Source organism: Prunus persica, chromosome G6 (assembly GCF_000346465.2).
Source record: "Prunus persica cultivar Lovell chromosome G6, Prunus_persica_NCBIv2, whole genome shotgun sequence".
Lineage (NCBI taxonomy): Eukaryota > Viridiplantae > Streptophyta > Magnoliopsida > Rosales > Rosaceae > Prunus > Prunus persica.
This window is the reverse complement of record NC_034014.1, coordinates 25,367,872-25,477,684: the sequence shown is the minus strand read 5'-3', so window position 1 is coordinate 25,477,684 and position 109,813 is coordinate 25,367,872. Positions and strand designations below refer to the sequence as shown.

Genomic DNA, 109,813 nt, shown 5'->3' with positions numbered 1-109,813 from the left:
AAACCGTACTTACTAAAGCATCGGAGAGCCTTCGGCCGGTATCACACCGGTACCCCAAGGACTTACCGAATGTGACCTTTTGTAGGTACTCTCCCTTCTGCAGTAGAACATCTACCGAAGACAGTTACCTACCGAAGGCCTAAAATCACTAAGTTGACGAAATACGTGCAAAACCATTTTTTCGCATCAACAGTTTGGCACCGTCTGTGGGAAACCGAAAAAAATTAACAACCCACCATCTCCAAAACACATGGGGACCACTTCAGTACCCACGTTCTTATCGGAAGAAGGCGTACCGTTCGGAAGGCAGAGCGGAGCTAGCCCAGCGCTACCCCCATGCACTCCCTTCGGGAATGTCCCCGCAACCCAAACAGCCGCCGAAGCCGAGCTGGCAGTCCAAATCCCGTCCTTACGAAAGGACATGGCGAGGCTTCAGGAGCACAACAATTTTCTTTCGTCCAAAGTGGACGAAACCCAGCAGCTGCTCCACCAGCAGCACACGCAGAACATCCAGACGACTCGCTCTTCCGAGAGCTTGCAGACTCCCCATAGGAAGAAGAAACGCGAGAAGATACAGAAGGCAACGCCCGCACCTTCCAGAGAGTTGATAGTTCCAGCACCCAGGGATCAGCCGCACGTCCCCAAGAAAGTCTACACCGATTGTCGACATCGGATTAACGATCGGGAGGCAGAGAGACAGAGGTCTCCGATCAGGATTAGCACTCGACAAAGAGACTCACGGACGAAAATCCTAGGAGACAAGTCGCCTATTCGGAAGGTCAGAGGGCTGGACCCCGCAGAAGAGTCGGGATCCGAATATATCCCTTCCCAGACTCAAACTTCCACCTACCGTTCGGCAACGCCTTCACAGTACACGGGGGTTGATCCATCAAGCCTACGAAGGCGATTAGAAGATTACGGTTCCGAGGAAATCCCTAGCCGAGACCCCGTTGTCCAACTCCTTTTTCAAAAAGTCCAGAAAATGGAAAGCGACAACGCCCGCTCCCAAGGACCGGAGTGGGGAAAACTTCGGCCAGGACCGTTCACCAGGCGCATCCGAGACTCTCGGCAGGATCGGGAAGGGCAGCAACTGCGTATACCGTTCTATACGGGAACGGAAGACCCATTAACACACCTCCACTCATTTCAGTCCGCCATTGGATGCAAGGGCCTGAGCGATGAAGCGCAGTGCCTGCTATTCCCGTCCTCCCTTACCGGGGCAGCCCTGAACTGGTTCTACCGGTTGGAGCCGGAAACGGTAGACTCCTTCGACGAGCTGAAGCAGATTTTCCTCAACCACTTCATGATCCAAACGGATCGTCTTTACTCTGCCGATGATCTGTACACGATTCGGCAAAGAGAAGACGAACTGTTGAGAGAATACGCGGCACGCTTCAGTCACGAGTACTCAAGGTATCCAGAAACAGACGATAGGGCAGCCTACGGCGCCTTTAAGAGTGGCCTTCGGTCCTCGCATTTCCGATACCTAGTACACAGCAGCAACTGGCGCACGTACGACGAACTGATGAAGCAGGCGGCAATCCACGCCAAGGCCGAATATTTCAACTCGAAACCCGCGGCTTCGGCACCGCGAGGAGATGCCGAACCAAGTGCTTTTCCGGCAAAAGCGACACCCTACGAGAGAGTCGACACATACTCGACAGGTCATAAGAGAAAAGACGACCACGCCGATCGAAGAGAACACTCGAAGAAAGGGAAAGGGGGGTATGGTCGCAACGACAACCGAGCGCCACTGCCGAATCGTGACCACGGCAATGAAGGCTTCACCCTGTTTAACACTACCTACGAGGCCGTCCTGATGAACGAACAAGAAATAATACCGAAGCCGAATGCCCGAAGACCCAATCGGCAAGACAACCGGGATACCGGTAAATTCTGCCGATACCATCAGCACAACAGCCATAATACGGAAGACTGTATAAGCCTGAGAAAAATTGTCGAACGGTTGATCAGAGAGGGGAAGCTAGATCAGTACATCGCCCGGCAGCCAACGGCTCCGGTGCCAAATTCAATTCGACAGATAAACATGATAAGCACTATTAGCGGTGGCCCCACCGTCGCAGAAATGAGCAACCGGTCAATGAAGCAATATGTGCGTGCCGCACAATTTCCTCAGGTATTCGGCATAGAGGTGAATCGGCACCAGGAAACCCCGAAAGTTCGTTGGGAACCAATCACATTCTGCGAAGAGGAGGAAGAAGGCATCCTCTATCCCCATGACGACCCGATGATCATCCGAGCAGAAATTATCAACTACGATGTAGGAAGAGTGCTGATCGATACCGGGAGCTCGGTAAATGTGATTTTTTTCGAAGCTTTCCGAGAGATGGGAATAAAGGACTGCCAGGTGAACCGGCAATTGACACCTTTGTTAAGTTTCTCCGGAGACCTGGTCCAACCGATCGGTAGTGTAAAACTACCCATTACCTTTGGCACCGCGCCAAGGAAAACGACGGTATACGATCAATTCCTCATCGTTGACTGTCCGACGACGTACAACGTCATAGTTGGACGGACGACACTCACCAAGGTCAAGGCGCATCTTTCCCCCCACATGCTACTGATGAAGTTCCCAACCCCCTACGGCACAGGGGCTGTCCGAGGAAATCAGTTAAGCGCGCGGACTTGCTACGCCACGGCACTAAAGTCAACCTCTGTCCAAATCCCCGATGAGACCATGTCTGTACAGGGGATACCGAACGGTACGGGACCCGTTGACGACCCTAGGGATGAGTCCCCGACTCCTCACACACAACCTGCCGAAGAACAAGAAACGATAACCCTGAGCGACGAGCAGCCCGATCGTCGGGTTAAAATCGGCACCAGACTCACCCCTAACCTCCAAGCGCAGTTCATAGACTTCTTACGGCACCATTCAGAGGTGTTCGCGTGGTCTTACGAAGATATGCCCGGCATAGATCCTGAGATCATCAGCCATAAACTCAGCATTTCCCCCGCTTATAGGCCTGTAAGACAGAAGCGCCGTTCGTATGATGCCGAACGATACGAAGCGATGCGCACGGAGGTTGACAAACTTCAAACCATCGGCTTCATCAGGGAGACCACGTATCCGGTATGGCTGGCAAACTCGGTGATGGTCCGGAAGGGCACAGGCGGGTGGCGAATGTGCCAAGACTATACAGATCTGAACAAAGCCTGCCCGAAGGACAGCTTCCCGTTGCCACGGATAGACCAGCTCGTGGACGCCACCGCCGGACACGAACTGCTCAGCTTCATGGACGCCTATTCGGGATATAATCAGATATTCATGCACCCTCCCGACAGCGAACACACCGCCTTCATAACGGACAGGGGTTTGTACTGTTACAATATCATGCCGTTCGGCCTGAAGAACGCGGGGGCAACATATCAAAGGCTCGTCAACAGAATTTTCGCCAAACACATCGGCAACATCATGGAAGTTTACGTTGACGACATGCTAGTAAAAAGCAGAACTGCCGAAGAACACCTACACAATTTATCAATCATGTTCGGTATACTGAAAGAGTACCGGATGAGGGTGAACCCGATGAAATGCACCTTTGGTGTATCTTCCGGGAAATTCCTCGGGTTCATGATTAGTCATAGGGGTATCGAAGCGAATCCCGAAAAAATAAAGGCAATCATCGACATGGAGAGACCGAAAAAGACGAAGGACATCCAAAGCCTTACCGGACGTGTCGCGGCCTTGACTCGCTTCATCTCAAAGGCTACCGACAAATGTGTGCCGTTCTTTAAAGCCTTGAAAGGGGGCAAACGGAATATCATATGGACTGCCGAGTGTGATAAAGCGTTTCAAGACTTAAAGGACTACATGGGCAGAGCACCCCTCCTGTCAAAACCACTACCTGGGGAGATTCTCTATCTATACCTTTCGGTATCTAGCACTGCTGTCAGTTCGGTATTGATCCGAAAGCCAGAGAAGGCAGAGCTACCGATTTTTTATGTCAGCAAGGCACTCCAGAGTGCTGAATTTCGGTATCCCCCATTAGAGCAGCTTGCACTAGCCCTGGTGGTCTCGGCACGAAGACTTCGGCCATACTTCCAAGCACACGGGATCAAAGTTCTGACTAACCAACCGCTTCGGCAGGTGCTCCAAAAACCAGAGACTTTTGGCCGATTGATCAAGTGGGCGATCGAACTCGGAGAGTTCGATATACAATTCATGCCAAGGCCCGCCGAAAAAGGTCAAGCCATTGCCTATTTCATCTCCGAGCTCACCCCATCAACAGCACAGCTGGCGCCCGAGCCGGTTATCGAGACCGGCATCTCTGAGCTCACCCCATCAACAGCACAGCCGGCACCCAAGCCGGTTACCGAGACCGAATTGCCGGAGGAACTAGACACCGACAAGGGTGCGGAGCAGGCTTGGTACTGACAACACCGGAGGGACTCAAGATCGAGTACGCCCTCCGATTCGACTTCCGAACCTCCAACAACGAAGCGAAATATGAGGCTCTCTTGGCCGGCCTTCGGCTAGCCAAGAGCATGAATGCAAAACAAATCAGAATTCACAGCGACTCCCAGCTCATTGTGAACCAGGTAACGGCAGACTTCGCGGCCAGAGACGCCTCCATGCACGCCTACCTTTCGACCACCCATCAACTGCTCCAAAGCTTCCGAGCCTACGAGATCAAGCAGATCTTCAGAAGCGAAAACAGCCATTCCGATGCATTGGCACAGCTGGCTTCGGTAATCAATGATAAGGTCGGAAGAACGGTGCCGGTGGAGATTCTTGCTCGACCGAGCACGGTAACCTCTGAAACATGTACCGTACGGTACGAAGATACATGGATGTCTCCTATCTACTTGTACCTGACCAACGGCACCCTTCCAGAAGACAAAGTCCAGGCCAGAAAGCTTAGGTACCAATCGGCAAGGTACACCGTCATCAACGACGTCCTTTACAAACGTGGCTACACAACTCCATATCTCAATTGCCTTACGGCAGAACAGGGGGACTACGTCCTTCGGGAGATCCATAATGGTGTGTGCGGCGACCATTCCGGGTCCCGATCACTCGCCCACAAAACCTTTCGGCAGGGGTACTTTTGGCCGACCATGCACCAGGACGCTATCTCGCTAGTAAAAAATTGTGATAAATGCCAGTGTTTCGGCAGCATACCGCACGTCCCTGCCGAACCACTGACACCGATCGTGAGTCCTTGGCCTTTCGCACAATGGGGACTGGACTTGATCGGTCCGATGCCGCAGGGAAAAGGCCAGGTGAAATACGCAGTGGTCGCCGTCGACTATTTCACCAAATGGGTAGAAGCCGAACCTCTGGCAACCATAACGGCAGCAAAGATAGAGGACTTCGTCTGGACTCACGTTTGTTGCCGGTTCGGTATCCCGTATGTGATCATTACCGACAACGGCAGGCAGTTCGATTCAGAACTCTTCAGGCAATTTTGCACCCGCCTGAAAATCAGCTTGTTTTTCGCATCACCGGCGCATCCCCAGTTAAACGGTCAGGTGGAAGCAATAAATAAAATCATCAAGAAACTACTGAAACGGCAGCTAGACAAAGCCAAATGAGCCTGGCCAGAAAAGCTTCCCGAAGTACTCTGGGCCATTCGGACATCTTACCGAACGTCCACGGGAGAGACCCCTTTCTCTTTGGCTTTCGGTTCGGAGGCTGTGGTGCCCGTGGAAATCGACGAACCTTCCTACCGAACGGAAACCTTCGCACCGAAGTCAAATGAAGAAGCGCTTTCTCTAAACCTCGACCTTCTTGAAGAGCACCGGGCACATGCCAACCTTCGGAATGAAGCCTACAAGCAACGTCTCTCGGTATTACGACTCCAGGGTCAGACACCGCTCATTCCGAATCGGAGATTGGGTCATGCGGAAGGTATCCCTAGCAACCAAGGAAGCCACGGAAGGAACCCTCGGACCTTCCTGGGAAGGACCTTATGAGATCATCGGTATCCTTCGATCGGGAACTTGCCGCCTAAGATACTCCAACGGCAAGACCCTCGGTCATCCTTGGAACGTGGAACATCTCAAATACTATTTCAAGTAACCTAGCCTACGGTAGGACAAAGTTGTAACCTAGCCTACGGCAGGACAAAGTTGTAACCGATTGAAATGTATATGCCCTTCGGCAGAAATTAATAGAAAGCCTTCGGCACTATTACTTCAGAACATCTTTTTAAATAACTCAACTAGCCCACGGCAGTCAATAGTGGCGACTTAACGTTCTACGACATCTTATTAGCCTACGGCAATAAATGTTTTTCAAAATTGTTACCCTACAGATTCCATCGGAACTTGTCAATTTCGAAATTCCTTTAACGTTATACATCCTATACGGAGCCTTTCGGCAATAGAACGATCGGCAATTGGAACAAAATCAGATTGTTCAAACAGTGGAGAAAAATATGCATTTAAATTAGAGATGCCCTAGGCATCAATGTGTTCGGTACATATAAATAGAAAAAAAAACTAATACAATTATTACAAATAAAAAGGCAAGGCCCTCAGGCTTCATCCCCGGCAGCGGCCTCGGCAGATCCGGAGCCTTCGGCGGCGTCCTCCCCCTCGTATTCTTCAATCATCTCCTCAGTTATCCCTTCCGGTAGAGGAGGAGGATCAGCGATGAAGTTCAGGTTCAGCTTCTGCCCAGGGTTGTACCGTTTGAATCGGTACAACAGGTCCGCCATCTCCAAGCCCATCTCCTTATCCAGAAGGACAGTGAACTCTTCAGACGCACGGTACCCCTGGATCGCCGACCGAACGGCAGCCTCGACCTCCGCAGCTTTGGCCCGTTCCGATTCCACCAATGCCACCTGCACTGCTGCCTTCGCCCGTTCCGACTCCTCCAAAGCCGCCTGCACCGCGTCTTTGGAAACCTCGGCATCCTTCGTTGCCTCCAGCGTCGCCTCCAGGAGACCCTTCATCTCCTTCACCTGCCGTACGGCAGATTCTTTCTCCTTTACCAGGTGGGCGTGCTCCTGGAGCGCTTTGCCGGCCTCGGCAACCTTGGCCCTGCCGTCTTCGTACGCCTTCTTGGCGCGCTCGGCAGCAGCGATGGCCCGCTTGACGCAGAGCCACATGTCCATGGTCGCATGCACAAAACAAAGAAGGTCAGAAGCGTGCCCCACTTACAAAAATAAAAGGACGAAAGAAGAAAAGCAATCTTACCGAGGCCTGGAGCCGGAAGGCGCGCCCAGCCTCCTCCCGAAGAAACTTCTTCGGTAGCTCGTCGATCTCCGGCAGCTCCATTTGAGAGCCGAGGATCATATGGTTGAAGAACTGGACCGTTTTCACCGGGCAGGCGATGGTGATAGCCTCGGAAGGACCGTCCTCGTCCTCCACCGCAAGGACGGCCCTGGAAACCTCCGACTGGCGAGGACGCTTGGGGGCTGGCTCGGCCTCCAGATCGACCGTCTCCGGTCGTTTGCCGGCAGCCTTGGAGGTGGCGGCTTCGGCGTCCCGATGCCTCGGTGCGCCGACTTCATCAGCAGGGCGCCTCGGAAGAGGCTCGGCATCAAGCTGCCGAAGACGCTCAGCGAGAGTCTGATCCTCCGGATCCACTACCGCTTGCCGAACGGAAGCTGCCTCAGGATGTTTCTTCTTTTTCTTGCCCTCCAGGCCAATCATCAGGCGCCTCCTGGAGGACTCATTCATCTACTTCACCTCAGCAGCCTTCCTAGCGTCCGTCACTGGTCAAAGGCAATGGGTCAGTCGGCAAGCAAAAGCAAAAAAAAAAAAAAAAAAGGAAGGGGACAGGTATACTTACTCTGGGCAGGGTTAACGAGGCCGGCTCTGATGAGGTTGTCGGTGAAGAGGAAGCGTGGATAAACTCGCTCAGCAGCGGGTACTCTCAACCTCACTCTGTCTAGCTGCCGGATCTCACTCGGCTTGGGGCTCGGCTGCTTGAGCTTGCCTGTCAAACGAAGAAAAATTAATAAAATACAACAAGGGAGAAGAGAAGCCAGCATACCGACCGGTAGTTCGAAAACTTACCGGCAATCTGGAATGTCGTGGGTACCGGGAAGCTAAGGGGTGTTCCCGATGGCGATTTCTAATTGCCGGAGAGCAGCACCCGCCGATTCCTCCACGACTTTTGGAAAGTCGGCACCGAGCTGATGAAATGCCCCCGCTCGGAAGCCTTCAGGAAGTTCGCCTGAACCCAGCCGCCGTGATCGGCGCTCTTGGACTTGGTGACGCTGTACAAATACGAGAACTGCTCGTAGGAAGGCTCCCCTCCTCGGCAATCCCGAACGCAGCGATCACCCCCATCAAGGCCACCCAGAAGTTGGGGTTGTACTGGCCGGGAGCGTACCCGATCTGGGCAAGGATCTTCTGCACTGCAGGTTGCAACGGCAACCGAACCCCTTACAGAAGAACGTCGGTGAAGAAGGTCACTTCACCGTTCGCTGGGTCGCTGAGGGATTCGACGGGGCTCGGTATCCTCATCCTCACCAAGTCCGGAATGAGGTACTCGACCCTGATCTTCTCCAACTCCCGTTCGGTGATCTTATTGGGCTCCAGGTAGTCGACCCCGAACAGAGTCTTCTGGAGCACACCCACCGGTACCCTAGGTGGCCCTCGGTGGACGATGGTTACCCTCGGCCGGGAGGGACCGGCAGTGCCCTTACTACGACCGGAGGTGGAGGCCTCAGGCTGGTGCTCGAACGGCACGACACGGGTACCGTCCTTGTACACCGCGACCAAGGGTAGCGGTTGCCCCGTCATAAGCCCCTTGCCGATGCCATGGGTGGGAACGGAGTTCACCTCCTCACCGAATAACTCGGTATCGGTGTCTTCTCCACCCTCGGCGTCGAGGCTCACGGCCCCGTTAGACGTATCCCAGCCCGAGAACAATTCCCCATCGAAGGCGTTGGGCTCACTGCCGAACGGCGACTCGCTATCGGACATCTACAAAATAGAGAAAGGGAAGCTAAGGCCCGTGCCACAAACTACCCTACCGATACCTACATCGCTACCTATGGCCACTAGACTACCGAAGGAAAATCCTATTTAACGATCGGCTAGCCTACGCCATGGAAAGACGTATAATTATATAAAGAGAGAATATTCCGGAGGTACCGAACGGTATCTTACCTTGAGTAGTGTGGGATGATTGGGTTGCCGTTCAATCTCATTGGAAATCACCCTGTGTGCCGAGAACCGCAGTGAAAAATCGCCTTGGTTGCCGTTCACTCTCTTCGAAAATCGCCTGCGTAGAGCTCTCGCGTCAAACTCACAATTGCAAAGTGAGCCTTACACCCGGAGCCATCTCTATTTATAGGGAGTGAGGTGTAACGGTACGCCTCGAAAGACTAAACGGCTCATCAATGCGCCGTCAGACGTGCTTTTACTAGCCACGCGTCACCCGGCGAATGGCGCGGCTGACTGCACGCCAGGCACGGAAGACGAAGCGTCTCTCTGCCCCCAAAACCCTCTCAGCATCAACGACCCCTCGAGTCCCAGGCCAATCTCCCCAGAACGAACCTACCGAACGGCCGGTTATCCTCTGAACCGCCATGGAGAACTTGGGGGACTACTGTTTATACCAGAAAGAAACGGCCTATGACCACCGAACACGTGGACAGGATCGATATTGATCACAGATCCTCTTCGGCGTGCTTCCTACCGAAGCCATCTATCTTGGCCCTTTTTTACCATCGGACACGTGTCATGCTCACAATCCATGTCCACAGTCCCACATCGGAAATATGAGCACAATGCACACCTCCCAAGGCCTATATAAGAAGACCCCTATCCCCAAAAGGAAGGGATCTGAACTAACGGTACGCTATCGATTGATCTGTCAGTTAACTTTACTAAAACCGTACTTACTAAAGCATCGGAGAGCCTTCGGCCGGTATCACACCGGTACCCCAAGGACTTACCGAACGTGACCTTTTGTAGGTACTCTCCCTTCTGCAGTAGAACATCTACCGAAGACAGTTACCTACCGAAGGCCTAAAATCACTAAGTTGACGAAATACGTGCAAAACCATTTTTTCGCATCAACAAGTTATAAGAAGCCAAATAATATCAGGGTCAATAGATGCAAGACCTTGAAGGGCATTTACAGATGCATCACGAAGACCTTGAAGCGCTTTAAATATAATTTCACGTTGCACCAACAAAAAAAAATATACTATAGCTGCACGGCTATACTATTTCATAAAAAAAAAATTCACAAAAATCAAGTATAGCCGGCCGGCTATACTATTTATATATAGTGACCAGCGCAATGCCAATGCACCACGTGTCAAAACGGTAAAGCCGTGCGGATATAATACGTTTCAAAACAATTTTAAAATGAGTATAGCTGCCCGGCTATACTTTTTTTTAAAAACAATTAAACAACTGAGTATATAACTCTGAACGTGAGAAATACATGCTTACATATATAATACATTATTAAACGTGAAAGTGCTAAAATCTTTATAGGGTAAATAACTCTGAAAAAGTAAAAAATCAAAAAGGGACAATATATATAGTAACGGATAGGGCTCTTATTCTATGGAGAAATTTAATTAAGATACCCAAAAGATTTCACAAAAGACTTAATAAATAGAAATTAATTATTTTGTGGCTTTTTTTAATTAGTTTTTTAATATTAAATAATAATTAAAATATAATTACTAATTAAAGTAATTTAAAAAGACTAAGATATTATTGAATTACATACATTAAATTAAAGGAGTAGGCCAAAAAATAAAATTGAAGAAACAAATTTTATATTTTAAAATTTCCTGGATTAAATTTTCTTTATAAAAAGTATAGCCGCACAGCTATACTATTTATACATATGAAATTGAAGAAACAAATTATATATTTTTTAAATTTCCTGGATTAAATTTTCTTTATAAAAAGTATAGCCGCACAGCTATACTATTTATACATATATATATACACACACATATATACAGGCCCGATCTCTTGGACTAGAGATTGTGGTCACTCACCTTTGGTTATTAATCCAGTGGTTTATAAAAGTTTCTTAAAAGGAGTACAAGAGTGAGTGAACTGTTGAATTTACATCCAACGATGAGTGACCACAAATTTCTTGGACCCCTGTAGTCCAAGAAATCAGAACTATATATATATATATATATATATATAAAGGGACGTGCCCAGGGTCTAGGTTCCACGTGGCTAGTAAAGACGGACGGCAATACTATTTTTTAAAAAAATAAGGAAAAACAAGTATAGCCACTCGGCTATACTATTTCGTAAAAAAAAATTGGGAAATAGCTTAAAATGCCACCATTTTTATAATTTTAATTAAAAATACCACTCCTTTTCAATTTTTTTACAACTACTACCTATAAATACATTTTTATTGTGGAATGATTGTACCCATTTCAGTTTTTCAGAAATTGGATTCTCTCTCAACTCTCTTGGCTCTATCTCTCTCTTCAGCCCTTCTCTCTCCCTCGTGTAACTCTCTCTCTCTCTCCGACGCAATCGTCTTTCTCCCTCAGCGGTGGCTATTCATCCAAGCTTAACTCAACGGTTCACATCCACGAGGTACTGTTCATCTTCCTTGTCTTTGAAATTTAGGGTTTTTGTGAATTTGGTTTATGGTGTATGGATACCAAACACTTTAATTTGGTTTTGGGTTTCAATTCTTTGTGCCCAAGTACTAATTAATACCAAACACTTTAATTATCACCATGTTCTCAAATTTCAGGCCACAATTAAGTAAGAGAAAATCCATTATTTGTGCGCAGTCAAACCCAAATCCTTTTCTATCTCTCTGCCTCCTCTGGCTCTGTTTCAGAAACCTGGACAATCCATCCTGACGCTGCGTGTGTGATGAACTGCTTGTCGTTGTCGCACTTTTCACGCAACCGCCATTTTCAGAACGAAGGGTCGTTTCGTGGCGACGAGTTTTCTGTACAGACCTTGTTCGTGGAAAAGAAAATTGGACCTTTCGTGTGGGGTTAAGTGCATCAACTTAGAATCAACGAGATTCCATATTCAGCTCTGCTGATCTCGAAGCAAAGCCAGCAGCAGCATCAGCAGGAAGACGACATAGTCTCGTTCACGGAGGAAGCCAGAAGCTGAACCGGTTGTGGAGCTGGCAAAAGATGCCTTCTATGTAGTGCGCAAAGGAGATATTGTTGGTGTTTATAAGAGTTTCGGCGATTGTCAGGCTCAGCTTAGTTCTTCGGTAATTTTACATTTGTCTATTTCTGGGTTAAATGGGTTTAATGTGCTTGAACTTCACTTCACTTCACTCTTTCTTTTTTGTTTGGAATTGTGGTAGATATTTGATCCTCCTGTTAGTGTGTACAAAGGGTACTCTTTGCCTACGGACATGGAAGAATATTCATGTGGACTTACGAATGCCATTTACACAATCGCTGCTGCAGATTTGAAGGACGATATTTTCGGCAAGCTTATGCATTGCCCTTTTCAAGTAAGAGTTCACTTGCTACCTTCTGCAATTCATTTTCCGATTTCGATTTCAAAAAGGCAAACTTTTCACTGTGTGCCATTTGGAATTAAACTCCTAATTAGACTTCCAATGGACCAGTGAGATTTAGGCTTCCAATTTCAACTTCAAAAGTCCCCCTTCCAATTTCAATTTCAAAAGTCCCCATTTGAAATTGAACTCCTAATTGTGCTTCCAATATACCAGTGAGATTTATCATTTATGGCATAGCAGTTGATTGTGCTTGTATCTTGTATTGTAGATTATTTTTTATAATTGTCAGCTCCTTTGCATGTTATGGAGTAAGATAAACAATGTACTATGCGCAACAGAGACACTTTTAACTATGAGGCTGAAGAATGTAATAATTAGTCTGAGCTCAAGCTTTTTTGGACGGGTGTTTTTTGAATTAATTTGAGCTGCTTCTTCATGCATCTCGTACTAATTATCTATAGATTGGGGGTATAATTTACTTCTTTTTCACTTCAAGATCCAGGATCTTTGCAAGGTGAAGCATCTGTCATGGATGCACTCAAAAAGAGATCCCATGAAGTGCCAGCATCAGATAATTTTGGTGAGTTCATAATCATGGCTATCTCTGAAGTACCCTCATTGGAGAAAAGGAAGAACAATTGTCTTCGAAATGCTATTACTTTCTTATTCCCGACTATCTACCAGTAAAATTTGTTGTATTCTTGAGCGTTTCTATTTCTTTATAGACAATAAAGATACATTATCTCGTGTGTTTCTGGCCATTTTCTATTTTGTTTCTTGTTTTTCCCTATTCAAATGTTCAGCTTATTCTGTATTGTTAATTGTTTGGGTTTGCGTATAATATGATATAACTACAACTTAAAGACGTTGGAGGTTGATTATATTGTGTGCCTTGTGCCTCAGATGCATTTTGATTTTGCTGCCTTAGTTTCTACTTGTTTTAATGCTTTGCAGGAAGTAATTGGTTCATCTTCCTTTTTCAGATGATCCATTGAGAAAGCATGTCCAGATAGATCATTCCACTCAATCATTACCCTTAGATTCTGTAAGTTGAATTCGTGGTGGTAATGCCAATGATGTCTGATGATTGGAAAAAAGCTTTTATTTATTTATTTATTTTAAAAGATACTATGTCTTGAAACTGTTAGAGGGCTGCTTGTTAAAGTTAGCAGCACCTCAAGTCCCTTTTTGCTTGATGCTGATTATCTTCAAACTTGTGTATGTGCTGATAGGAATTGGAAAATCCTCTAATCATAATCCATGAGAAGAAAATCTCAAGTATTAATGATGTGGTTAAAGTATTGGAGTTGGTTTTGCAGGTTAGCATTTCTCTGGTTAGGTTCATTAGTTTCTTTGTTTTTACTATGAATTGGTTGACAAACTTTTGCTTCTTTTCAGAAGCAAAGGTATTTGCATTTTGTTATATATTTCAGAACCAAAGTTATAAAAGAAAATGGTTTTCCTCTTTGCTAATTGAGAATCATGTGCAGTTATGATTTCAGATCTGTAGATAACCTGTTGTTGCTGATATTGCTACACGGGAGGAGAACAGAACAACTTGGAAAATGTGCAAGAAGGGAGAGCTAACTCATACAACGAAGAACAAATTGATGAAGTTAAGATCAAATTAGTAGAATTTGTGAGCTCTCCATTATTTATAATTATAGGTAGGAAGTATGTATGTAATAGAGCAAAGATTGGTTGACTATGTAATAACAATTGAATTGTCAAGTTTTATGAAAGAAATAATTTTTGCTTCTTGGGATAGTATTGTTAGGGTTCGGTGGCGATTTATTTTCCATGTCTAAATTGTAGTATGTACTGGATGTGTGTGTATTGTATGTAGATTGACTTAATATTGCTATCCTATTGCATGTGTATTGTACTAATATTGCCTGTGTATTGTATACATATTGTATGCATATTGCCATCGTATTGCATGTATATTGTAATGCTATTGCTATCGTATTGCCATTATATTGCCCTAATATTGCCTATCCAGTGTATGTATATTGACTACGGCTCATCAATGGGTTTACGGTTTGGGCCATATTGCATTCAAAACGAAGACGAGGAGGAGAAAGAAACAACGTGCCTTTCAAAAACAGGCAGTCAGGTGCATCATAATTGCATCGTAAGACATTGTAAGAAATTATTTTAAAAAATAATAACAACTAAAAAATAATTTACAAAAAAAAAGAAGGTATGAATAAAGAGACAGAGAGCGAATAAGGGGAGAACGAGGCAGAACGAAACTAGAAAGAGACAGAGAGAGAGCTGCGCTACAGAAAGAGAGCAAAGAGAGAGTTGCACTAGAGAGAGAGAGAGAGAGAGAGAGAGAGAGAGAGAGAGAGAGATGTGCCAGAGAGAGAGCCGAGTGAGCTAAGAGAGAACAAAATTTCTGAACATGTGAAAAATCTGCAATAAGTGGACAATAATTATATTTTTATAGATGATATTGTAATACTATTGCTATCGTATTGTGGTTATATTGCTTTAATATTGCCTCTATAGTGTACATGTATTGGCCTAATATTGCTATTATATCGTATGTCAATGGCCATTTGGTCTAATAACAGTCTCCACTTCGTTGAAAAGTAATCCTGAATTCGAATCTCATGGACACGACAATTGTTATCCATCCTTATATTAGCATGAATTCATGTTGACCTTTGAAATGATAGTTGGAGTTGCACATCGATTCATATTCAAAAGGGAAGTAATTGTCTCCCTCAATGAATCTTCGTTCAAAAGAAGGCAGCTATCAAATATTGGGTACAAAAATGCAAGGTCCACAGTAAATTAACTGGCAAATATATAGGTTTGATTTTTGTTTAACCCCAAAACCTCCCTAGGCTACAGCCCACTGTAGCCTTTGTCCTAGTTCCGCTAGTGTATTCTAGGGTTCTTGTAATGATGTATTGACTTTGTCGAAACTATGTTTTCTTCTTTGCCAATCGGTAAATAAGAATTTCATAGCAGCAGAGCAAGAGAGAACACTATCATGCACGCTATCAAATTGCTTTTACTCTGATTACAATGACAATTGAACCTATAATTTTTCTAATACATGAAGCATGATGAAGGTATTGAGATGCAACTCTCCAAGAGGCTTCAATCGGCGGCAGAACGAACATGAGCACACGCCCTTACTTTAGCAACTTAATAACTCATAGCTACTAGCCTCTTTGTGCATCTTTCCATTGTAAATACAGCTATTTCTCTCAACCCTAATACATAATAATGGAAAAGGATGTACAAGTGCCAATCCCCAACTTGTTCATCCACAGAAAATATGTATTGCAAAAAGAACCGTGTACATAACCATGGAATACATGTGCAATGAGAACCGTTGGTTTCCACAAGCAAAAAACCATTCACAGAGGCTCTAGACTGGTGTCAAAAGAACCAGGGCATACATAATAGGCAGGTATGATTTGACATAAAGAATTTTTCATACCAACTTTGCAAAATCAATCTTGAGAGGCAGCAGTTGGACGAGGACACAACACAACTATCCTAACACCTCTATTGCTGTACCTAGTATCTCATCCCACATTAATATGCTTTTCAACTTTTCCATTACCAAGCACCTACTTTCAGACATCAACTGGGTAAAGACTCAACCCCACAACCAACTGAAAAAGAATGCAGGCAACAGAGTGAGTCAAAGAAGTCTCATATACCCAAAAAAGAAATCATATTATTCATACCAAAGAAACCCCAAACTACCTACCATAAAAGCACACAAGAAATATTTGTTTACCCAGGAATGACTATTGAGAAGAAATAAAACCTCTTAAATGGTAGTAAAATTTCCTGAAGGAAAAAAATAATCCATTGCTTCATGCATCAGTGCCCAAAAGTGGGAGAGCTCCCACATGTGTTCAGCTCTTGAAGGAATACGTATCACACAGAAACACTTCAATGTTAGGTAATATAGAACGAACAAGAATGGGGCTGTAGAAAATTGGGTCAGACTAAAACGTATAAAAAACATAAACCATTGCAACAAATTAGAAAAAATGTCGTGTTATCAATTACCAGCAATTGCATGGAAATTTCTATTTTGTCCTCTAAACAATGTCCGCAATGATGAATGAATCTGCATATTCAGATGCTATATGCAGTGTGAATTTCCATATAATATACAAAGTTAAATAGATTAATTACAATATAACTGAAAGACAGGAATGAGTTTACAACCAAGCTACTATGACTGTACACAAACTGATATAAGTAAAAAAATTTAGTGATAAACGTTACAAAATTATGTTCAAACTTTCAAGGCCTAAACATACAAGGAGACAGAAGAAACATGCAAAAGTATCAGAATAGACTTTAAAAACAGGGTAACAAATAGACATTCAAAACAAGGTAACACATTTGAAAGGCAGATGATCAATCATAAAAAAATATAGTTCAGTCTCAATTAAAAAGGTTTTCAAGCAAACTCATTAGGCAAGTTTACAAATATCCTCATACTCAACAGCTTTAAGAACTCTACCATCATACACACCCTTCTCTATCTGCACCTTAGCGCAAAACTTATCTGTGTCCACTGCCAGCAACTTTGCATTTGATCCTCTGTAAGCCCCATTCACTATCTTCACGAGGCACCCAGTTTGCGGAATCACGGTCTCCAGCTCTGCCTGGTCAACTCTCAAGACGTGCTTGCTTTCAAGCATTTCAATCTCCCCCACATACTTGTCGATCACTTTTCTCACAACCCCTTTTTGCTTATAGTAACCCTTGTCAGCCAATGCTTTACTCATAACTTTAACAATGATTCCTTCACATAACCAATAATCCTTCCTATTAATCCTCTCCTTCTTCTTCTCATCCTCCCTCATCAACTCCTCCAATGCCAAGCTCCCCGCGCCACCACTACTTCCATTTTTCGTCGAATTCTTAAACCTTACTCTTGTCATCATCTACCTCATCAAAAACCAATTTCGAGCTCTCCCCTTTTTCTTTCGAACCCAATTTCGAGGACCCAAGTGCAAAACCAATCTTGACCCCACTCTCCACTTTAATCCTATGGATCTCATCTTCTGAACCTTGATCAACCCCATTACCCACGGGCATCGACTGAGCAACCCTCTCAATCTGCTTCTTAATCTCTCTCTCCTGCTTCGCTTCCTCAGCCATATCCGCCCTGAGTCTCTTGTTCTTCAACCTCTCCTTGAAAAGGGTTTCCGAATCTCTATCGATATAAGTAATGAACCAACCCTTTGGCGTCTCCTCAACCTTACACTTACCCGTCCTCCCCAAGTGCTTCACGAACTCGGTTAACGTGGCCCACTCAGTCGAATTCATATGAACATGGTGGCGGTCGTTGATGTACTCGTTGTAGACCACGGTGGCGGCGATACGGCTGAACCGGTGGCTTCGTTTCATCAAATCGAGAAAACTTTGCTCGAACTCCTCGGAGTAGCCATCGACTATGCGATTAGAGTTTTCGCCGAAGATCTGCATCTGTCGCTGGTGGCTTTCGCTCATGCAGTGGCATTTAAAGCCGTTTTCGTCTCGACATTGCTTCTGGCACATCTGGCAGTACCATCGAAGCTTCTGAAGTCCCTTGGCCTTGATCCGATTGGCAATTGCCTTTGGGGTTAGGAAGTCGTTCTTCCCCATGATGATTTTACCGCCGAATTACAGAAATATTGGTGTAATTTGAATCAGGATTGGGGTGGTGTTTTGATTGGGGAATTGGCAATCTAAACCCTAGATGACGGAAGGGCTGGACCTGATGAGGGTTTTATTTTTGGGAAATAGCAATAAGGGTACAATAATTTTATATTTATAGGTGATAGTTGTACAAAAATTGGGAAGGAGTGGTATTTTTAGTTAAAATTATAAAATGGGTGTCATTTTTGTTGTAAAAGTCTTGGAGTGGAGCCCACATTACTGTTCATTACTGTTCATTTGGCGGCTTTGATAGAGTTTGTCTGTCACGGGTGAACAGTGATGAATAGTGATGAATAGTGATTATTTCAGCCTATAAATAAGAAGAGAAACGGAATGAAGAAGAGAAGAAAAAAGAGAAAGGAAGAGAAAGAAAGAAAAGAGAGAAGAGAAAGCAGAGAGAAATTCTCCTAGAGAGAAAATTCAGTGAGCCACATATGTTGTAAACACTAAAGTTGTAGCCATATTATTTTATAGTGAAAGGTTACTGCTGCTGCTCTCCGAGGACGTAGGCATAGCCGAACCTCGTTAAAAGCTGTGTCTTATCTATTTTACGTGCAGCTCAATATCCGCATATATTCCAGGTTATTTTATAACACGTTATCAGCACGATAGTCTCTCCTTTTTTTTCTGAAATTTTTCCAACTCAACACTATATAATATACTATATCTATCTGCTTCTCTATTACTAACCATTAACAAAAATGGACCCTTGGTAATACTAAACATATTATCAGTGGGAGACCGTTACTAATACTAACTTTTTCTTATTTTATTCGGTGGTGGTTTTAACCCCACATTTAATTTTATTTATGGTATGGTGTAGGCTTATTACCCATACGACAATATTTATTTAAAGGGTGGTGCGGGTTTATCGTCCACGCCTTTACTTTTATTTAAATGAATGGAGCAGAATTAGTGCCCATACAAGCACATTTACTTTACCGCACATTTACTAACAATTAACAAAAATGGACCCTTGGTAATACTAAACATATTATCAGTGGGAGACCGTTACTAATACTAACTTTTCTTATTTTATTCGGTGGTGGTTTTAACCCCACATTTAATTTTATTTAAGGTATGGTGCGGGTTTATCGTCCATACCAGCAAATTCATAACACTTTACTTTTATCATCAATTAATATACCTGAATAATGAGGACCTGAAATTCCTATTAATAAGTGGCTTAATATTCAATTAATATACCTGAATAATGAAGACCTGAAATTCCTATTAATAAGTGGCTTAATATTCCAGATCTGAAATTCCTATTAATAAGTGGCTTAATATTCCAGATCTCGAGCCTAAAGTTTTGGATGGCAAATTTGGCAAAACTAGAGTTTGCTGTCTTGGACCTTTCCGGGGACAACTATTTATCATGTGTCCTGGATGCCAAAATTCATCTACGAGCCAATGGCCTCGGACAAACAATTGTAGATGAGAATGATGCTTCGCCTGAAGAGAATGCGAAGGCCATGATTTTTCTTCGCTGCCACATCCATCAAGCGCTGAAGAGCGAATATGTGGTGGTTGATGAACCATTGGTTCTGTGGTCACCAGAAGACGATGACTCTCCCAAGAGCTAGATACGAATGGACCCACTTGAGATTTCAAGATTTCAAGTCAGTGTCCGAGTATAACTCTGCTATGCACAGAATTACCTCATTAATGAGGCTATGTGGGGAAAATATATCTGAGGAGGATATGCTCGAAAAAACTCTGAGCACTTTTCATGCTTCAAATGTCCTCCTTCAACAGCAATACAGACATAGCAGTTTCAAGAAGTACTCGGAACTTGTATCTTGCCTCTTGTTAGCTGAGCAGAATAATGAGCTCTTATTAAAGAATCACCAATCTCGCCCAACGGGCTCAGCACCACTTCCTGAAATAAATGCTGCATCTCAGGAAGTGAATGCCACTTCATCTCGTGGCAGTATCCACAAACGTGGGCGAGGGGGCAAGCGTGGCCACTGGCAAGGAAGTAGAAAAAATCGTGGTGCTCGTTCAGAGGGTTTAGGTCCAAGGAGCGGTCCATCCATGAATGGCAAAAATGCATCCCGTAATAAGGGAAAGGCACAGATGAGCCATGTGCCTAGAAATGTTGAAAGCCCTTGTCACAGATGTGGTGCAAGGGGACATTGGATGCGCGCATGTCGTACACCCAGGCATTTGGCGGATCTCTATCAAGCTTCACTTAAGAACAGGAAAGTGGAGATAAATTACATTGATCATGCTCCGCCAGCCACAGATGGCTCATCAGAAATATCACGTAAGCTAAACAATACGCATCTAGATGTTTCTGATTTTGTTACTGAAAAAGGGAATGAAGGTTATGAGTCCGAATTAGATTAAATTCCTTAATGTACTATTTGTATTAGCTGAAGTGTTGTTTAAATTTCAATCCAATAAAAGTGGTAATGTTGTCTTCTTTATTAAGTCCGAATTAGATTAAATTCCTTAATGTACTATTTGTATTAGCTGAAGTGTTGTTTAAATAAAAGTGGTAATGTTGTCTTCTTCATATATTCCAGCTCATTTTACTTATTTGGTGGCATGGATGTAAATTATGGATGCCCTCAAAACAAAGGCTATGGCAGAGATATTTGTCTCGCAGACAGCGCAACTACTCATACGATCTTTCAAGATCGGAAGTATTTCTCAAAATTAATACTTACAAAAGCAAAGGTAACAACCATATCAGGTCCTGCAGATCTGATCGAAGGTTCAGGAATAGCCCAAATTATGTTACCAAATGGAACAATATTGTCCATTCCAGATGCTTTGTATTCATCTAACTCCAGAAGGAATCTGTTGAGTTTCAAAGATATACGTTTGAATGGCTACCATGTTGAAACAAAGAAAGAGGAAAACATGGAATATCTTTGTATTACCTCCAGTGATACCCAAAAGCGTATACTGGAAAAGCTTTGTGAGCTCTCATCAGGGTTGTATTACACAACCATACGGACAATTGAGGCACATAGTGTCATGGACCAAGAGTCTACTGACTCAAATGCTTTTAAGCTTTGGCATGACAGATTGGGTCATCCTGGATCCACCATGATGCGCAGGATCATCACCAACTCTAAAGGACATCCCTTGTTGACTAAACACATTATGTTATCAAGCGACATCTTTTGCCAAGCTTGTTCACAAGGGAAGTTGGTGATCAGACCATCACAACCAAAGGTTGATGTTGAGTCTCCATCATTTTTGCAGAGAATTCAAGGGGACATTTGTGGACCCATTCATCCCCCATGTGGACCATTTCGGTACTTTATGGTCTTGGTGGACGCATCTACCCGATGGTCACATGTTTGTCTTTTATCTACTCGGAATATGGCATTTGCTAGGCTTTTGGCTCAGATAATTAAATTACGAGCCCAATTCCCAGATTATCCCATTAAGTCAATCAGACTCGATAATGCTGGTGAATTTACATCTCAGACTTTTGATGACTACTGCATGTCATTAGGCATTGATATTGAACATCCTGTTCCCCATGTGCATACTCAAAATGGCTTGGCAAAAGCTTTAATTAAACGCCTTCAATTGATAGCACGCACTTTGCTAATGAAAACAAAGTTGCCAGTTTCTGCTTGGGGATATGCCATTTTACATGCAGCATCGCTTGTGCGATTGAGGCCAGTCGCCAATAATCAAGGTTCTCCAATACAACTCGTATTGGGAAATCAACCAAACATTTCACATTTAAGAATTTTTGGGTGTGCGGTATATGTGCCTATTGCACCATCGCAACGTACTAAGATGGGCCCTCAACGCAGATTGGGAATTTATGTTGGTGTTGATTCACCATCTATCATCAGATACTTGGAACCCCTGACGGGTGATATTTTTATCGCACGATTTGCGGATTGTGATTTTGATGAGACAATCTTCCCACCTTTAGGTGGAGAAAAATCTGTGTCTAAAGAACAAGGCAAACTCATTCCTGAAAAACGATATGAATTATCCTGGAATGTATCCACATTGTCTCATCTCGATCCTCATACTGCTCAATGCGAAAACGAAGTGAGAAGGATCGTTCACCTCCAAAGTATTGCAAATCAGATGCCAGATGCATTTAATGATGCAGCAAAGGTGACGAAATCTCATATCCCAGCTGCAAATGCACCCGCACGGATTGATGTCCATAATGGACAAAGCAATGTGCCAGCAAATGGTTCATCTGCTGCACGCCTAAAACGTGGCAGACCACTAGGCTCAAAGGATTCAGTTCCTCGAAAGAGGAAGTTGATGGACAAAATGAATCCAAATGAAATAAATAGAGAGCCCACAATTCATAATTCAAATGCCCCCAAAGAGGGACAGGTACTTCTTGACAAGGAAAACGTCATTGGTGAAACAAGTGCCCCTGGAGTGGCAACCGTACCTGAAAGTCAAGAAATCTCCATAAATTATACGTCCACTAATGAATTGTGGAGTAGAAATGAGATGATCATCGATGATATATTTGCATTCTCAGTGGCTGCTGAAATCATAAAAGATGATGATATTGAACCACGCTCTGTTAATGAATGTACACAGAGGCAAGATTGGCCCAAGTGGAAGGATGCAATCCAGGCAGAATTAAATTCTTTGGAAAAAAGGAGTGTTTTTGGACATATTAGTCCAACTCCACCCAATGTAAACCCTGTAGGTTACAAGTGGGTATTTACAAGAAAGCGCAATGAGAAAAATGAGATCTCAAGGTATAAAGCGCGACTCGTTGCGCAAGGTTTTTCACAAAGGCCTGGAATTGATTATGTGGAAACGTACTCTCCAGTAATGGACACAATTACATTCCGTTACCTAATAAGTTTGGCGGTTTCAGAAAAACTTGAAATGAGACTCATGGATGTCATTACCGCATATTTGTATGGAGAATTGGATACAGATATATACATGAAAGTTCCAGAAGGATTCAGGTTGCCTGAAGCAGCCAGAAACACACCACGGGGCATGTTCTCAGTTAAATTGAGAAGATCATTATATGGGCTAAAACAATCTGGACGAATGTGGTATAATCGTCTCAGTAAGTATTTACTGAAGGAAGGATACATAAATGATCCTGTTTGCCCATGTGTGTTTATTAAGAAATCAAAGTCTGGATTTGCGATAGTGGCAGTATATGTCGACGACATGAATCTAATTGGAACTTCTGCAGAGCTTCAAAAGACTGTTGATTATCTCAAACGTGAGTTTGAGATGAAGGATCTTGGAAAGACAAAATATTGTCTTGGCTTGCAGATTGAGCACAGTGCTAATGGAATTTTGGTGCATCAATCAACTTATACTGAGAAAGTATTGAAATGGTTTGGCATGGATAAAGCCCATCCACTTAGCACTCCAATGGTCGTTCGATCGCTTGACACTAAGAAAGACCCATATCGTCCAAAAGGGAATGATGAAATGGTCCTTGGTCCAGAAGTACCATATCTTAGTGCAATAGGTGCTTTATTGTACCTAGCACAATGTACTAGACCAGACATATCATTCTCAGTAAATCTGTTAGCAAGGTACAGTTCTGCTCCAACAAGGCGACACTGGACCGGCATCAAACATGTTCTACGATACCTTCGTGGGACAACAGACATGGGGTTATTCTATTCCAGTGAATCGACCAACGCCCAGAGTATTATTGGTTATGCTGATGCAGGATATCTCTCTGATCCACATCAAGGACGATCACAGACTGGGTATGTATTTACATGTGGAGGAACTGCGATCTCATGGCGATCAACAAAACAAACATTAGTGGCCACATCTTCCAATCACTCAGAAATACTTGCCCTCCATGAAGCCAGTCGTGAATGCGTTTGGTTAAGATCGGTAATCCATCACATCCGAAGCACATGTGCCCTACTCTCAACAACAGACACTCCAACAATTCTGAATGAGGACAATGCAGCTTGTATTGCTCAGATCACAGGAGGATATATCAAGGGTGACAGGACCAAACACATATCACCAAAGTTTTTCTATACACATGAGCTCCAGAAGAGTCAAGAAATCAAAGTCAGACAAATCCGCTCAAGTGATAACCTGGCAGATCTCTTCACTAAATCATTGCCGAAATATACATTCCAAAAGTTAGTACATGGCATCGGATTACGACAACTCTGCAAGCAATCAAGTTGGAGCATGCAAAATCAGGGGGAGCATTCAAGAGTCCTCTAACATAGGACATATGCACGTTGTACTTTTTTTCCTTCGCTTAGATTTTCCCACTGGGTTTTTCCAAGCAAGGTTTTAATGAGGCAACCAATCTAGGGACATGTGGTCTCCAAGGGGGAGTGTTGTAAAAGTCTTGGAGTGGAGCCCACATTACTGTTCATTACTGTTCATTTGGCGGCTTTGATAGAGTTTGTCTGTCACGGGTGAACAGTGATGAATAGTGATGAATAGTGATTATTTCAGCCTATAAATAAGAAGAGAAACGGAAAGAAGAAGAGAAGAAAAAAGAGAAAGGAAGAGAAAGAAAGAAAAGAGAGAAGAGAAAGCAGAGAGAAATTCTCCTAGAGAGAAAATTCAGTGAGCCACATATGTTGTAAACACTAAAGTTGTAGCCATATTATTTTATAGTGAAAGGTTACTGCTGCTGCTCTCCGAGGACGTAGGCATAGCCGAACCTCGTTAAAAGCTGTGTCTTATCTATTTTACGTGCAGCTCAATATCCGCATATATTTCAGGTTATTTTATAACAATTTTAAGCTATTTCCCAATTTTTTTTGGCATCATCAACATCTGGGCTGTTAGACTTAACATACAAATTGGGCTTGGTTTAGACCCAAATGCATGAAGCAAATCTTATTGCCTTGTCTCTAACCATAACACCGTCGCCTCACCAACTCAGTAATTGCTTCGATTTGCCGATCGATAATCTTCGGTGATTGAGAAGTGAGATCCTCAATCGCCGAAACATCGGGGGATTAAGATGCCTACTCGCTTGCGATGACCTCGTTTGGGTTTCTCCGTTCCAAAGGAAGCTTGTTTTACGAGTTTGACTGCGGGCATCTGCACTCGTTGATGGTTTCTCATTTTCTCCTGCATATTTTCATTATATCTTTGATAAAAATTTGAAACTAAAAATTAAATGCTTAATAAAAATTTCATATCTTCATCAATCTTTAACAAATCCTCTAGTAAGCACATTATGAAATCAGGAGAAAACATCCATGAAGTCAGGCCTTTCTGAACTATTCAATTCAACTATGCTTCTACAAAACAAGGTTATGCATATACAAAACCCCAACTGGATAAGCATTGCGAACTTCAAGGACATGCCCCGCGTATCTATATCAACTTTTCAATAGAAATTCAATGCATTATTTTTTCGTTTATAAAACTAGTGGTAGATAAGTGATTATTTTTTACAAAATGCATTGAGATTTTAGAAATTACAAGAACATCCTTTGAGGTTTTAAATTGTTTTCACAAAACTTCTTTTCATTGATTTTTCATCCAAAGGTTGATGATTTTATAAAAAAAAATTCTCCAAATGACAAAGTTGGCTTTTGAAATTATATTGCATATATTTTATTGAGATTAATTTTGTCATTTACATAAGTTTTTATATATATATAAATGAAATCATTAAACGAAAAAGAATTTGTGAAAACAAAAAGACTTGTGTTTTTCTTCTTCTTTTCTTTTTTTCTTTTGTGAGTGGACATTGTGCTCGTCTCTTCCCTCTCCTTTCATCCCTCTTTCCCCTATGCTTCCTTGCATTTTCCTGACCTTCAATCTTAGCCGTCCAGTAGATCGTGCAGCCAATAAGATATTATATTTTCACTGTTCTCCCCACATGGGAACTTTTGCTTTTGTTGACTGAAACGTTCGAGGACCTTGACTATGCGTATTTCGAATTATTCATCTGCGCTGCAACACACAAACCACTGCCCAGAAAAAATAATTGATAACTTCTTCTGCTCAAGTCGGATCGGAAGGCCAACTTGTGCATAATTTGTTGCTGGTCTGATCTGAACCGATAGCTCCTCCAGTATCAATTAATGGATGCCAGGAAAGCCCATAAAGCATCCTCTTCATCCTCACCATCCACCTCCTCATCAAAACGTTTGAAGCACGACGTGTTCTTGAGCTTCAGAGGTGAAGACACACGCAAGGGCTTCACAGGCCACCTCCACGCCGCATTATCTGATGCCGGAATCAGCACCTTTCTTGACGACAACGAGCTAGAAAGAGCGGAATTTATAAAAACCCAACTGGAGCAGGCAATCGACAAGTCCATTATCTCCATAATTGTCTTCTCTAAGAGTTATGCCGATTCCAGTTGGTGTCTTGACGAGCTGGTGAAGATCATGGAGTGTAGAGAAAGATTGGGGAAACATGTTATTCCATTGTTCTACAGTGTTGATGCTTCAGATGTCCGGAACCAAAAAGGTAGTTTTGCACAAGCATTTGAGAAACATGAAGGTAAACATGAGAAAGAAAAGGTACAGCGATGGAAAAAGGCTCTCACTCAAGCTACAGATTTGTGTGGGGAAGACCTTAAAAATGCTGACAATGGGTAATTACTAATTTCTTGTTCCTTGGATTATCATCTCCTTACTTGACAACCATATGTTTTCTGTCCTTTTTGTTTTTGTTTTTGTTTTTCCAACTATGTTTTTAACTATGGTTTGGTTTGGTTTGGTTTGGTTTGATTTTAACTATCCATTCTTTCTAACTTGATAATGTAAGATCCATTTAACAGTTGATGTTAAATCCCAATCTTGATTGTTAATTATATCTTAATTCTAACTTATTAAGCTAGGGATTCAATTTAACCTTGTAGTTTGTTCCACATCGAATGATTCGTAGTTCTGCTTCTTTGTTTAATTGCCAGGCATGAAGCAAAGTTTATCAACAAAATTCTTGGGGTGGTTAATAAGCTGTTGGACATCAAATCCCAATTAGACATCAAACACCCTGTTGGAATTACTTCTCGGGTGAAGGCTTTGAGTAATTACTTACATATTGAAAATTCAGGTTCTAAGGATGATGTTCGCATAATCGGTATTTGGGGGATGGGCGGCATTGGGAAAACAACGCTTGCCAAAGCCATTTATAACGAATTTGAACGTAGCTTTGAAGGTAGGAGTTTCCTTGAAAACGTGAGGGAAGTAATTGCAAACCAACCAATGGGTCTGGTTTGTTTGCAAAAACAACTTCTAAATGATATCTTGAAAAGCGAGGGCGTAAAGGTTGACTCTGTTCTTAAAGGGATCGAGATGATAAGAAGAAGACTTCCCTGTAAAAGAGCACTTGTCATAATTGACGATGCAGATGATCTACACCAACTAGAAGCAATAGCTGGAGCTCGTGATTGGTTTGGCCCTGGAAGTAGAATTCTTATAACAACAAGAAATCAACATTTGCTACAGCAAGTTGGAGTGGATGGCACATATATCGCTGAAAAAATGGATGAGGAAGAAGCTCTAGAGTTCTTTAGTTGGCATGCCTTCAAAAGACGTTATCCTGAATACCTTGACCTCTCAAAACGTGTAATTCGTTACTGTCAAGGCTTGCCACTAGCACTTCGAGTTGTTGGGTCTTTTCTGTTTAATAGATCCATAGCGGAGTGGGAAAGCCATTTGGAGAAATTGCAAACAAGTCCTGATGGAGATATTCAAAAAATACTCAGAATAAGCTTTGACGGGCTACCTGATGATACAACGAGAAAGATATTCCTTGATATATCTTGTTTCTTTATTGGAGATGACAAGGACTATGTTACAAAAATATTAGATGGATGTGGCTTTTATGCAACGATAGGAATCAGTGTCCTCATCGAACGGTGCCTTGTAACTCTTAGTAAGTATAACAATCTGGGGATGCATGATTTGCTTCGAGACATGGGAAGAAAGATCGTTTATGAAAATGCCGATGGCCGCCCAGAAAAATTTAGTAGATTGTGGAAACATGAAGACGTAACAAATGTACTGAACGATGAATCTGTAAGTACTTTCCCAATGCATCATGCAAGAGAAGCATATGTATCCAGTGTCTATAATAAATTAAAATGTCCTTCTCCATTTCTTTATTTTTTTTGTTTAGTACAAGCGCTAAATCAAAGTAAAAGAGGGGGTTCTCACACATCCACGCTATCAAGGTGCCATTTGAACATGAGACCTTAGTCTGCAAGTTTAGACCATTTTTCACTTCACTAGACCTATTTCTTATATTATATCCATTAATATCAAAGCTCAATTAGGCATAACCAACAAAAAAATATGTGCTTTAATTGCAAACACAAACTATTAATTATACCTCTTGGTTAATACATACACGGATTTTCATGTTTGTAAATCATTTTTCTAACTCGGTATCTTTTGTTAACAGGGAACTGAAAAAATTGAAGGAGTTGCTCTACATTTGGATTTGGATCTAGATTCGTATCTAGATTCAGATCTAGATTTGAACAGATTCAGTGCACAAGCATTTACCAACATGAAAAAACTGAGGTTACTCCACCTCAGTGGAGTAGAGCTCACTGGAGAGTACAAAGATTTTCCCAAAAAGTTAATATGGTTGTGCTGGCATTATTTTCCTTTAGAGTCCATACCAGATGACTTTCCTATGCAACCAAAACTAGTTGCTTTAGACCTGCGGTGGAGTAAACTCGAAATAGTTTGGAAGGATTGCAAGGTATAATAATCTCAACCAAAACTAGTTGTTGTTGGTTCTTTCCTTGTGGTTCTATACATATATTATACTTCATCTTCTCTTCATTTTGGTTTAATTTCTGTATCAGAGACCTTCCTTTTGGATTTTAATTTCCATTCTAATTTTGTTTTTGTGTAACAGTTGCATCAGAATTTGAAAATCCTTAATCTCAGTTATTCCTATGAGCTAACAAAATCACCAGACTTTTCAAAACTCCCAAATCTCGAGGAATTGATATTGGAATACTGTGAGAGTTTGTCTGAGGTTCACTCATCCATCGGGGATCTTGGAAGACTTTCTTTGGTAGATCTTGAAGGCTGCCGAATGCTAAAGGATCTCCCACTGAATTTCTATAAATCCAAGTCTATTGAAACTCTTATACTGAATAAGTGTAGGTGTTTTGTAAAGTTGGCTGAGGGCTTAGGGGACATGGTATCATTGACAACTCTGAAAGTGGAGGAGACTTCCATAAGACAAATACCATCGTCCATATCAAAATTGAAGAAACTTGAAGTTTTATCTTTATCATGTGATGAAAATGAGTTGCCATTAACAAATCTTTGGCCTCCTTCATTGCAAAGTTTAAGCTCTTTAAGAGAATTATCTCTTTTTGGCTGGGTTGATGCATTTCCTAAGGATCTCGATAGCCTAATTTCCTTAGAAAGATTAGATCTTTCAAACAATGACTTTTGCAGCCTACCAAGCCTCAGTCGTCTTTCACAGCTTCAAGATTTGTCTTTATATCGGTGCAGCAATCTTCGTGCAATCCCAGATTTACCAACAAATTTGAAAGTCTTAAAAGCAGAATATTGCTTTGAATTGGAAAAAATGCCAGATTTTTCAGAAATGTCAAATATAAAAGAATTGTATCTAAGAGGTTCGGGCAAACTCACTGAGATTCCAGGCCTGGATAAGTCATTAAACTCCATGACAATGATTTATATGGATGGCTGCACTAATCTCACTGCTGATTTTAGGAAGAACATCCTACAGGTCAATCCTTCTCTCTCTCTCAAACACACACATGCATCTTTCTCTTTCTATCACATACAACGAATATGTACACATGCAGGCATAAGAATGTATTTCTTATAGAAATTTGGCTCTACATGGTATAGGGATGGACTTCTTGCGGATATGGTGGCATTTCTCTCAGTGGAAATGATATTCCTGATTGGTTCGACTGTGTCCATGACGACGATATTGTGTATTTCACTGTGCCTCAAAGTGTTGGTCGTAATTTGAAAGGGTTAACTTTGTCCTTCGTTTGCTCTTTAAGCGTTTCCAGTTGTCGTATTAGCATTAAAAACATGACCAAGGGTGCTGAGCTTGAAGCCAGCATCATACCCGATTGTCCAATTCACAGTTATTATCTTTGGCAGGGACAGTTATCAAATGACGAGCTCAAATTGCAAGACGGTGATAAAGTCTTTATTGAAATAATAGACGAATATAATTGGATGAAGGTGAAGAAAACAGGTGTTTGTCTGGTATGGGACAAATTTATGAACGAAAATATGATTGATTACCATCTTTGTCGATATGAACGACGCCCATCTCAAAATCTGGTCAATGATGATGACATCATTCATGTCGAATATGATAATCACATAACAAAATCACCAGACTTTTCAAAATTCCCAAATCTGGAGAAGTTGATATTGAAAGGTTGTAAGGAATTGATTAAGGTTCACTCATCCATCGGGGATCTTGGAAGACTTTCTTTGGTAAATCTTGAAGACTGCGAAATGCTAAGGGATCTCCCACTGAATTTCTATAAATCCAAGTCTATTGAAACTCTTATACTGAATGGTTGTTCAAGATTTGAAGAGTTGGCTGATGGCTTAGGGGACATGGTATCATTGACAATTTTGAAAGCAGATAACACGCGCATCAGACAAATTCCATCTTCCATAGTAAAATTGAAGAAGTTGACAATTTTATCTCTATCTGGTGAGAATTTTGAAATTCCATCTTTTACCCCTTTCCTTACATGGCTTAAACTCTTTAATAGAGTTATTATGTCTTGCAGGCTGCTGGTTAACTGAGGATGCAATCCCTAAGGATCTATGTAGCCTAATTTCCTTAGAAGTCTCGCTGGTCTTTCAAAGCTCAAAGTCTTGTGTGTAAATGCATGCAAAAACCTTCGTGCAATCCCAGATTTACCAACCAATTTGTATGTTCTGAAAGCAAATGTCTGCCCAAAATTGGAAAAAATTTCAGATTTTTCAAAAATGTGGAATATGAGAGAATTGTATCTAAGTGATTCGTTCAAACTCACTGAGGTTCCAGGCTTGGATAAGTCATTAAACTCCATGACAAGGATTCATATGGAAGGCTGCACCAATCTGACTGCGGATTTTAGGAACAACATCCTACAGGTCTCTCTCTCTCTCTCTCTCACACACACACACACACACAATCTGACTGCCCATGTAATGGTATATGCATGCATGTATAAGAATGTATTGCTTCTGGTGTGCAGAGATGGGCTTCTTGCGGATTTGGTGGAATTTATTTGAATGGAATTTATGATATTCCTGAGTGGTTCAAAATCAATGATGTGGACGGTATCTTCTTCTTTGAAGTTCCTCAAAAAATCATGGGTCGTGATTTAAAAGGATTGACTATATGCTTCGTTTACTCTTATTTTGTTTTTGGCCCAAAACTTGAAGGACCTTTTGGCATTATCGTTAGAAATCTTACCAAACAAACTGCTTTGCACGCCAAGATAGCATTTGCCAAATACGGAAGACCAGAACCGGGTTTGCTTATTCGGAGACTATTGTCAAACGGACTTGAAGACTGTTATCTTTGGCAGGGACAATTGTCAAACGATGTGCTTTGTTTGGAAGGTGGTGACCACGTATCGATTCTTGTAAGGCCTCATAATGTTGATTTTGTGAGAGTGAAGAAGACGGGGGTTCATCTAGAATGGGACAAAGTCATGAAGGAAAATGTGGATAATTTGGATCCTCATTTGTATGATTTGGAAACAAATCGGGATTTTTTAGCAGTGAAACCATATCTGGATTTTTTGGGGGGAATTGATGATGAGGCAACACCAAGCCATGACGCATCTGTTCCCGGTGATCAAGTGAGTGCTATAGATGAAGAATCAGCAGTGGAAGACGATCCTCTCGGCCATGGCTATCTATGTACTCGTTTGTCATTGTCTATCATGGAAAATCTGGATTTTTCTGGAGGAGCTGATGATGGGGCAGGACGGAGCCATGGCGCATTTGTCCGCACTAATCAATCGGGTGCTGTAGATAAACAATCAGAATGGGACAAAGTCATGAAGGAAAATATGGATAATTCGGATCCTCATTTGTATGATTTGGAAACAAATCGGGATTTTTTGTCATTGTCTATCATGGAAAATCTGGATTTTTCTAGAGGAGCTGATTAGAGTCGGACGAAGTCATGAAGGAAAATATGGATGATCCGGATCCTCATTTGTATGATTTGGAAACAAATCAGGATTTTTCAGGGGGAGTTGATGACGCATTTGTTCCCAATCAAACAAGTGTTATACATGCATTTGTTCGGACTAATCAATTGAGTGATGTGGATGAACAATTAGCATTGGAGTTGATGACTCCATTTCAAGAAATTGTACCATACTGAGCAAGCCATCAATGTTGATGGAGAAGAAGAAGCCATGATGAAGCAGAGAAAAATTGCAATCTTGATTTTTAAGCCCAAACATAGATCCGAAAATATAGAAAAATCCTATGCAATCAAAATTCTATAAAACAGTCCAGTTGGACTATTCAATGGACTTACCAATACAAACAACCCTTGAAAATTATACAATTTAAAAAATTGCCACTGCAATAATATTACTAGATACCCAAACACAAAGCCCACTTTGTTACAAAAATGCCCATTACAAAACCGACAAAAAAACATGATATCTTATGCTTTTGGCCCTTGATTAGAACCCCCTTTCTCTTGATATACATCTTTCATACAACTGCATTATATAGAGTCCTTTGACACACTGCATTATTTGTATCTATATCAACATTTCAATAGAAATTTAATGCATTATTTTTTCGTTTAGAAAACTAGTGGTAGATAAGGTGATTACAATAAATTTTTAATCTTTTTACACACTCTATGTCTTCATTTTTCTTTAACTTGTAATATTAAATTTTAAACCCATACAGCTACAGTATGATGTTGAGGATATTCCCTTTTTAAAAAAAAAATAAAAATTACACACATACTTCACAGGGATACCTTCACAATTCATTGTAATAATCTAGAACATTTTATAATTATTTTTTTATCAAGTAGAAACTTCATTAGACAAACTTCAATGGTACAATCAAAGACATCAACAAGACGTCTAAAATACCAATTCCAAGAGGGCAACAAACTAACATGCTAAAAGTAAAACTAACGAGGACAAAAGCCGCATTAAAACTACTAGCCCACATCACCAGAATTAGCCACAAGCCCAAACAAAGCCTACAAACCCAACATAACCAAAACTCTAAAACAACCCATGAGCTATGTTGCACGGACACTCCAAACTGCTAGAGTGTCAGAGTGTCAGACACGCCGACATGGCTTCGACACGCCCCAACACGCATTGGACAGGGTCAAAGGCTGGGACACGGTCAAGACACGGATTCAACATAGTCAAGGCACGGCTCCAACACGGTCAAGACATGGCAGGGACTAATTTGAAAATAAAAGCAGGGGTCTAAATGTGATTTTTAAAACTTTGGTGGATTGATTTGAAATATTTTTTAAAAGAGGGGTTAAAAATGGAAAAATACTTTTTTAAACCTAAAGCTCACCTTTTCAGCAGCCATTTTTCATTGGGAAATAGCCCTAAATGCCACCATTTTTATAATTGTAATTAAAAATACCACCCCTTCCCAATTTTTGTACAACTATCACCTATAAATACATCTTTATTGTGGACTGATTGTACCATATCAGTTTTCCAGAAATTGGGTTCTCTCTCAACTCTCTTGGCTCTATCTCACTCTTCGACCCATCTCTCTCTTTCGCTCAGCTCTCTCCCTCGTGTAACTCTCTCTCTCCAACGCAATCGTCTTTCTCCCTCAGCGGTGGCTGTTCATCCAAGCTTAACTCCATGGTTGACATCCACGAGGTACTGTTCATCTACCTTTTCTTTGAAATTTGGGGTTTTTGTGAATTTGGTTTATGGTGTATGGATTTGTAAGAAATTGGTTTAGGGGTTTCTTCGAAATTGGTTTAGGGTTTTAGGGTTTAGGGGTTGCTCTGTGATTTCTGCAAGAATTAATTCCACAATATTCAGATTTACTTGAATCAAATCAAAGGAAGGGATGTTGTTTATGGATGGGTAATTGTCAAAAAGGACTTATGGAATCTACATGCTTATAATCAAATTTTGCATATGGAGGTGTGGATTTAATTTATGGGATGGTTTCAGGTTCCTTGTAATCTTTTGAGAATGTTTTGTTTATGGAATTTTTAAATGGGCTTGATTTTTGGTTTGGTAGAATGCATTTGATTGTGGTTTGGGTGATAGAGTGGTGGAGATGCAAATGGAGGTGTGGGTACTTTGTCTCTGTTAAAAGGAAATTGTAGGTTTATGGTTTGGTTTAAACAATTGTGTGGCTATGTGTTCGCTTTAGGTGTCAGTGTCGTGATGCAAAGGAGACTGTGTTTCTAGGTTTAAATTCAGTGTTTCTATGTACATAATTGGGTGATTTCTTAATATTTCTATTAGGTTATTTCAATTTGTTTTCTGTTTGATTTGGAGAGCTGCGCTTGGCATGATTGTTTTCTTTAAACTTGGTTGATTTAGGTTTGGCCAGAAGGTGCTGGCAATGGCTACAACGACATATCCACCACCACCACCGTATTATAAGCTCTACAAAGATTACTTGCAAGATCCCAAATCAGCTCCGGAGCTGCCCCCTGAAGGGACATACATTTGCTATGGTGGCAATTACACAGTGAGCTTTTCTCATTCTTTGCATTCTTCCTGTCAAAATTGATATAAACTGTATAATTTGATTTCTGAAAATTGCTTTTGTCACTAATGACTGGATACTAGAAGTTTTGGTGAAAAGTAAAGTTTGTTGAATTTACTGTTTGAAGAATGCCATCTCTCCTTTATAGCAGTTGCTTTAGCCAGGAATGTCATATATGTACCTTTAAAGTTGTTGGCTTTGAATGTTGAGTTTGGAAAATATGTGTAATTCTATAATTTACTGTGTTGATGTTATCAATGTATGATTTCTTTGCTTTCCTTGTCATCTCTTCTTAATTAGTTTTATCTTATTTTATATAGACTGATGACATTCTTCCGAGCTTGGAAGATCAGGGAGTGCGTCAACTGTATCCAAAAGGCCCAAACATTGCTATGCCTCCCTCCATTCCAGTTTTAATTATTTGTATTGTCATGTGAAATTACTGCTTTTGAAATTTAGGAATTAATGTGAACTTTTTCTTGCTTCAAGCATTGTTGCAATCATCATTTATTGCAGTTTCTTCTTAGCATTGGTTGAATTATCTTATTATTATTTATCATTTTTTTAAACTAGTTAACTATAATTTTCTTTGGAAAGATGTTAGCAAAAGAGAGATTTTCTTTGCTAAGTTATAACACGGTTACTAGACTGAGAAATGTTCTCTTGGTTACAGTTATCTACAACTTTCTTGGTTCAAGTTATTCCACATTTCTGATTGATTGCCATAGTTTTCTAGGCTATGGCATATATCCAATCCATACTAGAAAATGTTGTCATGCATGATAGATTCGACATTACAACTAAAATATGATCCCTTAATGAGCCTTCTTTAGTGCAATACAAATGTCCTCTCTAGAAAGGAGAAGAATGTTAGGGGGTATGTATCATCTGGTTTGCAGAGTATGATTTTATTGATAATAACTAACAAGAAACAAAAAAGAATTGCATGTGCACATGCGTGTATGTCTGTTTATTCTAGTGTTTTCTTTATATATATATATATATATATATATATTTTGTGCATATGCATGTGTTTGTTTTTCCCCTCTAAAATGTTTTATGCTTCTCTGACAAAAATTGTGATCCTTATTAGATTTTAAGAAGGAACTGAGGTCACTTAACAGAGAATTGCAGCTGCACATTTTGGAGCTGGCTGATATTCTTGTAGAGAGACCATCACAGTACGCGAGGAGTGTGGAAGATATATCTCTTATCTTCAAGAACTTGCATGATCTTCTCAACTCATTGCGTCCCCATCAAGTAAGATAGTTTTTTGGGTCTTAGAATGCACTGTATTGGTTTGTGTTTTGAGGTACTTTATTTTGTAATGTATTTTATCATACAGGCTAGGGCAACGTTAATTCACATTCTAGAACTTCAGATACAACGTCGTAAACAAGCTGTGAAGGATATAAAGAGGTATGCTTTCAAAAATTACTGAAAATATTTGTGGTCTGAGGCTGAAATGTTTTGCTTTGTTTTCCAAAACAGTTGAAAGAAAATTTCTTTGTCCTTCGATCATTTAAATGAATCGCTTATATAGCATTTTATTTAGAGTAAAAGTACTTGAATCTACTAGGCTATTCTTTTGGTGCATTGTAGAAGTTGTTGTAGAAAAACTCCCTTGTTCTTGTATGTGAGGCATCGAAATGTTGATTTTTAGTTTCTTTCAACTTTGAATTATGATGTTAAAAGTAAACAGCGGTGTGTGCATGGTCAGTGTAAGAGTTCGAAGATGCATATAAATTCCTTAAATCTACTGGTACTGTGACTGTGTAATCAATCTGCCATGTGGATTGGATGTTACATAATTTCTTGTGACTATTTGCTTCACTTTCTTGTTTAGGAGGAGAGAAGAAGCACAGAGACTTCTCAAGGACTATATTGGAACGTTGGAGGACACCGGCGCATCTTTTGTGCTAAAGTAAGGGCGTGTGCTCATGTTCGTTCTGCCGCCGATTGAAGCCTCTTGGACAGTTGCATCTTAATACCTTCATCATGCTTCATGTATTAGAAAAATTATAGGTTCAATTGTCATTGTAATCAGAGTAAAAGCAATTTGATAGAGTGCATGATAGTGTTCTCTCTTGCTCTGCTGCTCTGAAATTCTTATTTACCGATTGGCAAAGAAGAACATAGTTTCGACAAAGTGAATAGATCATTACAAGAACCCTAGAATACACTAGCAGAACTAGGACAAAGGCTACAGCCCACTGTAGCCTAGGGAGGTTTTGGGGATAAACAAAAATCAAACCTATATATTTGCCTCATTTGAAATACAGAGCAATAGGCTCCTTAAATACACAATTTTGCAAAGCAAAATGTGCTTTTAGATATAAAAAAATGCTCGTTTGAATACAATAGTGGGGTAATATGCTCTTGGAATACAATGATGTAATAATAGGCTCTTGATAAGTGTTGAGTTTTTTTTTTAAAATTTTTTTATAATAAATATGTGAGCTTAATTATGAATTTGAATGCAATGATTTTGAACAATTGATTTATAATAGAAAAACGACATGCATACATTCTGAACAACGACTCTTTGATCATAGGATATTGGTATTGCTAGCAGCTAGTTATTAGTATTTGTGTCCAAAAAGACCCCATTGTGAGCACAACTTTGACAAAGTGGATATGACAATTTTCTAACTGGCTTTGAGCCATTGAATTAGTAGGTCATTTGTAAATAGCTGGGGTTTTGTTTATGCTCTGTATTTTCTGTTTATTTTTCGCTTAACATCCTAGCCTCGTGCATGCAGCGAGGAGGAAGGCCAAAGACATGGATCTTTTGATGGACCTCTAGTAAGGGTGAGTGCTGGTTCGGTTCATGCGGTGCTGGGTGATGCAATGTCAAAGTGTTGCCTTCCTTTTCCCTTCGCAGGATAGTATTGTTAGGGTTTGGTGGCGATTTATTTTGCATGTCTAAATTGTAGTCTGTAATGGATGTGTGTGTATTGTATGTAGATTGACTTAATATTGCTCTCATATTGGATGTGTATTGTACTAATATTGCCTTTGTATTGCATAGATATTTTATGCATATGGCCACCCTATTGCATGTATATTGTGCTCCTATTGCTGTTGTATTGTGGTTATATAGCTCTAATATTGCCTCTCTAGTGCATGTATATTGGCCACATATTGCCATTATACTGTATGTATATTGAGTACGGCTCATCAATGGGTTTACGATTTAGGCCCTACTTCATTAAAAAAAAAGACGACGACGAGAATGAAACAACGTGCCTTTCAAAAACAGGCAGTCAGATGCATATAATTGCACCGTAAGACATTGTAAGAAATTATTTTAAAATAATAATAACTAAAAAATAATGTACACAAAAGGGAAGGTATGAATAAATATGCAAATGCTTCGTGATGGGTTGAAGAAAAGGATGATTACATTTGGTGGTTTGATTATGTTTGGTGATACGATATGTTCTTCGTCTTAATCTTCATATATGTACTTGTTGTATTAATAATTCACACAAATTCATCTCGTAATCATCCAACTATTAAAGCTAAGTAAATGAAATGAAACAAAAGAAAAAGCCCAAAATAAACAGAAACAGCAATTTCTAGCACCCTTTTATCGCCTCTCTATCACTACTGTATCACCAACATATCACTAGTTTATTGCATTTTAGGCAAAAACGAATTATGCACTTCCTCTGTTTTTCATTTTTGACATATGACCATTGTTTGACCTCAATTTTCCTATAAGGAAAACAAAGAACACATGAATTTAATTTGGAATGGATAGATAGCTCTCCATTAAACCTTTTGACAAAAAAAAGGAAACAGCGGAGCTTCTCCGAGCAAGCAAAGGCAGGATTAAGGTGATAACCATTAGTTCAAACACTATGTGATCTAATAGGGATAACTAATTTTTGGAACAAGTAATGAATCTTCAAAACGATAAAGAACAACTAGTAAACTAATTTATGCAATTTAACTTTGCATGGGTCACAGCGTTGAACATGATATTTGGTAACCATCTCTATACTTAGGGGTCACAGTGCTCAACATGATATTTGGTAACCATCTCTATACTTTACAGTTATGAAATTGACATGTACATTTCTTTTCCCCAAACCAAAGGTTTTTAAAAATTCCACAAAGTTTATGTATAATACTTGACTGTATGCAAACTCAAAGAGTTCGATTAATGTATGAATAACAAATAATTCTTCATATATGCAAAACTCAACCACATGACTTGAAATTAGAAATTCTCACTGCACACAAATCCACCATTACTACATACAAATAAACATCTACAATTCCATAAGGCAAAAGCCAAGTTCTAAGGGATACACAAGGAAAGAAAGAAAAAAAAAATATTTCCAAGAACAGCCAATGAGAAATAATGTTACAGACCAAAAGCAAATAAGGCAAAGTTAAACCACCCTTCTTAAGACAAAAAGCACCAGACAATTTCTATTTATCGAATCAGCTCACAGAAAAAGGTTGATGTGTATCACTTCAGGTCTCTATTTGTCTAGATCAATTCATTAATTTTCCATTGCACTTCTGATATCTAGGAGACCATGTAATTATTTTGATACCATTAAATGAAATTTAAATTCAGTTTAGTTGAAAAATTTGGGATCTTGAGCAAGAGATGGCAGTCACGTATACGACAGTATTGATACATAAAAGACGACAATATAAGAATGGTTAACTTTGACAATATCCATAGTTGCTTCCACTCCATTATATGTAGATTATAAAGTGGCAATAGACATGCAATACAAAAGCAATATGAAAGCAATAAACAAGCAATAAAGCGGCAATAGACAACCAATGCCAAAGCAATAAAATGGCAATAAACAAGTACCTTATTGATGTCTTTGTACTCTCTTTCCCATATTATATAATGTTCTAATTGTTGAACTATTACAATATTCAGTTCCTACAGATAATAAATAGTACATAAAAAATAATAACCATGTATGAAAATTTCATATCATTATAATAATGACCTCAAAAACAGTATGAAGTACATTACACAAATATTAGAAACATACGGCTCCACAAGAAGAATACATAATGTCTTAGATGTCCTTACTAATAATAACAAGCATAATCAATTATGTGTACAGTTTGCTGCAAGTTTGCTTAGCATTCTCATAATAGAAGCTTTGCTTTTGTCTTCAGAAGGCATCTCAAAGAACTCCTTGTCTACACATTAAATTATGCACAAAATGGTCTCCAACGCTAGTGTATGACTTGCACATCAGTGTCTGCACAAACCAGCTAAAACACATTTTGTAACTGTTAACCTCAAATTTGTTCTTCACAGGGAAACGAGTTGGGTGCGGCTTTTCTTCTCCTTATACAACTTGAAAAGAAAAAGAGAAAGAAACATAAATTGTCAAGACAAAACTACAGCAAATTATAGTTTGGTCAAATACTCACCGTCGAGAAACAATATGCTTTCAATGAATAAATAACATATTAATTTCAACCAACACTACTGCACAACTCATCTCAGAAACATGATTGAGATTTGACAAACATACAGGTAGAAGATCCAATCCATTAAAACACTCACATGCAAAAAGCAAACCTAAATTATATGGCAATTCAAGCTACAAAAACCCAACTTGTTGAGCACCAGTCAACAAGTTTTATAGGCAAATTGAAATCAAGTAGAAATTACTTCAGCATTAACACCTTCATTTTTTCAACCAAAGATGCTGCTAGCTTCCTTTCAATATCAAAAAGCACATTCAATTAGTCCCAAGATGTGGGACATAAATACCTAGTCTTTTAGATTACAAAAACAGAGTTCTTTTTCTCCAAACAAAAATATCTTAAAACAAAGGAAAGAAGAAAATGAAGTAACAATTTCACAGCAATCTTTTAAAGAGACAATGAGATTGACAATGATTATGGTTCCAAAACAATACCAGGCATTAAATTATCCGCATATGTACTAAATTTCCTTTGTCTTAAAAACATACATACACACACATTACATGAAAACATCATTAAAATCTTGTCCAAATTATTTAATTGGATACATAAACATTCCCCAATCTGCAAACAAGATCGGATGGGAAAGAAATTTAGTGCGAGTTTCTCATGCAGCTCCTTTGTAAAGGTAAAATCCCTTTTATCTACTGACATGCTCAATCCTTCTTGGAAATTCGCAGTGCTGCCATTAATGTAAGAGCTAAAACTGGATTTGCTACCTCTGAGATGTGCATCCAACCACCCTTGTACTAAATTAACAAAAACATTAGATGGAAACTGATAAACCCTTTTGCTATAACGTCTAACTTCCATAATCCATCCAATGAACCATAGAAAATTTTCGACGTAAATGTTAGGCCTTACAAAAAACTACTAAATGTTAGGCCATTTTGCTATCATGTCTAACTTCCATAATCCATCAATGAATCAAGGCAAGTATATATCACCCTACAAAAAATACTGAATTCAATTATACAAGACTTAAAGACATACCACCACTAGACAAACCTTCTTGTAAGCGTCCCTCAAACATACCACCACTATGGAAATTTGGATTGCATGTAATTTTGCTTCCCATATTCTATTCAATCTTTCAAGCCTTCAGATAGAACATAACCTGCATAGTGCAGATGAAATCATAATTTGAAACAAAACTAATATACTAGAAATAAGAACCATATTAGGGAGGGAGAAACAGGATAATGACAACTAAATCTTTTAGAGGCAAAAAGCTTAACTGCCTATGATTCACCAATGACCAGAACAGGGTATTTCTTTCCTTTTCAGGACAAAATCTAGCAATAAGCAAGTGTGGGGGAGTGCATGTTAAGAAGTAGCAATACTATAAGAATAAATTTTGACTATTAGGAGTTGCAGTCGTATTTTCCTAGTGCAATTGTGAGAAAGGCCAAAAGAAAAAGGGTGATGCATACAAACTATCACTATTCAACATACCATTAGACCACTAAATGACACATCTCTTGCAAGTGTGGACCAGCATCTGTCAAATGAAAGAAAATTTAAATCCGCAATTGTTGGCAGGCAAAGACCTCCAGTATTTTACAGTGAACTAATGGCCTCATGGTGAACTTGATTGCATGTCGCACAACCTCACATATATATATTCTTTTACTTCAATTTTTCTTATAACACTCACAGATTTTATTAATGAAATGTAGTTACAAGAAGGATGAATGAGATGTCCATCTAAAATCCTGTTAACGTTCTCAATCCCAAACAAAAAAATTCAGCCAAAACCAAACTAACTATTTGGATGGTACACAAGGATTGAGTTAAGAGGCCAACAGTCTTCAAGACTCTTAATTCCCTGATCCCCATCATGATGAAAATAAGAGAAAAGAGGGAAGGTTGAGGAGGGACCATACATTTGGATACCAATACTCAAAAATTTACTTTCTTACATATAATTTACATCAAGTTAAATTCCATCCATATGATTGCATACCAAAAAATTGAGCTTTACCCATTACCCGTGAATGCTACATCGATAACATCTGTACTCTATGATCATACCTGAATTGCACAAAGATAAGCTTGGCTCTGAATACATGTCTTTACAGGTCCCCAAATGCCCTGAAAATAGCTCCCAACAAAAACTTATCTTTACAGAGACAACTGGACGCATTATTCCTTCTCCAAATGCCCCAGAATTAGCTCCACACAGAAACTCCCTCCAAACTACATTGACAGATTAAAGAATTAACTCCCCACAGAAACTCCCTCCAAATTATATTGTAGAAATAGTTCACACTCTATGCAAAACATTATAAACGCATAATGTTATACATGCACTAAATACTAGAAACCTTGATTTCTGTCTTTTTCTATTGAAAAATAAAATAAAAACAACAATCATGTTTTCAATTGCTTCAAATTCCAAACATGTACAGTTTAACCTATCGTGAAATTCAACGGTTGCACTTGGCGAGAAGATTTTAGTTTCAGTCTTTCATTTTTACTTCTTGATGTTGTCGCTATTTCTATGCCATAAGGTCCCTCTAATCCAAATAACAGAAGTGGGGAAATATCGAATTGGAAGCTTACCAAAGAAGTGCTTTGAGTCGTTTCGCCTAAAGCATGTCTTTTGCTCGGGCTCGAGGTCTGTATCGCCATTGAAATAGCTCCCTTTCTCACTGGTTAGGGTTTGTGGATTTGTTGTTTTAAGTCAAAAGGGGGTGGATTTGGGGGCTTTGCACGATTCCATTATAGGGAAATAGCTCAAAATGTCACCCTTTTAATTGGATTTGGGTAGAGAATAAAACAGAGAGGAAGAGGAAGAACTGGGTTTTGAGGGCAAAGCTATGGGTTTTGTAGGTTGTTCTTGATCTTCTTCTTCGTGAGCCAAAAACTAACCAAAAGTGTTATCTGGCCAATAAATGGGCAATAAGTATGTATTTATAGGTGATAATTGCAAAAAAATTGGAAATGAGTGGTATTTTCAGTTACAATTATAAAAATGGTGACATTTAGGGCTATTTCCCAAAAAAATTCATAAAAATCAAGTATAGACCCGCCCAATGCCTTTGCACCACTGTCAAAAAGGTAAAGCCGTATGGCTAGACTATTTTTTAAAACAATTTAGAAAAACGTACAGCCGCACGAAACTCTGAGAGCAACCTGTTTGATAATTTCTTGCCCCATTAATTCTTTGGATTTGCCAACTTTCAATAAATAAAAATAAATTGAAAGTCTGTTGTTTGCCAATTAAAGTTTCACTGTGGAAAGTCATTGTATTTTACCAGAAGAATAAAATGTCCAGAATTACTCAGACCCAAAAAAAAAAAAAAAGCAAAACCAAGCCAAGAAAGCACAACCAGATGGCTTAAAAGCAGAGACACTGAAATGGCGTTGGGCTCAATATTGTAGCAGACCAACAGAGCCAACCAGCTGCTGCTACATCAGTTTCCAACTTTCCACGTGGGGTGGCAATCAGGGTTGGTGTGCATGGACTGAGGGACTAGTGACAAGTCATGAAATATCAAACATCTCTTTATTCCTTTTCTGGTTTCAGTCTGAGCCTCCTTTTAAGCCTGAGAGAGAGAGAGAGAGAGAGAGAGAGTAATAGTTTTGGTTTGATTCTGGCAGCTTTCGTGCAGGAATTGCTTGGAAACCAGTCATGCTCATACTCACAGCTCATCTGTGAACTAATCCTAATTCCACTCCTACGCGCACCTCCATCACCTTCCACTTTTCCACTCGCACTTGTGAAATTATGACACAGGATTTATTTTGTAAAATTACTTTATGTAAGGTTGATAGGTAAGGTCATTTGGCCGAGTTTAAATATCTTTTTTCATAGATTAGATTAATTTGAAATATTCATTTGTATGATTTATCTTATTTACCATTTACTTGATATTCATTTAAAATCATAATTGTGGGTAGATTAGATTTATTAAGAGAAATCATCTCTTGCATGCAATTTTCTTAAACTTGGAATTAAATTAATTGGCATAAATAAAACTCTGCTTTTGATGATATGATGCTGCAGCAACAAAATAACGAGCGTGAGCTACCACAAGTCCAAAACGAGAGAAATTCTCTTTCTGTTCCCTCTTTCGTGGGTCCATAAACCTTGCCTTGCGTCCGTTTCGCCGACTGACATATGCCCACATTGTAATCTATTACATAATCTTCTACCATTCTTCATGTTCATCAATCAACCATATACAATACGGACAACTGTCGAAAATATTAGGCTAGCCATTACAATTGCCCAATCAAAACTCTGCTATAAACTAACCAAATGGCTGCTTCACATCACAACATCCCATCTCCGCCGCCTCCGGCGTTTAATGGCAGTACTGGGTTCATGCCCACGCGCCGCCGCAAGATGATGATGCACATGACCTTCTTCTGGGGCCACAGCGCCGAGGTTCTCTTCTCGGGTTGGCCCGGCCGAGACAACCCGGTCATGTACGCCCTCTCGCTGCTCTGCGTCTTCTTTCTCGCCGTCCTCGTCGAGCTGCTCTCCCACTGCAGCTTCTTCAAGCCCGGCGCGAACGGCGTCGCGGTGGGGTTTCTGCAGACTGGTCTCTACACACTGCGCTCCGGGCTGTCGTATTTGGTGATGCTTGCCGTCATGTCGTTTAACGGCGGCGTTTTCCTCGCCGTGGTGGGAGGACATGCGGTCGGGTTTTTGCTTTTCAGGAGCCGGGCTTTTAAGAAGTCGGACGGGTCGGGTATTGATAGACAGGCGAGTCTTCCTCCCATGACGTGCGGATAATAACAATTCTTGGGTGGGTTTTATTTTTATTTTTATTTTTGTTGTAAATTTATGAAAAGGTGTCCTTTTTTAATTTAACTTTCTCTGTGTTCTGCATTTTAATTTACAAGCTACAGTTCAAAGCTTTAAATTAATCTCATCTATGGAGAGGGGAATTCAAACTTACTGTTCATAGCCCAGAGCAACCAACCTAACTTGTGTTTTGCATTTCAGTGCATTGGCATGACTCACTGCATGTTGTAATATTTGGAATTAGTAGTGTGTTTAATAAATAAAAATGATAATCTTGTTTGGAATTGATCACCTCTCAATTTATGTGTTTAATAAATAAAAATGATAATCATGTTCGTCAGCAGAGGTCTACGCCGGCGAAATTTTCAGGATCAAATTTATTTTTAAAAAAGTATAGCCGTGCGGCTATACTATTTATATATAATAAAAAAGAGACGAGCCTATCGCATTGATGCCACGTGTCAAAACAGTAAAGCCGGATGGCTATACTATTTAATATAATAAAAAATTCAAAAAATCACTTATAGCTGGACGGCTATACCATTTATATATAAACACCAGCTCAATAATGCGCCACGTGTCAAAAATATAAAGCCGTGCGACTGTAATATGTTTCAAAACAATTTAAAAATGAGCATAGCCGCCGGGCTATACGATTTTTTAAAAAACAATTAAAAACTTGGGTATAGAATGTACCATTTATTTTAATACATATTATTTTTATTTAATAATACGTGAGAATTACATGATATATATTAGTCATTTCGTTGGAATAGTTTGAATGCATGGTATATTAGTTATTTCGTTTGAGAATACTAGCTTATTTGATAGCTAACCTTGTATATTGATCGAAAAAATAACAATAATGCCATGAAACTGGGATCAAATAGTTGGTTTGGATTTCCAACCTCACAATCAATAAGCTTGTAACATGTATAAATTTCATAGTTCATGTTTGGTATCGAAAATTAAATTGAATTGAATAACTCACTAAATTCGAAGATTTGTTCAATTAAGAAATGAATGCTACTTTCAAATTGATCTTAATTGTATGAATAATGTATAGAAAGAATCGGTTTCGATAGTTCCATAGTTCGCTAGATGGAGATGAATGCGTGGAAGATTTCCACACTAACTTGTATGTGTTGTGTTGCATTGAGACTTTTTGCAAACGACAAAAACAATTACATTATTGAGACTTGTTTTTTGGACAGGCGAACTTAACGAAGAATATCTTAATTTCTTTGTTATTTTACTCATTATATATGTTCGCGTGTTTATACTATTGTATTTTATATTTTCCACAATATTTATAGGTAATGTTGGTTTAAGGTTTTCAATACGATATATTCTGAAATAATTTTTTTTATTTAGAAAAATATTATGTCGATTGAGAGTGACTGGATCTTACCTACATATCGGGTGACTTCGAAACAACGTGAAACTCAATTTTGTGTCATTTCTTCATATTGACTATTATTTCCAATTTTGTGTAACCTTGCGGTATAAATGCCAGCATCTCATCATTCATCATTGTATAAGCTAATCCTCTTAGGTTTTTTTTCCTTTTTTTTTTGGAGGGGGGGGTGGGGGGGGTGGTGTGTGTGTTCAACTTGAATTTCATTGTATGAGAAAAATAGCTGAGATACAGTATCTTTTTTCTTGTTTTGTTTTTGGGCCTGTGTGCCATGAGTTATCATATCTAATTGGGTTTTTTTTTTTTTTAATTATCACAAATGGTCCTTCAGGTGTACAAAATTATCACGAATCGTCCTTCAGGTTTTTTTTTGTGACACTAATATGTTAATAGAGGAAGACTAAAAAGAAATATAGAGCAGAGAGAAAAGAAGAAAAGCAGAGAAAGCAGAGAGAATTTCAGAGATAGATAAGAGACTTGTTGTATTTCCCATTAAGCTCAACTGAGTACAATTACAGACTTTATATCAGCTGAGTTAAAGCCTTGTTCACGTGTTTTCTAACCTCTCTAACATCTCTAACCTTTTCTTATCAATACTAACAGTTTGCCTAAACTGCCTAACAGGTCTAACAATATCTTAACAGCTTTATTCTTCAATCTTCTTACACGTGGCAGCACTAGGACCATTGATAACTTTACATCCCCCCTCAATCGCATGCTTGGAGGAGCCAAGCATAAGATTGGAACAATGCTGCTGAAACAGATGAGTAGAAAGACCGTTGGAGAGAAGGTCAGCAAACTGGTCTTCAGAAAGAATAAGAGCAAGCAATATCCATACAGAAAACCAGAGGTTCTATAAAACCAGGAGGTTGAGCCATGTGTTTGAGTTTTCACTGAAAACCACCAGCCAATGCCAAAATGAAACTGACAATCGTTAAAGGAACGACTAGCAGGTCTGTGGCATTGTAATCAATGTCACTGGCTAGCACACATATTTGTGTATCTGGAACTACATTGATATCAAAATGCGAAATGCGATCAAAATGCAATTTTGCGTCACCAAAGGAATGTCCCCAGCAAACTTGTCATTTCCAGAGATAATAGTCTTGCCAGTTTCACCCTCATCATGATAACCAGAGGCCTTGCCATCATGTAAGGTCATTGCCTGAAATGATGTAATGGAATCAGCACCATATGCATGGCCCACAAAAGGGTTTACTATAGAGCGTGTGGGTATCTGAGGCAGCACAACATCTGCAGGAGCAATTATTTCATCTGAAAGTTGGAGTTTAGAAATTAGAGAACCAATTGGAGACACAGTGGCTTCCTCTTCAACAAATGTATCAATACTAAAGACTGTCTTAGTTAGTAACGGTGGAACAGTTGATGCGGAGGTAGTAAACAAAATCTCTTGATGACCTATCGACTGTGGGACTATAGCAGTACAAGATCTTGATTCCTGAGGACAATAGGAAGTAGCTCTACCTGGACTGTGATATGGTGAACCTCTATAGCAAGCATGACCAGAATGAACAAGCATTATTTCTTTTTGTTCATTAGCAAGCATTATTTCTTCAGCAAGCAATTGACATTGAAACTCCTTGAATGAGAGCAAACTTTCTCGGCATCGCATAACACACCTAAAAGTGTAGTATTCTGCAGGTAAACCATTGGAAGCCAAGATGATAATGTCTTCATCAGCAAAGTGCACACCAACACAAGATAGCTGATCTCTTGCATCCTTAATATGATTAAGATATTGAGCTATAGAATCCGAACCTTTCTTCATATTGTAGAGACAAGTCTTCAGAAGAAAAATACTAGGCTTGGTAATAATAGCAAACCTTTCTTTCAAAGTTAACCACATCTCCCTACTACCAATTACACAAGAAATAGCAGAGGCAGACAAAGTAGTAGAGAGTAATAGCATCAAAGCTTTGTCATGTAGCTGCCAGACCTTATATGCTTCAATTTCCTCATAATTAGAACCAACAACAAACTGAGGTGGACATGGATGGGAACCAGTCACAAAACCAAGTATGCCATGACATTCTAGCATCAAGTTCATTTGGAAGTGCCATTGCAAGTAATTAGTATCATCCAATTTGACATGGACATTAGAAACCATAGGAACCAGTGAAGCAATAGAAGAGTGAGGAATCACTAACTGAGAGGCAGTCACCATATTTGGAACAAGAAAGGAATCTTTACTCACACCAACCAATAAATGATATGCAATCCAAGAAAACCCAGAAGAGCAGAATAGAGAAGATAACCTGAGGAATTACAGTATGAAGAAGATAACCTGAGGAATTACAGTCGTGGGCTAGAAATGATCGTTCTTGAACCATAATCGCAAGAATTGCAACTCAAATGTCAGAGGAAGCAGAAAAACAGAGGAATGTAAGGTTCCCAATCAAATTTCACCATCGTGCCTTACTTCTGAGTAATAGTTCAATTGTAATTGTGCTAGATTTCAAGATTTCAGCACAAATAAGGATCACAAGTTGAAAAGAGCAAGAAGAATAATTAGAAAGGTCAATTTTGGAGAAAATCAAGACTAGGATTTCATTGGAGCAATTTAGCAAATAGCCGATAGGCAAAACTATTCTTTAAACTTGCTAGAAAGAATAAAATTCAATAAAGATGAGTAGAGGAGAAATTCATGAAGAAACAGAGGTAATGAGAGAGGTAGAAACAGTAGGAATGAAATAGGTAATCGGGGATCGGAGAATCTGAAGTTGAGTAGTAGTCACCATATGGAGAATCCAAGAAGAAAAGAGAAGAATTTAGGGTTGAGAAAGAAGAAATTTTCAGAAAAAGAAATATTGAAGAAGAATTTTCAATGAGACAAAAGATCAAACAGGTAATAGGCAGAGGAAAGAACACAAAATTGGTTGCTATGTTTGAGTGGAGAAAGAAGCCAGAGAGAGAAAACAAAGAGGAAGAGAGTGCGGAAGCAGAAAAACAAAATATTAGGATCGATCCATGGCTCTGATACCATGTTAAGATAGGAAGACTGAAAAGAAATATAGGGCAGAGAGAAAAGAAGTAAAGCAGAGAGAGCAGAGAGAATTTCATAGATAGATAAGAGACTTGTTGTATTTCCCATTAAGCTCAACTGAGCACAACTACAGACTTTATATCAACTGAGTTAAAGCCTTGTTCACATGTTTTCTAACCTCTCTAACATCTCTAACCTTCTCTTATCAATACTAACAGTTTGCCTAAACTGCCTAACAGGTCTAACAATATCTCAACAACTTTATTCTTCAATCTTCTTACACGTGGCAGCACTAGGACCATTGATATCTTTACATCCCCTCTCAATCGCATGCTTGGAAGAGCCAAGCATAAGATTGGAACAATGCTGCTGAAACAGAGGAGTAGAAAGACCCTTGGTGAGAATGTCAGCAAATTGGTCTGCAGAAAGAATAGGAGCAAGCAATATCCGAAATACGGAAAACCAGAGGTTCTATAAAACCAGAAGGTTGACCCATGCATTTGAGTTTCCACTGAAAACCACCAGCTTTATTCTTCTATCTTCTTACAAGTCCTTCAGGTTACCATCCACCCATCAAAATGGTCCTTTTGTTAGTTTCTGTCAAAACTTAAGTTAAAATCACGTGCTCAGCCTGCTTTTTGAAATAATAATCTCATCATTCCACTCAACCTTCGACCAAACCCAACCGTCAGAACCCTTTCCCTCCATTTCCTCATGGTCCTTCCATTTTAGCGCCCATGTAGTACATAACCAATCAAAAAAGTAAACTTCTGAAGAAATTGAAACAATCCAATCTCAAGAGAAAGACCAACAATGGAGAACTCCAGAGAAAGACCAAACTCATGGATCAATTTGAAAAATAGAAGTCCTACAAATTCATTATCAATGGCACATCAAATACATAGTCCTAAAAAAACTATTGAACCACATCAGTACTCAAAAAACCAGTGCACCACATCAAAGACATCAACAGTGTTCATAGGCATACAAGGTTGACTTGCTGGTTGTTGTCTAACTACATACAAAGGCATAATTCTACTCTCAGGCATGGCTGCAACCATCTTCAACACATGCTCATCATTTTCTAAGATTTTAAAATCCTCATTGTCCACCTTGTAATAAAAAACTAACTCATTTCTTTCATATCCTAATTGTTCTACAATCCTCACAAGCTCAATCCATGACATTTTATCTCCATCTACGTGGTCAAGAAACACAACCTCTCCTCCTACATATTCATGCCTCCCCTTTTAATCAGTTTGCCTCCATGATGAATCTCAAGACTAAATTTATCAGGATATGCCAAGAAGAAATAATTAAACAATGCCAAAAGCCTTATTTTAACTTAATTATCTTCTTCTTTTTTTTTTTTTTTTTAATATCAGCACCTAAAAAAAATTAGGTAAAAAACAGACCTAACAATTAAGTAATAAATAATACATAACTCAACTACTAATAAACAGAGTAGTAGTACACGACATATTTCCATAATTCTCAAACCAAATAAAACAAACATGGTTCACACCAAAGATACAGCCAAACTGAAAAACATAAAGATATCATTGACAAATATAAAAAGTTTAAAAATATTGCACAACCAAAATACAACCACATGTTCCACAAAACAAAACAACCACATTTGCAGACAACCTGTAGTTTACAATTTAACAAAGATTAAAAAACTAACCTGTATACTTTGGCTGTTTCCCCCCCTTTCGAAAGAACTCCTCGGGCTCATCCATCCAGTCACTTTTGTAAGAAGAATAATGCGTATTTGACTCTTATGAACCCAGATATTCCTTTTGCATACCAACTTTATCAATTAAATACCCAAAAAACCCTAATTGTGCCAACTGGAACCCCAAATAGAGAGGAGGGCCCGAGGAGGAAATGGAGGGAAAAGGTTATATATATGCTGCAGTTTAGATGGAGGGCCCGATGAAGAAATGGAGGGAAAGAGTTATGCCAATTGGGTTTGGCCGAAGGTTGAGTGGAATAATGCGATTATCATTTCAAAAAGCAAGCTGAGTACGATCGTGATTTTAACGTAAGTTTTGACATAAACTAACAGAATAACCATTTTGATAGGTGGATGATAACCTGAAGGACTATTAGTGTCACAAAAAAACTTGAAGGACGATTCGTGACAATTTTGTAAACCTGAAGGACCATTTGTGATAAAAAGCAATGTGATTCAATGCACAATTTACCTTTGTCAATTTGCTTGAACCTCCATAGGATAGTTATTAGTTAAGAACACCTAGAGAAGCTAATCTTAATCTAAACTTGACCTTGATAAAAACAATAAAAATCATATTAGAAAATAGTCAAGGGAAGCCAAAAAAAATAATTCAAAATGCATATTGTTGATGCTCAAAATGGTTCGGCCAAGATTGAGTCCAACTTAGTAATGAGGAGTGATGGATGAAGGTGAGGACCTTCACCAAGTGTGTGAGGATTTGGGCAAGCGATAAACATATGGAAGACAATATATACGTGGTTTACCCGAATGAAAGACTACGTCCACGGAGAAAGATGTTCTCATTATGATAACGTTTGTTTACATTTGTACAAGAGGATTAGACCCAAATATAAAGATAACAAGTGAGAAGCCCAGCCCAGAGATGGATCCAGAAGAGAGAGTCCCCAAGAGCCAGTCCCCTTCTAAGGAAAGAGTAGTCTTCTTTTAATGTGAGGGGGAGTTTTCATTTCTTGTAGTTTTCTGATGTGGGACTCCTCTTGCCTTGCTTAGATTTGTGACTTGTGGTAAGGCTTCTTTGGCTAAGGTGATGACCTCTAATAGCATAGCACTTGGTTGATCTTGCCAAGCTAGTTGCTCGGTCAGTTACGGTACCAACACAGACATTAACAACCTTGATGTATATATCATATGTGACGTGGCCGCCATCCTTGAACCTATTTTTATTTTTATTTTTTGAAGTCAAGGTATAGTATTACGTGTACGTATGCACGACTTAGTTTATGTTTACATTTTCAACGCCGTGCAATTTTATATGCCATTTCCAGATTCTATACATACCGCCCCTTCCGTACTAGGTTCATATAACTTACAATTAAGAAAGCCCTAAGAGCAAGACAACCTAGCTAAAATATTAACTCAATGGCAATGAAGCAACCTCACGTAGTCATCTTTCCCTTCCCGCTCCAAGGTCACATGAAGCCCTTGCTATGCTTAGCCGAGCTTCTCTGCCATGCAGGCCTTCATGTCACCTATGTCAACACTCACCACAACCACCAGCGCTTGGCCAACCGCCAAGCCCTCTCGATTCATTTCCCCACCCTCCATTTCGAGTCCATCTCCGATGGCCTCCCCGAGGACGACCCCCGTACCCTGAATAGCCAGTTGTTGATTGCGTTGAAGACGTCCATTAGGCCTCATTTCCGGGAGCTCCTCAAAACCATTTCATTTAAGGCCGAATCGAATGATGCTCTGGTGCCGCCTCCGAGCTGTATCATGACAGATGGGCTCGTGACTTTTGCGTTTGATGTGGGGGAGGAGCTAGGTCTGCCCATTCTAAGTTTTAACGTTCCTTGTCCTCGTTACCTGTGGACTTGTCTTTGTCTCCCCAAGCTCATTGAGAATGGCCAGCTTCCTTTTCAAGGTAAGAGTCTCTACTTCACCTCTTATTTTATTCATCTCCATATATATGAACGACCTCCATATCACTTCAATTATTTGTCTTATGAAACTTATTTACATGGATTTTGGATAATAGAAAACTTAAATAAAACTTGAAATATAAACATTAATAAATTGACACGTAACACGTTGGGGTGGAATGATACGTGTAATATTTTTGAAACTTCTATAACAAGATCCTCCCGCGCATGTAATACAATATTTTGGAAGTCGTCACCACAAAGCTGTCATAATTAATTAACTTGCTTTAAAAAAAATAAAAAAATTATGTGATTTGTGAGTTCTAAATAGATGATGACATGAATGTGGAAATTACGGGAGTGCCCGGAATGGAAGGCCTTTTGCATCGCCAAGACTTGCCAGGTTTTTGCCGAGTCAAACAAGCTGACCACCCATCTCTTCAATTTGCTATCAACGAGACCCAAACCCTAAAACGAGCATCGGCTCTCATTCTCGACACAGTTTATGAGCTCGATGCCCCTTGCATTTCCCACATGGCCCTCATGTTTCCCAAGATTTACACCCTCGGACCACTCCACGCTCTCCTCAACTCCCAAATAGGTGACATGTCTCGAGGTCTAGCATCCCACGGCTCTCTTTGGAAAAGCGACCTAAACTGCATGACGTGGCTGGACTCCCAGCCGTCCAAATCGGTTATCTACGTTAGCTTCGGGACTTTGGTTCACTTGACACGTGCCCAGGTGATAGAGTTTTGGTACGGTCTGGTCAACAGTGGACACCCGTTTTTGTGGGTCATGAGGTCTGACATCACATCTGGGGACCACCAAATTCCCGCAGAGCTGGAAAATGGTACGAAAGAAAGAGGGTGCATAGTGGATTGGGTTTCGCAGGAGGAGGTGCTAGCCCACAAATCGGTAGGTGGGTTTTTGACCCACAGTGGGTGGAACTCGACGCTTGAAAGCATTGTGGCCGGGCTGCCCATGATCTGTTGGCCGAAGTTGGGGGACCATTATATTATTAGCAGAACTGTTTGCCGGCAGTGGAAGATTGGTCTCCAATTGAACGAAAATTGTGACCGGTCCAACATTGAGAGCATGGTTCAAACTTTGATGGGATCCAAAAGGGAGGAGATCCAGAGCTCCATGGATGCCATTTCGAAATTGGCTCGTGACAGTGTTGCCGAAGGTGGATCTTCTCACAACAACTTGGAGCAGCTGATCGAATACATTCGAAATTTGCAACACCAGAACTAGCTAGCTGGCTAGCTGGTGATATTATATTTCACTTTTCATTGGAATAATTTGTTGTGTTATTTGGTGATGAGGTTTGGAAGATTGGGTTTGATATGAAGGATAAGTCTGATGTAAGGGATTTGAGGGAAGATCATGCAAGTGAGCACATTCCCAAGTCTGTGGAGAGGTTCGCAAAATTGGCTCAGAATGCTGTTTGTGAAGCTGGCTCGTACTTCGTACAACAACGTGGAGAAACTTACTGAAGACCTAATAAAAGAAATTGTGTATCAAGTAGATTGCTTAAGTTTATATGTCTTGTTCGTGTGTGTATCATTGCTTCTTGAATAAACAATCCAAAAAAATCCAAAATTTTCATCCACAAGTGAAGTGATACATGCATGCAAGGGATCAATCCACAAATTGCTGTTTGTAACTTCAATTGTAGGTGTTGGTGTTCTATTGTTTTGTGGGATTAAAACAAATACCACAAAACAAATTCCACCGCGACTAATTTGTCTTCTAACTTCGCACAAATTGTTTTGTTTGATAAAATTCTGGAGACTTATGTAAACACAATTTATCATGCATATATTAAAGGCCTCATGCACACATGCATGACCTAATAGTAAGCAGAGACATTTGACCACAAAAATAAAAGGGTATGCAAAGTAATGGTAGGTATAAAAAAAATCGATTATTTATTTTGTAACCACGACAAGAGTTCATAAATTTTTTTATGAAAATTCCAACGATCTTCCACAATCATCATAGCAAAAGTCGCATGTAAACACACTATACAACATCCCCAAGTGTTGGATTTTTTTTTTGTTTTATGTCAATTGTCAAGCATATATACCAACATGGGCCTCAAAAATCAGGGACCCTGTGCGGTGGAGCCACTTGCACCACCCCAAGGCCGCCTAGTAAAATGTGTAAGTAAGAAAGAAACAAGAGGTGATGGAGGAGTGAAGAAATGGTGTTAACCTACCGCAACACAATAAATGTTATGATTGAAACTTTCAGTGTTGAGATGAATTGCGTTGGTGCATTCTCCCCAAAATTTACGAGACTGTCTTGCTTTTGTACTAAAACTCCTTTATATTTGTTGTTTAATGTTAAATATTAAGAAATGATCGAGATAAGATATTAACCATGAAAATAGATCGAGATAAGATATTATCAAGCTCCGGGCAAATAAGATCAGGGCTTCATGCACCCAAACAACTTCAAGCAATCAGTGAAAAGAATTATGAATGCCAACCTTAACCCAAAACCCAACAAGAAATTAAATTAAATGAATTGCATAAAAACATAAAAGAAACCAAATATTCCGTTTGGTTCAATTTCTAAGAAAGTTACAAGGTTTTTTTTTTTTTTTTGGACAAAAAGAAAGTTACAAGGTTTGGGTGTGTTGGAGGACGCACAAAGAAGGAAGGAAGAAGAACCTGATGACTAATATCCAACTTAGCAAGTTATCAAATTAAGTTTAAAAATTAAATATAAATACTAAAAATAAGGGATTTGACAGGTAAGATAGATGATATAGTTTGTAAATATTTGACAACTATTAACCAATATTCAAATTTGGACTTTCATATAAGTTGAAAGTAGGTGCTCTTGAATGAGGAATTTGAATTGGAAAAAAATGAGTTGGTCATATCTGGTTGTCTTTGCATTTATGGTGGGGGAAAAGGAAAGGCCTTAATGGCTGGAATTGCTAGTTATCTTTGCGAGGCCACCAAAGTTGACTCATACGATTGACTATATCAAAGTGGGCTCTGTCTGTACCTCCCATTCATGTCTCATTTTATTTCTTCTGTGTTTTCTTTTATTTATACATAATTCATCTTCTTAAATTTTTTTTTTTTTGAATGAATTTAAATTACATACACATACATAAATACAATCTTAAATTAATTGGTATTGTATAGGTGTTACAGGAAGTTTATATTTTGAATGATTTAGGATGGAAGAATCTTCAAGAATTCATTCAAATTTGCTTTCTTCCAAGCCATTTTCATAGGCTAGGGTTGGCTGTTGTTGGTTTTCAGTTTTTGTTTTGGTCCAATAAGTGCATCAACTTTGTTGAGTTATTGAGTTGTGGTTGTGGTTTCTCTTCGGGGAGAATTTGGTTTATAAGTTGCATTATGGGTTATGTACTTGGTTATTACATATCTGAGGCGATTAAGTCTGACTGTCGGTGGCCTTGTATGGCATTAAGTTGGCCCTGAGTGGCTTTAAGTGGAGGTGTACCATATAAGTTTGATGTTGTGATTAGATTCTCCAGTGTTTGGTGTAGCCCTTCAGGGGCATTTGTTCTAGCCCTTGAGGCTTTTGTATTTGTACTGCACTTATGACGTAATTTATAAATGCAATCTCTCTAGCATTTGACAAAAAAAGATTGCAAATAGTGAGACTGAAATGGAGAATACAATGAGCCCCATAAGAAACAACCCAAAAACCTATGGTTGACATGATTTTTAACAAAGTTGATGAGGTGCTTGATTATAATAATAAAAAATAGGCTGATTTATAACAATGCCCCCAAAATTACAGTCAAAGCTCAGTTTGTCCCCACAAAATTCAAATGACCCACTTTCCCCCTTGACCAAGGTTTAATGTTTCATGTTACTCATGTCGTCAACTCCATTCAGAAGTCTGTTAACATTTACGATATGTAAGGGGTGTTTTTGAGGGCCCCTGACTTTTGCTTTAATCAAACTGTGTTATGTGCCTTGTGTGCTACTGTTATCTTATTACCTTTTTTGCACTTTCCTTAGCAACAAGGGGGAGAACACTCTCAACCCCATATTGCATATTGTTTCAAATTTATGTGATATAATATGCTTGTTTTGTGCCTGGGAGATTGGTTGTTCTTGTAGGTACCTACATTCATCATCTCTATGGGTTGTTTATGGGTTGAGTGTATTTAGAGAGTGTGTTGTCAAGGAAAGCCAAAAAGGGGGAGATTGTAAGTGTGTGCATTTTGTGATTTTCTTTTGGCTTCCCTTGACAATTTTGTATTAAGATAATCATTGTAATTTCCCAAGCTCTAAGTTTAGATTAAGAATTACTTCTCCATGTATTCTTATCTGGCTGCATTATGATGGAAAACAATGTGTTTGACAAAGGTAAATTCTGCATTGCACTACATTGCATTCACTAAATTTCTAAAGATTATGACTAGTCACACTACAAGAAAAAACCTCTTTTGCGACGAAATCTTTTGCGACCAACCCAAATTTGGTCGCCAAGCAAGGTTATGGGAGACCAAGTTTTTTAATTCGTCGCCAATAATTTCGTCAAATTTATCAACTAATTGACCGAAAATATGTCCGAATGGCGACCAAAAGATTTGGTCGCTAGGGAAGGAATTGGCGACCAATCTAAGCTTGAAAATTATTGGTGATCAAATTATGTTGTCTCTAAGGTTGTTTGCGTCGTCTCTAAATTTGAGATGCCGCGAAAACATTTTGTGAGATGCCGCCCAAATATTTCCTGAAACTTGGCGACCAATTTTTTTGGTCGCGGTTCCTGTAAGAAAGAATATCAAGTATTAAAACTATGTTGTTTTCCTTATTTGACATATTGGCAACCAAATAGCTTGGTGGCTAATTCTAGGAGACTAAAAATAAAAAAATTTCCCTAACCCGTTACTTCCCCCAATTTACTTCTCTCATATCCACTCTCTCCGTCTTCCACACCACCGATGCCTTCAACTCAGTCCTCCAAGGACGCTGGCAATGAAATCTTCCAACGATGCCGGCCAATCACTTATATACCCACTATCTCTTCATCCCCCTTCAGATTTCTCATGGCCCTTATTTCTCACTCTCTTTCCCAAAATCATCCTTCATCGATGCCAACCACTTGCTGCTACGGCAGCATATACTAGAGATTCTCTGCAATGTGCTCAGCCACATAACAACTCTGATTCAAAGGTGCTTTTATTCTTTTTGTTTATTTAGCTATTTTTCTGCAATTATTTGATTTTGATTCTGTAAAAATAAAATTTAGTTGGTTTTTGTCTTAGTAACGAGGTGGTCGACGACCCCTCAACCACTTCTCATCCGCTGCCGCTATGTTAGATATGAAAACTTCTCTAAATATTTTGAGTTACGAGTTTGGAATCATGGTTAAGATTTACCCTTTTTTTATAATCATAAAGATTTCTTGTGCTTGCGTTGCCTGGTGGTGTCTTGTAATTGATGCTTTGTTTCTTTGTTGGATCTTGCAATGATTCATCAATTTTCAGATTTCTTTGTTAAGCCTTCATTCGAGAACTTAAATCTTAAAGTCTTTTTATATTTCATTTATGTAAACTGTGAGAAGAAATAAAAGAGAAGCAACCCTGATTGAGCATCCTTTGTTTGAGCAGGTTTGAGCATCCTTTGTTTTCCCTCTCTTTTCATATATTGGAGGACTTCAATGAATTCACTTGAATTGATAAGGTCTCTAGTCTGCAAGAGATATTTGGTTATGTACTGTGAATATAAGTATATGTTATTGATGTAATTTTGTATTCCCCCGTTTCCATTTTAAAAGATCTTTTGCCAGTGTTTAAATTTCAACCGAGTATTCTAAAGCTTGCTGTTATACAGTATTCTAAAGCGAGTATTCTAAAAGTTGCTGTTATACATTATACTTTTCTCGTATATTAAATTAATTTACAAATTATATAAATACTTTTTCTCGTAGATTAGATTAATTTACAAATGAATATCATTTGTAAGATTTATCTTATTTACCATCTACTTGATATTCATTTAAAATCATAATTGTTGGGTAGATAAGATTTATTAAGAGAAATCATCTCTTGCATGCAATTTTCTTAAACTTGGAATTAAATTAATTGGCATAAATAAAACTGTGCTTTTTGTTGTGAGACCACAAAAGTTGATAATGATATGATGCTGCCGCAACAAAATAAAGAGCGTGAGCTACCACGAGTCCAAAACGAGAGAAATTCTCGTTCTGTTCCCTCTTTCGTGGGTCCATAAACCCTTGCCTTGCGTCCGTTTCGACGACTGCCATATGCCCACATTTTAAACTATTACATAATCTTCTACCATTCTTCATGTTCATCAATCACCCATATACAATACATATATATATGGACAATTGTCGAAAATATTAGGCTAGCCATTACAATTGCCCAATCAAAACTCTGCTATAAACTAACCAAATGGCTGCTTCACATCACAACATCCTATCTCCGCCGCCTCCGGCGTTTAATGGAAGTACTGGTTTCATGCCCACGCGCCGCCGCAAGATGATGATGCACATGACCTTCTTCTGGGGCCACAGCGCCGAAGTTCTCTTCTCGGGTTGGCCCGGCCGCGACAACCCGGTCATGTACGCCCTCTCGCTGCTCTGCGTCTTCGTTCTCGCCGTCCTCGTCGAGCTGCTCTCCCACTGCAGTGTCTTCAAGCCAGGCGCGAACGGCCTCGCGGTGGGGTTTCTGCAGACTGGTCTCTACACGCTGCGCTCCGGGCTGTCGTATTTGGTGATGCTCGCCGTCATGTCGTTTAACGGCGGAGTTTTCCTCGCCGTGGTGGCGGGGCATGCGGTCGGGTTTTTGCTTTTCGGGAGCCGGGCTTTTAAGAAGTCGGACGGGTCGGGTATTGATAGACAGGCGAGTCTTCCTCCCATGACGTGCGGATAATAACGATTCTTGGGTGGGTTTTTTTTTTCTTTTTCTTTTTGTTGTAAATTTATGAAAGGGTGTCCTTTTTTAATTTAACTCTGTCTGTGTTCTGCATTTTAATTTACAAAGCTATAGTTCAAAGCTTTAAATTAATCTGATCTATGGGGAGGGGAATTCGAACTTACTTTTCACTAACTTACTTGTGTTTTGCATTTCAGTGCATTGGCATGACTCACTGCATGTTGTAATATTTGGAATTAGTAGTGTGTTTAATAAATAAAAATGATAATCATGTTTGGAATTGATCACCTCTCAATTTATGTGTACTATACCATCTTTAGAATAACTCTAAAAAAGGCCATTTGTTCCTAATCCCCTTGTAATCACCCCCAAATTAAGCCAAAAAAAACATTGGTTTCAACACTAGTCTGTCTTTATTGTAACCCAATCTACAACCACAAAACCACATCCCATCTCTCCGAGAGAAATGTAAAGTCTCTCACTCAAGCAAAAGCAAGGGCAGAATGGAGGGCATGCCCAAGATGAACATGCAGATGAGCTTCCACTGGGGAAATGAGGCCACAATTCTATTCACTGGGTGGCCTAACCAAACCACTGGCATGTACATATTGGCACTCTTCTTTGTGTTTGTGCTGGCCTTTGCTAAGGAAGCTTTGTCTGTGTGGCCCATTATTAAACAAACCACCAATCCGATGGTGGCCGGGATTGCTCAGGCCTCTGTTTACTCTGTTCGAGTCGGCATGGGCTACTTGGTCATGCTCGCTGTCATGTCTTTCAACGTCGGGATCTTCATAGCCGCGGTGGCAGGCCACACCTTTGGGGACTTGGTAGTCAAGGCCAGTTCTCTAGCTCTGGCCAAACCTTCCCAGCCTGAAGTCTGATTTTGTGCCCATATGTTGATTAGTTTTATTATTTTACCATTTTTGTAAATGAATTGGCTTTACATTTAGCACAAGGAAATGAAATGAAATGAATTATGTCGTGAAGAATATCTTGCTCTGATGTGACTCTGTTATATGAAACCAGTGAATCAACCCATGAATTCCTTTTCTTTTCTTTTTTCTTCACGAAGAAAATGAACCATTAAAACCAGAATAATTTTATTTGTTGAGTAAGTTGCTAGAACACAGCACTAGCTAGCACAACCAATCCTATCGTATGATGGGGTCTATTCGGCCATTTCCTTATGTATAAAATTATAAACCTGCCCATTCCTTAATTCCACTTTCTAAGCACCAATTAACTTTGCTAATTTTTTTCTAATACGAGTTAAGCTCGATTAATAGTCTGTGTTCAGAGTCTAGAAACATAAAAGTCGAGAGCATTTCTCAAGTTTAATATAGTGGGAACTTTACTTTTTGAAAAGAAAGCATATGAAGAAACAAACAAAACCCATGTAAAATAAAAGAGAAGGCCACTTATCTCTCAACCCTCGTCATCACCTCCAACAGCGTTGCTTTCCAGCTCCTCCATTCATTAAGTTAAAAAACCAACAAGAAAAATCCCTTTTCCCAAAAAACCAGATCATCCAAAGTAATTAACCTTGCAATCTCCAAACTCTATCTCTCTCTCTCTCTCACACACACACAGAGAAGCAGAGAGAGATGTCTAACCAAGATGACATGGCTGGCATGCCTGGCATGTCTATGACTCCCCCTGCGCCCAAGGGCGACCTGAAGAACACAACTGATGGTGCCATGAGCTCTAGCCTCACATGGACCACAGACGTCACCGTCCTCTTCCGTGGTTGGCCTGATGACAGCGTTCCCATGTACGTCTTGGCCCTCTTCTTCGTCTTCCTCCTCGCTGTTGCCGTTGAAGTCTTGTCTGTTTCGCCCAAACACAAACCAGGCACCAAGACTTTCATATGCACCCTCACTCAGACAGGCGTCTACACTTTTCGCACAGCTTTGGCTTACTTGGTCATGCTCGCTGTCATGTCGTTCAATACTGGTATCCTGATAGCCGCCGTGGCCGGCCATGCCCTCGGCTTCTTCATCATCAAGGTTCGTTCTCATGGCCTCCAACCCAACGTAGCCGACCCCAAAGTTTGATTTGTCGATCTTCATCTTCCTGATCGGTGCTTGAGTTTCTAGTTTGTTTTCGTAACCTTTTTGTGTTGGTTTTCTGTGTGCTTGTCGTTTTGTGTTGTGTCTTATCAGGAGTATTGCTATTTGTATCATCTCAACTCATCATCTAGCGTACTATCTCTCTAATAGAGTTTAAAATCCGTATAACAGGTGATCCCATTTTTATTAGAGAGATGGTAGATTAAATGGTTAGTTGAGATAATAGAAATAGGTATTATTTTTTCTTTTAAGTTTTATGTGTGGTGGTTGTTCTGTGTTTAGCTAGTTTGGTTGTGGTTTGAAATTTGACTTGCTATTGTGTAATATTCTGCATGTTTCTGTTCAATGTCTTAATGCAGCTCTAATATGATAATTACCATCCATCATTGTCTTAAAAAGGGTATCATTATTGCTAATACGATTATTGATTAATTATTACACACACACAGAGAGAGAGAGAGAGAGAGAGAGAGAGAGAGAGAGATAAAACAAATAGAATCAACAGATGACCCAGTTAGATACAAAATGACAAAATCAAATACCTGGTAGAAAGGCCCCAAACGACTCTCTAATTGGGGCATGGCGTCTTCTTCCATAACTCAAGGTCGAGATGAATTAGGTCAAATGGCTCTTACAGAAACAGAAACCGTCCTTGAGACCTCAAAAGTGATTGGAGACGTTCGCTTCTCCACCTCAGTCTGTAACCTTAACAATTGACCTGATGATTATGCAAGCAGTGAAGAAGATCAATGGTTCACAGGGACCCTTGAAACTTTAAAGTCAATGATTTTTGGAGCTCTTCAAGCTCATGCAAGAAATTAAACTAATTTTATTTCCACTGTTTGTGGAGTATAGTAAGAAGCATGATTTAACGTTTGTATTTGGACTTTTCTATTCGCTCTGTAGTCTACAATTGGTTACAAACACTTGAACCTTTCACTATAAACCCATCTATAATTAAACTACTGGTGAGGCCAATGGCCGGAACACCATTGAACTGCAACTTCAAAAACTAACAATTCCCGACTTAAAAACATTAAGAAGAGACGTGTGATTACAAAATGGTGCATCCTGGCCGCCCAAGGGCTGCGAGTAGTCGTCTGGGCCAGAGGCGAGAAAGCCAAGAAGTTCTAGGTGCATCGTCTGCGGTTTCATGAGATTCGTCTGAATGATCACCGTCAGAATCCTCCTTATCATCATTCTTGTGGATTTCACCTGCAGTCTCGTCTACATCTTCAGTTCCAGCCTCTGCAATTTCCCCTGGCTTTTTGTCAAATAGTCCTTTAAATTGTTTCCGCACCTTCTTCTCCACTTCCTGATTATTAGTTGCAAGACATAGATAATAGCATAAACAATTTGCTCTCCATCTCAAACCATTAAAAACAAACTTGTTGCTGCTCAACTCAACTCACCTGTTCCTCCTGCTTTACTTTTAGAAGAGCAGCTGTTGCATCAGGTTCAGTTGACTTGTCAAATTTAATCATCTAATAGCATCCACAAGAGAATTCAGAAAGGAATACAAGATTTTACAGATAAATTAATACAATATTACTGAATTATTTATAAACATTACCGTGTTGAAGTCACTCTTTGCTTCCTCGAAATCTCCAACTGTCATGTAGGCCATTCCTCGCCGGTAGAGAGCCTTGACATGTCCAGGGTTTGCTTCTAAAACCTAGATAGTTCCACCAGGAACAAGTTAAAAACCAAAGTCCAAAGAATTGACTTCAGACTACAATACCAAAGTCCAAGGACATACCTTGTTGCATGTCTCTATGGATTTTCTGCACTCTCCCATCTTCAGGTAGCATGCAGCCACGTTCAGATGTAACAAATTCTACAAACATTCAAAAGTAAAATCCATTATCAAAATCATTGGCGTAAAGCTATCAAACATACAGGTTGTGTTACTCGAGTTAGAGAAGATGAAACGAACATGTTTCACTCTTACAAGAATCAAGAATTAAACAATTCGAGAATACTTATCCCCTCTAGTAAAAGAATTAAATGTACAATAAGACACCCAAAGGAGAAATACAAGAAGCAAAGGAAACTGATTACCCTTGTATTTGAAAATATTTTCCCTTCCTCATCATCTTGTGGATTAACATGATTAAATTCCCGTAGCACCTGCATAACAATCATCCAACAGATACGACAATAAAAGCACAATAGACACATTTTTAATGACTTAATGGAGACAGTAGCAATTATGATTTAATAAAATGACATTACAACATCGGAATGTAGTATTATCATCCGTTTATAAAATGATACAATTTAACTCGCTCATATTGAAACAAGGAACTGGGGTAGTGGCACTTATATTCCAGAATTCAAATCAGTTGTAACAAGTAGCAGCCAACTCGCAATGGGATTTAGTTAACAAATGACTGCAGTAAGAAAACTGTTTCTACATGAAGATAGAATGGGTCTACACCCACAGGATACTCACAATTCTAAAGGTGAAGCATGCAAGGAAAGGCATAGTACCTTGTCATACTTTGCCTTAGCAAGTTCAAACTTTCTTTCTTTGAATAGCCTGTTTCCCTGAAATGAAAAATGCATCAAAGTTCCAATTTCACATGATTTAAAGTCCAACTATCCTACTTGACCCAAAAAAAATGTTCAAATATCCTACTCTTTGAATGCGGTATAATAATATAAACCAAACTTTGTACCACTAGAAAAACTTGCTACATATGAGCAACCACAAAATTGTGCACGTACACACACAAACAGAACTTTGATGCAATGAGTTTCTGTGTTAACACATCAGTAGCAGGTAGATGGTTTGATGCAGCAAGAATTAAATGTTAATAATACATACCGTGTTTCTAATTTTCTCTGCTTCTTCCATTATTGTTTGAAAGTTCAAACCAGTCCAATCCTGCAATAAGTTTGAGAATAAGGCATTAACCACATGGCCTAGTGAAATAGGAATGATGTAGTGTAGAGCTTGAAAGTAGGGACCTATGCAAGAAAAAAATTCAATACATAGTGCAGATAAATTTCCAGGTAACCGAAAAAGCATAAAGCATGTCCAAGTATGCATAGTTTAGTCACATCAATATCTAAAGCATTCAAAACACCTATGATAAGTCTACCAGTACACAACCACTTTCAAAGTTACTCTGAGCCAAAAGCTAATACTGGAGCGAGGTTGATAAGATAGATTACAATATAGTATAAAAAATTATGATGACTCAAAATTCACTTCTAAAATTATGCAAAATATTGAATGACCATTCTCAAAGGTGAAACGTTCATCTCATATTAAAGTAACTACTTGACAGAAGGTCAACATAAAAATTTTAAAATAATTACCCAGAATATTCAGAAATTATAACCATAACACCATACCAACATTATCAAAATGATATTGGTCAATTTTCAGTTAATTAGTTTATTAGAAACGCTTCGGAGAAAGGACAACTTCAGATTACCTTTGGCATCTCAAAACCAAGAAGCTCAATTTCCCATTGAATATGAGCACCTTCAGGAACATTAGCTGGCCTGATAACATGGGGGAAAAACCAGTGACACACTTAAACTGGAAGAATAAGAGAAATAATGACAGGAGAGGAGACTTCCAATTGTGTTTCTGTGTGTATTATTTTGGGATACTGTTTTTTACAAATCATTATAAAAATTACTGATTGTAAGCTAGTATTCTAAAAGTAACCTAGGGAACTTGTCGTATGCATAATCAGGAGGACATGTGACGAGAGCTATCTCTTCAGGCACCATCAAACGAACACACATTTCAAATCCCTCAGGCACCTACAATACAAAAGAAAAGTTTCACCACATTGAATTGAATAGCCCAACTAATCACCATTCATATACAAACAAGGTTAACAACTAGCTTCAATTCCACTATGCAAATCAGCCATCTGAATAAGGAGGTACATGTGATAACCACATGTTAGACTAACATTTGAATATATATACCTATATGTGTATATATTGCACAAACAGAAAAGTGAAAATTTCAAACTACACATAAAAATTTCATCGCAAAGATTATGAACAACTTACAAGGCCTTCTCCAGAACAGAACTCCAAAGGCTGACCATGGTTATCAACTCTTGTATCAAAGAAGATTGTCTTTTCTTCATTTTGAAGCATGCCCTTGTAATGGACACGTAGTAGGCTGTCTTGAAGAGGGCAATCCATGGGAAACTCACCTAATTGTTCCAAATGTATAAAAGATAAATTACGCTTGATGCATAAATTCAACATATGCAGATAGTAGATCTGTGAAATAGACACCATAACAAAAAAACTACCACTTGAAAAGAAACAGAGTCAATTAGGAAAATCTGACATGAAAAGAAAAAAGGAATAGCATTTCTCAATCTATGTTTCTAAGGAACGCAGATTTCTTTAGAACTCTTAAACCCCACCTTTTCCATCACGAATACGCCGTTTAATCAGACGCCCATCCCCAAGCATGTCACGCACCTGATAATACATAACCATAAAGCTAGATCAGAGCCTCATAAATACCCCGCCAAAGCATATCCTTGCCAAAATAGCTATACATGAGATTACCTCAAGAAAAAGATAAGATACGTGAAGAAGCAACTGGACTTATGATAGAAAAGAACTTTGCACACCTGAATAAAGTGGACAAGCTCCACTTCAAAATGAACTTCTTCTAGACCTTCTACCGCAGGCAGAAAAGGAGATGTAGTTAAGTACTGACTGGTGACATATATTACTGCCTTCTCTTCACGTGTCATTGTACCAATTCCCATCTCAAGACCTTTAGGTACCTAGTTTATATTCAAAGACTAATAGTGAATAAAATATACTAGTATCATTTAGGCATAATATTGAAATTGACTTTTTATCCACTCAACCTTAAAGGCTGTATGGCTTGATTTGTTTTAGCGGTTATGTATTATATAGTGTTTCAAAGAATGGAATTAGCACCACCAACATAGCAGTTTGAGCACATCAGATAACTCCAGCTAAGAGCAATATTACATGAAACAAAGCAAATGAACTAAGCAACCCAAATAAGTGAGTAGCATTGGGTTACCAACCTCCGACTTTCCAAAATTAAAGAAAAATGGCTCGCCTTGAGTACGTGTAACAATCACTTTTCCGTCACCTGTCTTTGCACATATCCTGAAAACAGCCATACACTCCCTTAGAATATTCCAGCATATTCCAATTTACAGTTCAATACAGCAACAGAATACTTATTGGGAACGGGAAAAACTGTCTTTACCAGGCTTTGACTTCATAAGGTTCCCTTGGACATTCCCAACCCTGACCTTCAGTTATTACCTGCCGTTTAAATGGGGAATCTATTATTTCAAATTTGGGGGAAAAGCACAGAGAATTACCATTTGTACTAAACCATCACCTGCGCAGATTACGGTGATTGAACTTAATCACAAAATATATATATATATATATATACATATCCTGAAAGAATTTCTGAGTTTATAAACACGCTCCTAACTACGTCAAACAGAAATGCAACAATTTAGTATTTCCTGTACCTTCTTTACAACTCCCAAGTCATCACTAATGACCTGAAAAAGAACCAAAAGTAAATAAATAAGACAGAAAACGTGTGAGGTCAGGAGGAGGATGAAGTATCAGAAGCCCAGTGCATGATCACCATCCAAGCAACTGTACTAGGGGAATTTCCACCGTGTCAAAGATATTATGATTTAAAAATGAAGATTTCTGTTTTGAAAGTCTTGCCTTGGCTTTAAAGAAATCTATCATCTCAATTTCAAAATGAAGTTCATCATCCTTTGGAAAGCTACTGGGAGCTACAACTGGGCAGTCATCCTCACCATAATGCACTTGAGGTTTCATTTTGAACTGAAAAAAGAAATATTAGAATCAGTAAACAATGAGCCAGATACACCAGCATGTATAACAATGAGCTAAAATACACACATTCAAAGGCAGACATCAAGCTCACGAAATGAGGAAGATATTACCATTGCAATTTCACCCTTCAACATTGTTGGAATTCCTTCTAGCAATCCCACTATCATCTTGCTCTTGCCCAAAACATGTCTTATTGGGATACCCTTGCCTGTTAAAAAGTGTTTATTCAATCCAATAAATACAATAGAGCACTTTAACATCATTTTACTCAAAGCTCGAGCAAAATGAATCTATATAGGCATGTCAAAATGTGCTCAATAGCACGTAATTCAACTTGCCTCCATATTCAGATCTGGAAGATTCAACAACAACTCCATCCAATGTTCTAACAGTATAATGATATACGACCTGCAAAATGTACAGCACAATTTAGCTTTCACCATTTACTTCCATAACATTAACCACCAAAACTCATTAACGTGACACATTTCAATTGCAATAGTAGATAATGAAATGAATAGGCAATGTAAGCTCAACCTGGTAATTATCTGAAGGTGTTGCATCACCTCCACCAGGCCTCACCACTGCCTTCATCAAAGTTCCAGGCGCTATTTTCTGTCTCCTATAATCACAAAATAAAATCAATTCTATGAAATTAAAATAGCATTTCACAAACTGATTATCTTGCAATTCAGCAAAATAATAACTCACTAAAAAAAATTCAAAAACAAAAACAAATTGAAACTACCTACCTCTTCTCATCTTCTGTAGGTTCTTTCTCCTTCTGTGGCACAATTTCCTGCACGGCACCTTCTCCTACATCCATCGCCGATCAACGCCGTGAAGCTCCACAGTGACAAAAACCCTAACGCTACATGAAGAAACAAACTTCCGCTCAGCTGAAGCAGTTGGAGTTGGAGATTCCGTACAGTCAATTATCTTCAAAATCACGCAGTTTACCTGAAAATTGAAATTCGGATTGTTGAGGACGAGCCCAGACTGATTGACTCAAGAGTCCATTGATTTTCAAAGCTCCAGCTTCAAATTCTCAGTTGAGTATTTGCTCCCCACTTTTCAACAAACAAGCTAAAATGGAGACCAGACGACTATATTTTTACCGCGCGGTAATTGGTACCTGTATTTACCATTTACTGGAGAATGGGTGATTGATCCTAGAGATGATACGGTGGTGACTCGCCCAGGGGATTTGATCTGCTATTTGGCGCCATATGACCAGCTAGCTGCCTAGGCCGGGCTTGTCAGCAGACATGTGGCACCATTATATTGCCGGTAATAAATCGTTGTTACCTACCTTTTATTTTATTTCTTTTGGTAAGGCGTTGTTCACCTAATTAGAGCACCCACTAATTCGTCGAAAAACGAACTTGAATATCATCCACCGAATATTTAACCTAATTTAAACATTTATAATTTTGTATTCATTTTAGGATCTATTTATCTAATTATAATCAGTTTTCCTGGAAGAAAAAAAAAATTCTAATCATAATCAGTTCTGATTAATCGTTTTTATTATTATGTTTTCATCTAAAGCACTTTCACTCAACTTGGATTAGTTCATGTAGTGATTTGGGTTTAAAATAACTCCAATCAACATCGCTTTGTTCAGATTTTTAAATATAAAATCGTAAATGACCTGGCCAAAACAAGGTTGTTTTGGAAAGATGTTGCTTGTTGCTTCATTGAGGGCAAAGGATCTAATATGTGGTGGGCAAGAACGTTTAACTTTTAGGGGGTTAAATTTTCTCGCCCAAACAATGATTTTCGAGTTGCAAGGGTCAGTTTATCACTCTTACCCCATTGTAAATTCACCATTGATCGATAATGCAAACGTTGTAAGAACAGTTGTCACCCTGTTTGGGTGTGGTCTAAAATTCAATCCAAGGTCAAAGTGGAACCCAATTCTAAAAGGCCAAGACAAGAAAAATCCGGAATGGTCTCACTACCCGGATGCCTTTTTGCAAAGGTCAAGTTGGCTGGGATGTGATTTTGGCTAGCTGGAGGTGTGTGAGAGCTGGCCGGGCAAGCAGACTTAGCTAGTTTTCAAGATGGAGGTGTGGCTAGGTTTGCTGTTGTGAGGATGGCTGGTTGGGTCTTCAAGTTGCAAAGGAATATTGGGTGTGTTGGCGTGATTTTGTGGCTGAAATTTGTTCACTCTCTAGCGCATATATATAAGATGGCCTTACGGTTTGCTTAATTAAAATTGCCTGAAGGCCAACTTGCCTTCACATGTTGATTTGGCCAACTCAATGGCCTTCATATATATTTATGTTTAATAATATAATTACAAGGGCCAAACCTTTGACATGAGTTTTAGCATGTGTAGCGTTTATCTTAGGCCTTTGTGCCTTGAATTTTCCTTATACACACATGCAGATCTTGGCCCTTATGGCCTGTGCATTCTCAATGGCCATTAAACGGACTATTTGATAAATATATTATATTTTAGGTGATAATTCACGTATATTATGTAATTAAGACACTTTAAGGATGTATGTGAATTCATTGGGTTTTCAAGTCACCCAACATCATTGATCATTTTTTCAAGATTAGAACTCCAGATGCCAAGCCAAGTCCTCAGAGTTTCAAGCGCAACCCACAAAAGTAGACCTAAAACTTCCAGATGTTTTCATGCACGTGACGAGATCTACTTCAGGAAAGCAATCAAAGAAATCGATGTAAATTCGGAACATTCCGAAGAAGGAGAGAACCAAGGAATTAGATTTTCAATCAAATGATCTCATCAATTCCGTGGATTTAGGAAGCCACACAAGGCAAGATTTTGAGCGAAGTTGACCTTCGGGCCATTTAATGACCAGTCCATGGATGGATGATCACCCTATATAAACCCCATCAAATGAAGAGCAAAAGACCCCCGACATCAGACACAAAAACTTACTTTTTGTCTTTCACTTTTCTATCTATAAATTAGGTTTTTATTTTTCAAGCAAGTAGATTAGATTTGTTATTCGCTTTTATTTGTGTAAGTTTAATTTCACACAATTTACATTACCTTGTCTTTTAAATTCAAGTTATTTCAATTGCTTTACTTTCATTATTATTGAATTTCATTAAGTTTAATTTAGTTTATCATTCTTATTTCGTTCTTACTTTATTTTATGTTATTTATCGCTTTGATCTATTTTCTTGCACTTTAATTATTGCTATTAGTTTAAATTCGTTTTAAGTTAATTGCACCACTCTCATTAAAAAAACCTAAAAGTCACAAAAACATCCATACGAAACCTAACCATCCTCAACCCCGAGGAAGTGAAAGAAACTAGGCCAAGAGGAGGTTCCTTGCTTAACTGATCAATCGGTTGGTTAGAAGTCAGAAGCGCGAACACAACAATCTAACTTTTTCCATTCAAGCCAATCAATAGCTTGGTGGTGGCATGCCTACGTAATCCAAGAGAAGAATGACCAAAAGTTCCTTCTATCGGCCACCTTGACCGAAAAGAAGGAAACACAACCCATTCCTCTGGATCATGTCAGTTTCTCTCCACAAATAGGCAAATACATACTCCATACTTCCAAGGGATATCAATAGTACTAGTGTGGGTAGAAAATCTGTCAAATCACTTACCATTGCTTGCTTCTCAATACAACCTTTTTTACTATTTCAAATCAAACTCAACCTTCTACGTGCAATAATACCAAAATAATTAGGCCTCATTCGTTTATGTTTTGAGAGCCTATTTTCATTTTGAGAGAACAAAAACAAACAAAAAACCTGTTCGGTGGGCAAAAATAGAAAACACAGAGAACGTTTTATGAAAACAAAAACATCTTCACGTCTACTTGTAGAAAACAGAAAAAAGTTGTTTTCATTCTCATAGTAAACAACACTGAAAACACGCTGCTTCTCTACCCATCAGACCAAAACCACTGTCAAACGCTGCCAACGGAGAACCACACGTAGAGCTTGAACCACCACCATCACCCAATCAAAAGCACCACCGCCCCATCGAACCAGATTGACATCACCGCCACTCAATCAAACCCAACAAAATCTCTACGCAATTGAATTGAACCACCATCGTTGAACAACTAATTGCCGAATCAATTTTCAGTCCAAGAAAAGGAAAAGAAACTGGGAAGCTATTGGAAGGTGAGGTTGCAGTGAGAGAGAGACATAGAGAGGGTGCAGCAGCATGAAGAGAGAGTGGAAAATATGATTTTTCAATTTTGGAGAGGAGAAGGGGGAATGATAGAATTGGGGTAGGTTTGCAGAGAGTGAAACTGAAGGTTGGGTTGAGGTTTCAAATTTTTTTTTTTAAAAAGATAATTCTAGTTTTTTATTCTATTTTTTAAATGATATTATTTTAAATGATTAAAAAATACTTTTTAAAAATAATATACGTATTTTTTTTTTAACAACTCACATATTGATTACATAATATTGTTTTAAAAAAAAACATAATGCATTTTAATTAAAGTTACATATATATTTACTGTCTTTGTCATTTTCACATATTATCGCCAGACGCGTTTTTACTATTTTTGTTCTCTGAAAACAGTTTTCAACTAAGCTACCAGATGCGTTTTTGTTCTTTAAAAATGCGTTTTCATTTTCTCATTTTCATTCTATGAAAATATTCTCTGAAAATGCTCTATGAAAACATTACCAGACAGGCCCTTATATTTCCACAACAGCATGCATCACCCTTACCTACACTACGTTATTCGTCAGAAATTGCTAAGTCGGTCTTGTTTCCATTGGTATTAACATCTTCAAAAAAATCGGCTGGTTTTGTTGGTTGAGCAACCGTTGAGTTCACAAGGCTCTCACCAAACCGAAACCCAAAAACAAACAAAAAAAGAAACCAAAAACACACACCTCCTGACAAATAGAAGAAGCTTTTGATGTTTACTTAATTCTTTTCCACTCGAAAACAAAAATAAAAAATCATGGGAGGAGGCTGCTGCAGGCTGTGTTGCAATTTGGCCCACCAGGTGAATAATACTCACGAAGTCCATGGGATCAAGGGGCTTTTCACAACCAAGTCGGCTATTGGGAAAGGTCAACATTGAAGTCACATTAGCGAACATGTTTGAGTTTTGGAACTTTGGATACATTGTATATTATGTCACACCCATCACATCCGTCCATTGTGTACATGCCATGTTGCCAAGAACTTTAGCCATCTACATGATTGTACCCCCTGAAAAATGAGGGTGGCCTTATTTTGAGGGGTCTATATCAAAATATCATCTTCTTTTTTTCTTTCTTTTTTAAAGACCGAACGGATGATCTTTTGATATCACTCAAATTAGGAAGTAATCAAAGATATGTGACATAGAATCCTTGAAAGATTTACAATTACTTGAACTACATTCTCTCCTCCTCCTCATCCTAACAACTTCTTATTTTTATTTAAGAGTGATTTCGGAAGTACAAAATCATCACCCTAAAGAACAACCAAAGTCCGTATGACCGAGTCAAAACTGATTCACATCCAGCGAGGTGGAGGATGTAACGCACGCATACCCAGTAACTCACTCGGTACCCAAGTACCCAAGTACCCACCCACCTCCCATCACCACCACTAACCACACATCACCCGACGTGGGCCCCATCCACCGCCATTCTCGCTCGTGCAACACCACAAACCACCGGTAGTGCGCGCCATGTGACCCCCTTGTGGACGTGTTTGACCACCACTCCTCCACCACCACATGCCGGGCATTGTCATGCAGGCCCCACACCCCCCCGAGTTCCCACATCCCCAGGCGGAGAGAGATAGATTCAGAAACAAATCTGGGCCCGTCCATAAATATAAAGTATGGGATGGGCAGAAAGATCTCAAAATAAAAAACTCAAAAGCAAAGCAAAATCCGGCACATCGGTGTTTGCCACGTGTAAAAGGGCAGCCACGCGTTGGCCCACTAATGAGAACCTCGCGACGGCCTATATCAGTGGTGCTGCTGCAGCTGCCTTCCCTCTTAAGTAAACCCCCCAGTCTGTCGCAATCGTCACCTTTCTCTTCCAACTTCGTTTTCTTAGGAATGTTTATGATTTAATTATGCTAATTAAGGAGAAAGCAAACACAATTAAACAATCCAGCTTGCCGGACTTTGGGAAAAGCAAAAGTCGTTTTGTTGCAGCTTCTTCCGGAGCTTTTAGAACTGTCACATATTAATCTAATCCAAGAAGAAAAATTCGAAAAATACACAAGTCGGAACACACCAAACCCCAAGCGCACTGCCCAAAAACATTAAACTGCTGGACAATAAAATCTTTAAAGAACAAATAAAGAAGAGAAATAGGCGAATACATGCAATTTTTTATTTAATATTATTATTAATAATACTAACTTGTTGCATGGCAAGATGGGGGGAGGACAGATTGGAATCCTTTTTTGTAAAAGATCCCAAACTCTTCTTATCCCAAAAGACTAAAACAAAAGAGGGACAAGCATCCACCATTGCCTCGTTCTTCGAGCACAAAATCACTTAGAACAAAAGCTGCTTCTGCTTCTGCTGTAATATAAAACCATGCAGCTGGTGCCATCACTTTAATGAAAGTAGACCATTTATTTCTCACCTAAACCCTAAAACCCAAAAAAACATTTCTTCTTGTTCAGCCATTTTTCTCCTGTCCTGTCATTTCTCAAAAACTATTTCCTTTGTACTTACCCTACCACCTGTAGTAAAAACCATTAAAAACCCTATATCAAAAACTAATAAAACTTGCATACATCCTTTCCTTTCTTCCTAAAACCCTTAAATTTCTTTCCCCTTGCCCTAAAATTCCCAAAAAAACACCAAACCACCCCAGAACTGAAATGCTGCTAATAAGTCCACTCCTGGGGGAGCCTAATCTCATTGCTCACTTGTGGCGGCTGTGGCCTAATAACATTGCGTCTCTGCTGAGAAATGGCGCCGTTGTTACTTCGAAGCCTCAGAGCAACATCTGCAATTCAAAACCAGTCCCCAAAATAAAACAAATCGGTACAAAAATCAACATGGTAAAAGTAAAAATTGCTAGAAACAGTGTAAAGAAGAAGGGGATTTAGGATTTACCGTGTTCAGGGTTGTAGCTTGCATTGAAACGACGCTGAAGGTGGGGCGGTTGAGGTGCGCACATATCATCAATGTTCAGCTTCAGTGCCTGCACAACTCTAGCTGGAACGAGAACTGTCGAGCAACCTGTAAAACACACAGACAAAAAATTATAAATGGGCCACCAAAATAAATTCACGACTGAGACCAAATAAATGACTTTGAAAACTTACAACACCCAGATCTGAAAAGAAAAAACAGATCAACCAATTTAAAAAGCTTCAACATCACAGCAACCCATACCCAGAAATATTAATGATGTAACCAACTTCAATGAAGAAAAACACGAACTTCGCTTCTTGTGTATTGTTTCAAAACTGAAAAAAATTTGTTTCGAGTGAAAAACTAAGGACTTATTAGTGGGAGAAGAGATAGACCTGTCTTCTTGCGCGTTTCAGATTGGGTGCCGATTTGGCGAGGTAAGAAGACGCCAGTTCCAGCGCACTCCCTTTTGGCACCAGCGTTTTGGGTTCCAAGGAAAACAGCTCTCATGCCAGACCCATTTTTCTGGTACTGTTGTTGCTGCTGGGCTTGTTGCAGAGGAGGCCATGCAGATGGCGACAAACCCAGAGGCCGAGTGTTGAGAGCGTTGCTTCTCACTCTGCTCTGGACCATTGGGTGAGACTGAGCCTGAGCCTGGGACTGAGTCTGCTGCTGTGGGTATCGAGGCTGCGCTGCCCAAACCCCAGAGCTCTGTTCCTTCAACATTTGCTGCTGCCTCAACCGCTGAAACTGTGAACAAAATCGAGCCGAAATTTAGATACTGAGAAGTGTTCGCCGAAAGTACACCCTGAGAAATTTGATTTAGAGTGTTCGAGCTTTTTATTACCTGTGTGGCTTGCAAGTGCTTGTGGGAAAGCGACTGCTGGTGAAAGTAAAAACCAACATCTGGGTTGTTGGGGTTGCTGCTCAGAGAGGCGGCGGGAACTGGTGGGGAGGGCTTTCTTGGAGGTCCCAAGAAGCCTCTGCTATGGTCGATGTGCATCTTCGCTACCTCCCCTGCAGCCGCATGCAGCAGATCCCAAGTGGCCGGCGGCGAGTGGGCGTTTGGGCTTCCACGGCTCGAGCCTAGCCCACAGCCACAGCCGCTCCCAGCTGGGCACAGCGTCGATTGGGGCGAACCGGAAACGACCCAGCTCTGCAGAAACAGAACCCCAAATCAGAACCATCATCAAAACAATTCGTTTAGAAGCTAAAAGAGGGGAAAAAAACCAAAAATTACTTCGTCCTCATACCTTTGAGTTGTCAGAGCCGAAAGCAGCGTCAGAGTGCTTCAACTCCTTCTCGAACGTCGAGCGAGCCATTTGGCGAGTCAACTCGGCGAGGTAGTCTTCCTCGTCACTCTCCGTCTCGCTGGAGCCCACCACAGACTCGACCGGCGAGCTGAGATCCGACGAAACTCCGAAAGCCCCGTACCCGCCATAAGGAAAGTCGAACGGAAACAGAGCTTTCGAAGCATCAACGTCAAAGCCGAGCCCGAAGCTCTTGTGGTGGGTCTTGGAGTTGGTTTTGGAACCGAGGTCCATGGCGGGTAGGTCGTCGTCGTCGAGAATCTGGGTTGGGAGCCAAAAGGCGGGGTCGTCTAACATGTCAGACATTTGGGCAGCCTTTGAAATAGCAGAGCAAAAGAGAACGAAGGGAGGAAAAAGTAGAGAAAGAAAGTGGGGTGGAGAGTTTGCGGCTTGGTGAAGATATAATAATATAGCAAACCCAAAACCCAGTTGGGTTTGCTAGATAAGCAGAGAACCACAGGGTCCCAGGCAAGTATCCAAGAAGAAGAAAAAGGCAAAGCAGTGCTTAGTGTGGACTGAGAAAACACAGAGGAGGAAGGAGGGGGTTTGATGGAGAAGGAGAAGATGAGGCTTTATTGAAAGTTGAAACGAAGCCCCAAAGGCCTTTTTAACAGTCTCTCTCTCTCCCTCTCCCTCCCTCTTACAGTGACTTGGATAATTAATTATTTTTAATTTAGAGAGAGAGAGAGGGGAAAGGACCGAAAAGCAATACGCCGAATAGGAATAGCAAAACGCAGAAATAGTAAAACGAAACGCACAGAGGTGTAAGTTAACGCGGAAGATAGGGCGTGGCAAACACGCGGGAACTCCCCCAGAGAAGGAAGGTGGGTCCCGCCAGACTTGTCACCAGTGTGGGTCCCCCTCTTTTTAAGGAAAATTTGACAATTTGTTTTTGTTTTTAGAAAATTTTAAATCAGTTATATATTTTTTTAATTAAACACCAAAGTTAAATTTGGATGTGATTATGGTCTTTCCTTCGGAAAATTTATATGAATATACAAAAGTTGTTATCGGCACTCTAAAAAAATTATCATGTACTCCTCATTTTAATAATTATAAATAAAAATTGCATATATAGAAGTTCGTACTAACTCTTTCGGAGTCTCAATAACAATCCTCGAAATATATTATTCAAAATCTATGTACATTGATACATTATTATAGGTGCATGTATTTTTACGTTCAATGTACACGGTTATATAATTATAATAACATACTTATTCGGCAATTCCCTTCTATTGAAGGACACCTTATGGAGTCCACTATGAACTTTTTTTCAACGATCTGAGCTGTCTATTTTTCAATTCTTCATTCATATATGAATATAAATTTGAAAACCATTAACACGTCGAGTTGTGACTATCAAATTAGACGAACTTTATGCTTCAAGAGAACACTAAAATGACACCAATCTAATTTAGTTGTTAGTTGATTTCAGATTTAAGTGTTTTTTTCATATATGATCTTTGAACATTAAAATGACAACAACTTAATTGAGTGGTAGTTGATTTTTGAATCCAAGTGTTTTTTAACCAATAATCTTTGAAGAAAAATTAAAAATTAACTTAATCAAATCATTGAAATACGATATGGAGCATACCACTTAAATAAGCTTATTTGATATATTCATCAATTGAAGCCTTTTGACCTAATCGAAATGAATAGTATCACAACCTAATCTAATACGACTTGACTAGTCAGACAATGATCTCACCATATGATAAAATTCTAAATATTCATTTTTTCAGTTCAAAGTTTGCAAATTATACATTTTCATCTATTTTCTTCGGGAGTTTAGAAATGCAATCACTCAAAATCACTTCGAGAGTTTGCAAATTATAAATTTGCTAAAAGGCTTTAATATGTTAAAAAAAAAATTAGAACTTATAGGTCATGATTGGGGGCGATCCTAAAGTTATGCGTTTGAATTCCCCTCCCTTGAATTTCCTTGTTTGTTTTTTTATTTTCGGAGTGTGGGTGCGTGGTTTGAGTGTGAGTGTGAGTGTGAGTGATTTTTATTTAACCCACCGTGCTGCTAAACGTGAAACGTGAAAGAGAGTAGTGGGCCAATGCCATGCCAGCCTCCCTCCCCTCTCACTCATCCCTCGTTCGCTTAGCGGTTGAAGCATATAGACACTATAGCGTTGCAGCAGAGGCAGAAAGCCAGAGCTCTCTCTCTATCTCTCTCTCTCACACGCCAACCCATAAGATAAAAACAAACCTTTTTTCCTTTTGACAATGAATAAGGACTTGCATGGTTTTGCATAGCAGGGTAACAGCCATTTGTCCTTGTGTGTTTCCACTTGGCAGTTGGCACTTCACCACCGCACTCCCCTCCATTTTTATGCAACAAAACTTGCTTTCCTTTTCTTTTATCTCTTCCTTTTTTACTATAAAAAAGGAAAAAACGTTGCTTTCTTCTCTGTTTTTACTTCTCTTGTTTTTGTTTTGGGCATTTGCCGAGTGAAGTGAAAATACGATGTGCTGAAAAAGGATTTTGTACCAATTCGTTTTCAGCTAAAGCCTGCGGGAAGATCAGCAGCTATCAGAAACGATCTTGCCGCAGAGGAGATGAGCCAATCGAAAACAATGCTTCTGTGAATTGGAAGTGATAATGATGAAAACGACCATTTGTTTTGGCTTATGTGAATTATCCTTTAAATTTTGTAATTATGATCAAGGGGAAGTTAAGTTAACCTCACACCAAGTCGTTTGTGATGTTTGTCGCATCCACCGGCCAATCGATCATCTTGTGCCACAATTCCTTACTGGTTACATTCATATATACAAGCAATAATAACTCAAGTTGAGTTGTAATTTTATCTTTTAACTGAAATGGTAAAGTAAGAGACGGGAACGTGGGTGGTTAGGGGCGGATATGTCATTCTTGTTGGCTTGTTTGACAATTCTGTTTTATGACTCGCGTTGTAAACGAGTAATTGTTATGTGATATAACTTTTTTGCACTATTAATACTAGCACGTATCTCTCAATTGGTTTTATTTTTAGAATTAAGAAAAAAGATAATATAGGTAGTTATGTTCTATAAAAGTATGATATATTATCTGAATTTGTTTTTAATTTTAATATGATTTTTTTTTGAATTTACCATATTATCCTCATTTAATTAATAATTTTAATTCTTAATGTTTGAATTAACCAATGACATTTTCTAGTATTTTAAATGTTTCACCATTTTCTGCCTTTTGCTTTATATGTACTAGTCTATTCGCACGGAAAGGCTTTTTTAATAAAAAAATTTAATTTATTTTAGAATTAAAAAAGATAATGGGTAGTTGTGTTTCATAAAAATATGATTCATTATTAGCCTTTTCTTTTAATTTTAATTTTTTTAAAATATGAAGAAGTGTGAATTTATCATATTATCCTCATTTAATTAATAATTTAAATTCTTAATATTTGCATTAATCAATGGCATTTTCTGGTATTTTGAATGTTTCATCATTTTCTGTCTTTTGCTTTACATATATAGATTAGGAAATGGTGAAATCTATATATATAAAGCAAAAGGCAGAGAATGGTGAAACATTCAAAATACCAGAAAATGCCATTGGTTAATCCAAACATTAGAAATTAAAATTATTAATTAAATGAGGATAATATGATAAATTCACACGTTTTCATATTTAAAAATTTTAAATTAAAAGAAAAATCAGATAATGGATCCTTTTTATGGAACACAACTACCCCATTATCTTTTTTAATTCTAAAATAAATTTAAATTTTTTTTAAAAAAAACCTCCAACAAACGCATGCAAAGAGACTAGTATAAACAATATAATAACACATAATCATACAATAATAAAATAGATCCTTTTTTTCTTTTTCTCTTTTTGCCAACAAGATAAAATAGATCCTTCACCCATCACCCATGTCATTGATGCTCTTACATGCCCCGCTTATCGCATAAATATTGAAATAATTAATTTAATTTTCTAGCCATACAAAAGTTTGAATCCAATTGCAGATATTCCCATGTGTATCGCATCGCCGCCTTTAGAAATTCAAAGAGATGTTAATCCGAAAGCAAACGATGATTTTGCGAGGGACGGTGGACATAAATCCTCTCTCTCTCTCTCTCTCTCTAAATATATGATTTTGAGTCAAATGTTCCCATTTGTTGGAAACGTACCTTTCCAAATCTCCACACTTATCCCCTAATTTATAGTTAATGCTAATTATTGTATTATGTAGGCTGCAAATAACCCCTGCCGGGTCAAAAACCAGAGAGACGAATATCCTGAAAAGGAACGCAGGCCATGGAGATGGAGGAGGCAAAGCAGCAACAATTTGGTTTTTGGAATCAATCTAAATCTATCAACAACAACAATTTAACAGTAAACGCATAAATTTATTCGTCAACCCACATACCCGCATAAATTATATTCTTATCTTTCTATCAATAAATTATCCATCTAAGTTTTGTATCTTAGATATGATTAACTACTTTGATGAATCTTTGGCTTTAATTAGCAACATAACTACTTTCATTAAAATAAAAAATGCAAAGATATTCATATCTTAACATGGTCAAACTCGAACCGATTTTCCTTGTGTTTGTTTCGACGACCGTCGTTTTCTGCCAAGATAATTCCGGCGCGTCGTTTTCCTTCCTCCACTTGGCAAACAGCCGGCGTTCGCCGACGCAGGAACTCATCATCAACATCATTTAATAGCAAATATAATCGAACTCACAAATTAATTAAACTAATTCAATTAATAAATAAAAATGAATTTAAGGGACTGCTTTGCTTTCCCTGCTTACTGCTTAGACAACACAAGAGCTACTGGACAAAGACGTCCCTGGCTTTTTAAATTTTATTTATTTATTTATTTATAAATAACATATTCTTGATGTTGTCTTATGATCCCACTTTTCCAGCCGTTGATTTTTCTTTCAAAGGTCCAGAGAGAGACTATGCTTCAATTTATTGCGCGAGTTTTGAACTTTCCCGCCGAAAGAGAAAGACAAGGTAATTAAACCAGGGTTACGTCATTTTCATATCTTTGACTAATACATTATACCATTTTAGTTTTTTCAGATAACGTGGAGAGAAATCGAGCTCAAGTACACTGCTCACACAGTACTGAGTACTTTAGTCGACTCACCTAACCTATATATATAATATATGTTACATCCACATTTGTTAGAGCAAGTCCACCGTAGTAGTTTGGCTCAGGCATGAAGGGCCCTTTGTCCACGAGACTACTCCAGCGAGCACAAAGTAGCCCAGGCAAGACGGTGGGGCTACCAATCCGGGCAAGTTCGAAGGTAGATCCAACACGTGTTGTTGTTTGGGTTTGCTTACGTCGTGCTGGCGGCGCGTTTTTCGAATTTTTTTTTCACTATTACAAGACACATGGTAGCATCTACCTAGACGTCTACTATTCACATAAATAGCGACATCCCTTGTCTTATCTTTATCCATAGAGGTAGAAATGCTCTTATGCCTCATAATAAGTGGATTAATTTAGACCATCACCAAACTACCACGTGCATAAACATTACCCATGTAACTGACCTATTTACCCAATTGGCTTATCTAAGGTTATATTACCTGGCACATGTGTCACCGTTGTTTAATTTGACTATTTAGCCTCAAATCAGAATTCTATATGTTTTTTTTTGGGTCTAAACATATGCTTTCAAGTGGGCGGCGCATGCACGGCTGATGTAGCCCGAGCTTGAACCAAATAGACTTTTCCACGACTGACACAAGCCTTCTGTCTACGAGGCAGGCAGGGCCCGTGCGTTGAGACTTTGATGTCAAGCTGAGGGCGTACGTGTAATAATTATAAAACATTATCTTGCGGAAAATATGAGCAGCACTACTTGCTTAGATCATAAAATAAAAAGAGACCAAAATCCCTCCCTACTTTCGGTTTATTTAGTGTAGATGCTGCAAATGAGGACACAAACAAAATATTTAGCCTATGCGCATGTGGGTGATCCGCACTTAGCAGTGCCCATGCTTCCATTGCAACTTGCAAGCAAACATGCCTTTATGTTGTTTCGCATTTCGAAATACTCATAAATAACATTTTTGAACGAAAAATTTGTAATAATTTTATTCATCATTTTCTAAGTCGATTATATTTTAAGTCATTTTTAAGAGTATGATAAAATGATTAAACGGTTTCCAATTTGATTTTTTTTTTCCTTTACGAATGAATGATCCTTAAACAATAACGAAAAATTTAAAAATGAATGAAATTTTCGGATATGATGTTTTGTTGTGGAGTGCTATAATTGAATTTTCGGAGCTTACTATTTAGGAACATGAAAGGCAATGAGTGTGGGAAACATGTAATGCAATGTTAATTATAGACTGTGATTGAAGGCCGTGAGTGGATGCCAGGTGGTGTGCCATGTGTGAAACAATACAAAGATTATAATCTTGACGACGAAGGGATATATAATATATGTAGTGTGAATGTGTTACTCCAATTATATACAATTGAGTGATGCTTAAGCTTGTTAGCATTATACCATCTTATTTGCTTTTTCGCCTTTATGTAATTTCTTTTTTTCCTTTATCTTGTTTACTTTAAATTTTTTTCTTTTCTCAATTGGTGTCTTTATTACTTTTCCAAGTGGTCATGTAAAAGCCGGTCATCTTCCATATATACAAGGATATATCCATGTTCCTTGCCTTGTTTCCCAAGGTTTCTTTTTGTAATCTTATCATCAAATTAGTGAATTACAATAATTTTTTGAGGGGGCGAATTTATTTATGAAAAGGATAGACACCTAGTCAATTATCGCACTAGTAAATGACAAGTAGTAGAGTTGGTCGTGAAAAGCTTTTCTGCTAAATAATCTTACACTTAATTAATTCATCTAAAATCTAGACTTGTTAGAATCTCATTTACTATTTAAGCTCTTCACGAATCACAAATAAGTTCAACAAAATTCTCTTTCATAATCAAGAAAACTTCAAATACAGAGAATTATGGGGATACGTTTTAGTCATTAACTTTTTTATATATAGTCCCTATTCTTTCTCCGGGTTAAACAATATATCTATATTATGTACGTATTTTGCTAGAGTTGTCAGGAGGACTAAACTATAATTAAGTATTATTTTTCGAATAATTGGATGCTGACAAATAATTTTAATGAGCTTAATTAGCATTATAGACCAACAAATTGGTAGTTAGTTGTAGCCATATCGGCCTGAATCATTAATCTCATAATAAAGAAAGATTGCATTTGGTGGAGAGGCAATTAAGAAAGAATGATCATGATCGCATCAAGAGAGGCAATCGGATGCAAAAAAAAAATGATGGTGCATGCAGTCTACTACTTGAGAGTCAAACCTAGAAAACATGAAAAGAAACAAACACGATCATCATCAAATTAAGAAAACAAAAAGTTTTGGATAAGCGTAAAGCATGCCACTAATTAAACCAAACAAAACATCTTTAATTTCCTTTCCGCTATTCTTTGATCCTGATCTCATCACACTTTGCGAACCCATTTTCTGAGCTGTTCAGATAGCAATTGGAATGAAACTAAAGTAGGGTTTTTGTTTATCATGCTGAGAAGAAGTAACATGGGTTTGGAATAGTGTAGCAGTGGGGGCACGTGTGGAAGTTCCGGCTGAGCAAAGTGATTAAGAATGTAATATAAAATTAAAATTGGTTAGTTAAGGTGCAAATAGTCTTGGTAAATATGGAGGCTGAGAGAGAGAAAGAAAGAGAGAGAGAGAGAGAGAGAGAGAGAGAGAAAATCGAGGAACATGTCACCTTGATTAGCGGTGAAGTATGGGTTTCGTGTCTTAAGCTTGTCGTTTGCCTTTTTGATGGTGTGAGTGTTTGCACTGTCCATGGAAAGAGTATATAGATTCTTTTGGAAAAAAGTTTGACCATCTGTCTGTTTCCTCTGCATTAACAGTTTGACCAGCCCACAAGATCTGCAATTCCACTGTCACTCTGTTGCTCTTTTGAGTGGAAACCAGCCCACACTAATCTCAATCTAAATCTAAACCTAAATGTTATTTAATTAATTAATCTGTTAATGAAATCAACAAGGCAAAATATCTATGGTGGGCTACTTACTTCCCCAGAGTTTGTTGGCAAACCAAAGTACAATCATTAGAAATTATTTAATAACAAGCTAAACATTGCTGCTATAGTTTGTCTTTTGCAAATTGCTATTTGTATTGGATGAGTTGAGGGGTCATTTAGATTTGTGTATGAAGTTCTTTTTGTATTTTTAATGTATTATTTTTGCATATGTGTTCGAGATGAATATCTCTTTACAAGTACAGAGGCAAACAGTATCCTTTTATTTTTGTTTTGACATGAGCAATGCCCAATTTTGTAGCTTGCAATTGCACCATTTTCCCTTGTTTGGGCCCTGGGCTTCTCACTAAGTGGACTTTGCAAAAGATGACAACTTTGAAAGGTCCAAAAAACTCACACTTCTGGGCCTGTTCTGATTAGGCCTGAACACTCCACATCACAAGGCCTGAAATTTATTGCTTTTCCCCTTTGTTCTTCTTTTGGTATGCAATTCAATTGGTACTGCAGCAACAAAGGATACTGAGTCATGCGACAAGGACGAAGGAAAGTGCCAAGCAGCTTCGTTTTATCCAAATTCTGCGCACAAATTAATATTTTATGTATCCGTTTTCATCTTCCATTTATATAATTCTTTTTGTCAAACTTCCATTTATATTTCGATTATCGAATTTTTCAATATTACATTCAACGCGCTCGGTGTATTTCATTTTTTAGATTAAAAATTACAATCCAACCGTGGATGAAACAATGCATCGATACATTCGGATTCAATGTAGTTCAGTGGTACACTCGATTATGATTGATTAAGCACCTTCACAAAAAGAGTTAATACAATCGCATTTCTGATTTCATTTTTTGGTGAACATTTCTTCTTTTGTGCATATCTTGGAGAACGAGGCAGACCATAAAACTTACCTGTTACTCGTGGGACGGAAGGAACCGACTATACACTGAATGAACCACACGCATTCCCAACTCCAAATTCCAGAATTGAGAAGCATATCATATCATGTGACATGTCTTGGTGCTTCTCTCACGTGAAACCGCAGGTGAAGATCCTATCCAATGGCCCTTAATCAATTTAATATAGAAAAACGGTCCCACCAATAAAGACCTGGTCCAACGTGGATGGTCAGGATGAAAGCAAAGTTAAAACCAGCCAACAGTAAAAAACGCATACAAGCCACCATTTTCCCCGTAGCTATAATTCGTCATCTTCTTTATATTCTGCTGCTTAATCCATAAGCTTCTCAAACCATCCTCTTTCTCTGCTTTTCTGTCTTTTGAACTTTCACACGCCACAACTGTGTCATCTTGTCCGATCAGAATAACCCAAGTGGTGCAGGAGAGAGAGAGAGAGAGAGAAACATCAGAATGGGAAAGGATAGGAAGATTGGCGTTGCCATGGACTTCTCAAAGAGCAGCAAGAACGCGCTGGAATGGGCTGTGGACAATTTGCTTGACAAGGGTGACACCCTTTACATCATCCACATCAACCCCAACTCGCTCGACGAGTCTCGTACCCAACTCTGGGCCCAATCTGGTTCTCGTAAGTTCATAAAGTCTCATCCTTTTTATGTATATATAGCTAAAGTTTAAAGCTTTAAATCAAATCAAATATCAACTTGATCTGGGTTTTTTTTATAGCTGAAGATTAAAGCTTGAAATCAAGTTTGATCTGGGTTTTCTTTTCTTTTCTTTTTGCAGCTCTGATTCCATTGACAGAGTTCAGAGAGCCCGAGATCATGAAGAAGTATGATGTGCGAACTGATATTGAAGTTCTTGATACACTTGACACTGCTTCCAGGCAGAAAGAGGTTTGCTTTCTTGCTTCTCTGTTTTTTCTTGTATAAATGTTTGAATTTGATCTATGCTTCATCATCCCCATCTGGTTTTGTAATTAATGGTTGTTTCTTGTTGGGTTTTGATGGGATGATTCGAAGGTGAACATTGTGACAAAACTGTACTGGGGAGATGCAAGGGAGAAGCTTCTTCAAGCGATTGAAGATCTGAAGCTGGACTCTTTGGTCATGGGAAGCAGAGGCCTTGGTACCATCAAAAGGTACTGTAATTTTCTTTCTTTTTTCCCTTCATTTGTTTAATTATTTATCTACAATATGGTTTTCTTAATTGTGCAAATGAAACAGGATCCTGCTGGGGAGTGTGAGCAACTATGTGCTGACAAATGCTCCAATCCCTGTGACCATTGTCAAGGACCCAAGCTTGCAACACCATTGAATCATGGACAGTTGGAAACTTTGGATTTGGTTTTTCAATAATGTTTCATCACCTTGGACATGGGCATTGCTTGATGATTTTTATGTTTTACTTGATCGTGGTTTACTAGAACATTTCAAGTTATGATGTCGAACGGATGGAAATGTACTCTGTTTTGAATAGCAATGAATTTGGTTGGGCTCCATTGGTTCCGGCTGTGTGTGTATTAATTTGGTTTGTCTCATCGCCTTTACGCGCATTCATGAAATTATTGAATTTCTTGACAAGAAACAGGTCATGCTCAGCATTACAAGAGCATTCACAATGATTCACAATGGGCGCATTCAATGATGCTCTCTATTTCTTAGCTAAAATTTAGTTAAAAATATATAAAAAAAGATATTTTATGAGTTTTCTAAAAAATTTCAACTCTAACCGTACTCTATAATTTAGAGAGTCATAAATGCTATAACTCTTTTTTAATTGGTCCATTTCTATTAAAAAATAAAATAAAAAATAGTTAGCATTAAATAAAGGTTTGAAATACTCATTAAATAAAGCAGCATTAAATTACAGGGAGCCACTAAGAGTCCCTTCTCTCTTTTCAGATTTAGGAGCTCCTAAAGGACTCCCTATTTTAGGAGGTGGATAGGGAGCATGGTTGGAGTTGCATTTTTACGATTCCTCCCTAAAATTTGTCTTAGAAGATGATTTAGGGAGCCCATTGTGGATGCTCTAAATCACCTCCTTATATAAATTTTAGGGACGATTTAGAAAACTAAAACTCCAACATGCTCCCTATCCACCTCTTAAAATATAAAAACCTCTAGCAGCTCTTAAATTTAAAGAGAGAGAAAGAACTCCTAGTGGCTCCTTATAATTTAATGCTATTTTTATTTAATGAGCATTTCAAACCTTTAATTAATGCTAATTATTTATAATAGAGATGAACCAATTAAAAAAGAATTATAGCATTTATGACTCCCTAAACTAGAGAGCATGATTGGAGTTTAAATTTTATAGAGAACTCTTAAAACAACTTTTATATGTTTTTAGCTAAAATTTAACTAAAAAATAAAGAGCATGATTATGGATACTCTAAAATACTATAATGAAGTCCATCAGCTCGGTTGAATTGAAATTAATATACAATTTAAGACAAATTTGTGTTGCTGATATCAAACTCAGACTTGTGGGCTTGTAAATATGTGACTTCCATGGACCCATAAGTTGCTTGTTGCATTTGCACTATGCAATTTATTCCATACCCACTTTTTTTTGTTTCTTTCTTTGGGTACCGCAGCTAAAAAGAATTGGCAAGGAATGAGATATGGGTCATAGGACGGGAACAAAGCAGCAGCCTCTTTCCTCCTCCATTATTTTCCTCTGGGGCTGCTATTATAAAAAAAAGTAGCATATATTGTGGTAGAGTCTCGTATGGATGATGAATGCATTCTATAATTTAGGAAACTTGACAACTGGATTTCTCATTTTAAATGGATGATTAGTTCAAGCAATTTAAACCCTGTTTAGCAACTAGTTGGACTATTATTGTAAGTATCCATCGACTTACTTATCAAAAGGAATTACTTTCTAATTAGGTTAGAATCATTAAACCTATGTGAGACCCGTATGTATTAGAAAAGTGATCATTAATTAATGTGGTCAGTAAATATAGTTGGAATAGCAACAACCTAATTAATATATATCAACAACCAACAATGTGGTTAAAATAGATAGCAGTACCCTAGTTAATATATATATCAACAACCCAAGTGGTGCAGCAGAAGACCAAGTTAAGCAAACTAAACTCAAAAGGATAGGAAGATTGGTGTGGCCATGGTCCATGGACTTCTCATCAAAGAGCAGCAAGGCGCTGGGATGGGCTTTAGCTAATTTGGTGAAGGGTGACACACTTTACATCATTCACGTCAAGCCTACAAATGCTTATAACAAACTTTGGGCCGAATCTGGTTCTCGTAAGTAGAAATTCCAAGGAGAATTTTGTATGAACTTTAAATTTTTATTGTTAATATTAATATACTTCATCTTATGTATTTGATGTGGGTTTTTTTGCAGCTCTTATTCCACTGACAGAGTTCGGAGAGCCGGAGATCATGAAGAAGTACGATGTCCAAACCGATATCGAAGTTCTTGACACACTTGACACTGCTGCCAAGCAGAAAGAGGTTTGCTTGCTACTCTGGTTTTTTTCCTTCTTGTAATATATTTGAATCATTTTGAAATATGGACCATCTGGGATTTAATTGATGTGATTAAAGGTGAACGTTGTGACAAAGCTATACTGGGGAGATGCAAGGAAGAAGCTCATTGAGGCGATTGAAGACCTGAAGCTGGACTCTTTGGTCATGGGAAGCAGAGGCCTTGGTGCCATCAAAACGTATGTAATTCTGTTTTTTTTCCTCAATTTTTTTTAAAATCGATGTGGGGTAATATTTTTTCACATTTTGTGATTGTACAAAACAGGATCATAGTGGGGAGCGTGGCTAAGTATGTGCTCGCATACTCCATTCCCAGACCATCGTCAAGTACCCAAATTTCCAGCATTTCCATTAATATAATTAGAAACTTTGGATTTGGGTTTTTAATAATCTATCACCAATTGTTAACATGGGTATTAATGCTTGATTGGTATGTTTTACTTGATCTTGGAGACTTGGTCTCCTAGAATTGTTCAAGTTATAATAGTACAGAATGGATGGGCATGCTATGTTACATGTATACTGTTTTCAAGAATAATATATTTGTCCCCATCAAATCTGATTTTGTGTATTTGTTCTTCAAGCATAGCCATCCAAAGTGGTCACAAGTAGGGGTGGGCAAAAACCCCAACCATTCAAATTAAAATGCTCGGTTAGGTTTGATTAGGTTCGATTTTCACACTTAAAAAGTGTAATTTTAGAAAAAAAAAAACAATTAGTTTAGTATAGTACATACTATTAGTTTTTTATGTATAAATCAAACAAATCCGAACTGTAATATTACGTTAATTCAAGTTGAAATTTGAAGCTCAAATCAAACAAAACCGACCCCTCGTCACAACACACATCCTATTAACATCTTTGTCTCATAATTTGTCTCTACACACATTTATGAATTTGTTACATTTGTTTGCAAGAAACAAGTCCTGGTCTGCTGCAATATAAAAAAGAAATACGTCTCTTTATTGAGCTCCAAAATATCCAAATAAAAGCAACTAGGTCATCCGTCCACACCCACAAGTGTTTTCTTATGCTTGGTCGATTTTAATAAGATAACAAGTGCAACTAGGTCATAATAGAACAGAGAGCAGCTTTGCTGACATATAATATACAAGCGATATTAAAAAATGAGAAATTAAGCCTAGAACCTCGAGCGCATATAAATAAATACTCTTACCATACTTTTGTTTCATGTACATTTCATAACAAAGAGGCACTAATAAATATGTAATCTTACATTCATTCACGAGCCATTTACTTTGCAAGTAGTTTGGTGCTTTCACAGCGACCAAGGAAGAAGGCAATTAATGTTTCTTTATTAGGAGGCAGAACTTCCTTAACAACACTGTGGCTCACAAACTCATCACACCAATCATATAGCTTGGGACACTTCTCTTTGGTCAACACCTCCACCCCCACAGCTTCTTGAATTGGTCTAAGCCAGTAGCCTATGAAGCTAGCAGCCATATCTACAAATCCAATTGTCTCTCCCCCAAAGAACTTGTTATCCTTGAGCTCATTTTCAAGAGATTGCAGAAGCTCACAAGCTTCTTCCATAGCCTTCTCATGGCCCTCAATTTCCCAGTAAGCTTTGCATATTGCAGGTGAGCACTAAAAAGAGTATAGTCAAACAAAACACATTGAGAATCAGGCATAAATAAGCTGACACACAGGTAAGAAAATAGGGGCTCTATCTTTTCTTGTCACACTCATCTCATATTGTTAATTTAGACCACACCCTAAACGCAAGAGTTAATTTAAGTATCAACTTTTTAAATATGCTTAAGGGTTCATCAACATGATATTGATCTATATCCTAACAGAGAAAGGTGAACCAGTCGATCTAACAGCTATATATATTCTCGATGTTAGATAGATGGCATTAATGATTGAAGTGAAACAATATATTTATACCTTCTCATCAATGAAGCTAGCCCAGAAGCGTGCATTGGCTCTTTGGTAAGGGTCTTGAGGCAATATTGGAAGGCCCTGATGCTTCCAAGTCTCATCAATGTATTCAAGAATAACAAGGGACTCTGCTATTGGTTTCTCATTGTGTACAAGCACAGGGACCTTCTTGTGAACTGGATTGTATTTGATGAGCAAAGGGCTCTTGTTCTGCAGGTCCTCTTCGCAGAATTTGGATTTCACACCTTTCAGTCTCAGAGCTATATCCACTCTGAGACTTAATGGGCTTCCCCTAACCCCAAAGTGCTTCACTTCCTCTGCTTCTGCCATGGTGTTTTCGGTTCAAGTTTTAGTCTTTGCTTTGTGGGTTTTATGAGGTAGAAATTCTACAATGAGTTTGGTGATGAAAAGATTCTGCATCACATTTTGCTCATCGAAACCCGACACTCTTTGGTTTATTAATTTTAAAAGACTAAGTTAATTAATATTTGTGTACTTACTTATTTTCAATTATGAAAAACGATAAGAAGTAAGCACATGAAGTCCTCTGTAACTTGTCTGCTATTCTGCTAAGCCTTGTTAGTTTTATCATAAATTGTTGGTGTGATTTAAATCGTAAATTTCTCTTCATGCGATGTGTTTATTAGAAATTTCAGATTTTTTTTTTTATGTGTATTGATCAAATTTAATAACATGCATTAATTTAGAGTGAGTATTACCAGACGACACACTAACTTTTGGTTACCAACTGATATTAGAATGTTTCACTTGTTTTATGTCTTGACCCTCCTTGAACTTTATTTATTTATTAACAAATAAGAAATTTCGACATAAGTTGATAATTGAGTAACTCTTTATTTCAACGACATGAGAACAAAGATGACAATACATATATAAATATCAAACAAGAACCCGACTTATTACATTAATGTAGATTTATTCTTGTAATTTTTGGTGAGCCATGAAATGCTTGCAAATAAGCAATCTATGGCGATCATGAACCATCTACTTGGTGCTTTCAAAGCGACCTCGGAAGAAAGCAACTAGTTTATCTCATGGAGGCAAGATGTCCTGAAGAACATTGGCATATTCTCTATCTGGAAATAGAGCTCGAATGGAGGCTCGTATCCAAGTCCAACATACATAGATAACATAATTCAAGAGTAGCAGTGCTCTATGTGCCTAGAAGAAAGTAAATAAACATGCAAAATAAGAGAAGAGCTAAGGAAAATATCTGTGTTGCTGTATGTTTCCTGTCAGATAAAAGTGAGTCATAAGTATTACGATCAGCTTTTAAAATCTCTATTTATGACGTATAGCCGTGCGGCTATACTTTTAAAATATCTATTTATGGAGTAGAGCCGCACGGCTTCACCTTAAAATTTCTATTTATGGAGTACAGCCGCACGGCTTTACTCTTAAATTTCTATTTATGAAGTGTAGCCGCCCGGCTTTACATTTAAAATATTATATTTTAAAGAGTGTTTTTATTCTATTTAAAATATATTTTACACCTTCCTTGGACTTTATCAAGTCTTTTTATTTCAGATTCGTACTTCTGCCCCAGATACATCTTCTCCTGCTCCAATATCTTTTTTCTCTCTCTCTCTCTCTCTCTCTCTCTCTCTCTCAAATGAGCGGGCCTTTGCATTTGCAGCTTCTAATTTTTGACTGAAGTCCTTGATTTCAAGCTTCATCGATGATGTTTCAGCACTATAACTATCTACTTTCGATTTGGCGGTCTGCAAAGAATGTGTAATACTCTTTATATTACGGTCTACTAGTTTTCTCATCATAAATCATAAATTTCTCAGCATGTTACGTGCTTACTATAAATTTTAGAATGCGTATCAAACTTATATAATGTATTAATTTAGAATGAGTAATACTAGACGCACAAACTTTTACTTTATCAACTGATGTAGCAGTGTTTCACTTGTTTTTTTGTCAACTTTATTTATTCGTAACAAATAAATTGTCACATCAATTGATAATTCAGTAACTCTTTATTTGAATGAGATCACAACAAAGATGGAAATACATAAATATGAAACATGAACCCGACTTACTACATTAATGTAGATTTATCCTGGTAAATTTTCATGAGGCATGAAATGCTTGCAATAAGCAATCCATGGCTACCATGAACCATTTAGTTGGAAGTAGTAGTGGTGCTCTCAAAGCGGCCTCGGAAGAAAGCAACTAGTTTATCTCTTGGAGGCAAACTTTCCTGAAGAACATTGACAAACTCATCACTCCAATCGTATAGCTTGGGAAGCTTCTCTTTGGTCAAAATCTCCACCCCCACAACTTCTTGAATGGCTCTCAGCCAGTAGGCTATGAAGTTTCCAACAATATCCACAAGGCCAACTTTCTCTCCCCCAAAGAACTTGTTACCCTTGAGCTCCTGTTCAAGTAGTTTCAGAAGCTCACATGCTTCTTCCACAGCCTTCTCATGTTCTTCACTCCCCCAGCAAGCTTTCCATATTGCAGACAAGCACTAAAGACAAACAGAACAAATAGAAAACTTATATTAGTGATTAGGTTGTGGTGTTTGATTGATTCAAATCTAGGTTTATTTTAAGCTAAATTTCTACTAACAAATTGTATTGACATGTACACTCACAAATCATGTTAAATCGCATACACAAAGACTGAAGTGAAACACTTTTACCTTTTCATCAATGAACCTAGCCCAGAAGCGTGCATGAGCTCTTTCATAAGGATTTTCAGGCAAAATGGAAAAACCCTGCTTCCAAGTCTCATCAATATATTCAAGAACGACTTGGGACTCTGCTATTGGTTTGTTATTGTGCAGGAGCACAGGGATCTTCTTGTGAACTGGGTTGGATTTGAGAAGCAAAGCACTCTTGTTTTGCAGGTCCTCTTCAAAGAACTCATACTGCACCCCTTTCAGTCTCAGAGCTATTTCCACTCTGGAACTAAATGGGCTTCCCCAAACCCTCAACAGCTTAACTTCCTCACCCATTATATCACTAATCAATCAAGTTTTACTCTAACCCTTTTTGTTTATATGACTGGATTTTTCCTTCTGGGTTTTATAGGAGCAAGAACACAGTGTTAACTTGGGCATTAAGACACCTCTACACACTGTTCAAAAGTCAATAATCATTATAATAGTGAGTTGGTGAAGGAGAGATCTGGATAATGCTTTGTTGACAATTTGTTCATTGAAACTTGCTACTCTTTTCCCTGTTTCAAAGGACTATGTTAGCATTTGTCTTATTTATTTACTTTATCTACATTGAAAAACGATAACAGCAAACCACATGAACTCATCTGCAATTGACAGTTCTTAGCCTTCCCCATTAGTCATTGACTCGCTAGCTTTTATTGGTTTTATCATTTCTGTTGGTATTCTATTAGTCCAACTTATGTAAATTATAAAATTTCCATGTGATTTGGTCAAAGGCCTGGCAGTTAGAGCACCTCCAGCACAAGCCCAAACCATGGGCAAATGGCAGCCCCAGGCCACAAAACCACCCTCCAGCGCGCGCAGTCAAGCCCACAGGTAAAAATGAATTGGGCTGTTGTCCGAAAGTTGCCGACATCAGCGTGACATCACGCTGACATCAGCGTGACATCACGCTGACATCAGCGACTGTTGTTTAAATATTTTTTTTATTGTTGGAGCATGTATTCCACGAGCCAATAGTAAAAAAAATTGAAAATCAGACGTTGATGTCAGCGTGACATCAGCACTAGCCCACCAGCCCACAGAAACCAACGGCTACAAGCCACGTGGCTTCTCCTGAAGCCTCCGATCCAAAAATCTTATCTAATCCAATGATTGCCCAATTTTTGGCTAAAAAAAATATCAAAAAATTCTAGATATTTTTTCTATAAACACCTACCAATATTATTCACTTTCCACACCAAATCTTCATACAAATTCATCTCATTCCAATATTTTTCACTTTCGACACCAAATTTTCGACTACAAAATTCCATGTGTGCAAAAATACAAATGACATCTTCCATCAAAGCCGGAGGGTTGGACAAACGTTAGAAGAGGTCAAAATCTTGGCGACGAGGTAAAAATTTTTTTTTTGCCATTTTATTCAATTTAATGTCATTTTTTTAAATTTATATTCCTTGCATTTACAATTTCATTTTTTAAATAGATTATTCAAGGCAAAAAAGGAAAACAATTACACATGGCTCCTCAAGTGAATAATGCCCGTAGTCGATTCCAGTGGTGCGTTCCGTGTATGAAATAATGGCACTATTACGTCATCCGAAGGATAATACTCCCCCACGTCGTGATCTGGTGGAACCGTCTCCGCCAATGATTAAGTTGTCCTTGTACTCAATTGCGTCGGACTACGAGGATCGGGAGTATTTCAATTGTATGATGACTGAGTAGGTATTTCAATTGTATGATGAGTGAGATGTGAATTTTATAATAAATATGGACATGTGACAACCGAAAATCTTATCCGAAAATTTAATTCGAAAATTTTATATGAATTTTTTATGTGAGAATTTTATAATAAATAGTGACACATGACAATCGAAAATCTTATTCGAAAAGCTTATCAAAACTAATGGTTTAAGTATAAAAAATAGAAAATAAATTAAAGTGAATAGTAATTGCCCTTACCCTTACCTTTTGGGGTGGAACCAAAAAATGCAAGGCTACCACTATTCACATGAATAGTGACAAACATTGCCTTGCCCTTGTCCTTTGGGGTGGATATGCTCTTAATAATGGCCTCAATAATCTGCATTGGGCTTAGACCTATTACCTAGAAAGATAGGATTGGGCTCCAAAATTGTATTGCCTATTGGTGCGTAGGTCTTTAGAGCAAGTCCAGCGCATGCCACCAACCCGGGCAAAAGGCCCCTTGCCAGCCCAAAAGGCCCTCCAGGGCACAACATGCAATCCAAGCAAGATCTGCCTGGGCTCAAACCTGAAGGTGTTGACGTCAGTGAGTGAAAAAAAAAAAATCCAAAAAAATTCAATTTTTTTTAAAAAAAAAACCAAAAAATTATGGATGTTTTCCCTATAAATACATAACAATTTTATTCACTTTCCACTCCAAATCCTCATACAAACTTTTCTCCTTCCAATATTTGTAAATTGTAATTTTTTTTTCTTCTTGCATTTGTAAATTGTTTATATTTTCTTTCATATTTATTTTTTTTATATTGCATTTCTAATTTGTTTATATTTTGTTGCATAATCATTTTTTTTTCTTGCCCTTGCCCTTGCCTTTTGGGGTGGAACAAAAAAAGGCAAGGCTGCCACTATTCACGTGAATAGTGGCAGCCCTTGCCTTGCTTTTGCCTTGCCCTTGCCTTTTGGGGTGGAGGTGCTCTTAAGACTTGAAAGTGGGCTTATGCTTATTTCCATTCTACACAAGGCAGGCTGGCCGTCAAAAAGGCACAAAGCCATTGCAATAGTTTGCTAGGATACAAGCGATATCGGAGGAGGGAAAATCGAACCTAAGGCATTTTTTGATCAAAAAATCTGAGGCATTTCTTGGTCGAAAAAACCTAAGACATTGAGTGCACAGATAAATGCTCTTAATTAACCACTTGAACACAATTTCATTGCATACTCTTTCTAATCTTGCCATGCCTTACTTTGATTTTTTCAATTTTCAAAACAGATAACTTGGTTCTATTATACTTAAATCACACTTTTAGAGCTATGATCTTTAATGTAACATTTGCAAGCAACATCAATAATTACAAATGTGGTCCATCAAAAAGCTCTGGCTCATTCTACATATATTTTTTTTTGTGTAAAGAAAAGGGCTGGCCAGCTCCTGGAGCCATGACAATTAATGGAAACACAAGCTTCATAAATCAAACAATCTAAAACAAGCAAAAAGTGCAACAACATAGACTCATTGCTTTATTTTTAAAAATTTCTTTCAGTCTATCGGAAGCAGCTTGAAATTGAAGCTTGTCTTTCCCTCTACGTTTTTTCAAAGTAGCAGTCAACATCAAACAAGGTGCTATGTCGCAGTTGAGAGGAGCCTTTCTTAACATACATTTTATATCTGTTGGAACAACCACCATCATCATTTTATCAGACAGAAATTGGGATACATAAGGCCTTGCACGGAAAGTTACCACAAAAAAAAGAAAGAAAGGAGATTAGAGAATACCCCATTATTATACATTAAATAAGATTTAGTACTCCATTATGGATCCTAATTCTAACTCTTTCTAACTACTAGAAAATGCTTTCTGCTGTCCCATGCATAAATGCTTAAGATATATTCCTAATTATAAAAGTTACTGCAATTAAAAATCCTAGCTAAGCAAAGCAAAGCATGCATAGAAAAAGAAAAAGGCAAGTGGGTATGTTTTGAATGAAATTTGCATATGGGATTTTTTTCATTTTTCATCTCCAAAATGCCCCTTTACACCTATTGAGGCCATAAACAAACACTGAAATTTTATTGTGTTTTAATGCCTCTTTCCAATTACATGTAAATTTTTATTCAATCTTATAAGCTTGTGAACAGCCAAATCTTTCAAATTCATCAATCTTTTCTTGCCCTATTATAGGTATACTTGACACTTCATTAGCAATGTAAGAAGCAACAATGGAATCTTTATTAGAATATGTCATTTTGTTTAACTTGTAACAAGTCTGATATGATAAACTTTTAAAAACAAGGTGCTCTGTTTATATAAACAATATGAAATTCATTTCAGAATATTGAGGCATTCCACCATAACTTTGTTTTGTGGTTCCAAAGTGTTTTTACGCTCTAATTTGAATTATTTATTGCTTTTCTATGAACTTGGAAACTCTGCTGCTTCAAAAAGCAGCCAACTGTTTACTGGAATGCCCCAGACTACTTCTCAATGACCAACAGGCCTGCCATGCACAGAGAAACACTCTTTTTGGGTTCATTATCTTCTGCGTTCATTATCTTCTGCATCATCAAACTGATTTTGCTAAGATTCAAACCATTTCAGTCATTTTGGTACTTGCTTTTTTGTTGTTCTTTTTTAATTTCTGAATGATATGAAAGTGAAACAAGTCCGCAGGAACAAAGATATGGAGCATATAAATTCTATACCATGCTTGTGTTTTACTTTATGTAAATAGTTATTAATAGTGTGACAGACAGACAAAGAGGAGCGGAAGAATGGTAAAGGTGGAGACATTTCATCCTGTGATGAGCACTGGATCCCAAAAATTTTAAAGCAAATTCTCAACCACAAACATGATTCAAGAAAGATTAGTAGGAGGAGGAAGAAGGGTAATCTGGTCACTTGACACCAAAACCAGACCTGCCTGATAAGCTACAAATTACAAACATAATCAAGGATATATTGGTAGACATCATTGAGAGATCCGTCGATTACACGATTCCCATAACCATTGTTTATTGTATTTTTCAAACCCAAGTTAGAATTATTAATGGACACTTATCATTTTTAATCCTTGTTTAAGCAAAGCAGAGCAATGCTACAGAGAAAGAGAGAGAGAGTCACTGTGCAGTTTACTGTCTGATTAAAAATATCAGGAGGACCAACAACACTACGCTCTTCCAAGTTTCAAATGTGTGTCTCTCTCTAGCTGTTCATGTGTTTGAGCAAGCTTCCATTAATCATGACTAGCTTCACATTTATGTTCATATAAATAAAGCAAGCTCCTTTCAAGAATATCCACCATTTTGTTTTCTATATTTTAGCAGCTGCCTTTCACTATCAGACATGGTTGAGGCCTTATGGATAGAGCTTTCACTCACCAAGAGGAAAGAGAAAGAACCCAGCAGCTACAAAATCAACAGCTCAAGCTTTGTCTGCCATTTGTGAGGTTCAGAGGCTTCAACAACCACAACCCATTATCTATTTTTGGGTTTTGGGCGTCAAAGTTTCTTCGAAACTTGCATTGCAGAGCTCGATTATCTAATTCCTGTTGCTTGGGAAGGCTTCAGTACAATGGTATGGTAGTGAATAACTCTGCATTTTGCGAATCGCCTGGCTTTATTGAAGAAGGAAAAGCTGCAATGGAGGGTTTGGTTGAGAGAAATGAAGGCATTATTGAAGGGAAAAGAGAAGACTCTGGTGAATGTTTGGGTCAAGTTGGAACCTTTGGGGATTTGATTGAGGAGAAGGGTCGTGATAGCAGTTCAAGTTCAGAATTTTTGACATCTGAGACGACGGGCCATGAGGAACAGAGTCACAGTAGCTCTGATGAAGAGACATCTTCGGCACCCTCATTGGGTTGGCCTATTCAGAAAGCCGAGGCATCAGATTGCACCAGTCAGAACGGTAGTGAAGCAGCAGAGAGAACCCATTTGGATGATAGGAACTTAGAGAAACAAGGGTCAACAATATCAGGTATTATCTCTATTTCATTCACGCTAAGACACTTGAGGTACATGTCAATTTGATGCTTTTTCCTATTAATTAAAATTGATGATTTTGGTTTATGGGATTGTAGAGACTGAGTTGATGAAGGAAAGGTTTTCAAAATTGTTGCTTGGAGAAGATATGTCAGGTTGTGGAAACGGGGTTTGTACAGCATTGGCTATATCAAATGCCATTACTAATCTTTGTGGTATGCAATTTTAGTCTACTATCTCAATGTGGTCAAACCTAGATTGGTTGATTTGCTCTGTTATTTAACGGAAATTTTGTTATGGATTCATTTGTGGTGTTGGTTATTTTTCTTATTCTCTGTTCCCTCTTGTAGCTACCTTATTTGGGCAACTTTGGAGACTAGAACCACTACCCCAAGAGAAGAAACTGATGTGGCGAAGAGAGATGGAATGGCTTCTTTGTGTGAGTGATCACATTGTTGAGTTGATACCTTCTTGGCAGACTTTTCCTGATGGAAGCAAATTGGAGGTAAATTCTGAGTCCAATAGATTTTAGGAACAGTATATATCTCTCAGTTTTCAGTATGCACTCCCTTTCGGCAATTATATTATACTGAGTCAAGTGACCAATTCCAATGTATAAATAGCAGTGATGAAACGTATGCCATCTTTAATCTTGCTGCATTATAAATGGTGAACTTGAAATTGGCATGGAGCCTTTATACTAATGTAACTGTTGTGATACTTTGTGATAAGAAACTACAGTGTAGGGCGATGAAAATGTTGATTAAGGAAGGTACTAAATGATCAGTTTCTTGAAATTGTTCTTACTCATTTACGCTTCAACGCAGGTCATGACTTGCAGACCACGCTCAGATCTTTATGTTAATCTCCCTGCCCTTCGTAAACTGGACAACATGCTTCTTGTAAGCTTCTCAGACACTTCTCTACAACTTAGATCCAGTTTCATGAGTTCCATTCTGAGTTTAGCCATTCCTTGCAGGAAATATTAGATAGTTTTGTCAATACAGAGTTCTGGTATGTTGACCAAGGGATTCTAGCCCCAGATGCTGATGGGTCATCCTCTTTCCGAAGAGCCTTTCAGCGTCAAGAGGAAAAGTGGTGGCTACCTGTGCCACGAGTTCCTCCTGGTGGACTCCATGAAAACACAAAAAGGCAACTGCAGCACAAACGCGATTGCACGAGCCAAATATTAAAAGCTGCCATGGCTATTAATAGTATTACTTTAGCAGATATGGAAGTGCCGGAATCATATCTGGAAGCTCTTCCAAAGGTTTGAAACATCCTCTAGGTTCCAGTGATTTGTAATTACAAAGGCACGGTGCTAAACTTTTGCTTTAACTTGGTTTCAGAATGGAAGAGCAAGCTTAGGGGATCTTATTTATCGATACATTTCATCAGATCAATTCTCTCCTGAATGTCTGCTTGATTGCCTTGATTTGTCCTCTGAACATCAAGCCATAGAGATTGCCAACAGAGTGGAGGCCTCAATCTATTTGTGGCGCAAAAAAGCAAATTCAAAGCCCACAAATAATGCAACCAGATTTAGTTCAAGGTCATCATGGGAAATGGTTAAGGAGCTGATGGTTGATGCAGAGAAAAAGGAGTTGCTTCCGGAAAGAGCAGAAAGTCTCTTAATGTGCTTGAGGCAACGCTTCCCTGGTCTTCCACAGACAGCCCTCGATATGAGCAAGATTCAGTACAATAAGGTTCCAACTTGATCCCAATCTAAAATTTATTCTCATTTTTGCCTTCAATTTCTTCTTTCCTTTGTACTTGACTGGTTGAATTTGATATGTCTAGGATGTTGGGAAATCCATCTTGGAGAGCTACTCACGGGTTTTGGAGAGCCTGGCATTTAACATTGTGGCACGTATCGATGATCTGCTATATGTAGATGACCTGACCCGCCATTCTGATCAGTTCTCATCAATCTCCAAAGTTAGTATCATTTCACACAAGAGCACTCCCAATCCATACTCAGTGCCCATCTCAAGCACTCCATACAAAACAGCTTTCACCACACCAAGCTTTTCACCTGGACAGCTAGTTAGCCCTCTCAGGGGAGACAGATCACCATTCATCACCAGTGGCAAGATTCCTCAGCGTGGATTGGGAGTAAAAAAAGTCTTGACTGATTATCTGAGTATCGATGCAAAAGGAAAGGACTACAGCGATCCAATCGAGAAACCAGATTCTGTATCGAACACAATGCAAGAGACGCTGGGATCTCAAATGGGAATGGATTCTTACCAGTGTACAAAAGCATCAACAAGCCCGGCATCGCGGGATTCAATCACACAAGAGTGAATCCAAAGGCCTGTTGCCCATGAGTGTTCAGCTGCTTGAACTAGCTCCTTTGTGTTTGCTTTTTTTCTTAGACATAGGAGGACATCAGAGAGTGGGGAAGGCTCATTCTTCATTAAGGCTGTTGACTCTCGTTAGAACAAGATGTCTGCCGTGGTGATGAGTTGAGCGGTTCAAATTTAATGTGCAGCTCCCTGTATTACAGTTTCGAGTTTGTTCCCGCGTCACTGTTTGGCATGGATCAAAGAGTGATTGTAAAGAGAGAACTAAGAAAATCCTACGCTATTTTGGATAGAATATATGAATTCTTATTATTTTCTTCTCATGCAGTGGATATTGATAAAATTCAGTGCAAAATATGTTCAAGTGTGCACATTAGCAGACTTCTCTCTTGCAATTTCTTGAATCTGAATATTCATGACTTGGGTTTGGTTTGGCACTGTGTGTTCAAACTTGGTGGGCATTTTGCATGAGCTAAGATAGTCAGTTTTAAATAGAATTATGTATATCCGTGACTTGGATTTCTGAGCAAACATGATGAGCGATCATACACTGCATGGATAATGGGCTATAATTCCCACGAAATCCTACAAAAACTTTGTGGTGTTCAGTGTTCTCAACTCAACCAAACCAAAGACGGCAAAAGAAATGCAAAAAAATGTTGAAAAAAGTAGGGGCATTCCGAGAATTGAACTCGGGACCTCTCGCACCCTAAGCGAGAATCATACCACTAGACCAAATGCCCACATTTGAAAAGTTAAGCAATACGCTACTTTATAAACAAGGGCGTAGAATCGTATTTCAGTATACCTTGCCTACGATGTTGTGAATTTCCACATCAGTCCTTTAGAAAAACACTTCTATTTTGTGGCATAAGGGGTTTTGCCCGTTAATTAAGTTGATTGTAATATTCTGAACAAAACCATTATGAAAATTCTGGTACAATTTCAGACCAAGAAAAGAAAATTCTAGTACAATATACAAAATAAACTGGACAATTAATTAATTTTTAATTTTTTCAGAACCTATCTTATTAAGAGGGGCGCTATACTAAAGTCACGCACACTGCACAGATACTAGGACTCGAACCCACGACTTTGCCTGAGGACCATTGAATTTTTAGGTTGTTGTTATAACTATAATAACACACAATACTGAAATCCTAGTACATGTCCACAGAAACAAACCAATTCTTTTTAATGGGGATGTATACAACAGCAGAGAAGCAAGCAAGAACTTAGAGCTATATATTTTCTCATCTCATTTTGGGCTATTTGGCATAGTGGGTTGTCTCTAATTCTTAGCTTAGAGCAAGTGATATTATCTGGTAGGCCAACTTTGTAATTGAATTCTATCAGAAATTATGCCTTCTTGTAATTTCAAAGAAGAGAGTTATCTGGTTAAGTGGCTCAAAAGTTATTTCATGTTGGAAGATTAATCTTAGTGTGGTAGTTGGTAACACGTCCTCACAGATAAGAAGAGGCCTTGCCAAGGTCGGCAATGGAGTTTTGGAGAATTGGGGTGAGGTGTCTAACAACAAGGCCTCTGAGCTTCTTCACTGTCAGTAATGGCCACATCTAGGAGAGTGAGGACAAGAAATCAATTATATTTATATTGAATACTGGAGTTAAGGTGAGACACATAACGCACAAACCAATTTGTGTAGCTAAAAGTGCTGCATAAAAAAGTTGTTTTGGTTCTAGTGCTACTTCCATTAGGCGTAAGTGGATGAATGGAAAACCCACATTTTCTGCTCTGATTCAAGTATAAAAAGGCTGATCCTATAATCAGATTTTTGCATTGTGGCATTGTGAGAGCTAGAGAACACTTGACTAAACTTCCAGCTTGTGAATTGTGAACTTGTGAGGCACAAAAAAACAAAAATGGAGGCTCCAATGAAATTCATTTGCATTCTGGGATTGGTTGCAGTTATATGTACTAGCTGCCTTGAAAGGGTTGATGGGGCTAGCGCATGTGGAAAAGCTAGCCCAGATGATGAGGCCATCAAGCTTGCTCCTTGTGCAAGTGCTGCACAAGATGCAAACGCTCCTGTTTCCAGTGGCTGCTGCCAGCAGGTGAAGAGATTGGGCCAAAACCCTAGCTGCCTCTGTGCTGTTCTGCTCTCTGACACTGCCAAGAACTCTGGTGTCAAGGCTGAGGTTGCCATTACCATTCCCAAACGCTGCAACTTTGCCAACCGCCCTGTTGGCTACAAATGTGGACGTAAGTAACTGTGATTTGTCTGTAAAGAAGAATGACTCGTTACACATACGAGGCCAGGTATTTTTATTTTATTTTATATTATTTTGTTACTAATGTTCTAATGCAATAATAATGCTAATGTTGCAGCTTACACACTGCCATGAGTGGACATAAAGAGAAGGTGAAGGCTACTAGCGTCGGTAAATAGGAGATTACTGCTTGTGATTTGGCAATAAAAAGCTAGTAGCTTATAATTGTAGCATGTATGTATTGTATCCTTCTTGGATAATAATTATAAACAAAATTATGCAAATTTCAGTGTGACAAGTGCATGTGTGTTATCAATAATTGCGCAGAAACCCAATAATTATTTTGCTAAAAAGGCAAGGAATTTTTATGCCCCTGGTTACTGGGACCCAACAAGTGGTATGTTCTAAGGTTTGAAATGAATGATTTGAAATGAATGATTTGACCATTGGAGACAAACATTCATTGTAAACATCAAAATCAGATGATCCAATTACTTTGTAAAAGCGTGGCTGAAGAATCTCCATCCATCCACACCAGCAGCAGCAGCAGAAATCTTCCTTAACGACCATGGAAAGCAAATATCCTACCAGACAAGGGATAAGGACTGCTTTTAACCTGTAAGGTCATGTTTGGATAGGGAATAATTAACCTCGACCCAAAAATCAAAAGCAGATTGATAGATATAAAGATACATAATTCTGGTTTATGGGCCACACTGTCTTTGAAGAGAGATTTGTTAGTTTCTAGGACGTGGCACTAACAATGGAATCTAAAATTTTGAGGCAAGGAGGAAACTGAAGGACAGTGTCATAAACAAGAACAACTTTTTTGACTGTTTTGAGGGCCAAAGGCATAAATCCAAACATCCATGTGTTTGTTTGACCATATCACGGGCACATACGAAGAAGCAGTGTTCAACTAGGGCATCAACAGGGAAAATCCGAAAAAGAAAGATGAGAGAAGAAAAAATGGGTGAACCAAAAAAGAATAAAGACAGCTTAGACTTGTGCAGCAAGAGAGAACGTGAAGATAGGGTAACGTTCTCTTATTAGATTTTTATGTACCGACACTGTAAATTAGGACCACACGTTTTGTAGTCCACATACAACGTCTCTGAAAGGTGACAACACCATGACTATCTTCCAGATTTTGATGCATGCCATCAATTAGATTCTGTCTCAGGTAACGAATTTGATGGACCAAAGACTTACAATACAAACCATCCATCCATCCATGGGAAAACATAACAGAAAAACCAATAATAGAGGGAAAGAAAACATGCAATTACGAGTTCAAACATACATATATTATATATTAAACACAGCTAAATTACTCATATCCAAATCTTCAACCACATTAGCAGTAGTTGAAGATAAAAGGACAAGTCACTAGACCAAACATCCTTTACATAAGGAGACCACTTCATCATTCTTTACACTGATACTAAATAAGATGCACATATATAGAGAACTATGGTTTCATATGACTCTTGTTGGGCTGGACTGGAGCAAAACAAACCAGCTGCACGCAACGATCTGCTGCTGCTACGTACCCTATTTCCTATATATCTGCAAAGCATATACACAAACAGATGCTTAATTAGTAAACCACATCCAAATAAAATTGAGGTGAAAGTAAAAAAGAGAAGAAAAAAGTAGATGAAACCGACAAGAAGTGCATCTACTATTCCTAGTAATGTTTCAGAAACTTAGAAATAATATACCTTGATGGGTATATGCCTCGGCAAGTGAGCCCTTAATAATAGAGAGACCCTACAGATGAAAAAATTCATAAGAAAAAACAATGTCAGAATAGTACATACAGAGTCCCAGTAAGGCAGTTCATGCACCTCCTGTACAGAAGTTGAAAATATCATACCTTGCCACCAGTTTCCTCTACAAGCACTCCCAGAATCATCTTCAGTCCCATCTTTCTTGTACTGAAATAATCATAAAATATAATTATCAGGCTCCGGAATTAAGATCAACCATAATCTACTGGAATTTCCAGGATAAGAGAGAGAGAGAGAGAGAGAGAGAGAGAGAGAGAGAGAGAGAGAGAGGGACTATCTCATGTCCAAAGTTCACACAGTGTTTGCATTATTCCCGGGGAAATTTTTAAAGAATCTTATTCGCAGAGTCAGATGGTAAAACCAACAATTGTTAAGGAGGAAAAAACAAAAAGCAAAACAAACAAAAATTCTCACCACAGAGTTAAATCCAGGGCTCTGGGTACTCTGGGGGTAAGAATAAATATCTTGGCCACCATAATAGATTGAAGAGCTGAGGTGACATGGTTGCTGTACTCTCTGATCCTGATAGAAGGAACTCATGTCCTTATTTGGCATGTTCTGACTCTCACCTTCGCTGCCATTAGAGTCACCAACTGCAGCAACATCAGAGTAACAGAAGCAGACAATTTTCAAACACACAACACAATTCATCTCTTAACCGGCCAATCAAACCAGGAATCATATGATAAAAAAACAGGACAACCCAAAGATACATCTTTTATTTGGGAAAAAAAAAATCTAAGGAGGAATGTGCATAAGATCCACATCAGTGAAGTAAGGACCACCACCTTTCATGGCTGACATGCAGCGAGAAGCAATCTAAACAAGATTGTAATAGATACAAGCTTTGCCCATAAGAAAACCAACAGTTATACACGATAGAAAAACCTTACAAACCTGGCTCTCCAGGTTTGACGTGCAATGGTTCATCCGTAAGCTTTTTCCCAGTGACTTCAGAACGCAGAGATTCCCTCCCTAACACCTTCACGAACACGAAGACAACTTTCTCTCAGAACTTGGTACAACATAAAATAAATAAATATTCACATACACTTTACAGAATCTAGTAAAGGTCAGCCAGAGAGAGAGATTCCAATAACAAAAGTTGTTAAATTTAATTTGCAAAAGAACTTGCGAGTTTATTGTAAAATATGGTTTAAAAGCTCGGAGGGGAGATGAAACAAAATATTTTCCAAAGAACAAACATATCCCAGCATTATATAATTCTAAAGCCCTTCGTTAAAAGAGATAATGCAATCTCTCACTAAAAATAAATAAAAATCTTGTCTTGATGATGCAAATCCACTTCTTTTTTTTTAAATATCAGACAGAAATCTCCCAATTCAGCAAATATGAACTTGTAGATGACGATTGAAGGCCTTCACCCAATTTCGGATAAAAAATATATATATAGATAAACCCCAGGAAGATTTTACGAGCAGAAATGCAAAAACAGGCACCCAACAATATAAAATCAAACAAAAGGCGACAGCTTTAACCTATATTCAATTAAGAAAAACAGAGACAACATTAGAACTCCAATACCATTAAACAGAAAACAGTCAAGAACCCTCAAAATCCAAAGCAATACCGTAAAATGCTAAGATAGCAATCAAAACCCAATTAAATGATTGAAGACAAAAATAAATAAAAAACAGATAAAAGATAAAAGAGATTCAGAAAACAATAAAAAGAAAAGAACTTGAACAGGGGAAAACGCAATACCAGTTCCTTGGAGGAAGGCGCAAATATAGCCCCGAAAATCCCAGATGAGGATGACGACTCCTTGGACCCGAAAAGCTCAGAAGTAAACGAAGAAGACGACCCAACTTGCTTTCTCCCCTCCATTTCTCTCCCTGTATCGTTATATAAACCTTGAGAGCTTCTCTGTTTTATATCTCAGCAGAGTGCTATGAATATGTATGTGTATATATAATTATAATGAACCGAAGCACCGTCAAGCGAAGCTTAGCAAATAGGAAACCGCTACAGAATTTGTTTGTGCTAAGAAACAAAACAGAAGGCGCGATACAGACAGAGCAAATCGAATAGAAAAAACGGAGAGAAAGGGAGAGACACGTGAAAGATCAAAGCGATATTGAGTAAAAACGAAACCGTCGCTCCCACCCAATTTATAAGCCAAAAAGGACTCCTGCCCAATTCGAAAATTTTCGATTTTTATTAAATTAAATAAATAAATTTTAATGTAATTATTATATTTGGTATGATTTTCTCCTTCGGTGTCTCAGCCTACGATCTCTCTCTGTTTCTATTTTTATTTTTGGTTTTCTTTCTCTCTTTCTTCCTTCAACGACCTGCCGAGAGAGTTACAGATTTGCGCCACGTGGGACAGGCAGTCCTTCCTTGTGGGCCCTCCAAAATAACTCCCAACCTTTTACTGCCACGAGAACCCTAGTGGATAATAACAACCCTACCCTACACAAGCCCATTATTGACTTTTCACTTAGTACTCTTTTGGACAAATGAAATATACAGTTTACAAAGATATAGCCAGACCTTTATGACCTTATCTTTTTATCTTGTCGGACCAAAACAGAGATGGGTCTTCTTCTCTCATTCCCCACTTTTCTAAAGCTCGTGTTTGGTATTTTGGAAGTTGGAAGTTGGAAGTTATTTGGATACAGGATTCACAAGATTTTGTTAGATAATTTAGCATCTTATATTATAACATTATGATAGATCTCTTTCACCGACATATTATATTATTCGACTATATAATAATATAACCAGTGAGATGAAACTGTATTCAAAACTACGATTTTAATTCGCAATTTTGAAAGAACTGTTATTAGCACTCAAATCGGATCATTATGTTTTCATCCCATTTAGAAATATAACAAATTAATTGTACTTTTGATCACCGGATGATAAAATTTTCGATGTGACAATTAACAACCTCCTTTTGCCAAATAACATATTTTATTGTATGGTAAAAGTTACAAAGAGCATTTCTCTATGAAAATCAATAATTTATAATAATGTGGCTCAAATATCGATACGCAAAATATGAGAGTTCTAACTCAAGTAGCGTTAACGTAAAAGTCGGTGAGAAAAGGTACAACTTTTATAATTTTGAGTAGAAAAAGAGAAAATTAATCCAATCTTTTGTGATTGTATGAGAAATTTTGAGACCATCATTAGCCGAAAAAAATTCTTGTAACGGTGATAGTATTATTTTATTATTTTCAACTAATAATATAATAAAATGTAAAAAAGTTATCTCGCATATCATTGAGCAATTAACTGTAATAACGAAAAGTGACATCCCCATTGCATGGAAGTCTCTCTACATTATTAGGGTGATGAACAGTGAGCCTAAAAAATCTAATGCCAAATCACAATGGTTTGATGTGTAACTAAATGGTGTTGATTGATTGATAAAGTTGATAATGGGGCATGGGAAAGGGGCCACCAGAAAGAAGTCATAAGGGCCAAAAACGACACAAGTTCAAGTGTCGAAAAATGGGTAAGGACATGGTAGGTGGAGTCGTGGGTTGGGTACCACCGAGGAGGGTCGCCGCGCGGTATACGTGTGTCCTATAAACTCCACCATCAGCGTTCATATTTTTACATCATATTCATTCAATAATTATTTGAATTTAGTGTTATTAGACATATCTAATAATCACATGCCTTTTTTCTTTTCTTTTTTTTAGGATGATCACTGATGGAATTAGAAATTTATTATTATAAGGACGGAAAAATAGGTTTACGAAATCGAATATGAGAAAGCGTGCTTAGTGTTCTCGTAAAAGAAAATCATAAGTGAGAAAATTGCATATTCACTCAAAATTTATACAAGAATATTGAGTTCATTGTGATCACGCGTGTTTGGTGTACATAATTCATTCAATATGTTTAATGATAGTTCTTATATATTTGACCTCTTAGAAAAAAAGAATCTAACATTTTTAATGGAAACTACAAAAAAATTATAGGCCAATAAGGTCTAACCTAGTGAAAAATGACATTGACTTGCAGTGGTCTTTGGTTAGAATCTTAATGACACAGTTGTAGTGTGTGTGAGAAACCCCTCTCTTCTTATACTTAAAAAATATATATATAAATCTAAGTTGTGAGGTTTAGTTGGAAGGTAATATACACCATTTGCCATTGAAATATTTTATGTCTTATATATGGTTCTTAATTATTTACCATATAGGAAACCATTTAAGTTTTTACACTTGAGATTCATGGAATCCAGCCATAATGACCGGAAAATGCATGTACACGAAATGCATTAAAGGAAAAATCAACCTAAATTGCGAAGGTTATCCGTCCCAAATATAATAAAGTATGGAATTTAAATTATTTGTTGTCCCCTGATTTAAAAGAATTAAGAGATGCCCTACATCTCACTCGTTTTGTGTGGTAATGACTGCCACAAAAACATCATGTTATTTATCGCTTTATAATTATATTAATTTCCAAATCGCTTTTGCTGGATTTTATAATTGAGTTCAGGAATTAC

The 109,813-nt window shown here is 38.7% G+C and overlaps 17 protein-coding genes, 1 long non-coding RNA gene, 1 other non-coding gene and 2 pseudogenes across 24 annotated transcripts; 13 read left to right on the top strand and 8 right to left on the bottom strand.

The window, feature by feature from the left end:
- Window positions 11,377–14,186, top strand: LOC18773112. 4 transcript variants are annotated; one of them, XR_002271910.1, is made up of 7 exons: window positions 11,377–11,517; window positions 11,681–12,163; window positions 12,260–12,412; window positions 12,918–13,001; window positions 13,376–13,466; window positions 13,654–13,740; window positions 13,912–14,186. XR_002271910.1 is itself a non-coding variant. In XM_020564970.1 (7 exons), exons 3-7 carry the CDS (start codon window positions 12,325–12,327, stop codon window positions 13,915–13,917), a joined length of 327 nt encoding a protein of 108 aa, XP_020420559.1. In that variant the 5' UTR covers window positions 11,377–11,517; window positions 11,721–12,163; window positions 12,260–12,324; the 3' UTR covers window positions 13,918–14,186. The 4 variants fall into 4 exon arrangements, 2 of the variants coding, with proteins under 2 accessions (XP_020420559.1, XP_020420558.1); XM_020564970.1 differs by having other exon boundaries at window positions 11,721–12,163; window positions 13,405–13,466; XM_020564969.1 differs by having other exon boundaries at window positions 13,405–13,466.
- On the bottom strand, window positions 16,107–18,212 carry LOC18773402 (annotated as a pseudogene).
- Window positions 25,905–30,942, top strand: LOC18772097 (TMV resistance protein N). Of its 2 annotated transcripts, none has more exons than XM_020564965.1 (6): window positions 25,905–26,642; window positions 26,961–28,071; window positions 28,457–28,762; window positions 28,922–29,773; window positions 29,899–30,733; window positions 30,813–30,942. In XM_020564965.1, the coding sequence occupies exons 1-6, from the start codon at window positions 26,125–26,127 to the stop codon at window positions 30,908–30,910; spliced, it is 3,720 nt and encodes a 1,239-aa protein (XP_020420554.1). In that variant the 5' UTR covers window positions 25,905–26,124; the 3' UTR covers window positions 30,911–30,942. The 2 variants fall into 2 exon arrangements, with proteins under 2 accessions (XP_020420554.1, XP_020420555.1); XM_020564966.1 differs by lacking the exon at window positions 30,813–30,942 and having other exon boundaries at window positions 25,909–26,642; window positions 29,899–30,029; window positions 30,163–30,325.
- On the top strand, window positions 30,915–32,473 carry LOC109949439. The gene is made up of 3 exons (XM_020564967.1): window positions 30,915–31,161; window positions 31,266–32,130; window positions 32,259–32,473. Exons 1-3 carry the CDS (start codon window positions 31,015–31,017, stop codon window positions 32,408–32,410), a joined length of 1,164 nt encoding a protein of 387 aa, XP_020420556.1. The 5' UTR covers window positions 30,915–31,014; the 3' UTR covers window positions 32,411–32,473.
- On the top strand, window positions 34,185–36,824 carry LOC18774770 (mediator of RNA polymerase II transcription subunit 7a). Its single transcript, XM_020564968.1, has 5 exons — window positions 34,185–34,746; window positions 35,085–35,150; window positions 35,854–36,024; window positions 36,110–36,183; window positions 36,611–36,824. Exons 1-5 carry the CDS (start codon window positions 34,618–34,620, stop codon window positions 36,690–36,692), a joined length of 522 nt encoding a protein of 173 aa, XP_020420557.1. The 5' UTR covers window positions 34,185–34,617; the 3' UTR covers window positions 36,693–36,824.
- On the bottom strand, window positions 39,615–43,189 carry LOC109949540. 2 transcript variants are annotated; one of them, XR_002271989.1, is made up of 4 exons: window positions 42,814–43,189; window positions 42,283–42,447; window positions 40,797–41,365; window positions 39,615–40,111 (listed from the first exon to the last, which is right to left on the bottom strand). It is a non-coding gene; the product is annotated as an uncharacterized LOC109949540 (long non-coding RNA). The 2 variants fall into 2 exon arrangements; XR_002271988.1 differs by having other exon boundaries at window positions 39,615–41,365.
- On the top strand, window positions 44,429–45,269 carry LOC18774507 (copper transporter 6). Its single transcript, XM_007207819.2, has one exon. The coding sequence runs from the start codon at window positions 44,516–44,518 to the stop codon at window positions 44,993–44,995; it is 480 nt and encodes a 159-aa protein (XP_007207881.1). The 5' UTR covers window positions 44,429–44,515; the 3' UTR covers window positions 44,996–45,269.
- Window positions 52,495–55,015, top strand: LOC18774646 (7-deoxyloganetic acid glucosyltransferase). Its single transcript, XM_007207556.2, has 2 exons — window positions 52,495–53,051; window positions 53,381–55,015. Exons 1-2 carry the CDS (start codon window positions 52,550–52,552, stop codon window positions 54,301–54,303), a joined length of 1,425 nt encoding a protein of 474 aa, XP_007207618.1. The 5' UTR covers window positions 52,495–52,549; the 3' UTR covers window positions 54,304–55,015.
- LOC18775485 (copper transporter 6) lies at window positions 59,159–60,017 on the top strand. Its single transcript, XM_007207695.2, has one exon. The coding sequence runs from the start codon at window positions 59,468–59,470 to the stop codon at window positions 59,945–59,947; it is 480 nt and encodes a 159-aa protein (XP_007207757.1). The 5' UTR covers window positions 59,159–59,467; the 3' UTR covers window positions 59,948–60,017.
- LOC18772035 (copper transporter 1) lies at window positions 60,454–60,831 on the top strand. Its single transcript, XM_007208546.1, has one exon. It carries the CDS (start codon window positions 60,454–60,456, stop codon window positions 60,829–60,831), a length of 378 nt encoding a protein of 125 aa, XP_007208608.1.
- LOC109949837 (copper transporter 6-like) lies at window positions 61,070–62,400 on the top strand. Its single transcript, XM_020566511.1, has one exon. The coding sequence runs from the start codon at window positions 61,555–61,557 to the stop codon at window positions 62,002–62,004; it is 450 nt and encodes a 149-aa protein (XP_020422100.1). The 5' UTR covers window positions 61,070–61,554; the 3' UTR covers window positions 62,005–62,400.
- On the bottom strand, window positions 62,807–68,966 carry LOC18772277 (peptidyl-prolyl cis-trans isomerase PASTICCINO1). The gene is made up of 21 exons (XM_020566510.1): window positions 68,842–68,966; window positions 68,634–68,752; window positions 68,419–68,503; window positions 68,220–68,289; window positions 67,992–68,089; window positions 67,747–67,869; window positions 67,539–67,571; window positions 67,262–67,320; window positions 67,074–67,158; window positions 66,642–66,800; window positions 66,429–66,486; window positions 66,061–66,209; window positions 65,705–65,802; window positions 65,466–65,535; window positions 64,850–64,909; window positions 64,513–64,569; window positions 64,081–64,149; window positions 63,779–63,856; window positions 63,593–63,694; window positions 63,432–63,503; window positions 62,807–63,334 (listed from the first exon to the last, which is right to left on the bottom strand). Exons 2-21 carry the CDS (start codon window positions 68,705–68,707, stop codon window positions 63,074–63,076), a joined length of 1,860 nt encoding a protein of 619 aa, XP_020422099.1. The 5' UTR covers window positions 68,708–68,752; window positions 68,842–68,966; the 3' UTR covers window positions 62,807–63,073.
- Window positions 74,167–76,912, bottom strand: LOC18772966. Its single transcript, XM_020566865.1, has 5 exons — window positions 76,200–76,912; window positions 75,794–76,102; window positions 75,342–75,696; window positions 74,926–75,051; window positions 74,167–74,815 (listed from the first exon to the last, which is right to left on the bottom strand). The coding sequence occupies exons 1-5, from the start codon at window positions 76,560–76,562 to the stop codon at window positions 74,694–74,696; spliced, it is 1,275 nt and encodes a 424-aa protein (XP_020422454.1). The 5' UTR covers window positions 76,563–76,912; the 3' UTR covers window positions 74,167–74,693.
- On the top strand, window positions 85,258–86,751 carry LOC18774102 (universal stress protein PHOS32). The gene is made up of 4 exons (XM_007205978.2): window positions 85,258–85,853; window positions 86,012–86,121; window positions 86,248–86,366; window positions 86,452–86,751. The coding sequence occupies exons 1-4, from the start codon at window positions 85,679–85,681 to the stop codon at window positions 86,540–86,542; spliced, it is 495 nt and encodes a 164-aa protein (XP_007206040.1). The 5' UTR covers window positions 85,258–85,678; the 3' UTR covers window positions 86,543–86,751.
- Window positions 86,679–89,193, top strand: LOC109949744 (annotated as a pseudogene).
- On the bottom strand, window positions 89,817–91,253 carry LOC18775064 (probable glutathione S-transferase). The gene is made up of 2 exons (XM_007207128.2): window positions 90,658–91,253; window positions 89,817–90,354 (listed from the first exon to the last, which is right to left on the bottom strand). The coding sequence occupies exons 1-2, from the start codon at window positions 90,979–90,981 to the stop codon at window positions 89,998–90,000; spliced, it is 681 nt and encodes a 226-aa protein (XP_007207190.1). The 5' UTR covers window positions 90,982–91,253; the 3' UTR covers window positions 89,817–89,997.
- On the bottom strand, window positions 92,554–93,692 carry LOC18771969 (glutathione S-transferase U8). Its single transcript, XM_007208120.2, has 2 exons — window positions 93,326–93,692; window positions 92,554–93,151 (listed from the first exon to the last, which is right to left on the bottom strand). Exons 1-2 carry the CDS (start codon window positions 93,638–93,640, stop codon window positions 92,804–92,806), a joined length of 663 nt encoding a protein of 220 aa, XP_007208182.2. The 5' UTR covers window positions 93,641–93,692; the 3' UTR covers window positions 92,554–92,803.
- Window positions 98,185–101,680, top strand: LOC18773075 (rop guanine nucleotide exchange factor 7). Its single transcript, XM_020567287.1, has 7 exons — window positions 98,185–98,988; window positions 99,092–99,208; window positions 99,344–99,498; window positions 99,821–99,895; window positions 99,973–100,263; window positions 100,343–100,699; window positions 100,794–101,680. The coding sequence occupies exons 1-7, from the start codon at window positions 98,373–98,375 to the stop codon at window positions 101,298–101,300; spliced, it is 2,118 nt and encodes a 705-aa protein (XP_020422876.1). The 5' UTR covers window positions 98,185–98,372; the 3' UTR covers window positions 101,301–101,680.
- Window positions 101,971–102,042, bottom strand: TRNAP-AGG. The gene has a single exon. It is a non-coding gene; the product is annotated as a tRNA-Pro (tRNA).
- On the top strand, window positions 102,954–103,826 carry LOC18772949 (non-specific lipid-transfer protein Cw18). Its single transcript, XM_007206094.2, has 2 exons — window positions 102,954–103,520; window positions 103,647–103,826. The coding sequence occupies exons 1-2, from the start codon at window positions 103,181–103,183 to the stop codon at window positions 103,661–103,663; spliced, it is 357 nt and encodes a 118-aa protein (XP_007206156.1). The 5' UTR covers window positions 102,954–103,180; the 3' UTR covers window positions 103,664–103,826.
- On the bottom strand, window positions 104,774–107,597 carry LOC18774292. Its single transcript, XM_007205959.2, has 6 exons — window positions 107,047–107,597; window positions 106,219–106,303; window positions 105,736–105,914; window positions 105,408–105,468; window positions 105,253–105,301; window positions 104,774–105,097 (listed from the first exon to the last, which is right to left on the bottom strand). Exons 1-5 carry the CDS (start codon window positions 107,167–107,169, stop codon window positions 105,285–105,287), a joined length of 465 nt encoding a protein of 154 aa, XP_007206021.1. The 5' UTR covers window positions 107,170–107,597; the 3' UTR covers window positions 104,774–105,097; window positions 105,253–105,284.

What these genes read in the sequence shown, in the direction of transcription:
- LOC18773112 (XM_020564970.1), top strand. Translation starts at nt 12,325, where the DNA reads ATGTGGACTTACGAATGCCATTTACACAATCGCTGCTGCAGATTTGAA. An exon ending in TTATGCATTGCCCTTTTCAA is followed by an intron (nt 12,413 to 12,917) that starts GTAAGAGTTCAC and finishes TTTCACTTCAAG; the next exon opens with ATCCAGGATCTTTGCAAGGT. An exon ending in GCCAGCATCAGATAATTTTG is followed by an intron (nt 13,002 to 13,404) that starts GTGAGTTCATAA and finishes TTCCTTTTTCAG; the next exon opens with ATGATCCATTGAGAAAGCAT.
- LOC18772097 (XM_020564965.1), top strand. Translation starts at nt 26,125, where the DNA reads ATGGATGCCAGGAAAGCCCATAAAGCATCCTCTTCATCCTCACCATCC. An exon ending in CTTAAAAATGCTGACAATGG is followed by an intron (nt 26,643 to 26,960) that starts GTAATTACTAAT and finishes TTTAATTGCCAG; the next exon opens with GCATGAAGCAAAGTTTATCA. An exon ending in TTAGGAAGAACATCCTACAG is followed by an intron (nt 29,774 to 29,898) that starts GTCAATCCTTCT and finishes TACATGGTATAG; the next exon opens with GGATGGACTTCTTGCGGATA.
- LOC109949439 (XM_020564967.1), top strand. Translation starts at nt 31,015, where the DNA reads ATGTGGAATATGAGAGAATTGTATCTAAGTGATTCGTTCAAACTCACT. An exon ending in TTAGGAACAACATCCTACAG is followed by an intron (nt 31,162 to 31,265) that starts GTCTCTCTCTCT and finishes TCTGGTGTGCAG; the next exon opens with AGATGGGCTTCTTGCGGATT. An exon ending in TTTGTATGATTTGGAAACAA is followed by an intron (nt 32,131 to 32,258) that starts ATCGGGATTTTT and finishes ATTTGGAAACAA; the next exon opens with ATCAGGATTTTTCAGGGGGA.
- LOC18774770 (XM_020564968.1), top strand. Translation starts at nt 34,618, where the DNA reads ATGGCTACAACGACATATCCACCACCACCACCGTATTATAAGCTCTAC. An exon ending in GCTATGGTGGCAATTACACA is followed by an intron (nt 34,747 to 35,084) that starts GTGAGCTTTTCT and finishes TATTTTATATAG; the next exon opens with ACTGATGACATTCTTCCGAG. An exon ending in TGTATCCAAAAGGCCCAAAC is followed by an intron (nt 35,151 to 35,853) that starts ATTGCTATGCCT and finishes TTGTGATCCTTA; the next exon opens with TTAGATTTTAAGAAGGAACT.
- LOC18774507 (XM_007207819.2), top strand. Translation starts at nt 44,516, where the DNA reads ATGGCTGCTTCACATCACAACATCCCATCTCCGCCGCCTCCGGCGTTT.
- LOC18774646 (XM_007207556.2), top strand. Translation starts at nt 52,550, where the DNA reads ATGGCAATGAAGCAACCTCACGTAGTCATCTTTCCCTTCCCGCTCCAA. An exon ending in TGGCCAGCTTCCTTTTCAAG is followed by an intron (nt 53,052 to 53,380) that starts GTAAGAGTCTCT and finishes AGTTCTAAATAG; the next exon opens with ATGATGACATGAATGTGGAA.
- LOC18775485 (XM_007207695.2), top strand. Translation starts at nt 59,468, where the DNA reads ATGGCTGCTTCACATCACAACATCCTATCTCCGCCGCCTCCGGCGTTT.
- LOC18772035 (XM_007208546.1), top strand. Translation starts at nt 60,454, where the DNA reads ATGGAGGGCATGCCCAAGATGAACATGCAGATGAGCTTCCACTGGGGA.
- LOC109949837 (XM_020566511.1), top strand. Translation starts at nt 61,555, where the DNA reads ATGTCTAACCAAGATGACATGGCTGGCATGCCTGGCATGTCTATGACT.
- LOC18772277 (XM_020566510.1), bottom strand. Translation starts at nt 68,707, where the DNA reads ATGGATGTAGGAGAAGGTGCCGTGCAGGAAATTGTGCCACAGAAGGAG. An exon ending in TTCCAGATCTGAATATGGAG is followed by an intron (nt 68,090 to 68,219) that starts GCAAGTTGAATT and finishes ACTTTTTAACAG; the next exon opens with GCAAGGGTATCCCAATAAGA. An exon ending in TTAATTTTGGAAAGTCGGAG is followed by an intron (nt 66,801 to 67,073) that starts GTTGGTAACCCA and finishes AATATAAACTAG; the next exon opens with GTACCTAAAGGTCTTGAGAT.
- LOC18772966 (XM_020566865.1), bottom strand. Translation starts at nt 76,562, where the DNA reads ATGTCTGACATGTTAGACGACCCCGCCTTTTGGCTCCCAACCCAGATT. An exon ending in AGCACTTGCAAGCCACACAG is followed by an intron (nt 75,697 to 75,793) that starts GTAATAAAAAGC and finishes TTTTGTTCACAG; the next exon opens with TTTCAGCGGTTGAGGCAGCA. An exon ending in AAGCTACAACCCTGAACACG is followed by an intron (nt 74,816 to 74,925) that starts GTAAATCCTAAA and finishes TTTGAATTGCAG; the next exon opens with ATGTTGCTCTGAGGCTTCGA.
- LOC18774102 (XM_007205978.2), top strand. Translation starts at nt 85,679, where the DNA reads ATGGGAAAGGATAGGAAGATTGGCGTTGCCATGGACTTCTCAAAGAGC. An exon ending in CTGCTTCCAGGCAGAAAGAG is followed by an intron (nt 86,122 to 86,247) that starts GTTTGCTTTCTT and finishes GATGATTCGAAG; the next exon opens with GTGAACATTGTGACAAAACT. An exon ending in GGCCTTGGTACCATCAAAAG is followed by an intron (nt 86,367 to 86,451) that starts GTACTGTAATTT and finishes CAAATGAAACAG; the next exon opens with GATCCTGCTGGGGAGTGTGA.
- LOC18775064 (XM_007207128.2), bottom strand. Translation starts at nt 90,981, where the DNA reads ATGGCAGAAGCAGAGGAAGTGAAGCACTTTGGGGTTAGGGGAAGCCCA. An exon ending in CTAGCTTCATTGATGAGAAG is followed by an intron (nt 90,355 to 90,657) that starts GTATAAATATAT and finishes TACTCTTTTTAG; the next exon opens with TGCTCACCTGCAATATGCAA.
- LOC18771969 (XM_007208120.2), bottom strand. Translation starts at nt 93,640, where the DNA reads ATGGGTGAGGAAGTTAAGCTGTTGAGGGTTTGGGGAAGCCCATTTAGT. An exon ending in CTAGGTTCATTGATGAAAAG is followed by an intron (nt 93,152 to 93,325) that starts GTAAAAGTGTTT and finishes GTTTGTCTTTAG; the next exon opens with TGCTTGTCTGCAATATGGAA.
- LOC18773075 (XM_020567287.1), top strand. Translation starts at nt 98,373, where the DNA reads ATGGATAGAGCTTTCACTCACCAAGAGGAAAGAGAAAGAACCCAGCAG. An exon ending in CTGATGGAAGCAAATTGGAG is followed by an intron (nt 99,499 to 99,820) that starts GTAAATTCTGAG and finishes GCTTCAACGCAG; the next exon opens with GTCATGACTTGCAGACCACG. An exon ending in ATCTGGAAGCTCTTCCAAAG is followed by an intron (nt 100,264 to 100,342) that starts GTTTGAAACATC and finishes ACTTGGTTTCAG; the next exon opens with AATGGAAGAGCAAGCTTAGG.
- LOC18772949 (XM_007206094.2), top strand. Translation starts at nt 103,181, where the DNA reads ATGGAGGCTCCAATGAAATTCATTTGCATTCTGGGATTGGTTGCAGTT.
- LOC18774292 (XM_007205959.2), bottom strand. Translation starts at nt 107,169, where the DNA reads ATGGAGGGGAGAAAGCAAGTTGGGTCGTCTTCTTCGTTTACTTCTGAG. An exon ending in CGTCAAACCTGGAGAGCCAG is followed by an intron (nt 105,915 to 106,218) that starts GTTTGTAAGGTT and finishes ATGTTGCTGCAG; the next exon opens with TTGGTGACTCTAATGGCAGC. An exon ending in GCCCTGGATTTAACTCTGTG is followed by an intron (nt 105,469 to 105,735) that starts GTGAGAATTTTT and finishes TGATTATTTCAG; the next exon opens with TACAAGAAAGATGGGACTGA.